We start from the raw sequence: 142,826 nt of genomic DNA, 5'->3' as shown, positions 1-142,826 counted from the left end.
CAGGGGCAAATAGATGAACCGGACCAAACTCGTGAACCGGAGGGTCCCCATACTGACGCTACCTTTGATGAGACACCCCCTCAAGACCGGAATATTGATGAACAAACTGAAGCTGATACTGCTGTTCCTGATACTGAACCGGCAGCTCCAATCCAGGCTAGTCCGGTGAGAGTTACTAGCACTCCACCATCACCCACAAAAGCTACTGGAGGCCCAGGAGATGACGTTATCATTACTGGCATGGGCCACAACTCTCCTGGGCATCCTGTAATCTTGGCCAAACATAGCGCCAAAGAAGAGCATGCTGCCATGGAGAAGGGTAAATGGAGCACTGATTTGTCAAGTTATGCTCATCTCAGCGCTGAAGAACTCCATTCCGGTTTTTTAAACCGTCTGCACTCAAACCGAGATTATGAAGTCGGTTTGGTGAACTTGATGAAGGAACGCTATGAGGTATTTTCATCTCCCTTTATCTCTTGATTCCAAAATTGAAAGACTAGCCCAAGTAGCCCCCAAGGGCCGTTTTATGATGTTAATCTTAAACCGGGACTTTGTAATACTTTAATCCTCTCTTGCTGACCCTCAAAATGTCAGGTCCTTAGCGAAATCAAAACCGATACTTTACCAATGTAATTATGTAGCTTTCCTCAATGTAGCCCCCAAGGGCCAGTTTAGCTTTGCGAGGTAATCCGGGTCTTGAATCCATGCGTCCGTTTTGAACAGATGTACATTAGCCCCCAAGTGTCAAGGATAATGCTTGCATTGTTCTGGAGACTTGTAAAAGATGTATTGATAATAGAGCAAATAGGCATTAGCCCCCAAGTACGAAGTGCATAACTTGTTATACGCTTAGTACTTAGAAAATACATATCCTGTTGTTGACATATCTTCGCTGTTACAGGCCGAGCTAAGCAATAGAGATGCCCGAACCGCTGACTTGCAAGAGAACGTGAAGTCCCAACAAGCAGAGGCTGTGAAAGCCAAGGAGGAACTGACCAATGCCCTGATAGCTATGGAAAAGCTAAAGGAGACTTTTAACAAGGAGCGTGTTGTATGGGAAACCGAAAAGGCCGGTTTAACCAAAAGAGCTGAGGATGCCGAAGCAGCCCTGAAGCCAGTTGTAGATGAACTAACTGGCTTGAAGCGACAAATCAACGCCATGACATCCGTTGTATTTGGTAAATATCTCCTTATGATGTTTGTCCAATTCATGAGATCTTATTGTTTACCAGTTTGGCTGACATTAAACCATGACATGCACTCGCCTTACTCATCTGGACGCCGATATGCGGATGAAGCTTAAAGCGGCTTACACCTTAATAGAACAGCTTTACTCTGGATCCCATCGTGCTATATGTACTGCAGCCTACAATAAACTGGCACCAACACTGATAAAAGAAACCCTTGAGAAGCTGGCCATGCTACCAGCCCGGATTACTGAACTAAAGAAGGCAGCCGCAAGAGCAGGAGCGCTGACCGCACTAATCCGGGCCAAGGCATGGATTCCGGATCTTGAAGAGGATGACATCATTAAAGGATATCCAAGTGTGAAGGAGGACGGTTCAAACTTCAACAATGATGATCTCCGAAGGCTGACAAAGGAGATGCGGCCAATAGCCAGCAAACTGGCAGAAGACACATATTTGTCTCATTTCCAGCTGGCTTACAACACTGACGGGAAGAGACAACCTGCCGAAATCCATGAAGTCGAAGAACTTGTGCCTCCAATCCGTAAGCATACTTACGCTCCTGACATTAACCCCTCTAGCCTTATCCATGAAGAAGCCGTGTTTCAAGCTTTAACCGGAATCGATTGGTCAACGGTTGATTTCCAGCGTCTCGGGAGGGATGAAGAAGAAGCGAGTGCACCAAATGATCCTCAATCGTCAAACCATCCAGACGAAGCATCTTAAATCGGCAGCCGGTTTACCAGCTATTGTGTGCCACTGCTTAGAAACAATTATTCAATTGGAGCCGTTTTGAAGCTTCTTGTAATAGGATAGCAAAAACCCCTTTATCTGTCATGCCACCGAGCATGTTTTGTGGTGCTTTGACATTGTGAAAACTTGCTCCACTTTTGGAATTCATGTATGCATAATCCTTTATGTTCCTGCATATGAAAACTAAAAAAGCATCCTAGTGGTTTACGACTAGACGAGTCATGATGCCCAAAAGCCATACACAACTTGGAGGGATAACCAAAGTTTGTAGTAATCCGATAAAATAAGTAAAATCTATGACATACCTCATTGGCTGACCAACTACTTGTATGGTAGAGGTAAAAACATCAATCCGGAGTGTCGATAACTCCTGGCCCTCTTGCCGGTTCATGTAGAAATCATATTGGGCTAAAAGGCCGTTTATTTGTTCGTATAAGGTTGGTGACATCTAGCCAAAACCAGTCCGGAGTAGTTCGCTACCAGTTTAGAATCTGATCATGTACTGACAACGAAGCGCTGAAAGCCATGCCGGTTTGTGATGAACACCGGTTTGTCAGAAAAATGTTTATAAATCCCTTATCAAAAAAATAGCAAAAACAACAGAAATATGCAAGGCTTTTCATGGGCTACTAGGCCCTAAATCGAGGCTTTTCATGGGCTGCCAGGCCACTGAGTTAAACCATTTTGCAAAGCCTTTTAAGATGGACCTCAATCTTTGACCAATCACCGATTTAACTTTGACAAGTTCAGGGTCCATGGGATGGACTTGTCAAACGTTCGATGGGTCATACCAGGTTTACCTGGACGGAGTGACTTACTTAAAGAGGCAGGATAACCCGGGGTTTTAGGTGAATATACCTGGCTTCCAAGCCTGGCTTGATAGCCTATTACAAGGGTTCAAAACTCATTGTTCTTTTAGAAGCAAAGAGCCCCCAGGTAACATGTGAGCTGTGCTCGGTGGTTACCTATGTTTGAGCTGTGCTTAATGCAACAGACTCTCTTTGGCTCCACATAATTTCCTTTTGGCTTAATTCCTATCAAGAGGTGTAGCTATGGTGTGATAACAACCAAGCCCCCTAGTGATATCCCTTTGTGGTGTTTTAAACCGATCAAGAGGTGTAGCTATGGTGTGACAACAACCAAGCCCCCTAGTGATTTTCTTTATATCCGTGCGGCCGCAGAGACCGGTTTAACGAAACTCCGCTTTGTCAGTAGAAACTCTTGTAAGCTCACACATGATGTAAAAAGAACAGAGACCCTGCTTTATTCGAGGCTCTGGTTTATTATATAATATATACATTGTCATAAATATGTACATACGAAGAGCCTGTGGTTCAAGTATAGTAAGGCCGAAGAAGAGCTATATTCCACGGCCGCTTGGTCTCCTCCTCCGATTTACGTGAGTCTTTGTGCTCTCGAACATCAATGAGGTAGTATGACCCGTTGTGCAGATTCTTGCTGACCACAAAAGGTCCTTCCCAAGGTGGGGATAATTTGTGCATATCAGTCTGATCCTGGATGAGGCGGAGCACCAGATCGCCCTCTTGAAAAGTTCTAGTCTTAACCCGACGGCTGTGATAACGTCGGAGATCTTGTTGATAAATCGCCGAACGTGCTGCTGCAAGATCACGCTCCTCATCTAATAGGTCCAGTGAATCCTGACGTGCCTTCTCATTATCAGCTTCAACATAAGCTGCCACACGGGGCGAGACATGACGAATGTCACTAGGAAGAACTGCCTCCGCTCCATAAACCATGAAGAAAGGCGTGTAACACGTAGATCTGTTGGGTGTGGTGTTGATGCTCCCTAACATAGAAGGTAACTCCTCAACCCAACAACCCAGTGTCCGTTTCAAAGGAACCATAAGCCGGGGTTTAATACCTCACAAAATTTCTTGATTTTCCCTCTCCGCTTGACCATTAGATTGGGGGTGAGCTACCGATGCTATATCAAGCCAGATGTGCTCACGTTGGCAAAATTCCTCCATCTCTCCCTTTGACAGATTAGTACCATTATCAGTTATAATACTGTGTGAAAGCCAAACCGGAATATCATCTTTTTGATGAACTGAACCGCCATGGCCGCATCATACTTACTGACTGGCTCTGCTTCCACCCATTTGGTGAACTTGTCAACTGCCACTAATAAGTGGGTCTTTTTGTCCTTGGATCGCTTGAAGGGTCCAACCATATCAATCCCCCAAGTCGCAAACGGCCAAGTTATTGGAATCATCCTCAACTCCTGAGCCGGAATATGAGTGTGGCGTGCGAATTTTTGACAACCGTCACATCTTTTGACCAAATCCTCCGCATCAGCGTGAGCTGTTAACCAATAAAAACCGTGGCGAAAATCTTTAGCTACCAAATACTTTGAACCGGTGTGGTGACCACAATCCCCTTCATGGATTTCTCGCAAAATCTCACAACCCTCTTGAGGAGAGACACAACGCTGAATTGCCCCTGAGACACTGTAATGATGTAACTCTCCGTTGATTATGGTCATCGACTTGGAACGCCGGATTATCTGCCCGGCCGAGGTTTCATCCTTCGGTAACTCGCCCCGGTTCATGTAAGCCAGGTATGGGATTGTCCAATTCGGTATGACATGCAAAGCTGCCACCAATTGAGCCTCCAGATGAGGAATAGCCAACTCCTCCTCTGTTGGTACCTTGACCAACGGATTATGCAGCACATCAAGGAAGACATTTGGTGGGACTGGTTTACGCTGAGAACCAAGGCGGCTTAAAGTGTCTGCCGCTTCATTCTTTCGCCGGCCTATATGGTCAACTTGATAACCCTTGAAATGGCCAGCCACCATGTCTACCTCTCATCGGTAGGCCGCCATGAGTGGGTCTTTTGAATCCCAAGTGCCAGACACCTGTTGAGCCACCAGATCCGAGTCTCCAAAGCACTTAACCCGACTTAAGTTCATCTCCTTTGCCATCCAAAGACCGTGGAGCAAGACCTTGTATTCAGCTGCATTGTTAGTACAAGGGAACATTAAACGGAGGACATAACAAAACTTGTCACCTCGTGGGAAAGTTAGTATGACTCCAGCCCCCGAGCCCTCCAACTGTCTGGATCCATCAAAGTGAATAGTCCAATACGTATTATCTGGCTTTTCCTCTGGTGCCTGCAACTCTGTCCAATCATTGATGAAATCCACGAGCGCTTGGGATTTAATTGTTGTGCGAGGTGTGTATTTGAGCCCATGAGGTGCAAGCTCAATAGCCCATTTAGCAATCCGGCCAGTTGCTTCTCTATTTTGAATGATGTCTCCCAGAGGGGCTGAACTGACCACTGTGATAGGATGACCCTGAAAATAATGCTTGAGCTTCTGGCTTGCCATAAATACCCCATACACCAGCTTCTGCCAATGTGGATACCTCTGCTTTGACTCAATGAGCACCTCACTGATATAATAAACCAGTCGTTGAACCGGATATTCCTTTCCAGCTTCCTTGCGCTCCACCACAATAACCATGCTAACAGCTCGGGCATTAGCAGCCACATACAACAATAACGGCTCTTTATCGATCGGAGCTGCAAGCATAGGCAGTTCAGCTAACTGCCTCTTCAGATCCTCAAACGCTTTATCAGCCGCCTCGCTCTAGACAAAATCATCTGTTTTCTTTAGCAGCTGATATAAAGGGATAGCCTTCTCCCCAAGACGACTGATAAGCCGGCTCAAAGCCGCAATCCTGCCGGCCAAACACTGAACGTCATTGATACACGCCGGTTTAGCTAAAGATGTAATTGCTGAGATTTTTTCCGGATTAGCCTCAATGCCTCTGTTTGACACCAGAAAACCCAAGAGTTTACCTGTCGGGACACCAAAGACACACTTTTCTAGATTGATCATCATCTTGTAAACCTAGAGATTGTCAAAGGTTTCTCTCAAATCATCTATCAATGTTTCCTCCTTCCTGGACTTTATCACAATATCATCCACATATGCATGAACATTGCGCCGAATCTGCTTATGAAGACAATTCTGAACACAGCGTTGATAAGTCGCCTGGGCACTCTTGAGCCCAAAGGGCATGGAGACATAGCAGAAGGCTCCAAAAGGAGTTATAAAAGTTGTCTTCTCCTGGTCCTTAACTGCCATTTTGATCTGATGATAACCAGAATAAGCGTCCAAAAAACACAAACGGCCACAACCCGTTGTAGCATCGATAATTTGATCAATACGAGGGAGGGCAAATGGATCTGCAGGGCAAGCCTTGTTCAAGTCTGTGTAATCTACACACATACGCCAAGTGCCGTTTTTCTTAAGAACCAGCACCGGATTAGCCAACCACTCTGGGTGAAAGACCTCCACGATAAACCCTACGGCCAACAACCGAGCTACCTCTTCGCCAATAGCCTTGCGCCTTTCTTCATTGAAGCGGCGGAGAAACTGCTGGACCGGTTCAAACTTAGGATCAATGTTAAGTGTGTGCTCAGCGAGTTCCCTCGGTACACCTGGCATGTCAGAAGGTTTCCATGCAAAGATGTCCCGGTTCTCATGGATGAACTCGATGAGCGTGCTTTCCTATTTAGGATCCAGGTTAGCGCTGATACTGAACTGCTTGGATGAATCACCAGGAATAAAATCAACCATCTTAGTATCTGTAGCTGATTTAAATTTCAACGCCGGATCGTGTTCCTTAGTTGGCTTTCTCAAAGAAGTCATATCTGCCGGATCAACTTGGTCTTTATAAAACTTCAACTCCTCCGTGGCACAAACCGACTCAGCATAAGCCGCATCACCTTCCTCACATTCCAGTGCGATCTTCCTGCTCCCGTGTACTGTGATGGCCCCCTTATGACCTGGCATCTTAAGCTGTAGATAAACATAACACGGCCTCGCCATGAACTTAGCGTAAGCCGGTCGCCCAAAAAACGCGTGATACGGACTTTTGATTTTCACCACCTCAAAAGTCAATGTTTCTGATCTTGAATCATGATCATCTCCAAAAGCCACCTCTAAGGCTATCTTGCCCACTGGATATGCATACTTACCAGGCACCACCCCATGAAAAACGGTGTTTGATGGTTTAAGATTCTTATCTGTCAACCCCATATGACGAAAGGTGTCATAATATAGAATGTTGATACTACTTCCCCCACCCATGAGTACCTTAGTGAACTTATATCCCCCAACTTGAGGGGCCACCACTAAGGCCAGATGACCCGGATTGTCAACCCGGGGCGGGTGATCCTCTCTACTCCATAAAATGGGTTGCTCAGACCAGCGCAAATAATGAGGCACGGCCGGTTCAATAGAGTTCACCGCCCTCTTGTGAAGCTTCTGATCATGCTTACACAAGCTAGTGGTGAAGACATGATATTGCCCACTATTTAACTGCTTAGGATTGCTCTGATAACCCGACTGCTGCTGCTGGTTCCCCTGATGGTTGTAACCTCCCTGGTTGCCTTGGTTCCCTTGATTGTTGTGTCCGGTTTGATTGCCCTGAAATCCTGAACCGGAGCTGCCGTCTCCGTAACCCGGCCTGTGGAAACCACCTCCTGAACCGCCGGGCGGGCCATTATCATACTGAAACATATTGGAGTTCTTGAAATCTCGCATGATATAACAATCCTTCCAAAGATGCGATGCTGGCTTCTCCTTTGATCCATGCTTTGGACAGGGTTGATTTAATAGGCGCTCCAAATTGGGGCCTGAACCTCTGCCCCTCTGGGGCTCCTTTCCCTTACGGCGCTGACCATTCTCCTGAGCATTGGTGTTATCCACAAAATCCAAACTATTGTCGGCCTTGCGTTTACCATTGTTCCCATGGCCTGCCGGATTATGCTGCTAACCCTTGGTGTTGCCGCTCTTTTTCCCTTTCCCCGGTTTGTCCTCCTCTGAGTCAGGGTCTTTGGTATTATCTGAATCGGCTTACTTAACCAAAGCGGCCATAAGCATTGACATATCATTGCAGTGACGTTTGAGCCTTCCTAACTTCTATTTGAGCGGCAGAAAACGGCAATTGCCCTCCAACGTTAGTACCGCAGTATCTGTATTGATACGATCTGATGAATGCAAAATAGCTGAGACCCGATGTCGGTGTCAAAACCGGCGGATCTTGGGTAGGGGGTCCCGAACTGTGCGTCTAAGGCGGATGGTAACAGGAGGCAGGGGACACAATGTTTTACCCGAGTTCGGACCCTCTTAATGGAGGTAAAACCCTACGTGTTGCTTGATTATTCTTGATAGTATGAGTAGTACAAGAGTAGATCTACCACGAGATCGGAGAGACTAAACCCTTGAAGCTAGCCTATGGTATGATTGTATGTTGTCTTACGGACTAAAACCCTCCGGTTTATATAGACACCGGAGGGGGCTAGGGTTACACAAGGTCGGTTACAAAGGAGGAGATATACATATCCGTATTGCCTAGCTTGCCTTCCATGCCAAGTAGAGTCCCATCCGGACACGGGACAAAGTCTTCAATCTTGTATCTTCATAGTCCAACAGTCCGGCCAAAGGATATAATCCGGCTGTCCGGATACCCCCTAATCCAGGACTCCCTTAGTAGCCCCCGAACCAGGCTTCAATGATGATGAGTCTGGCGCGCAGTGTTGTCTTCGGCATTGCAAGGCGGGTTCTTCTCCAAATTTCGAACGTTTGTTAAGCAGTGTCCGGTCCCATAAATGTTGGACCTCTTGGCTTGTGCGCCCAATAAGGGCTATCTCCCACACATCGAATGAATACGAGGCGCCAGGGCGTTTTTACATTTGCCCCCCTAGACAGATAAATAAATTGTCTATTAAAGGGATGGGGATTCTTAGGTCCAATCCATACCATCCTCCCCCAGCGAGAATCCATCGGAGCGCTTCGGAAAGATCGACTCCAGCATGGCCAACCTCCACAGCTCCTCCTCCCGCCCGTGTAGCCCTAAGCCTGGTGATTGGGAGAGGTGTTCAGTCCCATATAGTCGATTAGTCGAACTGCAGACTAAGGGATTTCTCCCTCCAGCGTATATGGTGCCCGTCCGAGCCAGGCTCGCCACCTACAATGGTGGGGAGCAAGCGGAGAGCTTCCCCGGCCCCTCTACGGGGGAGCGGGTATGCCTTGTTCCTTATTTATTAAGGGGACTCGGATTTCCAATTCATCCATTCCTCCGCGGGCTCCTGGAGTTTTACGGCCTCCAACTGCATAATTTCACCCCTGCTTCCATTTTACACATCGCCGGCTATGTTGCCCTCTGCGAGTTATTCCTGGGCTGCGAGGCTCATTTTGAGCTGTGGAAAAGGTTATTTTGCCTCGTCCCTCGCACACAGAAGGGGTCACTTTATCAAGTGGGCGGAGCCGAAATATGGCGCATCTCCGAAACCGGATACCTGTCCGGTACTCCGAAGAAGACGTCCGAAGACTGGCCTTCGAAATGGTTTTATATGGAGGACGTCCCCCTTTCGGACCCTGTTCGACGGGGTCTTCCTGAGTTCAACAATGCTCCTCTGAAGAAACACCGAAGTTGGCACCCACGGAGCCCCCAGGAGGAAGACAACGGAGAAGTCCTTTACCTGATGAATCGGATAAAAGCGTTGGCTTAATCAGGATTGACAGTAATCGAGGTTATGTCAATATGCATAATGCGGGGAGTGCAACCACTTCAATATCGAGGGCACCCCCTTTGGTGTTTTAACAGGGAAGATGATGCCACCTGTTGCAGGTGTAAGGGTCCGGACAACGCTGCCGCTTTAGCAAAAATTCTGTCTGAATTGTTCAAGGGAGAGGAAGAGGAGTTCATCCGCCTCAAGCCACGGGATGGATTCTCCATGTACAACCCTCCAAGCTGGGTGAGTTATATCTCCTTACTCCCATTCTTCCCGCGTTCTTTGTCGTAGGTATTCACCTTGCCATTGTGCGGCAAGAACTGCGGAAAGCCATAAGGGAGGTCAACAGCCCATCCCCACAACCAGAGGACCCTGACCAGGCCTTCGGTCCCGGACTCGAAGAAGATCCGGACATATTCGTGGAGCTGATAGATCGACAGTTCAATCAATTAAGCTGTGATGACGCCATGGTGGCCATTATGGCCGACTATCCCGGACTGCTTCCCGCATCGCACGTAAGAAAAACCAAAAATCCCAACTCTAAAAACTAGGATCCCCTTTTAGACACTTCACCTACCATATACATATGGTGTTTTACAGGGAAGGCCTTCGGGACGCCGTGCCGAACCCGCAGCAACTCGCCAACAAGAGGCACCGAGGCCGGGCAGGCCAAAAAGGAAGGCGGTCAGGACGGAGACGCCGACACAGAGGTATGACAAAAACCCCACTCCGTGGTTGTCATCTTTCTCAAAATGTAATGACGCCCATGTTTCTTTAACAGAAAAAACGCTCACCGGAATATGTCCGGTGAGGCTGCCGATCATGCTTCCACTAGTCGGGCTATAGGGCGGACATAGAGGCGGAAGCCGACATGGGGCGGACGCCGGATACTCCTCCTGCAGAGGATGCAGATAGACTATCTGCTACAAATTCAGAAGTGGAGAGCGCCATGAATCATAGGCGTCGCCGAGCCGTACTCCGTGACGCTTGCTTCTCCCCAGAGGCATTTGATGCCTTCAATTCTGGAGACGCGTACCTCCATGCTGCTCAAAGTGGTCTAGCCAGAGCCACGGACCAGTATGTAAGGGATGTACATGTAAGCAAATCTGACGATTATATGTATCAGTAGCCCCTGAGACTTGAAACAGTTAGCAGAACTGATTTAAGGATCATCTATTGTGCATGTCCTTATAGAGAAGAATACTCGACTGTCACAGGAGCTGGAGGAATGCAAGACCCAACTTCGGGCCGCCGTTGCCGCATTGAAGGAACCTAAAAAGTCCCCCTCTAGTAACGTTTGTTTCAAAGAATGATAGGTACCATATAGCGTGCGGCGTGGCTGCAGATCTAACAGTAGATATTGCAGATGAATCCGGAGAAAATTCGAAGGAACAACATGTCGTGCGACAGCTAAAGGCTGGTGAACGCGTGCTGACTGAGGTCAGGCGGGAGAAAAACAATCTCCAAGACGCCAATACCAAGCTGAGCGTGGAACTGAAAGATGTTCCAGCCCAGCTTGCGGACTCCGAGAAGGAGAATAAGCGGCTTCGGCGCGGCATTTTCAGTAAGTGCTTGAACGAACCCTAAAAAAAAGGGGTCGGCGGAGAAGCCGGCTAACAGAGTTATGTCTGTAGGTATGCTGACGGGTCGTCCCACGGAGGAGATGCCCGGGTCTGCGGGTGATCTTCTATCCGAGCTCTCACAACTGCATGAACAAGTTCGGCAGGTGGTGTAAGGTATTGCCCAGGCCTTGTGACCGTCTGTCTCCCTGCCAGAAGGCATTGGAGAGCTTGCGGAGAAGCTCAAGGGAGCACGGCGGCGCTTCCAATTATGGAAGATATATGCTTGTCGTCAAGGTGCCAAGGAAGCCTGGGCCATGGTGAAGACGCGGTATACCAAGGCTGACCCAAATCACATGGCCGAGGTCGGACCTGTGGGGCCCGATGGGAAAGAGATCCCCGTTAGCTTAGTCTATGGGCAAGTAGAATTAGCCGCAAAGTATTCCCAACAGGATTGTAGGCTAGACCGCCTGTTGGATGGTATAGAAGAGGAATTTAGTCAGTCTGCATGACTATGTAATTAAAGTGACATGTATAATGCCTTCTAGCCGGATTGTAAATCATTTGTCATGGCGGACCTTTTCGCTTCAACCTCGGTACCCCATAGTCCGGAGTGTGTCCGAATACACGCTCAGTTATATAAAAACCGGGGGTATGCATGGAGACCAGGCGTAGGGGTCATTAGTGCTTGAACAGACAAGTGCCCAACTAGTTATGTTATATTACATGGGTAGTAAGAAACATCTTCCAGGGAGAATAGTTCCGTTAAGGGTTCCTTTACCTGGGTACGCATGCCCTAAAGTGCATGTCCGGACTGCGAGGGGAAACGCGGGCAACAAACATCTGGGGGCACATAAATAAAAATCATCTTTTGTTCACCGACCGAATATCCCCTTAAGAACGTTAGCTTTCGGCTTCACCCAGTCTGACGTACACATCCGGCTGACCCGGTAGTAATAATCGCAGAGGTGCTCCCCTTATGCCCTAGCCGAATTAACGGGAATGCCGGGCATAAATACAAGAGCCAGGCAACCCAGCTTGGCCAAAACTTAAGTCATATCGATGCATATAATGGCGAAGAAAAGGTACATGTGGAAAAATAACACATGTGTTGGACATGAAGCCCAGATAGATAATTAAGCTTCTGTGTAAGAAGCCCCCAGGTATAATGAGCGTGGTTAGCGCATCTATACTGTGCAAGCGAGGCACAAGTTGGCCCTTGAAGGCCTAGAGAAAGAATAAAAGAAAGAAAGAGAAAAAGGACAGATAATGTATATGCAAAAAATGGACAATGAAAGGAGACGAACATAGAGTCCGGCGCTAGGCGTAGAATCTTCGGAGCCTGGCAGCGTTCCATGGGTTCGGCTCAAGTCGATTATTCGATGCATCCCGCAGATGGTACGCTCCACCAGTCAGAACTTGGTCAATAATGAAGGGACCTTCCCATTTGGGCTCGAGCTTGGACTTTTTCTTCTCCGGCAGGCATAAAACTAACTCGCCAACGTTATAAGTTTTGGCCCGTACTTCTCTTCTTTGGTATTTGCGAGCCTGTTGCTGATAAAATGCGGAACGGGATTTTGCCACGTCGCGCTCCTCCTCCAGGGTGTCCAGACTATCCTACCGATCGAGCTCGGCTTCTCTTTCTTCGTACATGCGCACTCGAGGTGAGTCATGAATTATGTCGCAGGGCAGAACTGCCTCTGCCGCATACACCATAATGAAGGGTGTATATCCGGTAGTACGGTTCGGCGTGGTCCGCAGCCCCCAGAGTATGGAGTCGTGCTCCTCTACCCAGTGCGTGTTAGAATCCTTTAAGGACCGCACTAATCTGGGTTTAATGCTGCTCATGATAAGACCATTTGCTCGCTCAACTTGGCCGTTGGTTTGTGGGTGATAGACGGAAGCATAATCTAGCTTGATGCCCATGTTGTTGCACCAGAGTTTTACCTCATCGGCCGTGAAGTTCGTGCCGTTGTCAGTGATGATGCTGTGGGGGACGCCATAACGGTGTACGGCCCCGGATATGAAGTCTATCACCGGTCCGGATTCGGCTGTTTTAACAGGTTTGGCTTCTATCCATTTGGTGAATTTATTCACCATGACCAATAAGTATTTTTTCTTATGCGTTCCCCCTTTAAGGGGTCCAACCATGTCAAGCCCCCAGACCGCGAAGGGCCAGGTAATGGGGATTGTTTGGAGGGCGGTGGGTGGCATGTGGCTTTAGTTTGCAAAAGGCTGGCAACCGGCGCAGCATTGGACCAAGTCATGTCCGTATGCCTGGGCTGTCGGCCAATAAAACCCTGTACGGAAGGCCTTGCTTACAAGGGCCCGAGCTGCGGCGTGATGGCCGCCAAGTCCGGCGTGAATTTCTTCCAAAAGCTTCCGCCCTTCCTCTTCGGAGATGCACCTTTGAAGGACTCCGGTAGTGCTTTTTTTATACAGCTCTCCCTCGTGGACCCTGTAGGCTTTAGATCTCCGCACTATGCAGCGTGCCTCATTTTGGTCCGCGAGAAGTTCCTACCTAGTTAGGTAGGCCAAGAATGGTTCTGTCCACGGGGCAATGATGGCCATTATGACGTGGGCTGAAGGTGTTATTTCGGTGGCGGAGCCTCCGATTATGTCAGAGTGTTCGGTATCGGGCATTTTGTCCGGGTCCTGACTGTTGTTACTGGTTTCCCCTTCCCATACCACGGATGGCTTAAACAACATCTCCAAAAAGATGTTGGGGGGACCGCATCGCGTTTTGCGCCGATGCGGGCAAGGATATCCTCCGCCTGATTGTTTTCCCGAGCCACATGGTGAAATTCGAGCCCCTCAAACCGAGCTGACATCTTTAGGATGGCGTTTTGATAGGCCGCCATCTCCAGATCTTTGGCATTGAAGTCTCCATTTATTTGGGATATTGCGAGGTTTGAATCCCCGCGCACCTCTAGGCATTGAATGCCCATGGAAACTGCCATCCGAAGACCATGTAACAGGGCTTCGTATTCGGCTGCGTTGTTGGAGTCTGTATACAGTATCTGCAGTACGTATTGCACTGTATCTCCAGTTGGGGACATTAGGATGACACCAGCCCCTAGACCAGCCAGCATTTTGGAGCCGTCGAAGTGCATGATCCAATTGGAGTATGCGCCGTACTCTTTAGGGAGTTCGGCTTCCGTCCATTCGGCGACAAAGTCGGCCAATACTTGCGATTTAATGGCTCGCCGAGGTTTGTATGTTATGTCGAACGGGAGGAGCTCAATGGCCCATTTGGCAATCCAGCCCGTGGCGTCGCGGTTGTTTATAATATCATTAAGTGGCACTTCCGAGGCTACTGTAATCGAGCACTCTTGAAAGTAGCGTCGCAGCTTCCGGGATGCCATGAATACCGCATAGGCTATCTTTTTATAATGTGGGTACCGTGATTTGCATGGAGTGAGGACAGTGGATACATAATATACCGGCTTTTGAAGAGGGAATTTATGTTCGTCCGCTTCTCGTTCGACGACGAGCACTGCGCTTACAACCTGATGAGTTGCCGCAATGTACAACAGCATTGGTTTGCCGATGTTTGGCGCAGCCAGGATTGGGTTGGTTGCCAATATGGCCTTTATTTCTTCCAATCCGATTGTGGCAGCGTCCGTCCACTCGAAGTGTTCGGTGCGTCGAAGGAGGCGATAAAGGGGTAATGCCTTTTATCCTAAGCGGGAGATAAAGCGGCTTAGAGCCGCCACACATCCAGTTAATTTCTGGATTTGTTTGAGGTCTGTTGGGGTAGCCAACTGTGACAAAGCTCGGATTTTGGCCGGATTAGCTTCAATTCCTCTACTGGAGACAATGAAACGCACGAGCTTTCCGGCTGGTATGCCGAAAACGCATTTTTCCGGATTGAGCTTGATGTCGTATGTTCGGAGGTTGTCGAATGTGAGCCTCAAGTCGTCTATTAGAGAGTCGACGTGTTTGGTTTTGACGACCACATCATCTACGTATGCCTCTACTGTTTTGCCGATCTGTTTCTCCAGACATGTCTGAATCATGCGCTGATATGTTGCGCCGGCGTTTTGAGCCCAAAAGGCATTGTGTTGAAACAGAAGGGGTCGTATGGTGTGATAAATGCCGTTGCGGCTTGGTCGGACTCCGCCATCTTGATTTGGTGGTAGCCGGAGTATGCGTCGAGGAAACACAATGACTCGTGTCCTGCGGTAGCATCGATAATTTGATCAATGCGGGGGAGGGGGAAGGGATCCTTTGGGAAAGCCTTGTTGAGGTCCTTGAAATCGACACATAGGCGCCAGGATTTGTCCTTCTTTGGTACCATCAGCAGGTTTGCTAGCCAGTCCGGGTGTTTTATTTCTCTAATGAATGCGGCCTCCAATAACTTGGCTAGTTCCTCTCCCATGTCATGTCTCTTAGGTTCAGAGAAATGCCGAAGAGCCTGCTTGACCGGCTTGAATCCTTTAGGATATTGAGGCTGTGCTCGGCCAGCCTGCGTGGGATTCCTGGCATGTCTGAGGGGTGCCAGGCGAATATGTCCCAATTCTCGCGCAGGAACTCTCGTACTGCGGCGTCCACGGTGGGGCTTAACTGTGCCCCGATGGAGGCTGTTTTTGTAGGGTCTGTTGGGTGGACTTGGAATTTGACTATTTCATCCGCTGGTTTAAAAGAGGTGGACTTGGATCTCTTGTCAAGTATTACGTCGTCTCTGTCCACTGTGGAGCATAGCACAGTTAATTCCTCGGCCGAAAGGGCTTCGGATAATGCCTCGAGGGCCAATGCGGCTGTTTTGTTTTCGGCGCGGAGTGCTGTGTCCGGATCACTAGCGAGAGTGATGATTCCGTTGGGCCCGGGCATTTTGAGCTTCATGTACCCATAATGGGGTATGGCTTGGAAGATCGTGAACGCCTCCCGTCCTAAAAGGGCGTGGTATCCACTACTGAACGGGGCCACTTGGAATGTAATTTCTTCGGACCTATAGTTCTCCGGCGTGCCGAATACCACATCTAGTGTGATTTTCCCAGCACAGCGTGCTTCCCGACTGGGGATGATTCCTCTGAAGGTTGTGCTGCTTTGCTCAATGCGGTTCCAGTCTATTTCCATTTTTTGAAGAGTTTCCTCATAGATGAGGTTTAATCCACTGCCGCCGTCCATGAGTACTTTGGTGAGTCGAAAGCCGTCCACAATTGGACTGAGGACCAGTGCAGCTGGTGCTCGGGCTGTTCGGAATTTAGGTTCGTCACTGGCATTGAAGGTAATAGCCGTGTCACTCCATGGATTCATTGCTGCCACGTGGCAGATTTCGGCGAGGCTGCGGAGTGTTCGCTTGCGCCTATTATTTGATGCGAAGGTTTCAAAACTGTTAATACCATATTGTTATCCACGAGATGGTGCTCTGTGGCATTTGGGATAAGAAGATCCTCACCACTTTTGGCCACCTGCCGGAGTATCCAACATGCTCTAAGGCTGTGTGTTGGTATGGTATCCGCTGTACTATGAATTTTGCAGGGTCCGTTAAGCCATCCCTCCAATACGGTTCCATGCCCTGTAGAGGGTTTTTGTTTCTTTGTAACTAACTTGGGTGTCTTATAATAGTGCACCCTTTTACTTCAGATTGGGTGTGTATTCTGAGCCGGATTATCCCAAAATTTAGTTTCGGTTTTCCAGGCGCTTTCCATCACACAGTACTTTCATACCATGGACGCCAAGTCAGCGAAGCGTGATATGTCACGACGACTTAAGGCGTTAAGGATTCCCTTGTCCGTGCAATTATTGCAGAAAAAATGAGAATGCGTCTTCCTCGCGACAGTCCTTAACCTTGTTCATCACAAGGAGGAATCTGGCCCAATAATGATGTATTGTTTCATGGGGCTCTTGCATGATGTGGCAAAGATCGTTTATGTCCGGGTGGGTGGGTGGATTTGAGTCCGAACCCCTACCCAATCTGAGACCCAGGGGCCGAGGAGTTTCCAATCTTGGAAGTTCGGGTTCCGGAGTGTTGCCCGATAAGTCTGGCCCGCTGCCTGATTCTAGGTTTAGGGCTTGGGTGATGTCCTCCCGTAAGCGGGTATCCGGCTCGGAGAGCTCGGGAATCCGGACATAGTTAGTCCTCAAAATAGAGGAAGAATCGCCACATTGTTCCTCCACTACCGCAATATGGTGGGTGACCGGTGGAGAGTTAATCTCCCTTTGATCGCTTTTAAGCCCAATCCGATCATAGTCTGTAGCGACTCCCAAGGCGGCGATACGATCCAAGAGCTCGTTTAGGGAAGAGAGCTACATTGGATCCATCTGCTCGGCGAATTCAGAGCCGACGTGGAGGCTGTTTTTGATGACCCGAGAGGTCATCGTCGGTGCAGCGGCTGAACGGGCGGTCATGATGAAACTGCCAAGCCGGAGAGTTTGGCCGATAGCCAGGGCTCCCCCGGTGGTAATGCCGTTTTTAACAACAAGACGAGGCATCCTTCCTTACGGCGACGACACAGAGGAACTCTCAATGAAAGCACCAATGTCGGTGTCAAAACCGGTGGATCTCGGGTAGGGGGTCCCGAACTGTGCGTCTAAGGCGGATGGTAACAGGAGGCAGGGGACACAATGTTTTACCTAGGTTCGGGCCCTCTTGATGGAGGTAAAACCCTACGTCCTGCTTGATTATTCTTGATGATATGAGTAGTACAAGAGTAGATCTACCACGAGATCGGAGAGGCTAAACCCTAGAAGCTAGCCTATGGTATGATTGTATGTTGTCCTACGGACTAAAACCCTTCGGATTATATAGACACCGGAGGGGGCTAGGGTTACACAAGGTCGGTTACAAAGGAGGAGATATACATATCTGTATTGCCTAGCTTGCCTTCCACGCCAAGTAGAGTCCCATCCGGACACGGGACGAAGTCTTCAATCTTGTATCTTCATAGTCCAACAGTCCGGCCAAAGGATATAATCCGGCTGTCCGGATACCCCCTAATATAGGACCTCCTCACCGCATTTAAATGGTAACACTGCCCATCTCTTGGACACAACAAGATCCACATTGCATGGGCTCGGTTGCAAGTATCTTAAAGCGGATAAACGGTGCTTCAATCGGCCATCGACAGAAATAGTGTAGCTCTTCTCAAGTAATTGTTCCATTAACAGCATGTGAAGTATTTAGCACATACTGCATTCATCCACATCTAACTTTTGCATCTCGTAACTTCAAATGCTTGTTGCAGACTGTGTGTAATTGGGTACCTACAAGGTCCTTTGAAATCCTTGGGCAGTCGCACATTATGCAAAGCGGGGGTGAGACACGGCACCCCTAAGGAACTGAACACCACACCGTCTCTACTGAAGCGGTAGGGAACCGGAGTAGGTTGACGGCTCCGTGCAGAGCTGCTAACTCGGCCTTCGCGTGCGCGACATGATCCACCACATCCTGCGCATTAGCACCTCCCCCGGCCGGGTTGTGCCCACCGCGGAGTTACGGCGAACGTGCACTGCTTGACACGGCCCGGTTCATCCTCAACTGTGCCTGCTGTAGCTCCGACTTGGAGGGGGTGGAATGAATCTCTCACGACTGTGTGAATAAGCCTGCTGCTGTTTAGAGCTGTTTGAAGGAATCTCTGGCCGTTCGTGCCTCAACCGCTACTGTGACTCGCCGTCGGTTGGGAGGGCTGCCACGCGTGAAGCAGCGGCCACAATGTGTCCAACAGGTTGGAGTAATGCCCGAGAGGTGTTGGAACTACTGTGGCACAATGTTTGTTCTAACGACGCGCGGATCCATGGTGGCGTGGCTAACCGGCCTCCTGTTCCTGGGCCCTCCGTCCGAGTTTAATATTGGCTGGTTACTCAGTTCCTGCTCCTGGCGCTGTATGAAGAGATTTCTTGGCTCATCTTCTCGGCGGGAGAATGCGATCGGTATCTTCTTCTCATTGACTTCCATCATGAAGCATTATGATCACTAAGCGGGTAGGCCTGCAGCTTTCCAACCGGCCCGTCTGTAGCCATCCTAGCATTCTCTGCCGCTAGGTCGCTCACTGAGTTATCTGATCTTTCACATTTAGCCATTCTCGAGCATTGTGCATGATCTCGGGCCTGCTGCGTTCCATTCTGCGGCCATCAATCTTGCCAAAAGCGCCGAACAAGTTTAGAAGAACTTGGCCGGAGGTACCAGAGCTCCCCGCCCCCGGCGGCGTGGCTGTGCTGAACCGAGAGCATTGTTGCGCGGTTGATGAAAATGGGGCGCTGATTTGATACCGGTGATACGTCTCCAACGTATCTATAATTTTTGATTGCTCCATGCTATATTATCTACTGTTTTAGACATTATTGGGCTTTATTGTCCACTTTTATATTATTTTTGGGACTAACCTATTAACCGGAGGCCCAGCCCAGAATTGTTGTTTTTTTGCCTGTTTTAGGGTTTCGAAGAAAAGGAATATCAAATGGAGTCCAAACGGAATGAAACCTTCAGAAACGTGATTTTCTCACCAGATAAGATCCAGGAGACTTGGACCCTCCATCAAGAAAGCCACGAGGTGGTCACGAGGGAGGAGGGTGCCCCCTAGGGCGTGCCCCCTACCTCGTGGGCCCCTCGAAGCTCCACCGACGAACTTCTTCCTCCTATATATATCCACGTACCCCCAAACGATCGGGGACGGAGCCAAAAACCTAATTCCACCGCCGCAACTTTCTGTATCCACGAGATCCCATCTTGGGGCCTGTTCCGGAGCTCTGCCGGAGGGGGCATCGATCACGGAGGGATTCTACATCATCATCCAAGCCCCTCCGATGAAGTGTGAGTAGTTTACTTTAGACGTACGGGTCCATAGCTAGTAGCTAGATGGCTTCTTCTCTCTTTTTGGATCTCAATACAATGTTCTCTCCCTCTCTTGTGGAGATCTATTCGATGTAATCTTCTTTTTGTGGTGTGTTTGTTGAGACCGATGAATTGTGGGTTTATGATCCAGTCTATCTATGAATAATATTTGAATCTTCTCTGAATTCTTTTATGTATGATTGGTTATCTTTGCAAGTCTCTTCGAATTATCAGTTTGGTTTGGCCTACTAGATTGGTTTTCTTGCCATGGGAGAAGTGCTTAGCTTTGGGTTCGATCTTGCGGTGTCCTTTCCCAGTGACAGAAGGGGCAGCAAGGCACGTATTGTATCGTTGCCATCGAGGATAACAAGATGGGGTTTTATCATATTGCATGAAACTATCCCTCTACATCATGTCATCTTGCTTAAGGCGTTACTCTGTTTTTAACTTAATACTCTAGATGCATGCTGGATAGCGGTCGATGAGTGGAGTAATAGTAGTAGATGCAGAATCGTTTCGGTCTACTTGTCTCGGACGTGATGCCTATATACATGATCATACCTAGATATTCTCATAACTATGCTCAATTCTGTCAATTGCTCAACAGTAATTTGTTCACCCACCGTAGAATACTTATGCTCTTGAGAGAAGCCACTAGTGAAACCTATGGCCCCCGGGTCTCTTTCTCATTATATCAATCTCCATCACTTTATTATTGCTTTGCTTTTACTTTGCTTTTACTTTTTACTTTGCATCTCTATACCAAAAATACCAAAAATATTATTTATCATCTCTATCAGATCTCACTTTCGTAAGTGACCGTGAAGGGATTGACAACCCCTAAGCGCGTTGGTTGCGTTGAGCTATTGTTTTTGTGTAGGTACGAGGGACTTGAGCGTAGCCTCCTACTGGATTGATACCTTGGTTCTCAAAAACTGAGGGAAATACTTACGCTACTCTGCTGCATCATCCCTTCCTCTTCGTGGAAATCCAATGCAGTGCTCAAGAGGTAGCAAGAAGAATTTCTGGCGCCATTGCCGGGGAGTCTGCGCAAAAGTCAACATACCAAGTACCCATCACAATCCCTATCTCCCGCATTACATTATTTGCCATTTGCCTCTCGTTTTCCTCTCCCCCACTTCACCCTTGCCGTTTTATTCGCCCTCTCTCTCTATCCTCCCTCTCTTTCTCCGTTTTCCTTTTTGTTTGCTCGTGTGTTAGTTTGCTAGCTTGTCGTTATGTCAAGTCCTTTACCTTCTGCCTCTATGTCTGAAATTGGGGAAATTATTGTCGATATGGACAATAATAATATCATGAAAAATTCTGATGCTCCTGCTAAAGAACCTACCATCTTTCATACAAAAAAATTCCGTGTTGGTAGTGGTAATATTCTTGGAAAAGGAGTTATTCAAGATTTCTTTACTTGGGACGGTGCTTTACCTTCTATGGGTAGTTTTATCCTTCACAGAACTAGTAGTCTTGCGGAGGCTATTGCCATGCTTGTAGTTGAACTTGAAAGACAATTCATGCACATGCATCATTCCATACAAAGGATTTTTCTGGAATTTTCTAATATTGAGCATTCTTCTGTTAAGTGTGCCGCTACTATCTTTTTGGCTCATGAGTTTAGATTCATAATAAAAGAAGCCAAAGAAATCTTTGCGCATTATAGGGTGGACGCTTGCCGTCCTCCCATAGAGGCTATCCTCTTTGATCAAGAAGAAATAATGCGTTTTCAATCTCTAGACTATGTTGCTTTCAATGAAAATCTTAGAAAAAGGGTTCCTACCAATGTTTTAGTTGATAGAATTTCTGAACTTAATGATGATTTGGCTATTCGAAATAATGAACTAGGATATTCTCTTGAATATAGGCTCACAAAGTTCTGTCAAAAGAATGCTTATAATGATGAATTGGTTGTGCATTATGAAGGACCAAAGGAGGAACCTATACCTCCCAAGGTTGATCTTGGGGACTTTTGTCCCGTTAAATTTAGCCCTTTTGATTACTTTTACTTGCCTCAAAGAAAACTTGCTGCCGAACATAGAGAATATGAAATGAGTTTTAATAATCTATCTTACTATTATGGCAATACCTAGATCTATTCTTACTTGTTATGCCTAGCTAGGGGCGTTAAACGATAGCGCTTGTTGGGAGGCAACCCAATTTTATTTTTATTCCTTGCTTTTTGCTCCTGTTTAGTAATAAATAATTATTTAGCCTCTGTTTTGGTTGTGTTTTTTGTGTTTAATTAGTGTTTGTGCCAAGTAGAACCGTTGGGAAGACTTGGGGAAAGTCTTGTTGAACTTGCTGTAAAAAACAGAAACTTTAGCGCTCACGAGAACTGCTGTCATTTTTATTTGGAAAGTGATATTTAGTTAATTCTTTTTGAAGATGATTAATAGATAAATTCCTCACGTCCAGCAATTTATTTTAGAATTTTTGGGGTTCCAGATCTTGCGCTAGCTACAGATTACTACAGACTGTTCTGTTTTTGACAGATTCTGTTTTTCGTGTGTTGTTTGCTTATTTTGATGAATCTATGGCTAGTAAAATAGTTTATAATCCATAGAGAAGTTGGAATACAGTAGGTTTAACACCAATATAAATAAAGAATGAGTTCATTACAGTACCTTGAAGTGGTCTTTTGTTTTCTTTCGCTAACGGAGCTCACGAGATTTTCTACTTTAAGTTTTGTGTTGTGAAGTTTTCAAGTTTTGGGTAAAGATTTGATGGATTATGGAACAAGGAGTGGCAAGAGCCTAAGCTTGGGGATGCCCATGGCACCCCCAAGATAATCTAAGGACACCTAAAAGCCAAAGCTTGGGGATGCCCCGGAAGGCATCCCCTCTTTCGTCTACTTCTATCGGTAACTTTACTTGGAGCTATATTTTTATTCACCACATGATATGTGTTTTGCTTGGAGCGTCTTTTATGATTTGAGTCTTTGCTTGTTAGTCTAACACAATCATCCTTGCTGTACACACCTTTTGAGAGAGCCATACATGATTTGGAATTTGATAGAATACTCTATGTGCTTCACTTATATCTTTTGAGCTTTATAGTTTTGCTCTAGTGCTTCACTTATATCTTTTAGAGCACGGTGGTGGATTTGTTTTATAGAAACTATTGATATCTCATGCTTCACTTAGATTATTTTGAGAGTCTTAATAGCATGGTAATTTGCTTAAAATCCTAATATGCTTGGTATGCAAGATTAATAATAAAACTTTCGTATGAGTGTGTTGAATACTAAGAAAAGTTTGATGCTTGATGATTGTTTTGAGATATGGAGGTAATAATATCAAAGTCATGCTAGTTGAGTAGTTGTGAAATTGAGAAATACTTGTGTTGAAGTTTGCAAGTCCCGTAGCATGCACGTATGGTAAACGTTATGCAACAAATTTGAAACATGAGGTGTTATTTGATTGTCTTCCTTATGAGTGGCGGTCGGGGACGAGCGATGGTCTTTTCCTACCAATCTATCCCCCTAGGAGCATGCGCGTAGTGCCGAGGTTTTTGATGACTTGTAGATTTTTGCAATAAGTATGTGAGTTCTTTATGACTAATGTTGAGTCCATGGATTATACGCACTCTCACCCTTCCATCCTTGCTAGCCTCTTCGGTACCGTGCATTGCCCTTTCTCACATTGAGAGTTGGCGCAAACTTCGCCGGTGCATCCAAACCCCGTGATATGATATGCTCTTTCACACATAAACCTCCTTATATCTTCCTCAAAACAGCCACCATACCTACCTATTATGGCATTTCCATAGCCATTCCGAGATATATTGCCATGCAACTTTCCATCATTCCGTTCATCATGACACATTCATCATTGTCATATTGCTTAGCATGATCATGTAGTTGACATAGTATTTGTGGCAAAGCCACCGTTCATAATTCTTTCATACATGTCACTCTTGATTCATTGCATATCCCGGTACACCGCCGAAGGCATTCATATAGAGTCATCTTTGTTCTAGTATCGAGTTGTAATCATTGAGATGTAAATAAATAGAAGTGTGATGATCATCATTATTAGAGCATTGTCCCAAGTGAGGTATAAAAAAGAAAGGCCATAAAAAAGAGAAGGCCCAAAACAAATGAGAGAAAAAGAGAGATGGGACAATGTTACTATCCTTTTACCACACTTGTGCTTCAAAGTAGCACCATGATCTTCAAAGTAGAGAGTCTCTCATATTATCACTTTCATATACTAGTGGGAATTTTTCATTATAGAACTTGGCTTGTATATTCCAACAATGGGCCTCCTCAAGTGCCCTAGGTCTTCGTGAGCAAGCAAGTTGGATGCACACCCACTAGTTTCTTTTGTTGAGCTTTCATACATTTATAGCTCTAGTGCATCCGTTGCATGGCAATCCCTACTCCTTGCACTAACATCAATCGATGGGCATATCCATAGCCCATTGATTAGCCTCGTTGATGTGAGACTTTCTCCTTTTTTGTCTTCTCCACATAACCCCCTCATTATTCTATTCCACCCATAGTGCTATATCCATGGCTCGCGCTCATGTATTGCGTGAAAGTTTATGAGTTTGAGATTACTAAAGTATGAAACAATTGCTTGGCTTGTCATCAGGGTTGTGCATAATGAGAGCATTCTTGTGTGACGAAAATGAAACATGACTAAACTATATGATTTTGTAGGGATGAACTTTCTTTGGCCATGTTATTTTGAGAAGACATAATTGCTTAGTTAGTATGCTTGAAGTATTATCATTTTTATGTCAATATGAACTTTTGTCTTGAATCTTTCGGATCTAAATATTCATACCACAATTAATAAGAATTACATTAAAGTTATGCCAAGTAGCACTCCGCATCAAAAATTCTATTTTTATCATTTGCCTACTCGAGGACGAGCAGGAATTAAGCTTGGGGATGCTTGATACGTCTCCAACATATCTATAATTTTTTATTGCTCCATGCTATATTATCTACTCTTTTAGACATTATTGGGCTTTATTATCCAATTTTATATTATTTTTTGGGACTAACCTATTAACCGGAGGCTCAGCCCAGAATTGTTGTTTTTTGCCTGCTTTAGGGTTTCCAAAAAAAGGAATATCAAACGGAGTCCAAACGGAATGAAACCTTCGGAAACGTGATTTTCTCATCAGATAATATCCAGGAGACTTGGACCCTCCGTCAAGAAAGCATCGATCACGGAGGGCTTCTACATCATCATCCAAGCCCCTCTGATGAAGTGTGAGTAGTTTACTTCAGACCTACGGGTCCATAGCTAGTAGCTAGATGGCTTCTTCTCTCTTTTTGGATCTCAATACAATGTTCTCCCCCTCTCTTGTGGAGATCTTTTCGATGTAATCTTCTTTTTGCTGTGTGTTTGTTGAGACCGATGAATTGTGGGTTTATGATCTAGTCTATCTATGAGTAATATTTGAATCTTCTCTGAATTCTTTTATGTATGATTGGTTATCTTTGCAAGTCTCTTCGAATTATCAGTTTGGTTTGGCCTACTAGATTGGTTTTTCTTGCCATGGGAGAAGTGCTTAGCTTTGGGTTCGATCTTGCGGTGTCCTTTCCCAGTGACAGAAGGGGCAGCAAGGCACGTATTGTATCGTTGCCATCGAGGATAACACGATGGGTTTTTACCATATTGCATGAAACTATCCCTCTACATCATGTCATCTTGCTTAAGGTGTTACTCTGTTTTTAACTTAATACTCTAGATGCATGCTGGATAGCGGTCAATGAGTGGAGTAATAGTAGTAGATGCAGGATCGTTTCGGTCTACTTGTCTCAGACGTGATGCCTATATACATGATCATACCTAGATATTCTCATAACTATGCTCAATTCTGTCAATTGCTCAACAGTAGTAATTTGTTCACCCACCGTAGAATACTTATGCTCTTGAGAGAAGCCACTAGTGAAACCTATGGCCCCCGGGTCCCTTTCTCATTATATCAATCTCCATCACTTTATTATTGCTTTTCTTTTACTTTGCTTTTACTTTTTACTTTGCATCTCTATACCAAAAAAGCAAAAATATTATTTATCATCTCTATCAGATCTCACTTTCGTAAGTGACCGTGAAGGGATTGACAACCCCTAAGCGCGTTGGTTGCGTTGAGCTATTGTTTTTGTGTAGGTACGAGGGACTCGAGCGTAGCCTCCTACTGGATTGATACCTTGGTTCTCAAAAACTGAGGGAAATACTTACGCTACTCTGCTGCATCATCCCTTCCTCTTCGGGGAAATCCAATGCAGTGCTCAAGAGGTAGCAAGAAGAATTTTTGGCGCCGTTGCCGGGGAGTCTGCGCAAAAGTCAACATACCAAGTACCCATCACAATCCCTATCTCCCGCATTACATTATTTTCCATTTGCCTCTCGTTTTCCTCTCCCCCACTTCACCCTTACCATTTTATTCGCCCTCTCTCTCTCTATCCTCCCTCTCTTTCTCCGTTTGCCTTTTTGTTTGCTCCTGTGTTAGTTTGCTAGCTTGTCGTTATGTCAAGTCCTTTACCTTCTGCCTCTATGTCTGAAATTGGGGAAATTATTGTCGATATGGACAATAATAATATCATGATAAATTCTGATGCTCCTTCTAAAGAACCTACCATCTTTCATACAAAAAAATTCCGTGTTGGTAGTGGTAATATTATTGGAAAAGGAGTTATTCAAGATTTCTTTACTTGTGCCGGTGCTTTACCTTCTATGGGTAGTTCTATCCTTCACAGAACTAGTAGTCTTGAGAACGCTATTGCCATGCTTGTAGTTGCACTTGAAAGACAATTCATGCACATGCATCCTTCCATACAAAGGATTTTTCTGGAATTTTCTAATATTGAGCATTCTTCTTTTAAGCGTGCCGCTACTATCTTTTTGGCTCATGAGTTTAGATTCATAATAAAAGAAGCCAAAGAAATCTTTGCGCATTATAGGGTGGACGCTTGCCGTCCTCCCATAGAGGCTATCCTCTTTGATCAAGAAGAAATAATGCGTTTTCAATCTCTAGACTATGTTGCTTTCAATGAAAATCTTAGAAAAAGGGTTCCTACCAATGTTTTAGTTGATAGAATTTCTGAACTTAATGATGATTTGTCCATTCGAAATAATGAACTAGGATATTCTCTTGAATATAGTCTCACAAAGTTCTGTCAAAACAATGCTTATAATGATGAATTGGTTGTGCATTATGAAGGACCAAAGGAGGAACCTATACCTCCCAAGGTTGATCTTGGGGACTTTTGTCCCGTTAAATTTAGCCCTTTTGATTACTTTTGCTTGCCTCAAAGAAAACTTGCTGCCGAACGTAGAGAATAGGAGAGCGCGCCAGGGAGGGAGTCCTACTCCCACCGGGAGTAGGACTCCTCCTTTTTCCTTGTTGGAGTAGGAGAAGGAAGGAAGGGAGAAAGGAGGAGAAGGAAAAGGGGGGCGCCCCCCCCCCCTCCTTGTCCAATTCGGACTAGAGGGGGAGGGGGCGCGCGGCTGCCCTGGCCGCCCCTCCTCTTCTCCCACTAAGGCCCATGAGGCCTAAATAACTCCCCGGGGGGTTCCGGTAACCCCCCCTACTCCGGTTTTTATCTAAAACCACTCGGAACACTTCGGTGTCCGAATATACTCGTCCAATATATCGATATTTACATCTCGACCATTTAGAGACTCCTCGTCATGTCCGTGATCATATCCGGGACTCCGAACTACCTTCGGTACATCAAAACACAAAAACTCATAATACCGATCATCACTGAACTTTAAGCGTGCGGACCCTACGGGTTCGAGAACTATGTAGACATGACTGAGACACGTCTCTGGTCAATAACCAATAGCGGAACCTAGATGTTCGTATTGGCTCCTACATATTCTACGAAGATCTTTATCAGTCAAACCGCATAACAACATACGTTGTTCTCTTTGTCATCGGTATGTTACTTGCCCGAGATTCGATCGTCGGTATCTCAATACCTAGTTCAATCTCGTTACCGGCAAGTCTCTTTACTCGTTTCCGTAATGCATCATCCCGCAACTAACTCATTAGTTGCATTGCTTGCAAGGCTTATAGTGATGTGCATTACCGAGAGGGCCCAGAGACACCTCTCCGACAATAGGAGTGACAAATCCTAATCGATCTATGCCAACTCAACAAGTACCATCGGAGACACCTGTAGAGCACCTTTATAATCACCCAGTTACGTTGTGACGTTTGGTATCACACAAAGTGTTCCTCCGGTACTCGGGGGTTGCATAATCTCATAGTCAGAGGAACATGTATAAGTCATGAAGAAAGCAGTAGCAACAAACTAAAAGATCATCGTGCTAAGCTAACGGAATGGGTCAAGTCAATCACATCATTCTCTAATGATGTGACCCCGTTAATCAAATGACAACTCATGTCTATGGCTAGGAAACTTTACCATCTTTAATTCAACGAGCTAGTCAAGTAGAGGCATACTAGTGACACTCTGTTTGTCTATGTATTCACACATGTACTAAGTTTCCGGTTAATACAATTCTAGCATGAATAATAAACATTTATCATGATATAAGGAAATAAATAATAACTTTATTATTGCCTCTATTACAATGTTCGAATCTAGTCATAATAAAATCACATGTATAGTGATAACAGTCATCGAAAATCGCCGTCGCCACACCCGGCTAACTGTCGTCCGTCCTGCATGGTCTCAATCACCTTTAGATTGTCTGAGTTGATGATTAGGCAGTTACATCCCACCCTTTGCGCTAATGTTAGGCCAAATTTGAGAGCTAAGGCTTCTGCCATCGAAGCATCCGCGCAGTAGTCGATCTTTTCATTTCCTCCTACAATAAACATATCTTTGTCGTCTCTCAAGACCGCCCCCATCGTACCCTTCAGCATGTCATGGTCAAAGGACACGTCAACATTTAGTTTCACGAAGCCCCTAGAAGGACAGTGCCAACCCCCCCTTTTTCATAGACGCCTTTGAAGATGACGCATTTACAAAATTATATGTGAGAGATATGATCCCGATTGATATCTGAGTCGCATTCTGAGTTAATTCCTTGTGTATTAATTTCCGTATTTCCGACCATAGATACCAAGCTGAGATAGGTATCATTTCTCGTACATTTTGGTACCCCATTTCTCGTACATTTGCTAGATTTTCTCCAGCACGATCAATCTCACAAGCTTTATCAATAATCACATCCATCCCTAGCCTTTTTCAAATATCCTTTGATTTTATACATAGGAAAAGCATGTGCTTTGTATCTTCTACACCCTAAGAGCAGGAAGGACAAAGAGGCGAGACCTTCATGTGTCTATTAGTCAGTGTTGCCCGACATGGAAGAGTGCCATGTAGTGTCCGCCATAAAAAGATTTTGACTTTTGCCGGACAAGATAACTTCCATATCTGACACCATATAGGATTAGGTGTGGTTCGCCCCATCCCGTTGGAATGTTTTAATTTACTCCCATACTGATAATTCCACTCCACATGGTAAGCAGACCGTACCGAAAACATACCATTTTTCATATAACTCCAGGCAATAAAATCTGTCATATTATGTTGCGAAATTGGGATTGAAAGAAACCGTTGTGCGTCAATGGACCACATAGTTTGTCTAATCAGGTCCTCATCCCAATTATTGGAGGCCGGGTCAATCAAATCAACCACTTTTAATAACAAATGTCCCCCCTTAGGGGTCATAATCTTTCTAGTGGCATAATTTGGCATCCAAACATCTTCCCAGATATTGATGTTATGTCCATCCCCCACTCGCCAAATATAGCCACGCTTGAGAGTAGTAATGCCTGCCATAATGCTTTGCCAGGTGAAGGAAGCACCATGTTTTGGCTTGGAGTTCAGCAAATCACCATCAGGGTAATACTTGGCCCTTAGAATAGTAGCACACAATGAGTCGGGATTATCAAGGAGACGCCATGCCTGTTTGGCCAGCAGAGCCAGGTCAACACATGATCTGCACTTAATTTAATCATCCATGCTTAGTGGTTTTTAAAAGGGACCTAACAAAAAATGAAGGAGTGCTGAGCAAAATCGTTGATGCTTATGTTAGTTTGAGTGCTCCACTAATTCACTACACCATCATCATCAATTCATCATCATTACCTTCCAAAACGATAAGAAAAACAATGGAATCACGTGGGGCTAACGCAGGAACGTTCGGCGAAGCTAGAAGCACGTGACGCCCTTCCGCGCTCTCTGTATATAAACCGGGAGACCGAAACCAGCCCCTCCACAAAATCCACTGACAAACGCTCGGCGAATCCCAAGAGCGAACTCAGATCATCCTACGACCAGACGCGACCACACAGGATAAGATGCTGCTGCTTAATCCGGCGTCCGAGGCGGCGGCGCTGGACAGCATCCGGCAGCAGCTCCTGGAGGAGCCGGCGCGGCCGGCGTACTGCCGGAGCGCGAGCTTCGGCAGCCTGGTGGCGGACCAGTGGAGCGAGTCGCTCCCGTTCCGTCCCAACGACGCCGACGACATGGTCGTCTACGGCGCCCTCCGCGACGCCTTCTCCTGCGGCTGGCTCCCCGACGGCTCCTTCGCGGCCGTCAAGCCCGAGCCCCTGCCCTCCCCCGACGGCTCCTACGACGGCTCCTGCCTCGGCAGCTTCCTCGCGCCGCCGGCGCCCGGGCCGGACGCGCCGTGGGCGGAGGAGGAGGCCGAGGTCGCGGCGGCGGCGTCGAGGGGGAAGCACTTCAGAGGCGTGAGGCAGCGGCCGTGGGGCAAGTTCGCGGCGGAGATCCGGGACCCGGCCAAGAACGGCGCGCGCGTGTGGCTCGGCACCTTCGACAGCGCCGAGGACGCCGCCGTGGCCTACGACCGCGCCGCCTACCGCATGCGCGGCTCCCGCGCGCTCCTCAACTTCCCGCTCCGCATCGGCTCCGAGATCGCCGCCGCCGCCGCAGCCGCGGGCCAGAAGCGTCCGTCTCCCCAGCCGGCGAGCCCCGACTCTTCATCTCCCTCCTGCAGCGCGCCCGGGTCGTCGAAGAGGAGAAAGAGAGGCGAGGCCGCGGCAGCGTCCATGGCCATGGCTCTGGTGCCGCCCCCGCCGGCGCAGGCTCCGGTCCAGCTGACCCTCCCAGCCCAGCCGTGGCTGGCCGCCGGCGCCGTCCAGCAGCTGGTGAGCTGAAGCGGCGAAGCGACCAGTGATCGTTCTCACTTCTCACGAGCGATTAGTTGCTTGATGTGTTGAGCGACGTGAGGAACAGAGCATCAAGATGAGATGAATGGCGCGTAATGCGTCGCTCGAAGAAACCTTCGATCAGTTGGAGGCGATTACGCGCCACGCCATTGTGAAATTTGTGTGGTTATAAGTCTGAAACTTGTCGCTAGGGTTAGTGGCGTTGGCACAGTAAAAAGTGTGAGCAGTGGAATCCGGAAGCTGGTTCGTGACAGGTGGTGAGGGTGCAGGTGCAAAATTTGCACAGACGTTCTCTTCTCCAACGGAGAATCTTCTTTGTTCAGCCGTTGTTTGGTAATACTAATAGTACTACTATCAGTGAGTGATTCCTTTCAAATTTGCAGGTTTCCCATTGATATGATATATAGTTTAATAATACAAGGTGGGCGTGCATCACGGTTGTTTAGTGAGGAATAATACACTACTTGGTAGAAGGAAGAAATGTCTGCGTTGTGACCGGGAAGGAGCACATGTGTCTGAATCTCTACTTCTAATGAAGAAGTCCGTACGTCGTTCGTTCGTTCGCACGCAACCCTCGCATCGATCGACCTCCCCCACCAATTTTCCTCCAAATAAAACGTTTGACTCCACCTCCTCTTCCGCATGGAAAAAAGGGAGGAAATCACCTATGTTTTTGGTTTTCTTTCACGGTCTCCATCCTATCCAGACCCGCCCTCACCCCCGAACCTCTCCAAACCACCTCCACCCTGATCTCCACAACCCCCTGATCCTCTCCTAAACCACTCCGGCGAGCCCTCCCATGGCCACCTCGACGCCGTGATCTCTACATCTAATGAAGGAGTCCGTACGTCGTTCGTTCGTTCGCACGCAACCCTCGCATCGATCGACCTCCCCCACCGATTTTCCTCCAAATAAAACGTTTGACTCCACCTCCTCTTCCGCATGGAAAAAAGGGAGGAAATCACCTATGTTTTTGGTTTCCTTTCACGGTCTCCATCCTATCCAGACCCGCCCTCACCCCCGAACCTCTCCAAACCACCTCCACCCTGATCTCCACAACCCCCTGATCCTCTCCTAAACCACTCCGGCGAGCCCTCCCATGGCCACCTCGACGCCGTGAGATTCGGGGGCGGCGGAATCGAGAGGTTATCATGGAGTGCAGGTCGTTGTGTGACTGCATGGTGACGCCCGGCTGAAGCATCGAGATGGAGGACACGGCCGCCGCTGTGATGTGCTTTACTGGTGTGCCCGTGCGCCTGCTCACTAGGCGCCGCGACGGGTTGGGTCTCACCGCTGCCATGGTCCTCCTCCAGTGCTCCTCTTCATCCTGTTCAGCAGCCATGGAGGCGCCGATGTACGCCAGGTCTAGAAACCATTGGACTGTGTTCTGACGGTCTATGCCTTTTGTGTCATTGTGCAGGATTTGAACTACTACCGCGGGAGGCTGCACGTCATGCTAAGCAATCGTCCTGAGCAAGCAGTTGAGGCTACACCAGCTAAGGATCCGGTGGAAGCCGATTCATCTCTGCTAATCTGAGAAAGAATAATGGGAAGGTAAGTCTGTAAGCATTGAAATTTTCTATACTTTCTATGACGATGCAATCTACCTTCTACATGTAAATAGAATATCGCATATCGGTAATAATATCTTTGTAGTGCAATTTTGCATAATGTGGAAGCTTGTACTAATTGGCTGCTTACCGTGACACCAACATATGTGCTTTCTCCGCTTTGCATTTCTGTTATTGTGATGAATTCTAATTTAACAGGACACGCATGTCCGCATAGGATACAACTAGCTGCATGGCATGAGATTATTCAACGTGTTGAGTAATCTGGAATGGTAACATTTTTGGTTAAATGGGATGCTCTTGAGATTATTTCTCATGCCAACATGGCATGCCCGAGTGAAAAATGTGCCACCGTTGGGCAGGGTCGTGCCTTCTTAGAGGAGGTTTCTGGTTGGATAAATGAGAAGGCATGATGCCTGTTTGGGCTTAGATGACTCCTAACATTGCAGGTATTATAGAGGGACCTTGATCTACATCTATTGAGTAATTAGCAGTCACATGTCTTCTGTGTTTTTACTTGTTATGGTGTCAACTGATGAAGTTCTAACAATTTTTTTATCATTGACTACTTTTCAAAAACTTAGTTTTCTCACTGTATTGATCTCAGTAGTTTGGTTCTCTGGTCATACATTACATTGTTCTACATATCTTCCCTGGATTATTTGGCTTGGGCATCAACTGGGACAGGGTGGGACATCATGGTGGGATTAGGCATGTAAATTCTGGTTTTAGTTTTACTTTCATGTTTGGTAAGACAGACAAAAACTATGAGTGACTGATTTGTATCTTGAAATGCATCCTATGATGAATCATCATGAAGTGTCGATGTATATTGAACTTTCTAAAATGATGGGACTTCAACCCTCAAACTCATAATCCACCCTCCCTACCCCTCCCTGAATTACCGTCCCCTCCAGCCAAACAACACCACCATTTCTAATTTGATATTCTGTTCGCTGTATTAAACATGAGTCATGTTCATATTGCACTGTCAAGATCAGATATGTAGTGCACAATTGATGATAATCTTTTTAAAGTCTTGACGTTGCTAGCCCACACCGACGAACTCTGCTATTCGGACTCTGATCCCTAGGCGCCGGACGCATACCCACAACCACGGACAGACCGTCAGTGAGTGCCTCACATTAGATGCTGATCCACTCCACCTCCGGTTATCATAGACCAACCTATCCGAGGTATACCATATTACCACTCTAAAATTCAACCACTTTCTTAGTCACAAATTGAACAACTTTTGTTATAAAAAATTAATTGGACCAATGATGAAGTGATTGGATTTTAACCTATGACATCGTGGTAGATTTTCAAAGATGAAGACTTCTTAGATTTTATTGAAATATTTTATGGGAATTTTTGCAGGATTTTTAGCAGAGATCTATTTTCATAGATTTATTTGTAGTGAGTCAAAGATGAAGACTAGCGAATTAGAAAGTTTATTTGTGGCGAGTACATATTTTGGAGCGGTTAATTAGAAAGTTTAGCACAAAGGACTCTGTGTTATGTGTCTCTGGAATTTACTTTACATTTTGGAAGTAATGAATTAAGGACCGAACTATTTTTTTTGGTGTGTCTGTCTGAAAGATTACCTGTGTTGTTATTTATCATAATCGATTTCCTCATTAGAATCTTCATGGGTTTGAGTCTCCTCATTCTCACTGTCTACAGAGCCATCTAGAACAACCTGTACCCTCGCTGCATAAGTAGCTTCAGGAAAAAAACATGGTTATGCAACAAAAGCAATGCAAATTAGCATATTCAGTTAGCACGAACATCTGTAGGGATAACAAGCGATAGTTCAGCTCTGACGGCTAGGGCCACAATAACTACACTAAGCCCCTAGGCATGTCCATGATAAAGTAGATTCCATATAACAGAGTCTAACACTAACTATTACCATTAACAAATAACATGTATCAAGGATTTTCAGTTCAAGATATGGATTTTAAAAAACAAATCAATAATCTTTTGCTGAAATGTTGGTACTTACAGTAACAAACTAACCAACAGTACACCCCAAATTCAGCAGAGAACTTAAATTTCAGTTTTCGCTCAAAAGACAACTAGCGATTGCCGTAAATTTTGAAGTAAATGCAAGCATAATCCATGTGATGTGCATATGCAATACACAAGACAAACTACATTTGCACACTGACAAGGCACAAATAATCTCAGGAGCTGCCAAGGATCTTTTATATTCTTACCTGAGCAATGGAGCAGCCCTCTCTCTGTACAAACTGTTCTCTCGATTAAAACAATTGGTTGAACGGTTGCACAGTTGTTGATGGGGACAAACATCATTGTTGTGTATATTGCTCCAATGACCATTCTAAGAGTATTGGCATCCACCCCTGCATCAAGGCACAAAAAATTCAGATGCTGGTACATTGTAATCAAGGAGTAAAAGATAAAGATAAGTACGGTGATTACATAATGGTGCCAATCTTCCAAAGGATGGAGCCAAGCAGCAAGGCTGTGAACAAAGTGAAGGAAAATCTGACAAGGTTGTAATTTGGGTTGTGCCAATAGGTCAACCAATGCTTCCAGAGGCAGGATTTGAATTGCCCTATAATGGATTGCGAGTACTCTGGATCAAGGCGGCTCCCCGAATCTAATTACAAAGAAGAAACCCATCAATTAAAGTCATCTACAAACTGAAAATTACTGTATGATAGTGCAAGCAGATCTCAGTTTCAAAATGGAAAATACACTTCTCAGTTTTACAAACCGGAAATTATGACAGTACAAACTGAAAATACACCAACGCTGACCGTGCCTCCCCCAACCTTGTACAGGCATATACGACGGTCCATTTTCAGCAGTCATATGACTTTGCGTACTGTACATAAAAATCTGTACAAACTGCGCCAGAATAAAAGTTTCTAAAGAAGGAACTCCAAAGATTTCTGCAGTTTCAGATTTCTACAGTTTTATCATCTCTGAAGATAAGTTGCAGCAAGCAAGCAAATAGGGAGGAGGGTGATACCTTCCGTGCTTGGCATAGCGTCTGTGGCACTATGGTGGGAGGGGAGCAACGGTGGAAGAAGCAGAGCCGGACGAGCGGTGGTCTTTCGTCCAACCAACCAATAGAGTAGAGGGAGGGGAAGAGAGAGGAGGGCCCCTCCATGACGAGCTCCAGGCCTTCCATGGCGGACCTTCATGTCGATATCCCTGTCAGTGGAGAAGATCAGACCGTACGTAGTTGCTCCTGTCGGTGAACCTTCCGAGGCGTCGCCCTGCTCCTGGTCATGGTGGCCCTTCCATGGCATCGTCCTGGTAATGGAGACGGGGTTAGAGAGGGAGAAGAGACGAGAGTGAGTGAATCCAGATGAGCAGGAGCGAGGGAGCTAGGAAGGGATGACGTACCGCACGGCGTTGGAGTGGAGGAAGGCCGTTGCAGATCGAGCCGACGCACTCGAAATCAGCCACCGGAGAATAAAAATGAGATCTTGGCACCGACGACGGAGCCAATGGAGAGGCACCGGCGACGCGAGCAAGGGAGAGGCACCGGCGACACGAGCTAGGGAGAGGCGCCGGCGACGCAGGCGAGACAGAGAGTGGGTGAGTGAGTGAGAGAGTGGATGAGGTGGGAGGGTAGTTTAGGAAAAAAGCAAAAACAATTGTACGTGGCGAACTTTGTACTAGAAACTCCTAACCACAAATATATATATGTAACTAGCAAGATGCCCGTGCGTTGCACGGAACATCAAGATGCATTTGTATGAATAGTTTATCTTATAAGAGAAAAGGATGAACGAAGGAAGGACTTATTTGCAAATGTGAGATGGGTGTGGGTATCTTTTTGCAAAATTGCCATAGTTTTCTTCCTAGCCGTTAGATATAAATCAGACGACCTATATTGCAAGATGGCAGGCACACCATCATCACCAACTCTGTTTTTTATAAGAAGTTAGCAAGATGCCCGTGCTTTGCACAGAACATCAAGATGCATTTGTATGAGTAGTTTATCTTGTGGGAGAAGAGAATGAATGAGGGAAGGCCTTATTTGCAAATGTGAAGAGGGGTGTGGGTATCTTTTTGCAAAATTGCCATAGTTTCCTTCCTATCCGTCAGATATAAATCGGACGGCCTATATTGCAGGATGGCAGGCACACCATCATCACCAACTCTGTTTTTCCAGGTAAAAAAAACTCTGTTTTTTTATAAAAGTAGAGAAGAAAGAGTATAAAATATCATTTGTACTCCCTCTATTTCCAAATATAAGTTTTTTAGAGATTCAAAAGAAACTCTGTTTTTATAAAAGTAGAGAAGAAAGAGTATAAAATATCATTTGTACTCCCTCTATTTCCAAATATAAGTTTTATAGAGATTCCAAATATTTGTACTCCCTCTATTTCCAAATATAATGAGTGAATCTACGTTCTAAAATATAACTACATACATCCGTAAGTTGTAGTGCACTTGAAATGTCTAAAAAGCCTTACATTTAGAAACGGAGGGAGTATATATTTATATATTTATATGTAATTAGCAGTATCCAGGATTTATTGCAAATAAAAAATGTGTTAGTCAGACTTTTTATATGTTCCACTTTGTTCACCAGAGATAAAAAATGATGGGTTCTAATGATGTTTTAGAAATAACATCACTCATACTTCAATTATTGTCGATAAAGACTTTTGCCCCGCTTTATATATAAAGCAATGATCATCGATCAACCGCAAACCACCGCATACAACACACGTCCACACACACCCGGAGCAGGATACAGAGGTGCTGGAGAACAACTACAAACTCCAAGCAGAACATAGCACACTATAGGTTGGAAGATAAATCATCGCTAGATTTTGAAGAAGCCCTCAACGTGACACCACGAAGAGGAGCAGTCAAACATCGACGGATCAAGGCCTCCAAAGCGACGTCTTCAAGAAGATCACGATGCGTAGCGCCACCACCACCCAATCCAAAGGATCAGGGTCTTCACCCAGAGCGTCGCGGAGCATCAAGAACAGCCATGACGGAGCCTTTAGGAAGGATACGACGTCCACACACACCGTCGCCGTCAGTCGGCCAAAGGCAAACAAAGTTTTCACCCTGGTAAGCACTATCCACCAACGGAACAGGGGATGCGCAACCAAACAGGCCGACCACCCCCACCACCGAATGCCGAAAGCTAGCCGCCCTCACGGTCATGGCCACTAGCCAGCACCCGAGCCGTGCGCGCCGCCCCCGCTGGCAGTGGCTAGAGTTTCCTCCCGGTCGCACACGAGGCGATTCGGGAGGAGGGAGGGGAGAGAGGACTCGACTTCAATTATTATGCAATGGTGTCTGTGTTATATTGTCTCTACCTTTGAAATTTAACACATATTATCTTTTTATAACTTCAGCAAAATATTTAAAAAGCCTGTGGCAACGCACGGGCATTCTACTAGTTTTTATAAAAACTGGGATGAAAGGCGATGCACGGCACGATTAGCGTGTAGATTTTGTCAACGGACAGAGACCTGAACGCGAATCCAAAATGCCAATGCACCACTTGCAGCCCTCCCTCGGTGAATTAAACAAGCGTGAAATATGCAGCAGGGGCGAGGCTGGCACGCACCCGCGAACTAAACAAACATTGCAATATTATTCCCTAAAAAAAACATTGCAATATTGCTTTGGGCCGTTGAGGCGAATGGATTGGTGCAGCGGTGATTGGAAATTAAAGGTTGGTGCATCATCAACTTTGAGCGCGAGGGAACAAAGGAGTCAAGATGTCCTTTTGATCACGCCTCGATATAATATAAACAAACGACTAGGGAAGAAGATAACCTCGTGCTTATCCATGGTTAAGATTTTAAGAGGTGCCGTTGGTGGTATGACGAAGGATTCCTACGTTTTGGTCGCCGTCAAAATCTGCTGTCAGGCACTTGCTTGTCAGCAGAGCAGGCCTTGGGTCGCACTGGATGGAAACGTCTTCAACTTGAACAACGGCGGGAGAGGACGCATCCCGTTTGCTAGCTTCTCTTTCTTGGCCTTTCTACAATTCTTTTTAGACGCCGATAAATGTCACATGTGTGGACGTTAGAAAATCCGACCACACATTTTGTGTGGTGTATAAGAGGAACAGCCCACACATCTACGTGTGGGCAAAATAACTAGTGCCCACACGTCTCTTTTTTCCCCTCCCGATCTTTCTCACACGCGTACGTGTGGGCGAAGTTGATAATGCCAACACGCCCGTATGTCAGGCCTCGTACCTCCTGGTCCCGCACGCCACACGTGACGGTCACCGCGCGCCCGCAGTTGCCATGGTCCAGACCCTCGTCCATGTTCGTTTAACTGCACTTGCCATGGTTGCTCAACTGCAGTTGCCATGTATGGTCTGATCTAATGTAGTTGCCATAATTTCATAACTTTAGGAGTTGCCACATACTAACACTACGCAGTTGAGAGAGTTGTCATATGCTCACAAACATGCTAGGGGTAGTTGCCATGTAAAAAGGAAGAGTTGCCATCTGCTTACGTGCACGTTAGGGCAGTTGCCATGTACATGCACGTTAGGGCAGTTGTCATGTACCATGCAAAAACATATGGCAACTCGGTAAAAGAGAGTTGCCATCTGCTTACGTGCACACTAGGCAGTTGCCGTGTACCCTGCAAAACACATGTGGTGAACTGCTGAACGCCCAGACACCAGCCCCTCCTGTGTGGTGAAACGGCCGTATGGGCGACCGGCTGAACGCCCAGACACCAGGCCAGTCCTACGTGGCACTAGAAACATGCCAAGATTCGTGCGCTCACGAACGGACGCGGATCCACGCGTGTGGGCGAGATGCAAACGCCCACACGTGTGGGAGTTAACATTTCGGTTCTTTTTTAACAAGAGACAAAAGATTGCTTATTTATGTAAGATTAAGATAGTCTTATGTTTTTTTTAAAAAGGGGACTCCCGGGCCTCTGCATCAGTGCGATGCATACGGCCACAATTATAAATAAATAAAGTAGTTCAACAAGGTCTTGTAATCTGCTGCAAAAAAGTAGGCTGACTCACAAAGAGCTAGAAAAATAAAAAAAAGGCCCAAAAGCCACAACCGGCTGGCATAAGATAGATAGATAGGTAAAGTAATCGCCTATCCTATTACATGACCGCCATCCAAACCGGTTGAAGATATCCCACGCTACCATCTCTCACCGGACAGATCCAGTAACCAAACGCTCACTGGCCTCCGTCGGAGTGAGTAAGGACCACATACGGATTAGCGCAGTAGCCCGGAATAAAACCTGCAAAAAATGAATAGTTGTTGTTCTGTTAAAAGCCAAATCATTTCTGCAGTTTCAAATTGCCCATAACAACGCACATGCTCCTACTCGAATTTGTCTAGCTGTTTCGGCCTCTATACCAGCAAGCCACGTTCCAAATAACGACCTGATCGAATTCGGAGGAGTAATGTTAAAGGCAATTTGCACCGAGCGCCACAACACTCTCGCCAACGGGCAATCAAAAAAAAGATGTTGGATAGTTTCATCCCGATCACAGAAACTACACCTAGTAGAACCTGTCCAGTTGCGCTTAATCAAATTATCTTTTGTTAGAACGACTTGTTTATTTACAAACCACATAAACACTTTGATTTTCAGAGGAATCTTAACTTTCCAAACATGTTTTGAACTAGGAATAACACTAGAGTTGATGACATTAATGTACATCGACTTGACAGTGAATTCCCCGGGTCTAGTAAGCTTCCAACACAACTGATCGGGCTGGTGAGTAAGCTGAATCTCCATCAGTCTACTCACCAGATGGTCTTATGTATTGTATTGCTTAGTCTCTTTCATCAGATCGGTCTTTTGGTTGTATCGGTTAGAGCATGTACTTTTACATTATATCGGAGCCTATTGCTTGTTCTTTTTCATCTGATCGATTTTTTTGTTACATTGACTAGAGCATGCATTTCTAAATTATGGTCTTACATGTCAGGACGGGTGAGTTAATTAAGAAAAGCCAAGGAATAGAGTTTAGTTTGTGTTACAACACGAACAGTGCCACAGTGCCACGACAGGCCGAACAAGTATAGTAGTAGTATATATACCAAGTACATTTCAGTGGTAATCCGTATGAATTTGGTATGAAACAATGGAATTCGTGGTCGTCATTGCCGCCGGTTTAAGGAGTGATGCGCTGCTGCGATTCTATCACTTGCTCCGCATGATAAGCATCGGCGTCGACCCCGGGCGAGCGGTCTTGCCGCTGACTCGGCGCGACGGTGATCTGCGTATGAACCCAAGACAAAAGGACGACCAGTCCAGTCCAGATGATGCGCACGGGCAAAGGCGAGACGATCTAGAAGAGAAAAAGCGAGCCGGCGGCCGGTATGAAGCTGGTCGTTCCGACTCAGCAAAGTGGCCGATCCTGTCATGCCCATGCGTGGCGTGGGGGCCGGATCGTCAATCGTCACCTGTGCCTTGGGATCGGATCGGATAAGCGAGCGCTATCCGAATCAGCCCCGTACAGGGCGCACGCCCACTGGCTGACTCGACTCGGCTACACAAAAGTTAGTCGAGGATTCTCTCACCTCATAGCGTCGTAGCTTAGGAGGGGAAACCACGTCAACAATCAGGCCGTGGTCTGTGCAAGCGTCACGGCTAGCTTGTACTACTAGCAATGCAGCACAGGCTGCTTCAGTGATGAAAGGGGTGGCCAGCTCAAGGTTGAGGATGGCAGATGTAGCCTGTCTCCCCGCTAATTGCGAGCATTACCGCGTCATCGCTCGCTCATTAAGCGCCGTAATATGCCCTGCCTATGTTACGAGAGAGTGCGCACTTTTGCCGGACGCCCACCACGGAGGATGGGTTTCTTCGAAAAATCAAAAGGCCTATTTAAAAGTTCCGAAAATATTCAAAAAAAAACCGTGGAAAAAAAATATGTGTTCCGCACCACCATGTAAGAATTTATTTTTTAAAAGAATCGTGATTTGTAGGCTGTGCAGAAAGAAATCCGGCCCAAGAACAAAAAAGACCGGCCCATTTTGGAAATATGTATTTGTCTTTTTTTGTATACGCCACGCGTGGAAGTATAGTGTTATGTAATTTTGCATACACGTGGTATATATATCTATATGTGTGTTCGCGCGAAATTTTGAAAAAAAAATCGGGCTATGGATATTTGTATTTTGAAATCGTCAACCATGTTGGTCGACCACCTTTGACATATTTCGTGGTAGTAGACCTGTACTAGCTTATGACATGAGTCAAAATCACTAGCACGCTTTAGTTTGGGGGCTTTCTAGATAAGCACGCTTTAATTCTTCATCTTCGAGCGGTCTTCTGGACTCTGATTCTCTTCGTGCATAAGCAACAACGAGATTTCGTGTCGGGTTTTTCAAATCGGTTTAAGGGTTCAACGACGAGGACAACGACTGGCTCCAGGCAGCTGGTCTTTAGAGCGCAGCGGCTTGCTATGGCAGCGACAATGGTCGTTCGGTGGCCCAGAGACCTCAATGTAATTTTCTTTATGTTTGCGGTGCTTTATACTTTTGATGAACCTTTAAATAGATAGATCCAGATCATTTTCGTAAAGAAGAACTATATAGCGATGTGTGTGAGATCTCTATCTATATACAAAAAATACTAATGTGCGTATAAATTGTTTTCTAAAACTGTTCATGCCATTTTACAAAATGCTCACACGATTTGAAGAAATGTTCATACGACTGAACAATAAATACACTGAATATATATTTTAGTACATGACAAAAAATTTGTTAATACATGGTAAACATATTCATATACACGATTAATATACTTTTTATACATGATGAACATTTTCCAAAAAAAGTTTAATTTTTCTAAAACACAATATCTATTTTTATATACAAGATGAACTATTTTTAATAAACAACGAATATTTCTAAATACATTCTGAATATATTTTTAATGCGCGAAGAACCTTTTCTAATACACATTGAACACTTTTAAAATACGCAGCAAGCATTTTCTTAGTACACGATCAACATTCATAAAATACCCAATAAAAATTTATTAATATGAGATAAAATATTTTTAAATATATGGCGGTGCCTTTTTAATACATTGTGAACATTTTTTAAATATACTATGCACATTTTTTTAGTACTTGAATGATTGTGTACTCTGAATTATTTTTTGGTTTCAAATGGATGCAGTCTCTTTTTTTTGTGCAGTCTATGATCTGCTCTTGAGTACTACTACTGCTAAGTCTGAACTGCAATGTTAAGTGCTGCTAGTTGCAGCTAATAATTTAGTAAGTACACATTTTAAGTCTGAATTTCAATATTGAGTAATGATAGTGGTGATATACTACCTCTGTTTCTTAATGTAAGACGTTTTGGCTGTTAACGAGGTGCGGCTTCTCCCTGAAAGCTGGCACGCAACACTAAAGGTGCAGCACTTTCAAACAGGCAATGTGATTTGGGAACAAATTTTTGTATTGGAACAAAAAAATGATTGTGGCAATCCTCCAGATATTGTATGTGGCTTAATTCAATCTAAGTGATTAAATTTGAGAGCACAGAAACACAATGAAAGAGGATGCCACAAACCTCCTTACACATATCTCACACACAGGACTCGACCCACAACGAAACCTCATAAAACACATGTCATGCTTCCAAAGAGTTTAATGTCAATCTCATCTCAAAAGTGAATATTTTTGTTATCGATAAATATATTCAAAATTGGTCTTACTTTAGTTATCTACTTACATTTAGAAGACATTCACCTTTTACGTTTTTAATGAAGATTAAATAGAAGACTTAAGTTATGGGAGGAGAAAGAATCTAGGTATAGTCTGATTATGAGCAGAGAGGATCACATTTTCTTTGAAAGGTTGATTTATTAATTTTATTAAGCCGAACGTCCTTGTGGATTCGTTTAAAAGAACAGATTGCGCACCAAAACCCAGCCACGCCCACCCCAAATTTCTTCTAGTTGATCATCCAACGCGCCTGTGAATCAATCATAAATTGTAGTGATGTGAAATGCACGGTTTTTCTGCAACACCTGTTGGACCTCTTTCCTGGGTATGCTTGTACTTGCACCGATGATCCTAACACACCAGCGCACCAAGCTCTTTCTGATCATCCCTTTCTATGCATTGATTAGAGATTCTTCCGCACCTCCCACACTGGCCAGTCCTGGAATCTCGATCCCACACAGCTCGATCTACTCCCTCGCCCTATCAGAGCATCTCCAACAGCCGCGCTAAATAAGCGCCGTGCCGTAAATTTACCATTTTTAACACGCATGCAATTGGTAGAGAGGCTCCAACGAACACGTAATAACTGCACGCACGGTATATAGAGTTGGGCGCACGGTCTGAATCGTCATCACGCGCTGTGTATTTGGTGCGCACGCTTCCAGCGCGGCACAATCGAGCGCTCGCGCCGCACTCTCTCCATCGCGCCACCTTCGTCCCGCACGCGCCGCCGTCGGTGAATTGATCTGATGGACATCCGCGCCAGCACCCCCCTCACCCCTTTCTACAGCCGCGACCCCTCCACCGCCGCCGCAAACACTAGCGCGGGGAGCTTTGGCTTCGCCTCCGCCGGAACTCCTCCGAGCACCGGCATTGTGCGCAACCTCTTCATGCCACCACGGATGACCTCGGTGGCGGGTGGTATCGCGCCGGCGCCTGCCGTGCAGCCACGTGCCCCCCCCCCCCTTCTCGAAGCTCCCAAATGCAGCGCGGTCGAAGAAGGACAAAAGGCATCCGCAAAGAAAAATAAGGCGGCGGACGGCTCCGGCTCCTCGAAGCCGTCTTCGGAGGAGTCGGATGAATCGGAGGAAGATGAGGATGAAGACGAGGACGAGGCTTGATTGTTGATGTGTCTTTCGTTTGTGTCATGAACTTGGTTTGCATTTTGAACTTGGTTGGATGAACCTTTAGTTATCAACTTGTTTGTGTGAAATTATTGTGCCATGTCTTTGTTTTGTGATGTTTGAATTTCATTTTTGTGTCCAAAATGCAACATATGGCATGCGCCGGCAAGTCGCGTGCGCTGTATTTTTACGCACTGCTGGAGCTACGCGCGGGCTGCATTTTAGCGCGGCTGCTGGAGCCAGCGCTTCCCGCCGCGCCAAACCAGGTGATGGACGCGCTGCAAACTAGTTTTTAGCACGCCGTGCATTGGGCGGCTGTTGGAGATGCTCTTAGAGCATCTATAATCGGACTTCTTATATTGACCGGGCGGGCGGACGGGAGAGTGAAGGAAAAAGTTGACCCAATCGAACCACTCATAGCCTCTTTAAATGCCTGGGTTGTCCGGCACTCATTAAATTCCCCTCATATATGGGATGAGTATGAGGTGCGTTCGGACGTGTCCGGTCAGTGGTCCGGCACTCCGTATAAGGATAAAATGAGAGACATAGCTGTGAAAGTGAAAAATTAAGAGGTGACGGTGAGTGTTCGCGGATGCGCCCGACCGCAGGATTTACAGGTTGCGGGTGTAGATGCTCTTAATTTCCTCGGACCAATCCCTGTTCACCTAGCTGCTTCGTGTCTCGGCAAACACCAACCACCATGCATCCCCGTCACAAGTCTCATCACTTTCACCCCTTTCCATTCCAAATTCCAATGCCCCCCTTCGGCTCGACGGCTTCTCGTCGCCAAAAGAAAGGAGCCCTATCTTCTCTTTGTCACCCGATGAACCCAAAAGCCGGCTGTGGGACAGAGAAACAAGGGCTACCAGTACATCGTTCATCGTCTGAGATTCAGACGCCTTTGAGAGCGGGCTCGCGCAAAAGCAGGCGCACCGAGCGCGAAAGAAGGCCGGGCCGGCCAGCGGTGCGAGGTGACGCCGTGACACGATGCGTGATCCGGAGGCGCCGAGATAAGCATATGTATGTGCTGGTCTCAGTCTGGCGTCGATCGGTTCCGTTTCCTTAGCCGTGTATGCATGCTTCCATCGGTCCTTCGGTTGAGATCATCCGACCTTTCTTTCCAGCCGACAGCCCACGATTATGTTTTCTAATCGGTGAAAGTGGTCAAGAAAGGCCGATATGAGTCGTCGTAGTACTGTGGATAGCCTTTATAATAATGTTATATGCATGTGCAACCAGCATTTGGACTCTTCCTCGTCTCAAGTGCGCAGCGTACTAAGTTTTCACATGCATAGTGGGCATCGGTGACGCCGACACGTACGTAGACGTAGAGCGTAGTTCTCGCTATCAACCAAGGAGAGAAAGCCACATTAGCAAGGATGCATACACGATAATTTTAACAAGTATAGAGCTCCTAGATGGATGAGTACGTAGATTCGCTTTATATTGCATGTGGGCCGTCTTAATGCTACTGTGTGCTGTGCATCGGCGGCATTTCCTTCCAGCAATAGCTTCTGAAGAAAGCTCTTGTTTCCCCAGGCACACTCGGATATATATTGCTACAGGTGAAATCTATGATGGTGAAAAAAATTAACTGCGTTGAATACAAAGTTTCCTAACATAGTGTATGTGCATAAGGATGCTTTTTATCTGACGGTGAACTACACCTCTTCCAAAAAAACACTCGACCCAAATGGCAACCCTGGACTATCTTGTTTCTGTCAGAGGTGATGTTTCTATTTCCTGTTCTGATGGAAACATGGCTAAAGATGTTGAAGGACACCACATGCATGTCTATTTATGACCTTGCTAATATGAATATCGTTTCTTCTTGCCACCATGGATATATGCATTGGTATGACATGGTTAGCTGGGCCGAACGTGAGAAGAAAATAAATATTTGCGTACACACAAGGTTTTAGTGTTTAGCTCTCATGTGAATGCAGACGTCTGTTTTGAAGAATCGTGACTATCGTGAGCAAGAATGAACCCAGGAAAATAATTTATTTATTTTTCTTTTTTCCTTGTGATCCAATCAATGGACCGGGTTCCACTATCAACAAAATAATTACCGAAGGTTAACTGAAAAGTGTATATGTTGTAACTGTATGTTAATGGGCTTCCACATGGGTTCATCATTCCGAACCAACATCAACTGTTGGGACTCTAGCATGTATTTCTCATCAATATGGTCGCAAGGTATAATCCATTCTCTTTGTGCTTTAAACTGTGTTGTGCATACTCTGCCATATGTTTCCTGATTATTTCATTTTGCTAGGCCATAAAAGCTTTACTTGCTTTCTGAATCTTACATCCACCTTTTGTTGTCATGAGTGGTGCATAGCATTTAAGCGCAACGGTTTATATATTTATGTTTTATTTGCTGAAGCACTACTAATTTGTCTTTGTATGCCAATAGATAATGTCTGGATGTGGGGCCTTCCTTTATGCGATGTTTGTTGGTACCTACCCTTTCGATCAAGATCACAAGAATTTTGAAATGACAAGTCAGGTATGTTGCCAGCCGTTCAACTTAGCAATTCCACAAGTTGTGCTTCTGACAAAACAATAAAATATTGGACTCATATTGCACAAATTATTAGGTGTTCGGTGTTCAATTCCAGAAGTAGCTGCAGCCTTCCACCTTATGAACAAGTTCTGTCAAGATGTAGATGGTCAGGAGGTGCGGGCCCATCAAAGATTATGTTCAAGGCAACAACTTGGATCTGAATCTCTATTGCTACGTAAATATGTGGTTTGTGCCAAGAAAATTCAGTTAGCCGTACGATTCTATTTTTGGTGTTCGTTTCTATTAAAAGTTAAAACCGTAAGCCAAATATGTTTCTTGCCAGAGTCAATTGCATGAACATTGGATATGTCAAAACTGAACAGTGTATCGACCACCCATCATGTATTACAGGATGGAAACATATATATATATATATATATATATATCATTTGTGCATGGCGAGCGTGGAGCGAAAACCATTCAGATACCAGTCTACCAGCCAGTCCAGATTCTGAGCGGGGCAAGCGGCGTGCGAGTGGTAGCATCAGACTATCGCCATTATATTCTGAGCGGTCCATAGAAAAGTAATTATTTTATATGTGATTCTTTTTTCAAATTAAATGAAATTGCAATTGTCTTAAGTCATGTATAAAAACCCATTAGGCTGTAACCGCCATTACTGATCAATACAACAGTTTTAGTTTCTTGTCAGATTTGTGTAGCTCTTGTGTCGGGAAGAAGAGGCTGGCTGTTTTGTTGGTAGTTATATTTTTTCTAACACTGAAAAAAAAAGAGTTCATGAACTCCGAGGAGGAGCACACCAGTGCCATTAAGTAGGAAATTAGCAAAGTTGCTAAGATCGGAGAATAGCTTGACATTGATGTGCATCTTCATGGACAGCCTGAGGTCAACATCCTTCTATTAATAATGTTTAGTGTTAACAAGACTTTGTGCCATGCTTGAGAAAATCAATGTTATTTTCTTATAATTGACAATGTTTGATTTCACATTTAAAGTGGGTTGATATGTATTCGATAGAGGAACGATATGGTTGAGGCCTCCTTTAGTTCATAGGAGAGGAAAATTATAGGAATAGAAAAGTCATAGAAAATGAGATGACATGCATCTCAAATCCTATGAGTAGGAATAGGAAAGAAGATGTCCTTTGTTTCACATCATAGGATTTTTTCCATTGAGTCTAGGCTAATGTTTATTTTCCTATGAAATGTGAAGGATATGAAGAATTCCTCCATAGGAATATGATTTCATTCCTACAAATCAAAGGGCTCCAAAGGAATTTTTTCTACAAAAATCCTACCCTATGAAATTCCTACAAAATTCCTATAAACCAAAGGAGGCCTGAGTATTTCGGTGAGCAGCTCACTGGTTTTGCATTCACTGCCCATCGGTGGGTGCAAACTTTTGGATCAAGGTGTGTCTAAGACATCAGATATCTATGTTGACGTGAGGTTTGTATCTATGGACTCTGAGGTTTATATCGGCAGCTTCAAGGGAAAATACCCTTTGGAACAAGGTGGTAATTACACCTGGTTACGTATTTTATTTTTAAAAAATTCAGAAAAAGTCCAAACATACCAAAACTTTTTCGCAACAAACGGTTGGGTGCTGGGTTCTGGCGGCGACGACCCCGGCCTGCTGCAGCGTAGCTGGCGGGGCTTAACGGGCCCGTTTTGGGCCTGGCTGGGCCAGGGGTGGCCTGATATGCCCTGCTGCCGTGTCTGGACCGCGACCGCGACGGTGCCGGGGGCGCGAGCCTCTCGCACAACTGCGGTGGAGGTGGTTCCCTCCCGCTCGGCTTCGGTGCTGCTGCTCCCGTCGCTTAGCACTGCTCTCCGGTCTTTCTTGGCCTCGTGGTGGTGCTCGCCATGAGACAGTGTGGGTCGTGACGCAACCACGATGGCGCATGGTGTTGGGCAGTGGTTTGCCTGGTCGGCTCCGGTTGGGTGGTGCGGTTTGGAGTGCAGGAGAAATCCTTGCCGGTTCGTCCGGCTCCGATGCGGGTGCCACCATTCCTTCTTGGAGGGTATCGGTGGTAGCCATACCCCACTTCCCTCCGCGTGCCGGGGGAAACCCTGGGACTCGTCTAGGCAGCAGCGTCGTCGGCGTCGCGTGCCTTCTTGGAGGTGTTGCTTGGTACGTGGCGGATCGGGGCCGCGGCTGTGGTAGTTTGGTTCCGGAGGGCGCAGCGGTGGCGGGTCATCCACGCTTTGTCGATCTGTCGTTGTTGGCATTTGTTTCTTCTTCTTTCTCTTTTGGGCTTCATGTGCTACTCGTCAGCAATGCTATGTGTTCGTTGTTGGTTGCTTTGGAATAGAAAGCAGGCGGGAACCCTTTTTCGGTAAAAGGCAATCACAGTTCTTATATTTTAATTAATTGTGTTATGAATAAATACATAATTCTCATCATCAAAGTCTTTATTCTAAACTTGAGGTAGGATGATTCATACAAGTGGAACTGTGAGCTCTAATGCAATGCTAAAAAAATGAGAGGACTTTGTGATTTTTGATCCATGGCATTGCTAAATTGTTTTAGGGATTGTTGAATTTTTCATAACTTAGAGGGAGTGGACGACAATGCTGCAAGCCATTAGAAGTTAGGGACGATGGGAATGACTATGGCAATTTGGCGACTTAGACAAAAGGCATGTGGATTTGGAGCAAGGTAAAAATGTAATAGCTGAAGCAGAGCGACTCATGATATATTCATTTGTTTGTTCGTAGGTCAGGGATGATAGAAATCAGTGTGTAGGTTAGGGATGATGCGAATGACTACGACAATTTTACAAGCTTGAAGAAAACATAGGAGGATTTATATAGCACGGTAACAAATGACTCAATGACTAAAGCGTTGAAGCTGAATGGTCTTGCGATAAATCCCATATTGGCCCGTGGCAACGTATGGGCATTTAACTAATTAAGTATAGTACTCCACAGAGTAGATTACACTAGCTAGACAAGAATACATTAGCCGAGAGTGGAGAGCAATACGCTCCACCTCCACGCATCTATCTATCTATCTTTTTTTGCGAGGATAAGGGAGTTTTATTAATGAGTAACAGTGTTACAATCAAGAGGCCATATTTCCTTGATACATGGTGGAGCCGAGGTTAACCACATAGCAGTTGTGCTCTCGGTGCGGCTATAATTGGCCAAACGATCTGCAACTCTATTTTGACTACGAGAATTTTTTTGCGGATAAAACTCCCTACCAGACATTAACTCTTTGATCTCACTAACCAAATGCCCATAAGCTGAGCGCTCGAGTCCCCGGTTCAACAAGCAAGCAAGCGCCTCTGTTGAATCTGACTGAACAACCACCGGTAAAGACGAGTGTTGGATTGCCAATGCCATACCCTGCATGATCGCATGAATCTCGGCTTCCAGAGAGTCGTTGCAGTTGAATATCACACGGTAAGCCGAGAAGATGATGTGACTGATGATGTCTCGCAGTACCATCCCAGCAGCCGCCAAGCCGTCCGAAGCACTAAAGGAACCATCCACAGGGAGTGCAACTTGCCCTGGTACTGGATTCGGCCATGGCTCAACTGACGGCACTGTTTTCTCAGCCATAAGAGGGATAGCCGAAGATGGCATCTTCTCTTTGATGATTTCATTCGTTGAAAACCTCCCAGCTAACCTGGCCGACTGGTAGTAGCTATCCAGGAAGTCTACCGTTACATGAGCTGGAGGAACTTCTTTCCCATGGGTTTGGTCTGACCGCAGCTGCCATATACGCCAACAAAGCATAATGATCATATCCCGTGTATTCTCTGAACACCTAGACAGAAGATGTAGCAGCCATTCCTTTCCATTGTCAATAAGCATTTCATCTCCCGGTAGTGGCCATCTTGTCCTCATGCTGATCCAAATATTTCTGGCATGAGGACACGCTACCAGGGCATGATAGGAACCTTCCTCCTCGATACCACATAAGGGGCACGTGGACCTAGTTGAGAGATGTCTGAACCTTTTACATTTTTGTGTTGGGAGGGCCCCCGTAGCTACTTTCCACGCTGATATTTTCATTCGTTGGGGAACCAAAGAATTCCATATGCAGTTCCATAGCGTGCGTCGGCCACACGGTTCGGAGCTGGAAGACCCTCCTGCAAGGGCGACATCATGATCACATGTAGCCACTTTAAGCGCTCCTCACCGTGAACAACCCACTTTTCTCCGGCGCCCACGCGACAAAATCAGTCCGCAACCTCGGAGAAGTCCGTATCTTTAATATATGCTCTATATCCATTGCCCAGAAATGATCTCTTAGTCTGTCCATCCTCCAAGCACCATTCATATCCAAGAAATCAGAAACTCTATTAAAACGGCAATTGCGCTTCGGGGTGATAGGTCTGTAAGAGTACGGTCGTGGGATCCAAGGATCTCTCCAGGTCCTGATAAGCGTTCCGTTCCCGACGCGCCAAATTATACCCTTCTTTAACAGCTCAAGCCCATGCAAAATTCCCTTCCACACCGCCGAGCCATTACCTGTGAATACTGTATCAAGAAGATGGCCCGCAGGAAAGTACTTGGCTTTCAGCAGTCTAGCACACAAACTATCAGGTGTTTCAATAAGACTCCAAGCTTGTTTATCAAGAAGAGCCTGGTTGAAAGCTCTCATATCTCTGAAGCCCATGCCGCCCATGGCTTTCAAGTCTCATCTTCTCCCAACTAAGCCACACCATTTTCCTTTTTCCTTTTTCCACTCCCCACCAGTACTGACGAATCATACGTGTGAGTTCATCACATACAGACATGGGGAGCTTAAAGACACTCATTACATAAGTCGGAATCGCTTGGGCCACTGACTTAATAAGTATCTCTTTATTGCCTGAGGACATATACTGCTCCCCCCAATCTACCAATCTCTTCCGGAGCCTGTCTTGGACAGTTTCAAATTTACCTTGATGCATTCTCCCCTCTGGCACTGGGAGACCAAGATACTTAGGCTCAAAACATTCCTGAGTAATTTCGAGAACACTCTTTACTTCTGTAACGACTTCCGGCGGGCAATGATCGGCGAAAAGGATGGAGCACTTTGATGGGTTAATTAATTGGCATGTGGCCACCGCGTAAGTGTTCAACAAACCCTTCACCAATCCTGCCTGCTGCTGAGACGCTTGGAAAAATAACAGAGAGTCATCTGCAAATAAAATGTGAGATATCTCGGGAGCACCTCTACAGATTCTTACCCCTTTCAAACCATCCTCTAGCATTGACTTGTTTAAGAGGGCTGACAAGGCATCTGCTACAAAAAGGAATAGAAAGGAGGATAAGGGGTCACCTTGGCGCAGGCCCCTCGAAGGGGTGAATATCTCCGTCAACTTGCCATTGATCTTCACAGAGTACTTGGCTGAAGAGACGCATGCCATGACACGAGAAATCCAGTGCTGGGAGAACCCCCACTTAAGAAGTACCTTCTCCAAAAACTCCCAATCAACACGGTCATATGCCTTCGACAGGTCAAGCTTGTAAGCACAATAAGCCTCCGAATTTTCTGATAAAGTCTGAATATGATGGATACATTTGAAGGCTATAATGGAGTTATCTGTGATCAGCCTTCCCGGGATGAAGGCACTTTGATTCTCCGAGATAAGTTTTGAGAGCAGAGGCCGAAGCCTGTTTACCATACACTTGGACACTATCTTATACACGACATTATAGAGACTAATGGGTCGGAAGTCCTTCAGTTCCTTTGGATGGGGAACCTTTGGAATCAACACAATGGACGTGTCATTAATCCCATCCGGCATGTCTCCCGTAATGAAGAACTCCTGCACTGCTGCAATAATTTGTTCCTTGAACACAGCCCAATTCCGTTGATAAAAACGTGTTGGGAAACCATCCGTGCCCGGGGCCTTCAACGGCCCGATCTGAAAGAGAGCGTCCGAAATTTCCTTTTCAGTATATGGCTGACAGAGTGATTCATTCATTTCCTCTGTAACTTTAGCGGTGATACAGTCTAAAACCTTCCCGGGAACAAGGGTTGGGTCTTTAGTATATACTTCCTGAAAGTACGACTTTGCCATTCGTTCCATTTCAGTCGGGGCTGTGCACCAGGATCCATCAGCCTTTAACAGTCGCTGTATATAATTCCTTCTAGCTCGCCAGACCGCCCTTCTATGGAGATAGCTAGTATTCCTTTCACCCTCTTTTAACCACTCAATGCGTGAGCGTTGCAACCACATCATTTCCTCTTTGTATAACAATTCATCTAGCTGGTACATTTTACGTCGTATCTGCGAATGTTCAGCCCCGCCGAGCTGAAGTTCAGAAAGTTGTGAACGGAGAGTCTCTATCTCCTTTAGCACATTACCAAAATTTTCTTTACTCCATCCTTTTAATTCTTTCATCATCCCAGCCAACGATTCCGCGATCGAACCCAGCCCCTCGGCTGGCTTGTTCTTTGCCCATGCTTTAGCGATCACCTCCGAGAAAGCTGGATGACGTTCCCACATGATTTCATACTTTGGGTGTTGAAATCTCTGACGACGATCTGGTACGTCCTGTAATTGCACTAAAAGCGGTGCATGATCAGAGCATGGCGTGGCTAAATGCAGGACCTTTGCCGCCGGAAATAACTCCCTCCATACCTCATCTGCACAAGCACGGTCGAGTCGCACCTGCACATTACGCTCACCTATCTGTCCGTTATTGTATGTGAACAGAATGCCAGAAAAACCCAAATCCTCCAGTTCGCATACTAGTAAACAATCTCTGAAAGCAGACATTTGTGACTCTGATCGCATAACCCTAGACAAATGTTCATGTTGCCATAGCGCCTCGTTGTAGTCTCCACAAACGAACCAAGGATCCTGCAAAACAGCTCGTAAACTAGACAAGTGATCCCACATTAAGTATATGTTCTCGACTCTCGGCTCACCGTAGACGAAAGTCCCTCGCCAAGAGACCCCGGTGCCACCATCTACAATCTGGACATCTATGTAACGATTGCACGAGTCCATGACTGTCACTGTTAGAGACTCGTCCCAAAACAATGCTAAACCTCCACTTCTTCCATCACTACTGACGCCATGAAATCCTTTCAACCCAAGTCTCCACTTGAGTTTCTGTACCTTAACTGAATCTTGCCTTGTTTCACAAAGGAAAACAAGCTTGGGGTTATTGGCTTTAGAGAGGGCCAACACCTCGCGAACTGTCTGGCGGTTCCCCGCCCCCTGGCAGTTCCAAGATAATATATTCATTGCGTCCGGCGGTCCTCCTCTAGGGAGGCCGCCGATATCTCATTTTTGTCACTCTCAATGGCTATTTTCATCCTTTTGCTGCTTGAGTTACTGCTTGTGGGCGAGGCGTCCTCATGTTGATCTGTATCCGTGCCATCAGTTATTGCAAGCAGCGGTTTTGCATTCCCCTTTGCATCCCTAAGGACGCCTACACCTTCATCCATATTTAATCTCTTCTTTGGAACCTTGTCCACTTCCATTCTGCCGCCGGTGATCTTCACCGGGCTTGATGCGGTGTCCGCTATCTCTGGGTCGACTGGTTCCTGCTCAGTAACCGGCCTCCCCATCTTAGGACTCCCGTCCCCTCTAGAACCTAGGCCTGACGACCTACTCGGGCGTGTGTCTGAACGAGGCCTTCCAGGATTGTCAGCATAAAACCAATCCCCGAACTTGAGCGATTTCTCATCATGAACTCCCAATCCACATTCTTTATGCTCATGGCCAACAAGGCCATAGAACTTGCAAAACCTAGCAAGTTTTTCATGGCGGACCAGGAAAACTTGACGTTCTTTGCCCCGGACAATACTCACAAATTTTGTAAGGGCCTGACGGATGTCATGTTTGACCCTCACCCGTATGTAATCACCTCGTGTGTTCCCATTGAGACACATCTCCATGATTTCTCCTGCCCCTTTCAACAACTTCTCCACAATTTTCTGCTTGCAATATGGATCGGGGAGCTTGCGGATTTGCAGCCATATAGGCATATGCACTATCTCTACTTCCTCCGCTCTACTGAATCCATCATACGGGCACATAAGCACTGCCATGTTGTTGCGGAACAACCAAGGACCTTGCAACATAATTCTTTCCCAATCCCCCAGACAAGACGCCTGGACGACGAACCGCTTTGGGCCAACCGGCCGAAATCTCACACTTTGCGCAAGATTCCACGCCGCTCTCATGTCTCTGTAGAAAGCGGCTGGGCTGAAATCTTTGTTTGTACTAGTAAGCGTGCACGTGCAACGCACGTATCAAACATTAAAAATCCTAACAAAATATAGATATATTTCTTGAAAATTTTGAATTTCATACAAAATGCATAATACCTAATTCTTCAATAATTTGATTATCACTTCCATGAATCAACATTCTTATAGCACCCAAATGATTATAATAATCTTCTGTAAATAAATTTCAGTATTTGAACAAAATATCCAGGCGGGCTTCGACCCATTGCATTATGTGTCAAATATACAACCGTTTGTTTTTTTGCTAATCATATTGTTATAGTATAATCTGATCAAAAAAATTAGAATCCCATTGTTGGACAATGGATTATTTTATTTAAAACGTTCTTCACCATTCTCCATACTCACATACAATTACCGTTCAGTAAAGAACCATTTATGTATCAACAATAGTAAATAACTATTACTCCGATGAAAAAAAAATCAAGCATCGTTCACAGAAGTATGGCAAGTGTCGTTCACAAAAGTGAGAAGCGGCCATTGTCAGATTTTGATGATTGTTGCCTTGAGGGACTATGAAGAATAAAAGCTGAAACAAGCAAAAACTGCTAGAGGTGGACCAACAGCGCACAGGCACACTTGCTCTCAGAATCAAGTCTGATCGTTATGTGTGGGCGATCGTTGACAACTAATAAATCTGCAACATCCAACCAATAGAGCCAATGCCACTATTGTTATGATCTTCCCCCTTCACCCATGTTTGGAAGTTCACATATCCCCTGCTCTTTGGCTTACCTATTGGAAACATTACACCTGTATATAAAACTTCACATTTAGATATGCTATATAAGAAGCAACATCAAGATTCAAAAGTCATGCTTGATTTGTAAGAAACCATCCACCTTCACTTACAATTTAGAAAATATTGCAGTCCACCTAATTATCTTGGTTGAAGAAGAGCTCACTCGTTTCAGATTCAAGAACTGCTATTGCTAGCCGCTGCTCTTGCTTCCCTTCACAATCTAAGGATGTAGTCATTAGCATCAAAAGCTTGCATATCAAATTCTATAGGAACATACAATATGATGCAATGAACCATTGAAAAATATAAAAATCAACATTGGTATCCAAAATGGGCCTAGCTCTCCATCTGAAACCAACCTTAAAGAGCAAAGAAACAATTTTCAACATCGAGATCTCAGCAATTGATTAGTTAAAGACTGAAGAACATTAGAAGTACAGAATCTCAGTAATTCAATTAAAAGATTTCAAAAAGCTCACAACGCAAACATGACCACTGGATTTTCCACGCTGTCTTAATATATTATCAGGAATAGGTACTTAGCAAGGTTCACAAAGAAAGAATATAGGGCAAGAACGAAATCTGCTACTTACATAATGTAACACTAAACCTCTTTTGTATGGATATATAGTAGCGAGCTACCGCATGAAAATAAAGTGCAAGCCAAACAACGGTTTATGCAAATCTCCGTCACTACAACAACACATCCACCAAGTTTAAAAAAGGTTCCCAACTCACCTCCACAACAAACTAAAAGGAAATAATGGATTCACACACCTTCAAAGTAGGCCTTTCTGAAAAGAAAATCTAAATCGAATTAGAACACAATTTACAAAATTAAGGTAACTGGGAGAAAGATATGAAAAAATTCCTTAAATTGTCATAAAATTTGTACTCTTAATGACAAGAGAAAAAAGAAAAGAAGATGTGAATAAGACTAATTGGAAGGATAGAACTACATTTGCTTTAAATAAAATTAGCTAGTTGAGGCTGCAAGAACAACATATGAAGCTAGCATGGCTCTAGCAACTACCAAAGTACATTTTAGGCAAGCACGCGTAGGGAGCTACATACCATTTAATCGCAGACCTGCACGTCTCTTTGCATTCTTGGCTATTTGTGTACCTCCCATTTGTCCCGATGGTCTTCTGCATGCTGCAAGGGTCACCGTGCTTGGGGCATGTTGGCGCGTTTGCCATTAGCTGTTGATCCTCCTACACCACATCTCCAATCGTTATTAAAAAAGAGCAATGATTGAAGTTCGACTGAGTCAAGGAGTGACCTCACTCTTATGGAATCAATCAAAAGATATGATCGCTCTTTGCAGATACAAATAACATCTTTATGCATTGTACAATTGTTTTCCTACAAGTACTCATGGGAGTTAAACTATGCATCCATGCACCATATCTTTGCAGCATTGTGACAACAGGTGGCACCTTTAGTGTGAAAACATATGCATTATATGGTATGCCAATTTTATAACATGACAAAATCAATGCAGAAAATGAACAATCCCTATAATTAAACCGAATCTAAATGAATTTGTTCAGACTCTAGATAAATTTTCTTGACAATCTATTCCAAATGTGTAGTGAACGTCCTAATTCAAGTTCTTCAGAAAATCCTCAAGCCAGTTACACACGTCGCCATCTTGTGCACCACCTTCTTCTTCCTGAACCAAAACCAAAGGCGGCACATTAGAACGGTAAATCCCAAGCTTTCATAGATCACACGCCCCAATTGAGGACAAGACCTACCGGTTTAATCAGTTTCAGTTGGTCATGATGATAAACAAATTAACTCCCTTGAAGCAAAAAAAAAAAGGATTACATATAGTATGACCAATCAGAATGTTTGAAAATGCAAAGGCCCAGTAAACCGGGGCATGCTCACACTGAAAAGGATCTGCGCTTGGTTGGTTATTCATCTGCGACGAAAATATGAATTGGTTTGTTACAAATTATGTGAAAATACACATGCAAAAATCCTGAAGAAAATGCAAAGGCCCAGTATAACACATCATTTCAACATGAGAAGAAGTACACACACAGTGCTCATATGATGGACATGAGAATAACCATACACAGAATCCAGTTTCTAAATTATTTTTCTTGCCCTATCCATGGCTGTAGAAAGAGCAGATTGGGTAGATGTTTGGATATGCCCCACTGGTTATTGTATAGGTGTAGTAGATAAGTTGCTCCTTCATGGTATTGCTTGTGCTTGCAGACCTTGTGGCCTACCCCAACTTTACACACTCAGGTCAAAGAAGCATATGTACGACATTTATATGTCGAACCTGCAGACGAAAGGTTAAGATGCAAATTTCTGCCATACTTCTTTGTTGGGTTATCAATCAATGACAGACGACATAAGGTTAATAGGCTCACATATCCTTGCTAGGGAAAAAGTGGTATCATACAGGAATATGCAATAAGTTAGAGAAGACTAACAGCTTAAGAGTACATATAGCTTGCGCATGCATGGAGTTACCCTCAGCAGCAAGAACGAAGATAGCACATAATTGCATGATGAACAGAAGCCAGGCCCATCTACTTCGAATCATTGCCTGCAGGAAATGTCATGACAAAATCCATTCACTGAACAAATAACTGAATTGCGCAAATTCCTGTTAAGTGAAAAATACAAATTTCCAGGTTTATCAATTCACTAAGTTGGAAGGCATTACAAGCCCTACACCGCCCTAAACAATTTACTAAGTACATTATAGCTTCAATGCATTGGATAGCAAAACAATTTACTTGCTTGGCTGAAACGACGCCTTTTAACTCTCACGCCCACTTATGGCGACAGAAGAAAAAAACCACAATAATTTAAGCGAAAGGGAGCGAGGGAGATAACCTTGAAGAAGTTGACGCCGACGTGACCAGGAGGATGAATCAAGCAGATCGAGGGAGCAGACCTCCAGCGCATCACGGCGGATCAGCTCCAGACATATGGCAACGCCGGCGAAGCCCTGCCCGCTAGTCATCATAAACCACACTTCCTCGATCCCCACGTTCTCGCTCAGATGCATCTCGTCATCGCGAACCAGACTTCCTCGATCCCCTTGTTCTCGCTCAGATGCATCTCGGCTGCAGCTTCGGGCATGGGGCTATGGGGCGGGCGGCGGCTCACAGCAACCGTAGCGGGGCTCGGCCAGCGACGCGGCGTGGCCGTCGAGGAGAAGAGGGAAAGAGGGGTCCGTCGCGTGGGGCATCGGCGGCAGCGAAGGCGGGAAGGACGTCCATGGGGAGAGGGGAGCACGGCGGTGGGAAGGGAGACGGGGCGCAGTCGGGGCAGGGGATGACGATTCCGATTTGTTGGGGCTGAGAAGCGTGATGTGCGGCGGCCTCTTTGCCTCATGAGGTGGAGCGTGGGAGGGGCAGGCCCTGTGCCGCGTAGTCTGCCTGGCAGAACATTTAATCTGGTCCGTTAGTTTGTATAGCATATCATTAATGTAATATGGATTGTTGGATGTTATTTAGTCTGATTGATCTAACGTCTCTGGTACTTCTGTGTACATTTTGCTGTGTGGCTGTAGGGTGGCTTAAGTTTGCTCTTTTAATAGTAGTATAGATATAGATGAACCCTAACAAGGGCCAACCAGCGCACACTTTCCTGTATCTTGGGATCATCCTCATCAATCTCCACATCGATGAACTCTTCATCATTGAGATCCAGTTGGTTGAAGAAGTCTCCGAGATCCGATCTTGCAGCCGCGTCAAAGTCGCCGCCGCTCGTACCTGAGTTGGCATCTGAAGGAGACGCCATCGTCTGCCACCGTTCCCGTCGCTCGCACCGCGCAGCCGATGTCGTGCGTAGGCCAGAGGTAGATCGTAAAACACGATCAGGGCAGCCGGGATCCAATTGTATGCGGGTATAGACTCAAAGGCGACAAGAAATCGCCTAGGAGGAGGAAAACCCTAGACCGAAGGCCTAGGGGAGGTATTGATTGTATCTATCTATCTATCTATCTAAAGTTACGTAAAGCGCGCGCATTTCGTCCGTCTACGTACACAGCACTCGCGCTCCCGAACCGACACTGAATCAGCAAAACGAAGACCGGGAGATAGATAGTGCGTGTCTGCATATACTCACTCACCCTGCTCTCCAAAGCGCGCCAAATAATTAAGCAGCAGCGGTATAGTACGTGGCCGCGAGCTTCTGGTGTACCAACCAAACCCCCGAAATACATCCATCCGAACAAGCGAAACGCGCGCTCCTTTTTCTCCTACCACTTTCCTTAGCAGTATCATTCTTCCCCCAGCTTTGCCTTTCGCCTTTCTTAGGCTGGTCATAGTGGAGAGTAACTTAGACAAGTAACATATGTGTTACTAGTCTATGTTACTACCTTCATAGTGGGTAGTGTCATAGGTGTGGTAACATAGTTGCCTTCATTTATTACTTTGTAGACTCATTATGCATTGAAAACCGCTATGTGATGGTAACATATTATGTTACTCTATTTGCCTCTCTCCTCATTAACTACTTGCCACATTACCAATTTTGCTTATGTGGCATCTATGTTACTACCTATGTTACTTCTACTATGACCAGCCTTATGCTGACTGACTGATCGTTCATAAACAACAACGCGCCGCCCCGCCGATCGACACCGACCGATAATCAATCACGTCCCTCAAGGAAGCCTTCTACTAGCACACAATACCACACCTATATATCGCGATCCTTACTTAGCTTAGCTCAACTTCCCGAGCTCCGCATCCTCTCCAGTGTGTGCTCGCCGCTCATAGCCAGGCTCACTCTCACTCCCACCTCCATCCACCCCTCCACGGCAGCTCCTGCTCGCGAAGCGAACGCGGGCAATGGGGATGGCGTGGTCGCGCCAGCAGGGGGACGCGGCCCGCCCGGCGGCGCGGGAGCACACGAGGCGGTGCAGGGAGCGGCGCCGGCTCATGCGGGAGGCGGTGCGGGCGCGGCGCCAGCTCGCGGCCTCGCACGCCGGCTACCTCGGCTCGCTCGGCCTCGTGGCGTCCGCGCTCACCCACTTCGCGCTCGGCGAGCCGCTCCCGGTGTCCGACCACACCCCGCCCGCCGTGCTCGTGCACCGCCCGGCGCCCGCCCCCTCCACGCCGCCGCCGCTCCTCCGCTCCATCCAGCCGGCGCAGCAGGACGGCGCTGCCGCTGCCGCTGCCGAGGCGCCTCCCGCCGCCGCGCGGACGGAGGGCGGCGTCGTTGGCGGGGAGGACCTGCGGGTGGCCGTGAGGCACCGGAGCCTCGCGGAGGTCGCCGCGGGGCTGGAGGAGTACTTCCTCAGGGCTACCGCCGCCGGCGACCCGGTGTCGAAACTCCTCGAGGCCGGCAACGCCGAGTACAGTGGTGAACCACCCTGCTGCCTGAGTGTCTCGCAAACCTCCACTTGCCAGCGTCGCACGTGTGAGACATTCGAAGCTGACATTTAACAGAGTGCATGTGAAATATTCTGCAGGTGGAGCGAGCAGCTTCTTTGGCGTGCTTTGCTGCATGTCGTCGTCGTCGTCGCCGTCAGTTTCGCACGACGGGGTCGACGGCATGCACGACCGGATCGGCAAGCGGCATAGCTCCACACTGCAGCAGCTCATGGTCTGGGAGAAGAAGCTGTACAAGGAGGTGAAGGCGAGGGAGCGGCTGCAGGTCCGCCACGACAAGAAGCTGGCGGCGCTCCGGGACCAGGAGTACAGCAGGAAGATCAACGTGGACATCCAGAAGCTCAAGGGCGCGTGGGACAGGGCGCGCGCGCAGCTCGCCACGGCGTCCGAGGCCGCGCACGCCGGCTCCGCGGCCATCTCCGAGCTCCGGGACACCCACCTCGCGCGCCAGGTGCTGGGGCTCTGCCACGCCACGCGCGACATGTGGAAGGCCATGCGCCAGCACCACGAGGCGCAGTGCCTGATAGCGCAGCAGCTGCGCGGGCTCAGCGGCCGGACGTCCATGGACGCGACCACGGAGATCCAGCACGGGGCGACGCGGGCGCTGGAGGCCGCCATGTCGGCCTGGTGCGCCGCGCTGGGCCACCTGGCCAAGCACCAGCGCGACTACGTCGCCGCCCTGCACGGCTGGCTCAAGCTGACGTTGGCGCCGTCCGCGGACGGCGCCCCGGCCTCCCCCGTCGCCGCGGAGCTCGCCGCCTTCGTCGACCGGTGGAGGCAGGCGCTGGACGGCGTGCACTGCGCCGAGGTGCTCAAGTCCATCAAGAACTTCGCCGGTGCCACCCACGCGCTGTACGCGCACCAGGGCGACGAGCTCCGGGCGGCGCGCCGGGTGGCGCAGTGCACCCGCGAGCTGGACCGCAAGTCCCGGATGCTGCGGCAGGTGGAGAAGAGCCACTACGACTCGTACGCGCCGGCGGGGCTCGCGCTGTGGAACCGGGGGCGGCACTGGATGGAGCACGACATGCGGCAGGTGCACCACGCGCACAACGAGGTGGTGCAGCGCAAGGAGGAGATCGACGCGTGCCGGAGGAAGCTCGAGGGCGAGATGAAGAGGCACGCCATGGCCATCGACGCCACCAGGTCCTCGGCGGTCGCCGGCGTGCAGAGGACGCTGCCGGCGGTGTTCCAGGCCATGGCCACCTTCTCGGCGTCGCTTGCCACCGCTCTCGACGCGGTGTGCAGACACGGCAGCGACGTGCAGTAGTCGCATACAGTACATACTACGTTTGTTTTGGAGATATTTCCTTTCTACACACTGTATAAGATTTTAGTTCTTGTAGGGTTTTGAAATATGAAAGAAATGCGAGAGCAAAACAGAGATAACCGAGTTGTGACTTCTTTTTCATGACTGTTTCAGCTGGATTTTATGGCATAACTATAAATTGTGTATTTGAATAGAAATGCATTCCCTCATCTTGCGTCTAAAGCTGCCGTCGGTTTGATAGGAATAAGAACGATAAAAGGCACCAAAAGTATATAGTAGACATTTTTCAATCCAGCAACTAATACTCCTTTTTTATTTCTGATACAAAAGCCAGAAGACAAAGACATAACTTCTGCACAAAGAGCACAGTTTACTTTTAGGCAACAAGTCTCTGTTTTTCCGACGGGCTATGCTGACTATCAGGCACCAGCCCATGAGAATGGAAAAGACCAAGCCTATCCATTCCACCTTACATCACCGATTCACTGTTTTGAAAGAACCATGACGTTGAAGTTCAACGAGTTAGGGTTCGTCGCAATTCTGGCCTTGATGACTTTTGCAGCATCCTGAGAACAGATTTTACAAAAAAATCCACGGTTATTAAGTTCAAATATAGAGGGAATCAACCAAATCCAGAAATTAAAACTACTATACAATGAAGGCATCAGAAAAGATGAGGAAATGTTTGCTGAAAACCAAGTTCAATACTGAGCATATTTTACTAATTTAGGATGTACCAATGTGCAGATATAATTTACAACTTCCATTTAGAAATAAGAAAACAGTGACAAACTTTTTGATAAAACAAACTGCTAACAGGACAATAGAAAAAGCAAACCAATATCGGAAATGCTAAAAATCTGAAATCAGATTTGTCAGTCCAATAATATAAGCACTCTTTTATGTCATATAAGTATAAAATAGAAGATGGGGACGAATATTTGACCTGCAGCAAGGTCTCAGGTGATGAAGGGCCATGAGATATCGGTTTTGATTTTCGTCCATCAAGCTCATAAAGTTCACCTGTTGCATGCCAAAACAAATTACATATTTGTTAGCCAACAGATAACTACTGCCAATAATATTTTAGTATTAAAGTAGGCTAGTGTGCTACCTACCATCAACACAGGAGAAACAGACAAAATGTTCATTCACCTCAACGTTTACCTGCACAAGGAAGACAATTGGTAAAAGGCGCACATTCCAACCTCAAATTTGAGGATAGCTTTGATATGGTTGTATTTCCTACCATCACTATTTTAGACAAGGCAAATCGCCCTAAAGGCCCATTTAAACTTATTTTTCCATAACTGAAGTGTGGTACTATCATAATGTAATTGGTTATTCCTTGCAAAGCCGAGTATATTTAGTGGACAATCAATAAGAATGGGATGAGAGTGGTTACGTCAGTGTCACCAGCAGTAGCAGCAACAGCATGAGCACCCTCCATCTCATCATCCTCCTCGAGAAAGACAGCACGCTAAAGATAGCAAACATGTTGTGCATGAGGATAATACATAAGTTCATTACGGAGATATCAATGAATTTATCTATTTCCAGATACTAACCTGAACTGGATCCATGTCAGCTGTTTGTTTATAAAACCTATCAAAATAAGATCCCTCAACTGCAAAGAAGAAAGGAGTCAATAAATCTTGTGAAATGCATATATATTAGCAGATGCGTTTAATGTGCTAGAAAGTTAGATCAGGATATGAACTATTGAGTTGGGTATATGCTGAAAATCATGTGAAATAGTCATAAAACTCATTACTCCCTCCGATCGATATTACTTGTCGCTGAAATTGATGTATCTAGACATATTTCAGTGCTAGATACATCCGTTTGAGCGACAAGTAATATGGATCGGAGGGAGTACTATTTCTTCTTTTACATTTGCTGATCATCTACTCTCAATTCTCAACACAGTCAAGCCACTTTCACTACATCCTATGTAACTTTTTGCCCATTTTAGTAAAAGCAGCAAAACAGGGGATGCTTTGAAGTTCAAAAACCAGGTGCAACTAATTTATATTATGACCAAACCAAGCAGAGTGTTGGATGTTTGCCATATTGTTTGGGAATACTTGAAAAAATATTGAATCACTGAGAAAGCATAACTTGATTAAAGTTTTTCTGTCTATTGGATTGTTGCTAACTGGCAGCTTTCCTTCTGTGCAATAGTAGCCCATAGAATGCAGCGCATTATCTAAGTGTAATGAAAAGTCGCAACAATTACCCAGCTTGATGTCGGATGCAGCATTCCCTATTGCATGAATAACACCAACTGTTCCACAAGCGTTGCCAACAGTCTGTTTTGTAAAGTACACCTTCTTGCTTGAATCCTACATACCAAGTTAAAGTTATTGGATTAGAAAGGTAAACCTTATCTGCATACACCCCACCACTTGATAATATTTTTCCCGCCAAAACAGATCTCAATATTTGAACATGTGCTCAAGTTCCAGTGACCTGCAAACTAATGTGCAGTTTGACATCATGCACAAGTGAAATAAAAGAGAATTTGGATCTATCTACTGTTTACTGGCACTCTCAACATGCAGGATAGATCAAGAAAATAATACAGGCAAGACCCTATAAAGAGGAATCAAGGGTGAAACATTGTTTACTGAATAACACGCTGAAAAATGCAATATAGACAGGGTATCAAAAAGCCTCCGGTGACGTGAAATATGATTGGCAGAATAAAGGCTTGATTTGTTGTTGCTGAACTGTTATGTGTTGTGCTTATTTAACAATCCGTTGTAGAAAATTAGCCACAAAAGCAGACAAAAGAGGGTCAAACAGACACTAAAATAAGTAAAACCACAAAGCGAGACAAAAAGATAATGGTAATCCACAACAATGCCAAACATGGCCAAGATCTGTTGTGTTTGATTATGCATTCTCTCTCTGAAGGCTATGGTGCAAAACTAAGCGACAGTACACACAGGTGACCAACATAGCAATCATTGTAGCTTGGATAAATGTCATGCCACACTTCGTATATGTGGTAAGTTGGCAAGTTACCAAATATTAGTAAGGCACAATGCACACAGGCTCAAAAGAATAATATCCTTATCCTAATCTGTTGTAGGCTTGTAGCACATCTAACTCGAGTATGGCAAACAAAGTGTTTTCAACCTAAAATGCCTATAATTTATGTGATTGCAGAATAACTAGGATAATGGCTTGATTAAATTGTAAAGTCAAGATATACATTATACGACTCAGAACAATAGTCCGTATGGTTGCACTCAAAGAATTTATAATTCAACCCGTAACAAAAACTAAGCACTCAGTTCCACCCAAAATAATCTCTAAAGCAGGCCACTTATGCTTTGGTTGAGCACACATGATCCAGATTTCAGATTACAGATTTCATTGTCATACACTTATACCTGTAATATCAACAACAGAATAATGTGCCAGACTGTGGGTAGAGGGAAAGATCACAACTCAACAAGGAAAAAAAATCATAAACAACAACTGTTTGGTAAAATAGAAACAATAATTACCAAGATCAACATTTTTCTGGACCTCTGCAACAGTACAACATAAAAGAAGAAGGCATTGTCATGATGTTGTTGTAACACGACATTGTACAAGAAACATTCGCACCGCGGAACCAAGACTCTATTTCAGACAGCAGAGGTATAATAACCCCACAGAGATATTTAACCAAAAAAAGCAAAAATATAATGTCCCCGCTTTCTGTGAAAAACACCTGGTTAACAAAAGACCCTACCTCAAAGTTGGAAGGTATGCTAGCAAGACAGTTAAATTAGACCTTCTCTACCTAGGCACCGATCTAGGGTTAAAGGAGCACAACGTTGCTGAAGCATTCAGTCGAACACAGAAGGTGCGCTACGGAGGAACAAAAAGTAAACAGAACAACACGGCCGTACCTTGCCCCCTGCCGTCGAGGTGGCAGAAGCATCGTATTCCTCCACCTTCTCATCCTGCTCGCCCCGGAAAGCAACAAACCCATCACAATTCCGCATCGCATAATCGAAAGCGAAGAAGGCCTCTCGAGGGAGATCACGGGGAATTTTACCAGGGAGGTGAGCGGGTAGAGGAAGATGACGGCGAGGACGGGCTGGGGCACCATGGCGAGCAGCTCGTCGTCGAGGCCGTAGACGTCGCAGAACTGCGCCTCCCCCTCGGTGACTCCCAGTCCCCAGATGAACTGCAGGCATCGGCGCCAACACGCGGCGGAAGCGCCGTCTGTGAGCGAGAGCGCGCCCGAGACGAAAAGGAAGCAAAACCCTAGCACCGGGGGTGGGGGGAGGGGGGAGGAGGCCGTGCTCACCTGGTTCATGACGTCGGGGTTGGCCTCGAGCGGGATCCATCGCTTCCCCATCTTCTCTCGGCGCGCGTAGGAAGAAAGAGGAGAGGCCGGGCGGCGCGTGGGCAGATTGGTGTGCGCTGCGCGGCGAAGCGGGGGCGCAGGTGGCGTGTGTTGACTGTGGTACAGCAGCAAACTTCCTTGGGAGTCCGAGCAGATTTTTTTTCAAAACTGTGATGGTTTTTATAGCAAATTCAGAATCTATATGTCCTCACACAAGAAAATCAAAACTAGCACCGTGTCGGCCTCCAGTGGGCCGAAGAGGGGCTCTTCGGCCTGCGGGTTGACCGAAGTGGGCTCTTCAGCCTCCCGTTGGCTGAAGAGTACCCCAACTGGACCGAAGAGTACTCTTTGGTCTACCGTTGGCCGAAGAGTGCTCTTTGGTCATCCGTAGGTCGAAGAGTATTCTTTGGGGCCCAAGGCCTAGCATGGGCAAAAGAGCGCAGCCATGCAGCTTCGGCCTCCTGTTAATGCGAAAAGTTGGGGCCCGAGGACTCTTCGGCCTACGGTTGACCAAAGAGTGCTCTTCGGCCTACGGTAGACCAAAGAGTCCTTTTCAACCCAGTTGGGGCACTCTTCGGCCAACTGGAGGCTGGAGAGCCCACTTCGGTCAACCGCAGGCCGAAGAGCCCCTCTTCGGCCAACTGGAGGCCGATGGGGTGCTACTTTTGATTTTGGTGCGTGAGAACGTATAGATTCCGAATTTGCTATAAAAATCATCACAGTTTTGAAAAAAAATCGTCCGAGCAGCTCTACTCGTGGGCGGTGGATGTTAGACTCTATATACGTAGCCTTTGTATATCTGTACTGTAACATTGTATTGTACCTCTTGGATACCTCTATATAATGAGATAGCCACACCTCAGGTTAGGGGTGTCAAGCAGTTCCCAAATTATATGTTTAACATGGTATCAGTTTAGGTTACGATGTCTTCCGCTGCCGCCGCCGTCGCACCGATCTTGGCTCCTCCCGCCGCCGCCGCGGTGCCGGCTCTCGCTACTGCCTCGCCGTTTCTTGCCTCGCAGCCTCTCGCGATGGCCCATGGTGCCTCGTCATCGCCTCGCTCCTCGATCGGATCGGGAGACCGCGGTGCCACCCCGATCAGTGCTCCCTCTGACGTTGCTCCTCCTGCGGGCGGCCTTTCCGCGACCCATGGTGGGCCGCCGCCGTCGTCGTCTTGGCCGGCGCTGCCCCAACCCTATGGCACGTCGCCCCTGCAGCAGCCCTACGGCGTCCCGCCACCTCACTCCTACTACGGCGCGCCGCCGCCGCAACCCTACTCGGCGCTCGCGCCGCCTCAACCCTACCTGGCATCTTCCCCGCACCCGCATGGACCTGCGGCTGCATCGCCGCCCACGGCTTCGGTCGCGGCCGACCACGGCGCCCTCGCGGCACCCTACCACGGTGCCCCTGTGACACCCTACGGCGCCCCCGCGACACACTATGGTGCTCCCAGGGCGGCGTCCCCCGGCTCCTACCCGTCCTACCCGGTGTATCCCGTGCATCCTGGGGTGGCCTCGTCGATGGGCCTGTATGCATCGCCGCATGCCCATGTTGATTTGGCCACGGTGCCTGCGCCGTTCTACTTCTCGCATCTGCTGCCGGTGAAGCTCGCGCCGGACAACTACCTGTCCTGGCGTGCCTAGGTGCTCCCTCTTCTGCGGAGTCGCTATCTGGAGGGCTACTTTGACGGATCCATCCCGTGTCCGCCCCCTCATCACCCGGCGTACCACACCTGGGTGGCTCAGGATCAGACCATCCTCTCCGCCATCCAGTCCTCGCTCACCCCGAGCGTCTCGTCGCTGGTCATCTTCGCTGCTATGTCCCGGGAGGCGTGGGCGGCGCTTCACACCAGTTTTGCCTTTCAGTCTCAGGCGCGTGCTCACTCTATACGCACCGAGCTGGGTGAGACGAAGCTTGGTGACCTCAGCATCACCGACTACTTCAACAAGATGCGGGGTCTCGCCGACACGTTGGCCTCGGTTGGCCAGTCGCTGCAGGATGAGGAGTTCAACACCTTCGTGCTTAATGGGCTTGATGATGATCATGACAATCTCATCGAGAATGTTCATGGCCGTGATGACCCGCTTCCACCTCGTGAGCTCTATGCGCGTCTGCTTGGCCGTGAGCAGCGCATTAAGGCGCGCCGCGCCTCCCCCAGTTTCGCCTCCGCCAATGCCGTAACTCGTGGCAAGTCCCAACGGTCATCATCTTCAGGAGGCAGACCGGCGCTGCCTTCACAACCGGCCTCGCGGGGCAGTGCTCCGACCATCACAGGTGGTAACCGGCCGGTGGCGTGTTGTTCTTCTTGTGGTGCCCAACAGGCCTGCCAGTTATGTGGTCTTGAACGCCACATTGCCTCTCGCTGCCATCGTCACTACAAACAAGATTTCTGGGCCTCGGCAACAACGGCAAAGGGAACGACGAGCAAGCCGCCGCTGCCGTGACGAGTCATGATCATGGCCGTACTCCGTCTTACTCTGTTGATCCTACATGGTACATGGACACTGGAGCTACCAACCACCTCACCGGTGAGATGGGTAAGCTCTCCACTCAGGAGCCATACCGTGGTCATGATCAGGTGCACACCGCGAATGGAGCAGGTATGCGCATCTCCCATGTTGGTCAGGCCTCTCTCCTTGCACACAACTTTCGCACATTACATCTCTCTAATGTCCTTCGTGTTCCTTCTGCTACGCGTAGTCTCTTGTCTATTCCTCAACTTACTCGTGATAATAATGTCCTTGCTGAGTTTCACCCTTTTCGTTTCTTTATCAAGGATCGGGACACGAGGGTCGTTTTGCTTAGCGGTCGTCTTCGCCATGGCCTGTATGCACTTGATGTGCCATGCCCACCTTCCATGTCGTCCTCTCCTCAGGTGTTCAGTGGTGTTCGTGTGTCGCCTACACATTGGCATGCGCGCCTTGGTCACCTGGCGGCTCCCATAGTTCGACATGTTTTGCATCATCATGATCTTCCAGTTGTGTCCAATAAAACTGCTGAAACTATTTTGTGATTCCTGTCAGCTGGGCAAGAGTCATCAACTTGCTTTTTCAGAGTCTATTCGTGTTGTGAAACATCCTCTTGAGCTTGTGTTTTCTGATGTATGGGGTCATGCCCAGACATCCGTTAGTGGTCACAATTATTATGTCAGTTTCATTGATGCTTACAGCCGTTTTACTTGGTTATATCTTATTAAACGTAAGTCTGACGTGTTCGATGTCTTCATTCAGTTTCAAGCACACGTTGAGTGTCTTCTTAAGCAGAAAATCATCCATGTCCGATCCGACTGGGGGGTGAATACCACAACCTCCACTCGTTTTTTAACAAACTTGGGATTTCACACCGCGTGTCATGTTCTCGTACACATCAGCAGAATGGTACTGCCGAGCGTAAGCATCGCCATCTTGTTAAAACTGGTCTAACCTTGCTCGCTCATGCCTCCGTCCTGTTTCGGTTCTGGAGTGATGCCTTCTCCACAGCTTGTTTTCTCATAAACAGGCTTCCCTCGAGACTTCTGAAAATGCAAACCCCTCTTGAACTTCTGCTTAATGAGATTCCAGACTACACTTTTTTCAAAGTGTTCGGTTGTGCATGTTGGCCTCACTTGCGTCCTTACAACAAGCGCAAGCTAGAGTTTTGGTCTAAGAAGTGTGTTTTTCTTGGGTATAGTTCTCTTCACAAAGGGTACAAGTGCTTGCATATTCCTACCAACCGCGTCTACATCTCTCGTGACATAGTGTTTGATGAAAATGTTTTCCCTTTTCGTGCACTTCCGACTAACCCTACCACTTCTACACCACCGATGTCTATGTCCACACCTACGCCTGGTCAATTTGTGGATGTTGCATATGCCCCTTCGTTGCTCCCTAATCATGCTGCAGGTATTGGACGTGGTGCTCGGCTCGAGCTACTTGATGAACAGGTCACCGATGAGCTTCCTGGTCGGGATGTGCATGTGCCATGCATGACGGGCGGCACCCGCCAACCCGTCATCGTCTCGCCTGCTTCACGGGCGCCAGATCAGCCTGGCTCCACGCTGGCCCCACGGGCGCTGGGCTCGCCAGCGCTAGCCTCGCCTAGCTCGCTTGCCTCGTTGGCACCAGTGGCCTCGCCAGCGCCCGCTTCGCCCGGCGCAGGCCTCGCCAGCGCCAGCCTCACGTGGCTCGCCCGGGCCACTGGCGGGTCTCTCGCCTGGGCCGGCTACTGCTGCCGCCAGCCCGGAGGCCCCGTCACCTGCTTCGGCCCGGTCCACCTCGGCGCTAGGGTCACCGACCAGCCCTGCCTCGGTCACCGGCGTGCCTGACCCATCCGACTCGGTGCTGGCCTCGTCAACATCCTCGGCTGCATCGACTTTGCCAGTTGAACCTGCTGTCACTCTTCGTCCTCGCACACGGAGCCAGTCTGGTGTCTTTCGTCCCAAGAAGCGGACGGATGGCACGGTTGCGTGGCTTGCGGCGTGCATGGCTCACACTGCTGGCGATCCCACTGCAGAGCCTCATCACTTTCAGGCTGCACTGAGTATTCCTCATTGGCGTGCTGCAATGGAACAAGAGTTTCAGGCCCTCCAACAGAATGATACATGGCGTCTTGTTCCTCCAGTGTCTGGTGTCAACGTCATTGATTCCAAGTGGGTTTTCAAAGTCAAGAGACATGTTGATGGCTCCATTGAACGCTACAAGGCACGGTTAGTTGCAAAGGGCTTCAAACAGAGGTATGGTCTTGATTATGAAGACACTTTCAGTTCCGTCATCAAGCCTACTACCGTTCGATTACTATGTCTCTTGCGGTTACTCAGGGATGGTTCCTTCGTCAGCTTTATGTGCAGAACGCTTTTCTACATGGCATTCTGGAGGAGGAGGTTTATATGCGTCAGCCACCTGGTTTTGTTGATCCGACACGACCTCATCATCTCTGTCGTCTGGTTAAGGCATTGTATGGGCTCAAACAGGCTCCTCGTGCATGGCATGCTCGCCTTGGATCTGTTCTTCAGGCTCTTGGGTTTACTCCCTCCACAGCTGATACGTCACTGTTTCTCCTCCAGCGCCCTGAGGTTACGATGTATCTTTTGGTTTATGTTGATGATATCATTCTCATCAGTTCCTCCTGTTGGAAATATGCCCTAGAGGCAATAATAAATTGGTTATTATTATATTTCCTTGTTCATGATAATCATTTATTATCCATGCTAGAATTGTATTGATAGGTAACTCAGATACATGTGTGGATACATAGACAACACCATGTCCCTAGTGAGCCTCTAGTTGACTAGCTCGTTGATCAATAGATGGTCATGGTTTCCTGACCATGGACATTGCATGTCGTTGATAACGGGATCACATCATTAGGAGAATGATGTGATGGACAAGACCCAATCCTAAGCCTAGCACAAAGATCGTGTAGTTCGTATGCTAAAGCTTTTCTAAATGTCAAGTATCATTTCCTTAGACCATGAGATTGTGCAACTCCCGGATACCGTAGGAATACTTTGGGTGTGCCAAATGTCACAACGTAACTGGGTGGCTATAAAGGTACACTACAGGTATCTCCGAAAGTGTTTGTTGGGTTGGCACGAATCAAGACTGGGATTTGTCATTCCGTGTAAACGGAGAGGTATCTCTGGGCCCACTCGGTAGGACATCATCATAATGTGCACAATGTGACCAAGGAGTTGATCATGGGATGATGTGTTACGGAACGAGTAAAGAGACTTGCCGGTAACGAGATTGAACAAGGTATCGGGATACCGACGATCGAATCTCGGGCAAGTATCGTACCACTAGACAAAGGGAATTGTATACGGGATTGATCGAATCCTCGACATCGTGGTTCATCCGATAAGATCATCATGGAACATGTGGGAACCAACATGGGTATCCAGATCCCGTTGTTGGTTATTGACTGGAGAGAACGTCTTGGTCATGTTTGCATGGTTCCCGAACCCGTAGGGTCTACGCACTTAAGGTTCGATGACGCTAGGGTTATAAAGGAAGTTTGTATGTGGTTACCGAATGTTGTTTGGAGTCCCGAAAAAGATCCCGGACGTCACGAGGAGTTCCGGAATGGTCCGGAGGTAAAGATTTATATATGGGAAGTCCTGTTTTGGTCACGAGAAAGGTTTCGGGTTTTATCCGTAACGTACCGGGACCATCGGGAGGGTCCCGGGGGTCCACCAAGTGGGGCCACAAGCCCCGGAGGGCTGCATGGGCTGGTGCCCCCCCCCACAAGGGCCCAAGGCGCCTAAGAGGAGGAGGGGGGAAACCCTAAGGGCAGATGGGCCTTAGGGCCCATGCCTGGTGCGCCTCCCTCTCCCCCTCCCCTAGCCGCCCCACCAGATGGGATCTAGGCTGGCCGCCGCCCCTAGGGTGGAACCCTAGGTAGGGCGCAGCCCCCTCCCTCTCCTCTATATATAGTTGAGATCTTTGGGGCTGCCAACACATGAGTTTCTGACCTCTCCCTGGCGCAGCCCTACCTCTCTTTCTCCTCATATCTCGCGGTGCTTGGCGAAGCCCTGCTGGATCACCACGCTCCTCCACCACTACCACGCCGTTGTGCTGCTGGATGGAGTCTTCCTCAACCTCTCCCTCTCTCCTTGCTGGATCAAGGCATGGGAGACGTCACCGGGCTGTACGTGTGTTGAACGCGGAGGTGCCGTCCATTCGGCACTAGGATCTCCGGTGATTTGGATCACGACGAGTACGACTCCTTCAACCCCGTTCTCTTGAACGCTTCCGCTTAGCGATCTACAAGGGTATGTAGATGCACTCTCCTTCCCCTCGTCGCTGGTTTCTCCATAGATAGATCTTGGTGACACGTAGGAAAATTTTGAATTTCTGCTACGTTCCCCAACAGTGGCATCATGAGCTAGGTCTATTGCGTAGATTCTATGCACGAGTAGAACACAAAGTAGTTGTGGGCGTTGATTTTGTTCAATATGCTTACCGTTACTAGTCCAATCTTGTTTCAACGGTATTGTGGGATGAAGCGGCCCGGACCGACCTTACACGTACTCTTACGTGAGACAGGTTCCACCGACTGACATGCACTAGTTGCATAAGGTGGCTAGCGGGTGCCAGTCTCTCCCACTTTAGTTGGAACGGATTCGATGAAAAGGGTCCTTATGAAGGGTACATAGCAATTGGCATATCACGTTGTGGTTTTGCGTAGGTAAGAAACGTTCTTGCTAGAAACCCATAGCAGCCACGTAAAACAAGCAAACAACAATTAGAGGACGTTTAACTTGTTTTTGCAGGGTATGCTATGTGATGTGATATGGCCAAGAAGAATGTGATGAATGATATGTGATGTATGAGATTGATCATGTTCTTGTAATAGGAATCACGACTTGCATGTCGATGAGTATGACAGCCGGCAGGAGCCATAGGAGTTGTCTTAATTTATTTATGACCTGCGTGTCAACATAAACGTCATGTAATTACTTTACTTTATTGCTAACCGTTAGCTATAGTAGTAGAAGTAATAGTTGGCGAGACAACTTCATGAAGACACGATGATGGAGATCATGGTGTCATGCCGGTGACGATGATGATCAAGGAGCCCCGAAGATGGAGATCAAAAGGAGCAATATGATATTGGCCATATCATGTCACTATTTGATTGCATGTGATGTTTATCATGTTTATACATCTTGTTTACTTAAAACGACGGTAGTAAATAAGATGATCCCTCATAATAATTTCAAGAAGGTGTTCCCCCTAATTGTGCACCGTTGCGACAGTTTGTTGTTTCGAAGCACCACGTGACGATCGGGTGTGATAGATTCTTACGTTCGAATACAACGGGTGTTGACGAGCCTAGCATGTACATACATGGCCTCGGAACACATGCGAAACACTTAGGTTAACTTGACGAGCCTAGCATGTACAAACATGGCCTCGGAACACGGAAGACTGAAAGGTCGAACATGAGTCGTATAGAAGATACGATCAACATGAAGATGTTCACCGATGATGACTAGTCCGTCTCACGTGATGATCGGACATGGCCTAGTTGACTCGGATCATGTAATCACTTAGATGACTAGAGGGATGTCTATCTGAGTGGGAGTTCATAAGATGAACTTAATTATCCTGAACATAGTCAAAAGGTCTTCGCAAATTATGTCGTGGCTCGCGCTTCAGTTCTACTGTTTAGATATGTTCCTAGAGAAAATTTAGTTGAAAGTTGATAGTAGCAATTATGCGGACTAGGTCCGTAAACTGAGGATTGTCCTCATTGCTTCATAGAAGGCTTATGTCCTTAATGCACCGCTCAGTGTGCTGAACCTCGAATGTCGTCTGTGGATGTTGCGAACATCTGACATACACATTTTGATAACTACGTGATAGTTCAGTTAAACGGTTTAGAGTTGAGGCACCGAAGACGTTTTGAAACGTCGCGAAACATATGAGATGTTTCGAGGGCTGAAAATGGGATTTCAGGCTCGTGCCCGCGTCAAGAGGTATAAGACCTCCGACGATTTTCTTAGCCTTCAAACTAAGGAAGAAAAGCTCAATTGTTGAGCTTGTGCTCAGATTGTCTGAGTACAACAATCATTTGAATCGAGTGGGAGTTGATCTTCCAGATGAGATAGTGATGTTTCTCCGAAGTCATTACCACCAAGCTGCTAGAGCTTCGTGATGAACTATAATATATCAGGGACATATATGATGATCCTTGAGATATTCGCGATGTTTGACACCACAAAAGTAGAAATCAAGAAGGAGCATCAATTGTTGATGGTTGGTGAAACCACTAGTTTCAAGAAGGGCAAGGGCAAAAAGGGATGCTTCATGAAACGGCAAATCAGCTGCTGCTCTAGTGAAGAAACCCAAGGTTGAACCCAAACCCGAGACTAAGTGCTTCTGTAATAAGGGGAACAGCCACTGGAGCAGAATTACCCTAGATACTTGGTAGATGAGAAGGCTGGCAAAGTCGATAGAAGTATATTGATATACATTGTGTTAATGTGTACTTTACTAGTACTCCTAGTAGCACCATGGTATTAGATACCGGTTCGGTTGCTAAATGTTAGTAAACTCGAAATAAAAAGCTATGGAGTAAACGGAGACTAGCTAAAGGTGAGCTGGCGATATGTGTTCCCAAGCTTGATGTGATCAAACATCGCACCTCCCTCTACCATCGAGATTGGTGTTTGCGTTGAGCATAGACATGATTGGATTATGTCTATCGCAATACGGTTATTCATTTAAATAGAATAATGGTTACTCTGTTTATTTGAATAATGCCTTCAATGGTCTTGCACCTAAAATGAATGGTCTATTGAATCTCGATCGTAGTGATACACATGTTCATGCCAAAAAGATATAAGATAGTAATGATAGTACCACCTACTTGTGGCACTGCCACGTAAGTCATATCGGTATAAAATGCGTGAAGAAGCTCCATGTTGATGGATCTTTGGGCTCACTCGTTTTGAAAAGTTTGAGACATGCGAACCATGTCTATTGGTATATATGCATGAAGAAACTCCATGCAAATGGACCGTTTGGACTCACTTGATTTTGAATCACCTGAGACATGCAAATCATACCACATGGGCAAGATGACTGAAAGCCTCGTTTTCAGTAAAATGGAACTAGAAAGCAACTTGCTGGAAGTAATACATTATGATGTGTGTAGTCTAATGAGTGTTGAGGCGTGCAGTGGATATCATTATGTTCTTACTTCACAGATGATTTGAGTAGATGTTGAGTATATTTACTTGATGAATCACAAGTCTGAATTATTGAAAGGTTCAAATAATTTCAGGGTGAAGTTGAAAGATCGTCGTGACAAGAGGATAAAAGATCTATGATATGATCATAGAGATGAATATCAGAATTACGAGTTTGGCACAGAATTAAGACATTGTGGAAATTGTTTCACAACTAATACAGCCTGGAACACCATAGTGTGATGGTGTGTCCGAACATCATAACTGCACCCTATTGGATATGATGCATACCATGATGTCTCTTATCGAATTACCATGATAGTTTATGGGTTAGGCATTAGAGACAACCACATTCACTTTAAATAGGGCACCACGTAATTCCGATGAGATGACACCGTATGAACTATGGTTTAGAGAAACCTAAGCTATCATTTCTTAAAAGTTTGGGGCTGCGACGCTTATGTGAAAAAGTTTCAGGCTGATAAGCTTGAACCCAAAGCGGATAAATGCATCTTCATAGGACACCCAAAAATAGTTGGGTATACCTCCTGTCTCAGATCCGAAAGCAATAAGGGATTGTTTCTAGAATCGGGTCCTTTCTCGAGGAAAAGTTTCTCTCGAAGGAATTGAGTGGGAGGATGGTGGAGACTTGATGAGGTTATTGAACCGTCACTTCAACTAGTGTATAGCAGGGCACAAAGAGTTGTTCCTGTGGCACCTACACCAATTGAAGTGGAAGCTTATGATATTGATCATGAGACTTCGGATCAAGTCACTCCCAAACCTCGTAGGATGACAAGGATGCGTACTACTTCAGAGTGGTACGTAATCCTGTCTTGGAAGTCATGTTGCTAGACAACAATGAACCTACGAGCTATGGAGAAGCGATGGTGGGCCCGGATTCCGATAAATGGCTCGAGGCCATAAAATCCGAGAAAGGATCCATGTATGAAAACAAAGTGTAGACTTTGGCAGAACGGCTCGATGGACGTAAGGCTGTTGAGTACAGATGGATTTTTTAAAAGGAAGATGGACAATGATGGTAAATGTCACCATTAAGAAAGCTCGACTTGTCGTTAAGATGTTTTCCGACAAGTTCAAGGAGTTGACTACGATGAACTTTCTCACTCGTAGCGATGCTAAGAGTCTGTTGGAATTATATTAGCATGATTTATGAAATCTTGCAGATAGGATGTCAAACACTGTTTCCTCGACGATTTTCTTGAGGAAAGGTTGTATGTGATACAACCGGAAGGTTTTGTCAATCCTGAAAGATGCTAATAAGTATGCAAAGCTCCAGCAATCCTTCTAAGGACCGGAGTAAGCATCTCGGAGTTGGAATGTATGCTTTGATGTGATGATCAAAGATTTTGGGTGTATACAAAGTTTATGAGAAATTTGTATTTCCAAAGAAGTGAGTGGGCGCACTATAGAATTTCTGATGAGTATATGTTGTTGACATATTGTTGATCAGAAATGACGTAGAATTTTTGGAAAGCATATAGGGTTATTTGGAAAGTGTTTTTCAATGGAAAGCCTGGATTAAGCTACTTGAACATTGAGCATCAAGATCTATAAGGATAGATCAAAACGCTTAATGGCACTTTCAAATGAGCACATACCTTGACATGATCTTGAAGGTGTTCAAGATGGACCAGTCAAAGAAGGAGTTCTTGCCTGAGTTGTAAGGTATGAAGTTAAGACTTAAAGCTCGACCACGGCAGAAGAAAGAGGAAGGATGAAGGTCGTCCCCTATGCTTTTGTCATAGGCTCCATACGGTATGCCATGCTGAGTACCACACCTGATGTGTGCCTTGCCACATTTTTGGCAAGAGGGTACAAAGGTGATCTAGGAGTAGATCACCAGATAGCGGTCTAAATTATCCTTAGAGGAATAAGGATATGTTTCTCGGTTATGGAGGTGATAAAGAGTTCGACGTAAAGAGTTACGTCGATGCAAGCTTAACACCTATCCGGATAGCTCTGAGTAGAGATACCGGATACGTATAATGGAGCAACAATTTAGAATAGCTCCAAGTAGAACAGTTATTTGAAATGGCTCCAAATGTAGCGTAGTAGTTGCATCTACAAGATGACATAGAAATTTGCGAAGTACATACGGATCTGAATGCTGCAGACCCGTTGACTGAAACCTCTCTCACAAGCATAACATGATCAAACCCAGAACTCTTGGGTGTTAGTCACATGGGGATGTGACCTTGAGTGTTAATCACATATCGATGTGAACTGGATTATTGACTCTAGTGCAAGTGGGAGACTGTTGGAAATATGCCCTAGAGGCAATAATAAATTGGTTATTATTATATTTCCTTGTTCATGATAATCGTTTATTATCCATGCTAGAATTGTATTGATAGGTAACTCAGATACATGTGTGGATACATAGACAACACCATGTCCCTAGTGAGCCTCTAGTTGACTAGCTCGTTGATCAATAGATGGTCACGGTTTCTTGACCATGGACATTGGATGTCATTGATAACGTGATCACATCATTAGGAGAATGATGTGATGGACAAGACCCAATCCTAAGCCTAGCACAAAGATCGTGTAGTTCGTATGCTAAAGCTTTTCTAAATGTCAAGTATCATTTCCTTAGACCATGAGATTGTGCAACTCACGGATACCGTTGGAATACTTTGGGTGTGCCAAACGTCACAAGTAACTGGGTGGCTATAAAGGTACACTACAGGTATCTCCGAAAGTGTCTGTTGGGTTGGCACGAATCGAGATTGGGATTTGTCACTCCGTGTAAACGGAGAGGTATCTCTAGGCCACTCGGTAGGACATCATCATAATATGCACAATGTGACCAAGGAGTTGATCACGGGATGATGTGTTATGGAACGAGTAAAGAGACTTGCCGGTAACGAGATTGAACAAGGTATCGGGATACCGATGATCGAATCTCGGGCAAGTATCGTACCACTAGACAAAGGGAATTGTATACGGGATTGATCGAATCCTCGACATCGTGGTTCATCCGATGAGATCATCGTGGAACATGTGGGAACCAACATGGGTATCCAGATCCCGCTGTTGGTTATTGACCGGAGAGAACGTCTCGGTCATGTCTGCATGGTTCCCGAACCCGCAGGGTCTACACACTTAAGGTTCGATGACGCTAGGGTTATAAAGGAAGTTTGTATGTGGTTACCAAATGTTGTTCGGAGTCCCGGATGAGATCCCGGACGTCACGAGGAGTTCCGAAATGGTCTAGAGGTAAAGATTTATATATGGAAAGTCCTGTTTTGGTCACGAGAAAGGTTTCGGGTTTTATCGGTAACGTACCGGGACCACCGGGAGGGTCCCGGGGGTCCACCAGGTGGGGCCACAAGCCCTGGAGGGCTGCATGGGCCAAGTGTGGGAGGGGACCAGCCTCAGGTGGGCTGGTGCGCCCCCCCCACAAGGGCCCAAGGCGCCTAAGGGGAGGAGGGGGGGCAAACTCTAAGGGCAGATGGGCCTTAGGGCCCATGCCTGGTGCGCCTCCCTCTCCCCCTCCCCTGGCCGCCCCACCAAATGGGATCTGGGCTGGCCGCCGCCCCTAGGGTGGAACCCTAGGTGGGGGGCAACCCCCTCCCTCTCCCCTATATATAGTTGAGGTCTTTGGGGCTGCCAACACATGAGTTTCTGACCTCTCCCTGGCGCAGCCCTACTTCTCTTTCTCCTCGTATCTCGCGGTGCTTGGCGAAGCCCTGCTGGATCACCATGCTCCTCCACCACCACCACGCCGTTGTGCTGCTGCTGGATGGAGTCTTCCTCAACCTCTCCCTCTCTCCTTGCTGGATCAAGGCATGGGAGACGTCACCGGGCTGTACGTGTGTTGTACGCGGAGGTGCCATCCGTTCGGCACTAGGATCTCCGGTGATTTGGATCACGACGAGTACGACTCCTTCAACCCCGTTCTCTTGAACGCTTCCGCTTAGCGATCTACAAGGGTATGTAGATGCACTCTCCTTCCCCTCGTTGCTGGTTTCTCCATAGATAGATCTTGGTGACACGTAGGAAAATTTTGAATTTCTGCTACGTTCCCCAACACCTCCGCTGCTGCTGCTGATCGCCTTGTGATTGCTCTCCATGATGATTTTGCTGTCAAGGATTTAGGTGCTCTTCATTTTTTCCTTGGTCTTGAGGTTTCACGGTCCTCTGCTGGTTTGACTCTCACTCAGAAAAAGTACGCCTTGGACTTGTTGCGTCGTGCTGGAATGCTCACATGCAAACATGTTCACACTCCGATGTCTGCCACTGATCGGTTGTCTGCTCTTGACGGTGACCCTCTCTCGTCTGATGATGCTACTGAGTATCGCAGTATCGTTGGTGGTCTGCAATACCTTACTATTATCAGGCCTGATATCTCCTATGTAGTCAACCGTGTCTGTTAGTTTTTGCATGCACCGAGGACGTCTCACTGGTCAGCTGTGAAGCGTATTTTGCGCTATGTCAGTCTTAGTGCCTCCTATGGTTTGCTCCTTCAGTCTGCACCGTCGTATGAGCTCTCGGCTTTCTCTGATGCAGATTGGGCTGGTAGTCCAGATGACAGGCGATCCACGGGGGGCTATGCGGTATTTCTGGGTCCTAACTTGATCGCCTGGAATGCTCGCAAACAAGTAACTGTGTCTCGCAGTAGTACTGAGGCTGAGTACAAAGCGGTTGCTGATGCAACTGCTGAGATCATATGGGTACAGTCTCTATTGAGAGAGTTGCGTGTTCCTCAAGCTCGTCCTCCGGTCCTGTGGTGTGACAACATTGGTGCGACATATCTTTCTTCTAACCCGGTGTTTCATGCTAGGACAAAACACATCGAGGTGGATTATCACTTTGTTCGGGAGCGTGTTGCACAGAAGCTACTCTGTATCAAGTTCATCTCGTCAAAGGCAGGGCCGGCCCTGGGCCATGGCGAGGAGTGCGACGGACTAGGGCCCAGCCTCAGCAGGGGCCCATATATCTCTAGAAAAATAGACTACTACACAAGAGAAACAGGTCTGGCCCATTACCAAGGAAAAAAATCACGCACGAACTGATTCCTTCGCTGGCTCCTTGAATCACGCCCTCGTTCGTTTCCGTTCTCCGTCTTCTTTCCCAATTAATTGCCCCCAAATTCCTAAGAGGCGCCCCAATTCTCAAAGTTAATCAATGAATTTCTTTGGTTCCTCGCATCCTGTAAACTGCCCCAAAATCATAATTTCTTTGGTTCCTCGCTGCCCCAAAGGACCCCGACGGATGTTGGCCAGCCGGTGACACATCCTTGTCCTGGGCCCCTGGGAAGAACGCGAGAGCAGCAACCTACACCATGGCCGTCCATCGACAGAGCCGTGGTCAGTGTCTGAGGGCAGGCGATGCAGACGTGAAGTCCAGGCACTGTTCAAGCGAAGCAATCAAGCCATTGCTCCTCCAGGTAAATTTTTAGATCTCAATTCTTTGATCTTTGCCTGTTTATTTCTGTTATGATGAGTTGACGTAATAATCAAAATTCATGATAAGCCATTGTTGATGTTTAACCTACTTGATTGCTCTATTTTTGTTCAAATTGCAGTCATGTAAATTATGCAGGTTGTGTCCTTGCATGAATTTTGATTATTGGATGGATGGAGCATAGAATTTCTTCTAATTTACTCCAAAACCAAGATTTTGGAATTCAGGTGCTCTCTCCTTTTTTGTTTGTCATAAAGATCCAAAAAAGCAATTATCATCGGTTGTGAGAAAAATAAAGGATCTAAGTTGTAAATCAATTAGTTGAATTTGGAAAAGGTGCTAAGTCCTTCACTGAAAAAAAAAATGAGTATATTATAAGGGCCCATTATATGAAACTCGCACAAGGGCCTCTAAGATGCTAGGGCCGGCCCTGGTCAAAGGATCAACTTGCTGACATCTTCATGAAGCCTCTTCCACAACCACAGTTTGTAGGCTGTAGGCGCAATCTTAACTTGCTTTGTACTTCAGGACATAGTTAAGATTGAGGGAGGGTGTTAGACTGTATATACGTAGCCTTTGTATATCTGTATTGTAACATTGTATTGTACCCCTTGGGTACCTCTATATAATGAGATATCCACACCCCAGGTTAGGGGTGTCGAGCAGTTCCCAAATTATATGTTTAACAGTGGATCCTATATGACGCCTACGGCTTCGCTGAAGCCAAAGGCGAAATGTGCCGGCCCATTCGGCGCGTATGATCTGCGTTCTGGCTTCGTTATGTTTTTTCGTTATGATTAATATTTTTCAACTTAAGAACACCTTTAAAAGTTTATGATCTTTTAGACAACCTTGAACACCTTTTAAATTTCGTATTTTCACTTCCCTCATTTGTGAAATATTATATATTTTTTAAAAAATTAGCTGGCCCAAGAGCATGTCCCTTATATTTTTTTTGAGCAAAAGTAGAGTTTTATAATTTAACGGCGTCGAGGCAAATCACATGAGATACAAACAACCATTTGGAGCGGTACAATAGATTTCTAGCTAATGGTGTTATTTGGTAAACACATACGACCAACTTTTGCTAGTTCATGTGCTAACGAGTTTGCATCACGCCTACGAACCGTAAAGCTTTGTTTTGAGAGCCACATCTTTAGCTGGAATTTCATGTCCTCGATGTCAACATAACGTGAGGAATCAAGATTTCGTAGATCTAAAGCTTCGGACAAGAGTTGAGAGTCCGTTTCAAAGACCATCATGATGACGCCTATAGTTCAACAGTGTCCGCTACTACTGCGGTTATGATACTAACTTCTGCCCCAGTTTCTTCCTGAAAACCGGGCCAAACGCCAAATGTGCTACATGAAGCGCCAGATTTTCGTTTTCTTAGGGCGGAGGAGTTGGGTCTGTGTCACATCCAACCCCTAAAAATCGCTCAGGACTAAGATATGGGCCGGTCACCTGAGCGAGTTGGCGATGGCGTTTGCTCATTACTCTGCGCGGTGCACGTGTAACAAGAGACTCACGGCGAAAGTGCCTTTCTGCTCCCGAGCTCATTTGAGCTCGGTGAACAGTAAAATTGAAAAAAATCAAATAAAAATTCAAAAAATTCTAATTTTTTTGGGAGAAACATTGACAAAAATTCTAAGTGCTTGCAAAAATTCATCATGAAATCACATCCCTGTAAAGCGTGGCAAAAAGAAAACAAATTCAGTGCTCCAAAATGCTTTTGAAAGTAGCTTTTTCAGAGTACTGATTTTGTTTTTTTTGCCACGCCTTCTAGAAATGTGATTTCATGGCGAATTTTTGCAAGCACTTAAAACTTTTGTCAATGTTTCTCCTAAAAAAAATTAGATTTTTTTTAAAAATTTTTTTGATTTAGTTTTGATTTTACTGTTCACCCGAGCTCATTTGAGCTCGGGTGCAGAAACTCCGCGTCCGACTCACGGGTGCTATATAACGCCCCTACTCCAAGCAGAGCTGCCAAAAGGGCCGGCCCGGCCTGGTCCAGCCCGATCCAGCCGATTGTAATCATGCTGGCACGGCCCAGGCCGCCGAGGCACGATTACTTACGGGGTCGTGCCGTGCCAACCCGCGTGCTGCACCTTAGAGCCCAGCACGGCCCAACTGCTAATCGGGCCAGCCCGTTGGCATGCCAAGCCAACTGGCCTTATATAGGTATATAAAAAATAAAAAAGATATAAAAAAGATAATCGGGTCATGCCGTGCCGGCCCGTGTGCTCAGCCTAGCAGCCCAAGCACGGCCTAAGGCGTGCCGCGTGCCGGGCCCGGCCTGTTTAGCCCGTGTCGTGCCTTGTCCATAACGGGCTGTGCCGGCGTGCTCGCAGGCTGGTCTGCTTGGCCCGGCCCGTTTGGCAAGTCCCTATCCTTTTCTTGCCTTTTCCAAACTCGGCGTCGGGCGGAGCAGCCCAATCTATCGTAAACTGAAGCCCAGCAGGCCGCACCGCCGCTGCCCTATCCTACCTAACCCCTCCGCGCCGCACGCGACGCGCGTGGGCCCGTGGCTCGAGACCGTGACCGGCGTCAACACACTTCGGCGCTGCCGCCCCCGCCGTCCCTACCGCGCCTCCACTTGGCCGCCGGGGAAACGCGGCAGATCCCCTCGATTGCTCCGCCGCGGCCTCCGTACGGCAGCGCTCCCCGGTGCCTCTGCGGCGGCCTAAGCGTCGCCGCCCCGCGAAACCCTAGAACGCCGGAGCCGCGCACGGCTCGTGGTTCCGGGCTCGCTGTTCGCTGCCTCCATGTCCTCCCCGCCGCCGGAAGCCGTAGGGGACGCTGGTGCCCCTTCATCCAGCGGTATCAGTCATCACCCCCTCCCTCGTTTGTATCGTAGTGCTGTGTAATTAGCTTCCGAAGACCAGGTTTTGGTCTATTTGTCACGATTAGGTTTGTCTTGATTTGCTTTTCGATGCCTACAGAGTTTAGTATCTGTCTCCATGCAAGGTTTGTCTGCTATGATGTAGTGGGAACCTGCTGAGCTTGTAATTCACTCGCAGCTGCATGCTGGCATGCAAGTTTGCCTTTCCCCCCTTTTTTTGGCGTGGAGGCATGCAAGAATTCGTGGCTGGCTTTCAAGCTGTCTTGTTACTAAGCGGATTATTTGGCATCATGGAAGAAATCTTTATCTTGGGTTATGGGCACCTCGCTCCTCCGCAAACTTGTGAAATTAATCCTGCAGCGCATTGGTAACTCTGCAAAACCAATGCTGAAAGTTTGGCGGGTTGTTGAGGAAGGTCAACAATTGGAAATAAATGTTTTTGTACGATATTGATAAATGGATAAAACTTTGCTAACAGTCACAATGTTATTTTGTCAAATAGACTAATGGATATTATTTTGTTTTTATATGCTGGGGAATACATAATAAGATAAATATAAGGAAGAAATCAGGTCTACTGAAAAAGCCAAGATTTTTATGGAGCTACTGCTGTTTTTAGCAAAAAGGGTAGAGCGTAGGAATTGGTGCAGCAAGCACAGCATGTTAAAACTTGAAATTGCGAATGAATTGCTCATAATTTGAAGGATTATTTGTAGCATTTGAGTCGCCCGTATCGGTACAGTTCTGCATCCTGTATCCACGTCAGTCAGTAGTTTGGAAAAGTTTCAGCAGCTCGTATATGGGTGGAAAGAATGATTGTTTCCTATGGCACACTTATCGGACCTTGCAAAACATTTCATGAAATCATGTCAGAAATTCATGATACTTGTGCCTACCTAATGAGTCATCGTCTGATTTTGATAAAATGGTTCTTGTCTTTCTTTTTTTACCACTATTTCTTTTCTTGTTTAGTTTCGAGGAGTTGCGTTTTCAACTATGTGCTTTTATTTGCAACTTGCTATTCCTAGAGATTCTGGGTGTCCTAGTTATTCAGTAATGTGATGGTCCCTGCCTTTTGCTGTTGAGTCTCTGTGAAACATGAACAATCTCTATTTCTGCACTCCAGGTACTTTGCCACAGGACATAAGTGATGTGTCCAAATCTACAGTTGGTCAGCTGCAAGCAGCAGATCAGGAAGCAAGTTCCCAGTCAAGCCAGCAGGCAGGGCAACCACATATGAATCCATCATATCAGTTGTCTCAACCAAAATTGGAAACTGGAGTTTCAGAAAATGAAAACTTTATCCAACAGGAGGAACACCATTACCAGCCAGAACAAGAGCAGCCACGTTGTGAGAATCAAGTGCAGCAGGCAGAAACAAATAGCTTCCAGTTGGCAGAAAAAGGAACAGACTATGTTGGTCAACAGAGTTTGACAGGCTCCATGGTAGATGTCGCTCAGCCTTCAGGAGATCAGCAGCATGTAAATCCAGTTGTCGGTCAGCAAGCACCGCATGGTGCCCAGGAAACAAGGAAGAGGGGATATCAGCCATCTATACCATTTAATATGTTGATTCCAATCCTACAGGCGCATCTTGACAGAGATAAAGACATGCAGCTTCAATCTGTATGGGCAAAACTTAGGGTGCGTTTTTGTTCATTACTCTGTTATTAGCTGATGTGTTTCATAAAAAGAAAACTGATTGCATGGAGAAAATTTCCATATTTTATTTATTAGTTTGGTCAAACTTGTTTGTTTCTTGTATAGCTACGACACTATAGATTCGTTAAGTGTATTTGTTGCAAAAACTGGCAGAGTAAAAGGCCATAATAACACTAGTGGAGACCAACAGTATTTACTACTAAGGAAAAAAAGAATGAGTTGCTCTTTTTGGAAGCCATTTGACCGATGACATTAGTTAGGGCCACGTTTGGGTGAGGGTGTGGCGGCTATGATAGATTGTGCTGCCAATTTGTGTCAGATTATGCTGCCCCGTTATTATGCTATCAGTACTAATAAAGTTTCCGAGGCATCTATTTATCAAATTAATGCGAAGAGAGTAATGCAAAGTCTGCATTTTCCCTTTGTTTCCTTGTCTAACAGAAGAGGAGAACATGTTGTTTTGAAAGAACAGATTGTCATTCTTGTTACAAATTGTTGCACAAGTTGAGGGAACTGATGAAAGAAGAGTAACAAAGGCACCTCAACATAGAAACTGTTTACTAAGATCGTCTATGCTGTGTTTGCAGCGTAATGAAGTCCATAAAGATGATTTCTTAAGAGTCATAAGGAATATCGTTGGGGATCAAATGCTCAAGCAGGCGGCTCATAAAGTTTTTGCACAGGTGAATGCATGGTGTTAACACCATCCCTGCCCTTTTCCCCTTGATAGCTAACTATTCATCAAGCTTGACAAGCGTGGAGCCAGTTTGAGTTTCCGTGTTTATTGAATGACTCAATTCTTTCAGTAATATTTTGTGTTCTCATGCCTATATTTGCTTTATTTGCTCTTGTTTGCAGATGCAAGCTCAGGCACAACGAAATAATAACCAGGGAAATGCAAATCAACATCCTTCGTCATCTCTAGCATCTACAGCTGCGAGTGGATCGGCAAAATTGCCTGATCAGCTAGTTCGCATGCCCACCCCACCTAACCAGGGCCACAAAAGCCAGGGATCATCTTCACCTCAGAACTTTGTGCCACTTTCAGGCACACAAATGCAAAGCAGCATGCATTACTTTGCTCATGATAATTCTATCCAAAAGCCAGATGTAAAGGGGGTGCATGCTGTGCCGAATCGACCACCTGGTATGAGCTTGCCAATTCCACTACAGACAAGTAACAAACAGCTGCAACCCACGGAAATCCAGCAAGCCTCACAGCAATTATATGGAACTACTAACACCCCTCAGTCGTACCCTCGGCCAACCAGTGGTTCGATGCCTCTTAGACCACAGAGTCAAGCGCCTGAAACACGACCTCCCTTTCATCCTCATGGAAGGATTCCTGCGAAAATCGGAACCGTTCCTACTCATCCGACAATGCAACAGAATGCATCGGCACGCCCAATGCAACAAAACAAGGATATAAAAAATAATGCTTATAACCCAAGTGCTAATACAAAACAAGGTTCTGAGCCTGCAGGCAAGGCCCGCCAGGTTGGCCCAGGAGGTCCTTCGGCGAAATCGCAAGGAAAGCAGGTAATTTGTCCTCCAGTAGTCTCTCACCTCCGTGTTACACAGTCCCTTCTTGCCGATTTCCAAATATCAGTGCATTTATTTCATTTTAGTTCCCTATGAATAATCTGAACTACTTAATATGAAGTTCAACATGATACAAGGGGTAATTGCAGGAAAATAAACTCCTAGAAGTATATGCTTCCCCTCACATGCAGCGTTTTTATGAATACCAGAATAAACAGAAAAGGAAATCTCACATGTCCGTGAGCGCTTTCATTGTATTATCTAGGATATTTGGCACTTCTATTGTACTCCCTCCGTAAAGAAATATAAGAGCGTTTAGATCACTACTTTACAGAGGGAGTATTAGCATCTTGCCAGAATGAACTTTTGAAGCATTTATGTATATTAGAAAATAGAACTGTTATTGATCTGTTACACTGGAATTGAAGTATTGATTTACACTAAAATACATACCAATTCACTTGGTAATTCCCTTTGATCTACCCCCTGTTATGTGGGGGCAGTAGTATAAGCGGTGGGGCCGCTCTTAGGCGCGCGCAAGGCAAGCCAATGGTGCAACAAGGTGTAGGTTTCATTTTCCCAGAATGTGTTACCAAAGAGTTTGGAGTCCTTAAGGAGGTTTGGGGTGTTTACATCTGTATAAGGGGATACGAGCTATTGAATAGGGTGATAATAATAAGCTACCAATAACTAGCGCCTTGCTGTGGGAATTTATATCAATAAATTTCCAAGAATAAAATTAGAATATATGAGAATAATGCCCCTCCACTTTTGCGATATATGAACGGTAGCAGTAAATGGAGGGTAGACTTCACATTGTAATGCATCGTTACCTTCTGGCTCCGGGGGGATGATTTGTTGCTAGAAAAAAAGGATGACCTTGAAGGCCTGCATATGCTTGATGATGTGGAGGGAATGCATGTGGCGGAAAATGGAATATGAAGGGATTTTATGTACTTGATGATGAACGACATGACATGCGTTGTGAGGTGGGATGTGTGCATCTTGAGAAAAATGGAAGTAGCGGGGACCAACTATTTAGGTATATATAGGATTTCCCAGTCTCTCTCCCTCTGCCCTAGCCGCTGCACCACCCACATCATCTAATTACGGGACACAAGACCTCCCGGCCCAACCATCATATCTCTCATAAGTTCAGTTTTGTTGACACCAAATGGTTTGACAATGTGGATTGATTGGGCTTCTACTTCACAAGGTATGGTTGTTAGTCGCCACATATATAGTTTCAAGACAATTGCTATCAAGGCATCACCCCGTTTACGCCTCATCATCTAATAGGTTGGGGCTAGGTGCTGTGAAATCTCACTTTTCATGGAAATGATTAGGTAGGTGCAATCTGCAAAAATACCTGTTCAGGTGTTGTTGGATGTTGCTGGGGATAGACATGGCAGACACATGGGTCAGTTAAGGTCTTAGGCCCAGCTAAATTAGCTCTCTACGAATCACATTGGCCCATCCCTCTCTTAGGTTACGAACCTAATCTAAGAGGGTTGGGACTTTAGATCTCTTCACCTTTCGTTGGAGCAGCACTCCTCTTGTTGCATGTTGGATCAGCTGGACACAACGGGACACTACGGACGGACGAGAAGATGCGAAGGATACTAAGGCGCTAGAGAGAAGCTCGTTTCTCCCTTACCCACTCCTTGTTGGACATGTGTTTGAACCAGGGTGCCACAAGTTTACCCTTCGGTCTTGTACCAGCCAACAATAGTAACAATTAATTTAGGGAAGAAGCCCCTGAATAGTAAAATATGCATATCCACAAATATCTTGTAACTAATACCGTGTAAAATTTAGCACTGGGAATATTTTGTCAGCAATGTTTATGAAAATAAAATAGCATATGTAGAAATGCTCGTCTTTTATAGTGTATATATATAAAGTTCCACTCTTTAATTAGCATATTTAAGGCTTCATCTAGACTTGGATCAGCTGAAGCGCAATGTTTGTTTGCTATGCATTTTTTAAATGAGTGTTAGCCATGTAATCTACTATATCTGAATAGGAGCCCCTGCAGCCTCAGTGAGCGCCATGTAATCTACTATGTCTGAATAGGAGCCCCTGCAGCCTCAGTGAGCCACGTCATCTGAATTGTTCTAGCCGTTGATGCAATATAGCCCAGCCATCTGCAGCCGTCTGATCTCTTCTCATTCTTTTGTTTCCTCTCTTCTGCTCCATGCATACGATCCCACGGTCACCGAAGCGAGCGGCTGCTTCCTCTTCTGCCTCCCGTAACCGATGAGTCAAGAAATTTCCTCTTCCACGGGTTATTACTCCCTCAACTCTCCTCTCTCGCGAGGCTGCATCTTTCTTTGAACCCCCATCTGTCTCTCTGTGTCGCTCACGCTGCCGGCTACCTCGCGGCGCACCCTGCCTTCGCTCTCACCTCCTTCTGCCGCCTCCATGCGCCTAGCCATGTAATCTAGTTAAAAATGAGGAGAGAAAAATGTAGGGGATTTGTGGCGCTATGCATTTTTCTCATACCTCAGAACTTCGCAATTTTAAAATGTCTTCCTTCAAATATAATTTGTGCATCTACTCATCTGGCTTAACTGTCAGGCGGCCCCTAAAACATCTACACCACCTGCTGCAAGGACTAAGAAATCTGGTGGCCAGAAGAAATCATTGGAAACGGCTGGTTCAGCACCACCACCAACCAGGTTTCATAATTCACGTCATCCCACCTGTTCTGTTTTATTATCTGATTCTGAATGCATTATAGCTTACGGAGTAGTTGCATTTTATGGATAACCCCAATCTGATTTCCTTTCTGTTTCTAGCAAAAGACAAAAGACAGCTGGAGCCTTCCAGGAACAAAGCATCGATCAACTTAATGATGTCACAGCTGTTAGTGGTGTTAATCTTAGGGTACGAATCTTCCTGGTTGATGTTTGGTTTCTAATACTACTTGTGTGTCTTGTTTGTATTTTATTGGTACTTTTTTACTTCAATAGGAAGAAGAGGAACAACTGCTCTCTGCCCCCAAGGAAGAGAGCGCAGCCACAGAAGCAGCACGGAGAATCGTACAGGAGGAGGAAGAAAACCTCTTTCTGCAGAAGGGCCCTCTTCTGAAGAAATTAGCAGAAATCGGTTAATCCCTTTGAACTTATATTGAGACCATAAAACTGTATTTACATACACCATAAATATTTGAAGCAACACTGGCTGATGACATGTTTTTGGCAGTTCTTAAATCTAACTTGAAGAACGCTGACGCTGATGTTGGACGTTGTTTATCAATGGTAAGTTGTTCATAGGACCGTCCGCCAGAATTTTGTGGCACTATGTCTGAAGCTTAACTCTTACTTAGTGTGTGGAGGAGCGATTGCGAAGATTCATAAGTACTCTCATAAGAGTTTCAAAGCAGGTTAGTCATTTCACATCATTTAGTTATCGGGCTGTGGTATAGTTGGGTATCATGAGATACTAACCTTGCTTGTCTTGTTGCTAGAGAACCGATGCAGAAAAGACTGGTCATCGACTAGTTATTACTTCAGATGTCGGCCGTCAAATTTTGCAGATGAACCAGAAAGCTAAAGAAGAATGGGACAAAAAGCAAGCAGAAACTGACAAGAACAAGAAACAGACTGAGGTGCTACATAATCTCCATTTTACGCATATTCAATTTGGATGACGGGCTTGTTCCGTTAAAATATCATGCTATTAGATGATTACTTGCATGGTGTCCGAAGTTAAGGATTAAGTGTTTATCCACGTGTTTCTGGAATTTATACGCATGTTGGTTAGTTCTAAATCCTCGAGAGACTGTCAGTTATGATTTGTGTCTTGATAAAAAATTCCAAGGAGAAAATAAATGAGTCGAATCAATCTAGCTGTTCTATATTGGATTACAATTTTGGTATCTTTATCGTACTGATGATTCTCTAAACTGAACAAGAGTGTTGGGTAATAAGTGTGCCCCTGGTTTCGTACTAGAAGATGTATGTACTCATTTATATAGCAAAATCTCATGGAAGTGTGTTGGCGACTTGCGTGCAGGATGGGAGCAGTGGTGGCGCAGAATTGGAGAAAGAAAAAGAGGAAAGCCGTCCAAAGAATGCAAAGGTAAGTATCTGATGTGATCTCTCTAGTTTGACATGTCTTCTTTTCCTGATATTCTTAATCTCTTGCAGCCCAACAAAGAAGAAGACGATAAAATGAGAACAACAGCTGCAAATGTTGCTGCTCGGCAGGCAGTTGGAGGAAGTGATATGTTTTCAAAGTGGCAGCTGATGGCCGAACAAGCTAAGCAGAAGCGGGCACCAGCTCCAAGACCATCCCATGCATCTGGAAAAGGGTCTGCAGAACGCAGTGAGGCTTCAAAGAGGAGCCATCTTGCGGCCTTTGGAACTGGTAAAGAGACATTCTGGCATCATTTTCCCTCCGCATTCTCTATTATTAGAGTGTTGTAAACTCAGGGCACACATCATACTGTCCATTTCAGGAGGCACGGAAAGGCAAGGCAAGGGTTCATTTGCGAATCGCCACTCGCATGGGCCTCAGCGAACTGTTTCCGTGAAGGATGTAATCTGCGTCCTGGAGAGGGAGCCTCAGATGACGAAATCGCGGCTGATCTATCGGCTGTATGAGCGATTGCCTGGAGAGTCCACCACAGATTAGGCTAAATTAGTCAATTATTTAGCTTAACCTGTACTCCCTCCATAAACTAATATAAGAGTGTTTAGAACACTACTTTAGTGATCTAAATGCTCTTATGTTAGTTTACAGAGGGAGTAGTGTGTAAATGATGTGTGGGGGTGGCAAGGTAAGTTGATGACAGTGCCGGCTAGTTGACATTACAGATCTCTTACAGATAAGATGGTGCATAGCCACCAAAATTGGTCATATAAAACCCCAGCCAGTCTAGAAAGGGTGTGTTGTGACAGGAATAAGATCATCCAGTGTCTGTCGATGCACCTGACCTGCTTTCATCTGTTGTTGTGATTCATTGGCTCAGTTATACCAGTATACTATGATAAATCTCCTGCCCTGGTTCCCATAGTGTTGTTTGTACAAACTCGCAAGCTTAAATAGCACTGGTCGAATCAGAGCCAGGGACAAACTCTGTGGTCTAAAAGAATTCGAAGTCGAGGAACTTGCCGCCGGACTTCACCTCGGCGGCGCCGATCACCGTCGGCTGCTGGGTTGCTCCGCATTTCGCTGGCGGCTCGGCCTCGACGGGCTTGGGCACCTCGGGAGGCGTGCTGCACCGGATGAGCGCCCAGTTGACCCCCTGGAAGAAGGGGTGCTGCTTGATCTCTGCGGCGCCCCGCTTGACGCCGAGCCGCTGCTGCGGCTCCTTGACCAGCAGGCCCCTGACGAGGTCCCTGGCGGCGTGGCTCGTCGGCGGTGACTCCGGGAAGCGCAGCTGCTGGCCGACGACGTTGAAGAGCGTGGCGCGGTTGCCCGCCCCCTTGAAGGGCGTCCGGCCGTAGAGCAGCTCGTGCAGGAAGACGCCCAGCGTCCACCAGTCGACGGCGCTGCCGTGGCCCTCGCCCTTGATGATCTCCGGAGCCAGGTACTCGTGCGTCCCCACGAACGACATCGACCGCGCCGCCGTCGGCTCCGCCACCAGCTCCGGCACGCCCTGCCCCGGCTCGGAGCACCGCCGCCGCCTCCTGCTCCTCTGGCCGAACAGCCTGGGCATGAAGCACGCGGGCTGGACGCAGGCAGCGGAGGGCTCCATGCAGCCGGAGGGCCGCACGCAGAAGGCGCCGCCTGCCCTCCTGGGGTCGGAGTCGCACGCCGGCGCTCTGACGAGCGTCGGCGACACCGCGCACTGCTGCAGCGAGAGGTCGAAGTCGGAGAGCATGATGTGGCCGTCGTCGCGCACCAGCACGTTCTCCGGCTTCAGGTCCCGGTACACCACCCCCAGCATGTGCAAATACTCCAGAGCTAGGAGTACCTCCGCAGCATAAAACCTGCCCAGCACAGCACACGCACTAATCACGTCAGCATTTCATCTGTACTGAACTTCTGTTTCTCCGACTTCTCCTCATGTACCATTTCTCGAATTTATTTTGATCAAGCCATACTTCATCTGTTCACTTTTATAAGATTTTGAAGATATTTCAGACAATGTACAAAACAACATATTTTAAATTGTCTGAAACGACTTACAAAAGTGAACGGAGGGAGTGTTATTATTTTCAAAACTAAAGAATGTTTAAGCAAACATGTACACCGAATTCCAAAATTAAAGAGAACAAGATAAGATATCAGCATAAACATAACCAGGAAGAAAAGCATTTTCATTTCACCTAATAATAATACAAACTGATATACCGGAACATGGATGATTTACCTCGCCGCGTACTCGGAGAAGTGCTTCCGCGGCTGGCGCTGCCGCAGCGCGTGCAGGTCGCCGCCGGGGCAGAACTCCATGAGCAGGCACGAGAAGCGGTCGGTCTCCAAGTGCGCGTACAGGGTGGGGAGGAAGGGGTGGTCCAGGAGCTGCAGGATCTCCCTCTCCGTCCGCGCCCTGCTCAGCTTCCTCCGCCCCGCCAGCGACGCCTTGTCCATCACCTTCATCGCGAAGTGGCACCCCGTCCCGCTCAGCTCCGACAGGTACACGCTGCCGATGTCGCCGCACCCGAGCCGCCTCAGCAGCCTGAAGTGGCTCATCCCCAGCGCGCCGCCCCGGGCCCGGACGGCGAGGATCGCCCGCCACCGAGGGTCGTTCCCCTTGTGGGGCTTGCTGGCGGCTCCGGTGACGCTGTTGCTCCGGCCGCTGTCGTCGCTGCTGTCGCTCGCTTGGCTCCCGCTGGTCTTTATGCTCTCCGTTGAGCTGCCTCGGAAGCTGCCCTTTGCGCTGTCTTGCGTCCTCCCGGCGGTCACCGCGGGCTCACCGGCAACGGATCCGCTTCTGCGTGTGCTTGTGCAGCTGTTCCTGATGCGTGTGGCACCGGCGCTGTCACCGGTGCGATCCTTCTCCTCCGACGACTGAGTTGAGGGCACGGCCTCGCCAGGAGGCTCTGGAACAGGGGCACCGGGCACCTTCATCTCTTCAACCAAAGCAACCACATTGGGTTCCAGGTCTGCGGCATGGACAGAAATGTCTTCCATGGACGGTGCTTTGGCTGACGGGCCTCGCAGCAAGCACCCCGGTGGCCCGGTCTTCTCCTCGTCAACCGAAACATACACGGTGCTCATAACATCCACATCGATTGGCTCCGGAGGGTGGCTCGCCCCGGAGAACGAACTCCGGCCACCCTCACCCGACGATTCCTCGCCCCGGAACCGGAAGCTCTCCCCGCCTTGTGCCGACGGGTCCTTCTCATCGGGCTGCTCCGTGCCCTCCCCTTCCCTAGCTGCATCTATCACTACTGATGCTGGCAACTCTGAATTATTTGGCTGCCGGGCAGTGGCCACCCAAGGGCCCTCTGGCCCGGCAATCTTGTCAACCACCTCCATCAAACCATCACCAGCAAGATGCGGTAGCCCCTGGTCGATTCTGTCCACCAAATGAGGCAGTTCTTCAAACAATCGACAGGATTAAAACTCGGGATAATGTTTTTTGCCTTCTATTTTTCTTGGCACCAAACGGAGCTCCAGGGGCAGGGAGGCCCGCAATTTCTCTGCAATTGGAATGGCTCCACCAAGATCCAGACTTCTCCACCCAGCTCCAGCAAGAGGGCAAATGCAGGAGCCCGAAGCAGTGAATCACTCCACTCTGCAGATAAACACACGGGAAGAGGCTTAGTGCGCCAAACTGGACATGAATTTGTTGAGGAGTACACTCCAAAACCACCAAATTAGAAACCAAATTTCTTCAACCCTGAGCATCCGGAAGGCCTTCCCCAAAGCAAGCAAGAACCCAGATTTTGACCAGCGAAACAAAGGCGCATTGGGACATTTCCCCACATAGCAAAGAAACCAGAGCTAAAATAGCTAAAATGACAGCTTCCCCCAGAAACAAGAACGGGACACATACAGACCAGGAGGGGAAAAGAGGGAAACCACACCATAAACAACTAAAATGGAGATCCAGGGCGGCTTGAGCTCGGGTTTTTGTTTGGCTCTCCCCGCCACCCTCTGCTGCTAGTCCCGAGTAAGTAGCTTCTTACTCAGACCACGCACTCCCGTGACGCGAGGAGACCGAAGCGGGGAAGGGAAAAACTGTAAAGGGTGGACGCGTCCAAGTTGGACGGAAAACTGCAACTGCAATCACTCCATCTGTTGGCGGCGTTAGAGCTAAGGCCAACTTCACCGCGCAATCCTAAATAGATGTTTGTTTTGATCGAATTCTATCCGTTTGGATAGGACAATGTGATCGTATCCGGGCCGTTTTTTGGATGCGGTGGCCGTGCGCGCAACGCGCGGACGCATCCTATCCGCATTTTTTTTTCTTTGTAAGCCCTTAATTTTTTTTATCATTCATTTTTAGTACGTGGGAATACATCACCAAATTTTAACTAGAAAAGTAAGAGCAAAGAAAACAAGAATCACAAAAATACATTTTAGAAGATATCCAACTTCCATAACTGCTCCTATAAGTTGGATTAATGTTTTCTCGATGCATTCATTGTTGATCTGCGGAGGAGCCTCGATCTTGCGTGCTTCTTTCTTATTCGAGTCTAAAGAAGTAGAGGTTGCTTCCTCGCATCTAGTCTCGTGAGTGCACTTGTCTCATCTACAGCCTCTATACTAGCTAAAAGTGCACGAACATCTACTAAATTGCGCTCTATCAATATATCGATGTACTCTTCTTCCCAATACCAAAATTTGCATCCATTCTACACAATAAAATTTGAAGTTAGCATAACTAGTCAAGTCTAGAGCACAAACGGAAGCTAAAAAGAGCACATACCCCATCGTTTAAGCACTTGATAAACACTCATTTGGGATGTTCCGGCGTTGTAGACACGCGGCTCACGACCTTCTTTGGGCAGTGGTCACACTTAATGAGTGGCAACGGTGCGCCGACGAGCTTTTGGGCTAGCACCGAGCCCGGCCGACCACCATACGTGTATCTGCCGGCGGACCACCGACGGTGTAGATCCGAGCGGCTAGAGGAGGAGCCACTGCCTGCATGTGGCCTGTGCCCGACCAGTCCATGGCGCGGCGCGTCCTCCCACAGCCGGGCGAGCCCAAGACCGACCGGATCCGCCCCAAATTCGGCCGGCGGGTGCGTAAATCAGGTGGCCGTGGTTGGGTAGCTCGGGGGCGCCGAGGGGAAGGGGCTGGGCGAGCGCGCGCCCGAGCTGCACAGCTGCAATGGCGGCGGCGGCGAGGAAAGAGTGAAGAAGAGTGGAGGGTGTGTGGCCGGAGGGAGGGAGGGGGCGGATAGAAAAAGGCGTCCATGTGCCACCGATGGGCGGGCCAGGGGAGGACACGCGCAGACAGCCCGCGCGTCCGCGTGCTGTCCGTTTCACCCCAAAAACGGCGCAAACTTGGGCCAGGGATGGGTCGAAAGCGGACAGAAAACGGATAAAAGTCTGTTTGCGCCCGCGCGCTGGGCCGTCTGATTCGACCGTTTTACCCCAAACAGACGCGCGCGGACAGGATAAGGTCGCGCGGTGGAGTTGGCCTAACTCGCCGATGCAAATGGTCCACGCGTGTCCGTTTGAATCACGAACAAAAATGCCGGTCCAACCCACCGACTTAAATCTAACATCCATCCGCTCGCTTCGTCTGAACGCATTTTTGGTCTATTTTTGCGTCTGATTTTGGTTCACTTGTCGATCGCAGAACTACCCCAACCATTGTGGTCAATGTGCCCACCTACCTTGGGCCACATGGCAACGTGTGGATGCCTCCGGAATCCACGTCTTTTTTTAAATGCAAGCGTGGGAGGGAGGTGGCCTCATCCAATTACACCCCCCATTCACGTCTAGCCACGCCTGCTTCCTCGCCAACGACAGCAAACCTTAGCCATGGCGACAACAAACCCTAGCCCTAGCAGAGCTGCTGGCGCAGCAGACGGTGGAAGAGGCTGCGAGGGCGGCGTGGCAGGCTGCCTTCTCGTGGGCTATGTCGCCGCCAGACTTCGTCGACCTCACCGGCTCCAAGGAGGACGATGGCGACGCCCAGGGCTACATGACGGGCAATTGGGCGCTTGGGAGGCGTTTTTAATGTTTAATTATGTATTAAGTGGACTTTGGCTGACAGTTGACTGGCATTTTTAATGTATAATTATGTTTAACTTATTTGCAAGCCCTAATTTTATAAGTATTTTCTTTTTTCTAAATTGGCACACTAAAATTACGTCAGCCGTGTTGGGCGCACCAGCGGACCTCGTGTAGGGGGTTTCGAGCTGGTGTTCTTGGCACGATGGTAACATGAAGAATATGGACACAATATTTACCAGGTTTGAACCTTCTCGAAGAGCTAAAACCCTATGTCATGCTTTTATTATATTGACTGTGGATGAAGTACAAAGTACATGATGATCTACCTCGAGAGCATATGTATTAGTTCTAAGTTCTAACCTCTAAACCTTGAAATCGTGCCTCTACAGACTAAATCCCTCGGCTTATATAGACATTGGGGGTATCTAGGATTTACACATAGTCGGTTGCAATCTAAGGATAAACATGCCGATCATTTGAATGTGCCTTGAAATGTACGCCAAGTCTTCGGAGGATTATCTTGATTACGCCGTATGGCCCATTCTTCAGTTGTTGGCGTGTCTTCGGCCCGACCCATGAATGACAAGCCGACGTGGTGTGCACCCCATAATTCAGGATACCCTTAGTAGCCCCTGAACTAGTCTTCAAGCCGAGGACACTGATTTCTTCCTCGGAACAACTTCATCTTTCCTGGTCTTCGGCTTCGTAGGCGAGTTCTATCTTCCACGCCGTAAATCCGAGGATATATTTGGATCCAAGGTCTTTTTGGCTTTTGGCATTTCTTTTCAAGGGATGCGTCAAGGTTGACGCATCAGGATCATAGATAGAATGGGTGTCCAAAAGAAAAGGCCATTGTTATTAGTACAACCAACCTTGCGGCTGCTAGAGCCCTAAAGAATCCACATGCGGATTACTCGCTCTCGTCCCACCTATCTACCATACAAATGACTGAGCCACGTTCACGCAGTAGTCCAGCCGCTCTCCAGTCCTGAGCCTCTAACTTGATCTTAACAAGCAGGTCGTCCACCGATGGCGACGCTCCATTGAAAACAATGTCGTTTCGGTGCTTCCACAACATCCATAGCACTGGTGTTATCACCGTCCACGCCTCCTTTCGAAATTGCTTCTAGGGGTTGAGTGTTGTCCACCATTCAACTAGTTTTGAATCTGCGGATGGCGTCCACTCCGGCCTACTCCAAGTGTTCATGATCTTGGCCCATACCTGTCGTGCTAGAACACATCCGAGAAGCAAATGATCCAATGTCTTTGGCAGTTGATCACAGAAGGGGCATGCCGACGGGTGCGGCAATTCATCTCGAGTAATAGGGGTTATCTTTTTAACAAGGGCCCTCCCTGTGTGTCGTGGTTTTGTCACGGCCGATGCCCTAATGAAAGGACTTAGGTGTGAGGCCATCGCTACGATGATTAGCTTGTCATATCCCCAACACTGTGCAACTTATTATTATTTCTTTGTGGGTCCGAAGACCTCCTTAGTTTAGCCACGAAGGCTTGCCGTGGATCGGCTGGGTTAAACACTGATAACTTTTTTCAGCCGAGAACCGAAACGTCACCACTTATGCCAGAGTCGAATCGTCCCTTCATTAGTTATGACTCAGTATATTGTGGCCCAAGGCCGTTTCCAATGGCACGTCCTATACACAAAGAGGTCGTGCTCCGGATTTTTAGCGGTATCATCATCGGAAACGCCTTGATCCCCGCACACATATACTACATGATATATCGGGAACTGGTGATTTTTACTGTGCGACCCGATGACCCTTGGTCTTTTACTGGCCTTTACCCACGCTCTCATTCCTTGCTCCATTGCCAAGAACTCCCGCAAGCTCAAGCGCTGCGAGATCCGCCTTTCGCTCCCGTTCCTCCCCACTTTCTTCCTCCACCGCAAGAGATGGCCGGCAAGGGGAAAGGTGATGCTGCTCCGGCATCCGAGGCCGCCAACACGAGGGGCAATGGCTTCCCTCCAGTGGCGGAGCCAGGAAAAAAGGACGAGGAGGGCCGAGTGTTGCTGAGCCTCGTCAGGGAGGGCCAGCCCACCATAATACATCATTTTCATAGCAAATAATCACTTGTTCAGATGTATATTAGGCTTAAATCAGTTGTATTAGGGGGGGCCAGGGCCCCTGCTGGTCCCCCCTGTCTCCGCCACTGCTTCCCTCCAATGTCACCACCGGTACCATCATCGAGCTTCAAGCCGATGGGTACCTTCCTGTCATGGTGAAATGCTGACCTCCCGTGGCCACAGGCGAGGTCTATTTAGCCTCCGCCATCCCTGTGCCCCGAAAGTGGGAACGAGTCGTCTTTGTCTCCCATCTCATCCAAGGTCTAGTTTCCCCTTCCACCCCTTTGTCAGGGTTCTACTATTTTTCTATGAGCTTGACTTCCATCGTCTCGCCCTAAATATTAGCATGTGTTTAACCCTATTAATATCATGTTCATGCTTATTTCTTGGATTAAGTTAATCGAGAAATTGCTAACATACTCAACAACATCTGCCTTAGGCGTGTGTGTGATGTTGGGTTGCATGCATTCTGTATATTGATCGTTGCTTTATATATAAAGTGCGGTGAAAGCCTTTTTCGGCAAATACCTTTTCAAAGAAAGAAAAAAGCAGCAAAAGTGGAAATGCTACCGCGCAAATTAACTGCCTGCCATGCTTAATGCGGCTTTTAGGCAATACGAAGGTAAGGAAGCTAAGAGAAATGCTCCACGGAGAGCAGGTTAGCTGCAATTAAAATGAAACAACTGCCATGCTTAATACGGCCTGGTGCTTAAGCACGCTGGGCCCATGTGCCTGGCTCTTGTCGCCATCCGTTTCTTCGCACGGCAGTGGCGCATGCTAAACTTTAAGAGCATCTGCAATACTTCCTCGGTCCGGGTGTATAAGTTATCTTACGAAAATCAGATTTTTCCAAAACGTTTAGGCGTGTAACATTAAATTCTCCTTGTTCCCCTCCCAGCCTCATTAACGAGCGTTCTGTTTGTTCCTCGATTCCCTCCGCTGCCTCGTTCTCCCCACGTGGAAACCCCTCTCCTCCCGTTTTACCTCTTCTCTAGTGTGAAACGAAATCTGCATGCCGTGCATGCTGTTCTTCCCATCCTTTATAAGCTATGGCAGAAGGAAACACGGGGTAGGAGAGAAAGAGCAGGCTGTTCGCCATGGAAGGAGAAGGTTTCCAGATTGGATCCATGGAGATGAGGGAGGATGCGGGCGCCATGGAGAAGACTTGCAGCAAGGTGAAGGGCGCCATGGAGGAGAATATGGGCGCCATGGAGAAGAAGATGGGCGCCATGAAGGATCAGATCGTGAAGGCAAGGGAGAGAGGCATGGACGAGGAGGACGTCCAGCAGCAGATGGGCGCCATGGAGGAAAAAAACTGCACCATGGAGGAGGAGTTTGTCCAGCAGCAGATGATTGCAGGGATTGGTGAGATGGAGTATGTACGTGTACATAAGCTGGATGTTGCGTTCGCTATGGAGGTTGTGGCAGATGATGTTCCTTTTGTGGACCCGGATGCGGAGACACAAGATCCGTTCGCCATGACGGAAGAATCTTTGACGTGGAGCTCCGGTTGTGCGGAGAGGGAGAGCAAATGGATTGAAGCGAACCATGAGTTGCTCCTCTCCGGAACATGGAAGAAGAAAGTTCGCACAATCAACGTTGGGGTGCAGGTTGGTGGCGAAGACGTGCACGTAATGAAGCATCCGGTGGTGAGAGCGGAGGGAATCGAGGAACAAACAGAACGCTCGTTAATGAGGCTGGGAGGGGAGCAAGGAGAATTTAATGTTACACGCCTAAACGTTTTGGGAAAATCTGGTTTTCGCAAGATGACTTAGGCTGGTTATAGTGGGAGTAACATAGGTAGTAACATAGATGCCACATAAGCAAAAATGGTGATGTGGCAAGTAGTTAATGAGGAGAGAGGCAAATAGAGTAACATAATATGTTACCATCATATAGCGGTTTCCAATGCATAATGAGTCTACAAAGTAATAAATGAAGGCAACTATGTTACCACACCTATGACACTACCCACTATGAAGGTAGTAACATAGACTAGTAACATATGTATGTTACTAGTCTAAGTTACTCCCCACTATGACCAGCCTTATACACCCGGACGGAGGGAGTATGTTCAATCGTTGGTATAATTGTCCACATCAGCAGCCAACAGCACATCATACATGCTCTTTAATGGGGTGTATGTTAAGCGTATGTTAAATAACTAAGCGGGTCCATTAAATGTTGAAGAAATGAACAGACTTGCCTCGGAGCTTGTGCCTGGAGCGTTGGTTCAGATTCATACGATTCCATTCTCTCTCTTCTTTTATTATGTGCCATATCATCAAAATAGTTTAGGTGGCAATTTAACCAACGATGATCATACGACTGTTGGAGATGCCCTAACAGAGACAGCCAATTACTTCGCCGTAACACTTAGGCCTCCAAATTACCTTCTGACCAGCTAAAGTAAACCGGGAACCTAGGTCGCTGCTTGAATGCCTAGGAGAGATGTACACACAATCTGTCTCAAGTTTCCACCACGCCCACTGGCCAGTATCTTTGGGGTCGAAGGCTCCTGTCCATGCTTCTGACTTTCGATACGCTCATGGCGGCCCTCGGAAGCGGCAGCGGCAGCATCTTGCGGCCGGTAGATTGTTTACTGCCATTGGGATTATATTACCCCGACATAAGAAACAGTTACCGGCCCCAGTTTATAGGCCATCGGAGCCACTCTTTCCGGCGAGCTCTTGACATGAAGGACAACCACATGGCCACGGCTCCTGTTGCTGCTCCCTGGCCATGGCCATGTAGGTAGGGCACTGGAACCGCCGAATCGGGTAGTCCAAGCTCTGGCCATGGACGAAATGATGTCCGGTTGCTTCGGCCTGCTAAAAGCGTGCGAGTCTGGAGTCTGTGGGGAGGCTTTGCCCCCACCACCATGACGACTTGACAAGCCAAGGGAAGCCGGCCCTGGCTGGCGTGGTATGCCTTGTGTTCTTGCCTCTGGAAGCTCATCATGGCCGGCCTGCGTGCATGGCAGACAGGGCCTGCTCTGTCTGTGTTCTCTCCTGCACGTACTAGGTTTGAGCCGGCGTGCTCTCCTCTTTTTTTGTTGATACGCTGGAGAGTAGCACATCACACGATAAGTGAGACTAAATATCGGACGAAAACATCAGTGCGCATGCATGCATTCAGATGCAGAGACCACTATGAAAGAAAAGGTACAGCCAGCAAACTCCGAAGTCCAGTCTATCTTGTACCCAAGCCTGGATTATCCAAGAAAATTGCAATGATAAAACAAAACCGCGTGCTAGCTGTACTGCGAAACAGTTACAGGGGTGCGGTTCATTTCAGTTTTAGGCGATCATGACACGATGAAGATGTAGCACATCCATGATACATCTGCAAATAATGTAGCATCCCAGACGCATTTTGTTATCTGGAATTCACAGTGCAATGAAGGAATGTGCATACACCTTGCGAACCTTCTGGATATCAGCAGATAAGAGGCCAAGAGGGTCGACTTCAGTACGGCCTCACTTTCCTGTGTACAAAGGTTTTCTTTTCTCGGCAAATGCAGCTAGACCTTCGAGGCGATCCTGAGTGTGCAGAACTTGCTCGTAGCACCCTTCTTCGACAGCCAACGCAGAGGACAGGTCTACCTCCATCCCTTCATTGATGGCCTTCTTCGCCATCCTTATCGCTAACGGACCCTGAAAGAAAAGAACTATTATCAGAACATCTAGAATGGCCAAAGACAGTTCATTATTGCGGCTCAAACTGGGAACTGCATTTCCAAGGAAAGCAGATGGTCACAAATTTGCGAAAAAGAATTGCGCCACAACCATATCAAATGAAGCACAGAATATGCTCAGAAAAAAGTCTTACTTTCTGATTTATCTCCCGGGCAAGTTCAAGAGCCTTTTGATAAGCCTCACCACCAGGAACACAGTAGTTCACTACTCCTGCACGCAGATTCTTCTAATGAGGTGATAAAGTCTTCTCTCAAGTACTAAGAAGCCATAACAACATGCAGAAACCTGACGAGTTTGGCCTTTACCCATATTTACAGCTTCTGTCGCATCAAATCTACGGCCAGTGAATATCAATTCCTTTGCTCTGGCCCTTCCAACAATCCTTGGAAGACGCTGTGTCCCTCCAGCTCTATGTATTGTAAGAGGTAGATGTTAACAGCTGAAGCATATCATTTCACTAAAGAGATTCCAGCAATTCTCGAACCAGTTCGGATATGGCATGCTATTCAAGGACAATAATCCACATAACATCTTTGCATCTTTTAGGATGCAATTCCTCACTTAAATTTGTACTGGTATGGAGTAATGCACCGAAGTGAATATTGCATAAAATGAAAATGTTTGGCGAATAACTGCTAGGTCAATTTGCAAGGCGATGAATACTTGATAATTCAAGACAACGTCAACACACATAATTTACTTACAAAAGTAAAGCGCCATCCTGGACACGTACCCAGGAATAATAGCAAGGCCGGTTTCTGGCAAGCTGAATGTTGCACTCTCCCCTGCAAAACATGTTGAAGAAATGCATTCAACTGTTTGAAAGGAGGGGCCAAAACTGGTTTCTATAAGATGTATGAAACTTGAGCACTGCAGAATAAAAGCAATACCACATATACGAAGATCACATGAAAGAGCCAACTCTAGTCCACCGCCAAAAGCAGCTCCTTCAACAACAGCTATTGTAGGAATGGGGAGTGCCTGTTCACACAAGAAAAACTAGATAAAATAACATGTACGCTGAGGCTTCAACGAACCATTAGGTAGTAATAAGGAAGACGAGCATGCATACAACTTGAACAGCGATATACAGTGCTTTCTCTCATCACCAAATAGCATAATATTAACTAACACACTGGATGTAACATGCTATATTAAAATGTTTCATCCTGTTACAAACCTCAAAGGATGAGAATGTAGCTCTCAAGGTATTAACAAATTCCCGGACTTCAGAAGGGCCCATTAACCTCCTTTCCTGTCAAACGTACCATATATTGCGATCAGGAAATGGATTGTGATCAGTAGAACACAAAGGAAAAGATAGAGGAGGTAGAACCAAGGCATTCACCATTTTTCTATGCAACGAGTCTGATAATTTTAGTTAAATAACTTATGATGTATGCCACAAAGTAGCATCCATTTCAAAGTTCAAACGAACTGCTTCATAGGCAAATAGCACCAACACAACAATTTCATTAGTTGGTATTGTACTGATTAGAGTTTACAGCGCTCCTGTGATCCACCTGATTAAACATATTTACATTTCTCTTTATAAGTCAGAGCCTGATCTTAACCTCATAATTTATCAATTTATTACTTTCAGAAGGTGCAAACCAGATGAATGTTTTGGCATTAGCTCAACTGACATTCCTTGAGAAACTAGCTCATCCATATGTTGTCTGAACCCAACCAGGACATGTTTTATTTCTTGAATCAGTTAGCTCTTGACTGACCTCGGAGGATTAGCCAATAATTCCATAGCATTATTCACCATTGTACCAATGTGGCAATCTCACACATCTACTGTATTATGTTACTAACCATGCTTGCCAGCTACCCTATCATCTAAAATTTGAACAGACACTTAAACATATTTCATTTCACTACAGATCAACCTGAAATGAAATTAAGTGCTGAACCGCCAGAGCACAAATTTATCAAACTTGCAGCATAGGAGTGGTGGAGGTGGCACCTTGAGGTCAGCGCCCGCGCAGAAGACCTTGGGCACGGAGCTCGCTACCAGTACAACGTTGGCCGTCGGGTCGGCCCCCACCTTGTCCATGGCGCTCCGCAGCCCCTTGAGCATCTCCTTCCCGATGGCGTTCCTGGCCTCCGGCCGCTCAAGCCTCAGCTCCACGATCCCTGAAGCCAACCACACCTTGAGAGTTGAGAACACAAATTCCAGAAGCTCAAGGAAGAAGGAACAAGATGCGGTGGTCAGCGACGGACCGGAGTCGGGCGCCGAGAGCTTGTGGAGGCGAACGGGCTCCGGCTGGGCGAGGATCTGGAGGGCACGGGCGAAGAGGACGCAGTGGGGAGACGAGGAGGCGCCGCTCGCCGCCGCGAGGTGGCCGGAGACGGCGCGGAGGCCCCCGAGGCTGCGCATAGTGGAGAGTCGGGCGAGAGTGGGAGACTGGTGCCGGGCGGAGGAAAGAGCAGAGGCAGCGTCAGCAACCGTCGCGCTTGGATAGACATTGCTCTCGTGGCAGGTCAGTAGCACGCCCGTGAGGAGACGGCCAAATTCCACCGACTCATCCGCTGTCGCTGTCGCGTGAGACATAGGGCGCTGGGGACGTGACCAGCCGGAAACGACGCCGTGCGCGCCGCCGGCCGGTCTCCGGAAATGCGCGTACGCCGCCGATAAGATGGCACGCAGATGCGGGGACAAGAGAAGAAGAGAGGCCCGTCGCATTGGCCCGGCGGCCCGGTCCGGCCAAGATGAAGAACGGAACAACCAACCAGGCCCACGGTAAAATATTCAACCCCGAAACATCATTCCCTTTGGCGTCACCACGCGGAGTGGCAGGAGTCCAGGAGACGATCTTGTTCTTGTCACGGCACATCAACACTGCTCTCCTGTGTACACATCGGGCGCTGATTACGCTCCAGTGTACACGGGCTTCCTCTTCTCGGCGAATGCAGCCAGGCCCTCGAGGCGGTCCTGCGTGTGCAGCAGCTGCTCGTAGCATTCCCCCTCGACTGCCAACGCGGAGCGCATGTCTGCTACCTCCATCCCTCGGTCGATGGCCTTCTTCGCCATTCTTACCCCCAGAGGGCCGAATTTTTATCCAAAAAGACTACCTACCCAACGAAATTGACAAAAAAGACTACCTTCAAATGAAATTAGCAGAAGAGACCAGCCCAACCGTGACGGCAGGCGCGGCAGCCGACGCGTGGCACCTGCCGCCACGCCGGCAGGCGGCAGCCCCTGCCACCACATGGCCTGGCGGCAGCAGGCGCATAACAGCCAGCAAGCCCCCAAGAACGGAATGGGGGGCTGCATGTGCTCCCTGCCGCTTAGTGGGGTGGCGGCAGGACTGTTTGTCTGCTGCTAGTTTCATCTATATTTTGTTTCGTCTGCGTTTCGTTTCGTCTGACGAATAATACCACATATTCCTATGTCCCTGCTATTGATTCCTAGGCATGCAGTCCACTATTTTTGCAAATACTAATCGTTAATTTATGAATAATAATACGAGCCTCCGTTGCGGGCCTCTTCATCGGCCTTCTCGCACCGGCCTCAACGCCGCGCGGAACATCACCGCCGCAGGCCTCACCGTCGGCCTCCTCGCGTTGGGCGATACACCCCGCGGACCTTCACCGCCGCGGGTTTCATCGTCGGCCTCTTCGCACCAGCCTCGTCGCCTAGCGGACATTCGCCGCCGCAGGCCTCATCGTCGGCCTCCTCGCGCAGGCCTCATCGCCCAGCGGACCTGCTCCGCCGCGGGCCTCATCGTCGGCCTCTTCGCACCGGCCTCATCGCTTGTCGGACCTTCGATGTCGCAAGCCTCATCGTCGGTCCCATCGCCCAGCGGACCTTCGCCACCGGAGGCCGACGATGACCCTCGCGACGGAGCAGGTTCGCTGGGCGATGAGGCTAGTGCGAGGAGGCTGGCAATGAGGCCCGCGACGGTGAAGGTCTGCCGGGCGATGATGTCGGTGCAAGGAGGCCCATAATGAGAAGCGGCGGGGAAGGTACGCGAGGAGGCAGATGGGTGTTGAGGCAGACGTGAGGAGGCCGACGATGAGGCCTGCGATGGAGCAGGTCTGCCGGACGATGGGGCTCGCGGCGGTGAAGGTCCGCTTGGCGATGATGTCGGCGTGAGGAGGCCGACGGCGAAGGTCTGCCAGGCGATGAGGCCGGTGCGAAGAGGCCGACGATGAGGCCCGCGGCGAAGCAGTTCCGCCGGGCGAGGAGGCCATCGATGAGACCGCGGCGGTGAAAGTCCGCCGGGTGAATCCCGGCGTGAGGAGGCCGACAATGAGGCTTGCGACGGTAATGTTCCGCCAGGCGTTGAGGCCGGTGCGAGGAGGCCGACGATGAGATTCGAAGGCTTTATTTGTAAATAAACGATTATTATTTGCAAATACAGTGCACTATATGTATAGGAATCAACGATAGGGATATACGAATCTATGCCATTATTCGTTAGACGAAACAAAACACAGATAAAACGCCCTTATTTGTCAGACGAAACAAATGCAGACGAAACGAAACGTAGGCAAACAGTCATGCGCCACTAGGCAGCAGGGATCACATGCAGCCCCACGTTCCGTTTTGGGCGTTGGCTGGCTGTTATGCGCCAGTTGCCGCCTGGCCTTGTGGCGGCAGGTGCTGCCGCCTGCCAGTGTTGCCGCCTGGCCTTGTGGCGGCAGGTGCTGCCGCCTGCCAGTGTGGCGGCAGGTGCCACGCGTCAGCTGCTGCACCTGCCGCCACGGCTAGGGTGGTTTCTTCTGTCAATTTCGTTTGAAAGTGGTCTTTTTTGTCAATTTTGTTGGACAGGTGGTTTTTTTAGACAAAAAATCCAGAGGGCCCTGCCACAAAGAATCGGCTTCAGAACACCTACAACGATGGACCTTATACATACCTATGTTGCATGGCATACAAAATGATCGAACACAACTCTACCCTCATGATATGCTTACACTGAATTTTGGGCTCCATATACTGAAACCGATAGCATGCTCTCGCCGATAATATTTTCTATGAATGTTCAAAGCTGAAAATGGTTCTTACTTTCTTCGTCATCTCACGGGCGAGTTCAAGAGCCTTGCCGTAGGCCTCCCCTGCTGGAACGCGGTAGTTTGCCAGTCCTGGGGCGCAGAGATGCATTTTAAGTGCTCTTTGAGGAACTGATGATGGTGGGAGGAAAACACGATGAGGCTAGTGTTACCCATCAAGACAGCTTCAGTTGCGTCGCATCTGCGGCCTGTGAATATCAGCTCCTTCGCTCTGGACCTTCCGATGATCCTTGGAAGACGCTGTGTGCCCCCGGCTCTGCATATTAGGGCAAGCAAAGGGAGGTTATCCATTGACTGAAGAATATTATTTAAGCTAGTTTTGAAGGAAGGTTTCTATTAGTTTTGGTAAAAGAAAGCAGATATACTTACGGCAGTTAAATGCATGCAACCAGTTTTCATCATAATTACAGGTGCCGTTTTTCATTCCACTAGAAAATGAATTTGGTACACGTGGCTCGTCGTTAAGATAGCAACTGATATTATTAAGGCTGTCCTGTTATTTAAATTATTCCAATATGCAGGTAAGTATGAAAAAGAAAAATTCAAGACCCCTTATCAGAGGTGGATTCCTAATTCTAAAGCGGGTAGGAGGTAGGACTCCTCTTTCTGAATCGTGGCAGGATTCGATTAGAGTCGCGTTCCTCAGCAAAGCACGAACGATTCAAAGGAGAGAAGCATATCACTTTCAGGGCATCTTTGTAACTTTTCAACCAATTTATTGCCGAAAGCCGAGCACTGTGTATCTGTGTTGGCCACTTGGCCACATACCCAGGAATGATAGCAAGTCCTGTCTCTGGCAGTCCAAGGGTTGCATTTTCTCCTGCGAATCAGTAGGAAGACATGCATTCAAACATTCAAAGAACTGCAGCAAGATTATGCTCCATAAGGTGAAAATGTTTAGCATATACTACTGAATATTAAAGGCAGCACCACATATACGCAGATCACATGACAGAGCAAGTTCCAGCCCACCACCCAAAGCAGCTCCTTCAATGACAGCAATTGTTGGAATGGAGAGTGCCTATTCAAACAAGCCGCATGATGTAAGAACAACTTAACATATAGAACAACCAATGAAAAATGATAAGAGAAATGAGTCATGCCCATAATTTGAATATAATGTACTCCCTCCAATCCATGACAATTAATATGGATCAGAGGGAAACATAGTTAAATGTGTAATCATTACTTATGTTGTTGATATACAATTATATGTGGAGGCAAAAGAGCATGCTTAAGGTATGGATCCAGGTACAAACCTCAAAGTACGAGAATGTAGACCTTAAGGAATTAGCATATTCTTTAACCTGTGAAGAGCTCATGTGCCTCCTTTCCTGAGTAAATAAATGCTCTAAGATATTTTCCATGTGAAATATATGCAACAAATGTATATCACAGATGTACAAATTACATAATTTGAGTGTTCGCATGGTCTCAATATTTGTCATTGTACGGTAAAGGACAAAGTTGGTGTTTATAATTCTTTAACTGATGAGAAGAAAAAAACTTATGTGACACTGGCAACTCATAGCATGCTAGTTATGATAGGTCAAATAAATTGGTTGAGAAATCAATATCAACTGTCCTGCGCAACGATGATATCTCATCAACTGCTACTCAACTGATTAGGGCCATGCTGAAAATGCCTCTAATCATGCATCTGATAATTCATACCTGCTCCTCTTTAAGCCACACCGTCGACTAGCCATTGACCCCACTACCTTTATGTCCTTCCTAGCCAAATAGCAAGATTATCTTTCTTGTCTCGTACTTAGAAATTCTTCTAGATGCCACTCGTTTCATATTCTTTCCCAGCCACGAGTCTCTGTTTTTGACAACCCACCTATTTTATTACTAGAGCATCTTCAATTTCTTCGTGACACAGATTTTTAATATTTGTATTCCTTTTCAGCTATGCACATCACCAGTCCATTTCTCCGAAAACTTTACACAAGAGCCGCTGGTGAATGTTATCATCCGGTGTTGTCTCATGTATCGTACTCAGAAATGAACACTCACACAATCCCCTGTGGTGTCAGTCTAAAATAACCACCGCATCACCAAGCTGAGCAAGAACAGACCTTGAGATCGGCGCCTGCGCAGAAGACTCCCGGTACGGAGCTCGCAACAAGGACGACCTTGGCCGTCGCGTCGGCCTCAATCTTGTGGATCGCGCCCCGCAGCCTTGTCATCAACTCCCAACTGATGGCGTTCTTCACCTCTGGCCGCTCCAGCGTCAGCTCCAGGATCCCTGCTCCCAAACAGGATTAGGGCCACCAGAAGTGGAGACTTTAAGTCAATTTGCCTCGGAGGGGGTGAGGGTCTTAAAGAAGACGGTGAGGTAGGGGGGGGGGGGGTCAGATTCAGCGATCACGGACCGTTGTCGGGGGCGGAGAGTTTCTTGAGGCGCACAGGCTCCCTCTGGGCTAGGGTTTGGAGCGTGCGCACGGGGAGGGAGTGGTGACCAGGAGCCGCTGAAGCTTGACGGCCGGCGAGGTGTCCGGAGACGGCGGCGAGGATGCCCCACGAGCTGCGCATTCTGGATGCGCGAGGTGGATAGTGACAGGAGCAGTTAAATGCTGTGCTGTCTGCGGGCAGCCCATTTGAGCTCGAGAGCAGAGCAGCACTTTGGCTCGTCGGTGTGATTTTCTCTACTACTCCCTCACTTTTCAGAAATTTCATTTTATCACCCCGTCGTTGCCGTGCAGAAAGGTGTGCTACCCGTGCACCGGACTCCGTAGTGCATTTTAAAATATTTTAAAAATCTGGAAAAAAAATCAGCACATTGACACAACATTAAGGTATGTTGTCACAAAATTTCATACTTCCTTCATTCCACAATGTAGTGCTTCCTCTATCCCCGTGCTTTAACTTTGACCGTAAATTTAACTATCAAGACCGATTGCGGCGGGAGCAAAATTTATATCAGTGAATTCGTAATCGAAAGAAGTTTTTAATTACATAATTTTTTCTCCCGCCGCAGTTGGTCTCGTCGGTTAAATTTATAGTCAAAGTTGGACATCGAGAAGCGCGGGCGCACTATATTTTGGAATGAAGGGAGTATCAAAATTCAAAATATTGCATGAAATAAAAAACTAACATCAATATGATTTTTTTGCGGGGAAGTAGGGTTTCGAAACAGGTTTGGGCCCTTCTTCTTCCTTTGGCATGTTGATTCTCTGTGTGTGTGCGCGCTCGCGCGTGTGTGTATGTTCTTTTCTATTCTTGCCCGATCCAGGTCATTTTCGGTCAAAGGGGTAGCCCATGGTCAGATCCGTTAGAATGGAGGCTCTCCTGGTGGCTAAGATTCTGATTCATCCATGGGATAGAGGCGAAGGGGCTTGGACGCAAGGCAGGCTCCATTGGCACTAGGAGCTCCAGTGGAGAGGAGACTGGGAAGGGTCGCACATGCCTTCTTTGTTGCTGCCAAGGGGGTGATGGTTGTTGGCTAATGTTGTGGAGGTGTACAGGCTGTGGGTTGCATGGTGGTGGATGGGCGCGGTGTGGTCTTCGGCTTGCTATGCACGGAGCTCCCGCAAGGCACAGTGCTGAGATGACATCAGCTTGAAGCCAGCGACGCACGCCTCTATGGTATAGCATTCTTTTTGTTAAATTATCCTCTAATTATGGTTTAGTCTACATTGTTAGTAGTTAAAGTTTGGTTAGCGTATATGTATGTCATTGTTTAGGTTTAGTATACACTGTTACTAGTTAAGGTTATGTTAGTGTGCATATATGTTCACAGACAGGGAGGTAGTACTTACTGTGGTAGTGTGTCCTAGTGTTTTGGTAGATTAACTTACATGGAAAATTGCTGGGGTTAAGAGCGACTATTGGCTCTATGGGTTTGATGGCAATATGGTTTTGTATGGTAGGTGACACGTTTGATCCGTGAATGGAACTATTTAATATGGTCATGTTAATGTTCGACCAGATATGTTGGGAGTTGATCTTAGTGAGTTTCGGTATGTGGAAATGACGTTACTAGACCCGTAAAGAGTGAACATTAGGTCGTTGAAATACTGGTTGACAACAAGTTTTGGTCGTTGATCCTAATGTGTGCTTTGCCAGTATTCATGCAGTGTGAACGAAATTCGATAAAACATTTTGTGGGAGCTGAGCATGATAGATAGGACCCATAAGAGGTTGGCCTGGTTAACGTGTTGCATACAGCGGATGACTCACTCTTATGACTTGGTGATCCTTGTGCCAAAGGAGGAGGATTTGTGAGAAGGAGGCGGAGGTATGAACTCGGCCAGGGCAATCAACATACTGGTGAGATTGATCCACCTGGATCACGACCAGTGGATGTTATGTGCCACACATTTATAATGGTCGTGGAGCGGGACAAAGTAGTAAGCCGACAATAATTGTTGGTAGTGTTTTAGCTGATGGGGACGAGGGAAGGGAGGAAATGAAGAAAGTGATGGTGAAGGAGGGCCATGATGGATTGGCGTATGATGTAGATTCTGACAATTCCAAGGAAGAATGTCTGGATGAGGATGACGAGGAGGTTTTGTTTCCTTTTGCATGGAATCAGGAGACCGGCCTGATTGTGAACATTGTCCATGAGTGTGCATGAGAATATCATCATAAGCAAGTCTAAATAGGGGCTATGTATGCCATAAAGAAACAATTGAAGCATGCAGATGATGTAGTGGGGTATGTCCATGAAAAGGGTTTTCCACACTCACATATTAGATCCAACTAACTTGACTATGAAATGTGTGGGAAAATGGTTGTTCTGGCAACGAGTGCGACCACGTGCCTTGAATCCCGATGACCTGCAAGTGCACAGGGTCCTTTTGATGAGTATAATTTATGTGATTATTTGTTTCCTTTTATTCTGTTCTGTAGTTTAGGGTTCTTCGAATTTTACCGCGTTCGCGCACCTTTTTTTGTATGTTTCACCAGGGTGTCATGCACGAGAATTATTTAGAGTCTAAGGAAAGAAGGCTGATTTATGGTGATGAATCACACTAATTATTGTGATAAAACTCTGCCATAAAAGGTGAAACAAAGGGAAGAATACATAGTTCACGCAGAAGGCTCCACAACCAAAGACGACGTCTGGTATGAGTGTAGGCGCTCGTATCAGTGGTCGTACCGCATGCCACCGCCTCTGCCTTGTCAACTACTTCACCCCCCGTGCAACTAGGTCATAGAGGAGAGACAAAATGCATCCAACAACACACCCAGAACGAAGAACCCTAGCCTCCAGAAGGATTCCCCGGGGGATTGGTCCAAGGACTTCACCATCGAATCGCAGCATCAAGAGGGCATCATAACCATCCCATCCAGCAACACACCCAGAACGAAGAACCCTAGCCTCCGGAAGGATTCCCGAGGGGGAATTGATCCAAGGACTTCACCACCGAATTGCAGCATCAAGAGGGCATCATAACCATCCGCCATCATCATCATCAACGCTCCATCTCCATCACTTTGTAATATATTAGTCGATGTGGATCAACTTGTGTATTACTCCAACGTTATCATTATGGCCACCATGATTCGCCCCATGATGTTTCTACCCAGAATGTGCGAGTACTTTCCATAGTTCTTGATATTGGGCAGATTGACCATCCAACATATGCCTCTTTTAGACGAAAGGTCATTACTATTGGCATGAAGGCCAATTTGTGGAGGTAGGTTAGTGATACATTTGTCTATGTGTGAGACATGCATCTACCTATGTCAGTTTCATACTTTTCACGGCTCAAGAATGCACGCCTCCATATGTGTGAGTTCAACAATCCTTTCACGGATTTTGTTGTGGAATTATCACGGCAGATGTCCTAGCGGAAGGACTTAGTCGTGGAGCCATCGCAACTAGGTTAGCTTAAGGGGGTTAAACGGGACAAAGGACACGGGAGTTTATACTGGTTCGGCCCCTTGCGGTGAAGGTAAAAGCCTAATCCAGTTGAGGTGGTATTGCTTGGGTTTCGATTACTAGGGAGCGAATACGCTTGACCTACTTTCGATCTCTCTTGTTTCTTGCCCTAAACCGTCACCGGGTCGTCCCTTTATATACACAGGTTGACGCCCAGCGGCTCACGGAGTCCCGACCGGCTCATACAAAACGTGTCTGACCCGACGACTAACTACGCATGCCTTACAATACAAGTCATACATATATGGCGGTTTACACATGTGGGCTTTAAGTCACCTTTGAGCTTTGGGCCTTCAGTAGCCTACTTCGTGAACCGCCATCTTCAGCATCTTTATGGGCTTTGTATTTTATGAATCGCCAGCGGTATGACCCGGCCCCTCCTGGGCGGGTCATACCCAGTAGTTATATCCCCAACATTAGGCCCCAGGTTGATGTGAACTTGTTCATATCAATCTTTCCACACTTAGAAAAAATCCTTCTTCGCCTGCTGTTGCAAGATCTTGTAACCCACCATGACGTCATCTCCTGGGAATATGGAAACCCGTCGTGACGTGGGCTGTCATTAATTTCATACGACGCCCAGCACATCTTAATAGATCCTTATCTTTAATAACTACCCTGAAAACCGAGGCGCCCGAACTGATGTAATCATTCTTTGACCTCCTCGATTCTCGCGCCCGCCTGTTACCCAGTTCCTTATAAATAGGGTTAGGCAGCCTTTTCACTCTCCCCCTTCTCATCTTCAACCTCTCTCTCTCGCAACGACAGAAGTGCAACACGGTGCAAAATATCTGCAATTTACCCAGGCGGGCTACCACAAAATGATGAGAAGTTCAACATTTACCCAATTCCTTATAAATAGGATGAAGTTGAAAGAAGTGCAAAATATATGTACTCCTGAGCACCGCCGCCGCCGACCTCGTCAACTTCCTCGACCCCGGCCGCTGCATCAACCTGAACGAAACCAGAGAACTGCATCGTCTCTCTGTTGCTCGGCAGACCCAGTAAGCACCTCACTTTTCCCCACTGTAGATTTCCATTAGGGTTTTCTGAAGTTCTTTAGGAGTTCGTCATCGTTATTCATTATACCTCTGTTTAATCATAACTTTGACCCAAAGTAGCACTTAAAACATGCGGAATCTGTTTCTGTGCCTTCTCTTAATCACCGGATACCCTTCTCAGATGCATAAATCCTGGTAATATGGTAGTTCCTTATCTGTTGCAGTACTAGGTTTTGATTTTACTTTCTTTTCCGAATAGCGTCAGATCCAAAATTGAGTGCACCAATCCGTGAAACCTGTTTTCCCAATACTAAGCAGAATCCGCCCTTGATAGATTATTAAATACCGACACCGTCATGGCAGCTTATATCACCGGTTGCAACTAGTCATATGGCATTAGGCCCCGTTTAAGCCGCCAATGTGCATATATGTGGTAGTGCTCACCTCCGGCTTAACGAAAATGCTTAAACCGGGAATATTTCCTTCTTTTTAGGCATTCTTCCTTATGATGACGAAGATAGTTACCTCGTGTAATTGGGTTCCTTACATTGTCACTGAAAACACGCTCGAGGACTTTATTAAAATCGGCTTTCTACCAGCAAAGAACATCATGCACTGGCGCGCTCCCAAACCTGGTGAAGTAAGACCACAACCACAAAACGGTGAGGTCATTGTTTTTACTGATCACATGAACCGGGGCTTCTCATCACCTGGATCCAAATTTTTCCGAGACATTTTGCACTTCTTTCAACTTCATCCTCAAGACATCGGACCCAATTCCGTATCAAACATCTGCAATTTTCAAGTCTTCTATGAAGTATACCTTCAAGAGGAGCCTAGCGTTAACCTCTTCAGAGAATATTTTTATCTGAACCGGTAAAATGAATTTACTGATGGACCTAGCTTAGAACTTGGTGGGGTCTCAATTCAATGGAAGAGAGATGCTATCTTCCCCTATGTGTTGGGGAACGTAGTAATTTCAAAAAAAATTCCTACGCACACGCAAGATCATGGTGATGCATAGCAACGAGAGGGGAGAGTATTGTCCATGTACCCTCGTAGACCGTAAGCGGAAGCGTTATGAGAACGTGGTTGATGTAGTCGTACGTCTTCACGATCCGACCGATCCAAGTACCGAACGTACGGCACCTCCGAGTTCAGCACACGTTCAGCTCGATGACGTCCCACAAACTCCGATCCAGCAGAGCTTCACGGGAGATTTCCGTCAGCACGACAGCGTGATGACGGTGATGATGTTGCTACCGACGCAGGGCTTCGCCTAAGCACCGCTACGATATGATCGAGGTGGATTATGGTGGAGGGGGGCACCGCACACGGCTTGGAACAATCAACTTGTGTGTCTATGGGGTGCCCCCTGGCCACGTATATAAAGGAGTGGAGGAGGGGGAGGACCGGCCCTCCTATGGCGCGCCCTGGGGAGTCCTACTCCCACCGGGAGTAGGATTCCCCCCTTCCATGTAGTAGGAGTAGGAGAGAAGGAAAGGGAAAAGAGAAGAGAAGGAAGGAGGGGGCACCGCCCCTCCCCCTAGTCAAATTCGGACTAGGCCATGAAGGGGCGCGCAACCTCCTCTCTCTCTTTCCCCTAAAGCCCAATAAGGTCCATATACTCCACGGTGAATTCCCGTAACTCTTCGGTACTCCGAAAAATACCCGAATCACTCGGAACCTTTCCGATGTCCGAATATAGTCATCCAATATATCGATCTTTATGTCTCGACCATTTTGAGACTCCTCGTCATGTCCCCGATCTCATCCGGGACTCCGAACTACCTTCGGTACATCAAAACACATAAACTCATATTACCAATCCTCACCGAACGTTAAGCGTGCGGACCCTACGGGTTCGAGAACTATGTAGACATGACCGAGACTCGTCTCCGGTCAATAACCAATAGCGGAACCTGTATGCTCATATTGGCCCCTACATATTCTACGAAGATCTTTATCGGTCAAACCGCATAACAACATACGTTGTTCCCTTTGTCATCGGTATGTTACTTGCCCGAGATTTGATCGTCGGTATCTCAATACCTAATTCAATCTCATTACCGGCAAGTCTCTTTACTCGTTTTGTAATACATCATCCCACAACTAACTCATTAGTTGCATTTCTTGCAAGGCTTAAAGTGATGTGCATTACCGAGAGGGCTCAGAGATACCTCTCCGACAATCGGAGTGACAAATCCTAATCTCGATCTATGCCAACTCAACAAGTACCATCGGAGACAAAGGTAGAGCACCTTTATAATCACCCAGTTACGTTGTGACATTTGGTAGCACACAAAGTGTTCCTCCGGCATTCGGGAGTTGCATGATCTCATAGTCAAAGGAACATGTATAAGTTATGGAGAAAGCAATAGCAGGAAACTAAACGATCATCGTACTTAGCTAACGGTTGGGTCAAGTCGATCACATCATTCTCTAATGATGTGATCATGTTAATCAAATGACAACTCATGTGTATGGCTAGGAAACTTAACCATCTTTGATTCAATGAGCTAGTCAAGTAGAGGCATACTAGTGACACTTTGTTTGTCTATGTATTCACACATGTACTAAGTTTCCGGTTAATACAATTCTAGCATGAATAATAAACATTTATCATGAAATAAGGAAATAAATAATAACTTCATTATTGCCTCTAGGGCATATTTCCGTCACTATGCTCACTTGCCCAGTCACCCCAAAGATTGGAACCAAACATGGTTCTACTATAAAGATGCTTCTCCAGCTGATGAGAATCCTCTGCCGGGTTATCGCGACCAGCGGCTCAACCCCAAACATCATCTTACCAAACGGCTTACCAATGCCGAACGCGCAAAGCTTGCACCTACCTTTTCAAAGGTCAGAGCCCTGCCAGGAAATGGGTTAACCTGTATTGACTTGGTTCGGTGCTGGGTAGCCTGGCGGATCATACCCTTGAGCCATCGGCTCGGCTTAATGTGTGCTTATATGTGTGATACAAAAGATCCCCTGCGCTACTGTTCCACGCGTTTAACTAATAACGCAATCAATGAGATGACAATAACCCTTCTCAATGAGAGCCTGGAAAGCTGCAACAAAGTGGGATTAAATCCTTTCTGCGCACTTAACCCGCCACCCGCCGTGAGTCTCCAAATCATTCATTTTACTTTATTAATTACATGTTCTGCTAACCTAGCCTTGATAATCTTCACAGGCTGGATCCGCTTTTTGGAATAAAAAGTATGATCACGAAGCTGCCAAGAAAGCCAAGGCCAAAGCAAAAGCCACCAAGAGAGCCGCCAAGAGGAATAAAAGGAAATCAAGTACTTTCGAGCTATTTGACCTGGATAACAACACTGATTCGGAGGTAGCCCTTGACTCCCTTGGCTCCTTTTTCAATTATCTTATTGACACTGATTATCATCAGGATGACACGGGGCCAGTCAAGCGGGCGATGAAGAGGTAACTATTATTTCCTCCAACTCAGAGCCTTTGCCAAGACAGAAATTTCGACGAGTAACCCGAAAAGTAAGCTTTTCTCACCCGTTAGCTTATTGGATCCCCACTTTCTTTTGAAGCAACAGTAGCATGAGAACCGGCGACAAACCCGGACCAGTGGAGGTGGAGAATTTCCTCTGGTTTACCAAATACTCCAGCATCACGGAAACGTCGAAATGAGGTCCCCCCAAACTTAAACTCTTTTTATCCTTTGGCGGGTCTTATTCGCCAGCCACTTAATTCTTTCAATTCAAACTATTAGGGGACTTCTCGTTCCTCTTCTGGCGACTCATCACAGACTAATCTTCTGGCTTTCAAGATTGCCCCTGGGCAACTATTTTATTTCCTACTGGTTTACACTTTTATATCTGTACTAACCTCCCACAATCCTTGCAGTGGAAAGGCAAAGCCTAGTAAGAAGCCCAAGGTGGTTAAGCCGGCTGAAGACCCCAAAATTCCTGAACCGGAGCAGCAGAATCCGTTATCTCAGGCTTCTGTGCAACACCCAAACGAACCTGTTGATACGTCTCCAACGTATCTATAATTTATGAAGTATTCATGCTATCTATTATATACTTATACTTAAAACAAGAGTCAAACAAGCCATCACATTCGTCCACATATGCTAATCTTTTTTAAGCCGTTTGATTAGAATAACAAGGGCTGAGATTTAAAGATTTTTATGTAACATGGAATAATATATGTATGCAGCAGTATTGCACTTTCAAGTTGTCACGTTAGATGCAAAAAGAAAAGATACAACTTGCACCGAAGTAGAAAAAAAGAAGGCGTCGACCATAAGGATTCCTCAATTGTACGTACATATATTGAGAACTAACAAAACCATTGACTTTTGGGCAAACCAATAGACATCCGGACACTCCCTCAAAAAAAAGACATCCGGACACTAGGTGCCACCACGTCTCCATAAGCAAACCAACATACAACCGGACTACATATGCCTCTTTTTCTTCTTCTTTAATTTCTTGAATGAACTATCGTGAGGAGTACCAAAAGCAAAATTAATATACGTATGGAATAAGTTCAAAAAATGTCATGTTGGGAATTATAATATCTTTCACTAATCTCTGAATATTTTGGATAGCTTCATACGATGGTAATTATCCACGTTGCTAAAAATGTATACTCCATTGATTAACAATATAACGGTTCAGATTAAAAGATCTAAAAAGTTACGTTCAACAGTAGAACGTACAACTTTTATCATTGACAGATTTGCAAAAAAGTTTATGTTGTCAAAGAAGGTATACTATTATCCACAAAAAAAGATATATAGGATAGTATTGGATACGTGAGAACAAATCAATCGGCATTTCGGCCGGCCGGTTGGACGCATCTAATTAGTACGGTGATAGAAGTATGAAGCAATCGTATTAATTTGGAACTCATCACGCACAAATAGGTATAGTCGAAGTATGCTTTTTTCTTTTCTTTCTAACTGCGGACTCTTAGTTTAATAATTGTGTACAAGCGGACGTAGAAAAGGAAATAAAATAGGACCAAAAACTGTCGGCCGGCTATACAAGCAATCAAAGAAGCACATCTACGTATAACCCTTTGTGTATGATAGGTAAATAATACTATCTGATTTTTTGCAGAAAAATACTATAGCCTTTTGAAGATACAAATTCTACATGATATCTTCTTCTTTTTGCGGAGGCTAGACATACGAACGAATACAAACATAAATGTGTATGCTCCGAATAGAAAAAAGATACGTATATCTTTGAATATATTTTTCTAGAAAGGAAATTTGACGTAACATACAAGCATATATACTCTGCCTGAAAATGGTAATACACTTTTGTGTAAGTTTTCTTTTGCCAGAGAATACAATTATATTTTGACATACGTATCATGATTTTTTATGTACATCTTTGAATATTTTCCTTAAAAAAAGGAATTTGAATGGTAATATACCCTTCATAAAGTTTTCTCTTTTCCAGAAAATACAATTATATTTTGACGTGTAATGAGAATGTAAGATCAATTGAATATTTAAATGTCGTGTAAAAAAGAAACAATGGTGGTCTTTGAATTTTGAGGATTAAAAAAATGTAGTATTAGCTAAATCATGGGATTGAGATGCCATGTATGATGAATTCCAATAGGATTTTTAAATCTTGAGTTCTGTAAGAGATGTCGGACGGAGGTAGAAAATGAACACTTGAATTTTGGGGGACCAATGTAGAGAGTAGAAATAGAGTGTAGGTGCAATGCACGTCTGAAAGGAAAATTTAAATGAGTTTTTGGCATATGTTAAATTATTACAGAGATCGACTCGGTAGGAAAATGTAAGCCTAATCCTACGAATCCTTATAGAGGAAAATCATAAGATTCAAATCCACCAAAACACCTACAAAAACTCGAATTTTAGCAGTTAGTTTTTGTCTTTCCGTGCTGTTTGCGGTCATATATTTTGGGACAAAAATTGAGATAGTACCTGGTATGACAAGGGACTAAAATATCACAATCATGAGTTTATTGTGAGTCGTGGTTATAATGTGTAGATGAATCAGATCTCTTATAGAAATTCAAAGTAAATATAATTCGTATTTCATGAACAATGAGTACGTCTCTATGTTAGAAAATCATGATAGCAGATGAACTTCTGAATTACCTATAACAAATAAGCAATTGGATTTGTATATTAAGTTCATATACATTTATATTTCTCTAAATCTCAATCCTAAAATTAATACTATATTAAAAATAAATTTCAAAATAAGTTCCAATGAAATTAGTTGTTCATGTGTAAATTTGAATTGAAACATAAACCTAAAATGTGAACAAAAAATAAAATAAAATAAAATAACCTATTTGAGTAAGATTTGTTGAATGTACATAGATTAATGATGATCATGGGGCCGTTGAGGTCATGTGGATAGTAAATATATGATGTGTATGTAGCAAATGATCATATCATAAAGAAGATTTTACAGGTAAACCGATGATTCTAGTGAGATGTAGCAAGGCGGCGGTGCGGCTGGTATATTTGTACAGGAAAAGATAAAGAGGTTTTTGCATAGAAGACTCTTGAAAGTGACAGAGGAACCACTTAAATTTATATCAGGGACGTGCTTGGTACCATCACAATTACGATTTTAGGAATGATCGAGATGTATGGTTTGCCATAGCAAACGATGAGAAGGATTGGAAATTTCTCAAAAGAAAAGAATATTGGAAAGACAAATTGTACATGTTGAAGTGTAAAATAAAGGAAGCCGATATTAGTGCATAGTTCTAAGGGTTCGCATAGAAGTCCAAGAACCTCAATGGAATATCAGTATTTAACTTAATGTAGTACTTTTACAAGATTTGTGGGAACCATATCAGTGTTTTCGCGCACCAATTATCTACAAATAAAACCGAATTAATGCTAGAAGCAAGAGAGGACTCAATGGAAGTATACTTAGCAAAAATGGAACTATGTATAGAAAACTAGCCGCTCAAATGCACGGGTCACACTGCTAGTTATATTATCTATTTTGGATGTTTATGGGCTTTACTAAACACTTTTATATTATTTTGGGGACTAACCTATTAACCGGAGGCCCGGCCCAAATTGTTTTTTTTTGCCTATTTCAATGTTTCGAAGAAAAGGAATATCAAACGGAGTCCAAACGGAATGAAATCTTCGGGAGAGTTATTTTTGGAACAGAAGCAATCCAGGAGACTTGGAGTAGACGTTAGGGAAGCTTCGAGGAAGCCACGAGGCAGGGAGGCGCGCCCTACCCCCTGGGCGCGCCCCCACCCTCGTGGGCCCCTCGTGGCTCCCCTAACCGACTTCTTTCGCCTATATATGTCCATATACCCTAAAAACATCAGATAACACAATAGATCGGGAGTTTCGCCGCCAGAAGCCTCCGTAGCCATCGAAAACCAATCTAGACCCGTTCCGGCACCCTGCCGGAGGAGGGAATCCCTCTCCGGTGGCCATCTTCATCATCCCGGTGCTCTCCATGACGAGGAGGGAGTAGTTCACCCTCGGGGCTGAGGGTATGTACCAGTAGCTATGTGTTTGATCTCTCTCTCTCTCTCTCTCTTGTGTTCTTGAGGTGGTATGATCTTGATGTATCGCGAGCTTTGCTATTCTAGTTGGATCTTATGATGTTTCCCCCCTCTACTCTCTTGTAATGGATTGAGTTTTCCCTTTGAAGTTATCTTATCGGATTGAGTCTTTAAGGATTTGAGAACACTTGATGTATGTATTGCATGTTCTTATCTGTGGTGACAATGGGATATGTAACGCCCGAATAATTTGGCTACAGTAAAACTCTCCTAATGATGCCATGTCATCTACAATTACTGTTACTAATCTCGGGATAATTCGAAAACGCGTCAAACTCAAACTTAAATTTAAAGTCGACAATAAAAGTTTTCAAATATTTAAATAAAATGTTCGGGCTAAGTCTATTATTGCATCGGTAATTTTGGTGAAGTAAACACATTTTTATAAAATGCCTAAATGCTATTAAATGAATTAAAACAGAAAAGAAATAATAAAAAAAGAAAAACAAGCAGAAAACAAAAAGAAAAAGAAAGAGAAAGCCCCCCCTGGGCCGTGGCCTAACTGGGCCAACCCAACCGGCCCAGCCGGCCACCCCACCAGGCCGGCCCAAACCCCACTCCTTATCCACACTCCTCACCCCCCCCCCCCCCGCAACCCTAGCCGCCACCCACTCGCCCCCCACTCGCTCTTCCCCCTCCTCTCTCCCGATCTGGATCGGGATCCAGAGGAGGCCGACGCCGCTCGACGCCGCCCCGCGCCCGGAGCTCGCCGCACCCCCACGCCAGGACGCCGCCACCTAGTCGTCCTCCTCCACTCCGTTGCGCGTCCCCGTCCCCCTCCACAACGGCCCTCCCCGGCCTCCACCGACCCCCGCTGCCCCGCTCCCTACAACGCACCGTGAGCCGCCCCTCCTCCTTTCCCCCGGTCACCGCCGCTCACGCACCCGCCGCCCGCGCCTGCTGCCGCTGGCCATGCCCTTGGCCGCGGCTTCCACCCCGCGCGCGCTCCGGCCCCGCGCTCACCGCTGCCGCGCCGCGCCCTGGCCGCGCGCCGCTCCGCTTGGCCGCGCCCGTCGCCCTGCCCCGACGCGCCTCGCCTGCGCCGCACGCTCGCCGTGGCCGGCGTCCACGCCCGCACGCGCCCCCTGGCCGCGCCCTCTCCCGTGAACCTCCTTGCTCCGGCTCCGCTCGCTATCGCCAACCCCCTGTGTCCCGTCGTCGCCCGCACCGCCTCCCCCTGCCTCGCCGGCTCCGACTAGCCGCGCCGCCAGCGCAGCCCCTTGCCGCGGCATGCTGCTCCGGCCAGCCGGCCTTGCCCCCTCGTGTTGGGCGCTGGGTACGCCCCGCCCGGAGCCCGCAGCCCCGCTAACGCCAGCGCCCGTTAGGCCCCCTCTGGGCCACTGCCAAACGGGGCCCACGCCCCCCCAGAACAAAAAAAGAAAAAAAGAAGGATTCAAAAAAATTAATTAAATAATAATTAAATAAATAATGATAATTAATTAATTAAGGAATTAATTAAGTTAATTAATCCTATTTAATTAATCTAATTAACTAGTTAGTTTAATTAAACAGTAATTAGATTAGTTAATCCTAATTAGACTAAACAGTCAATGACGAACGGGACCCACATGCCTCTGTTGACTGCTGACGTCACTGTTCTGGATAATGTTGGGTTTAAATAAATAATTAAAATCAGAAAATGATTTAAATCTTTAGAAAATCATATCTTTTAATCCGTAATTCGGATGAAAATACTTTATACATGAAAGTTGCTCAGAACGACGAGATGAATTTGAATACGCAGCCCATTTACCCGCCACGCATCCCTAGCATAGCGAACACGTAACTTTCCCCCTCCAGCTCCTCTGCCCAAAAAACGCGAAACACCGGGGATACTTTCCCGGATGTTTTCCCCCTTCACCGGTACCACCTCGTACCACGCTAGGGCACACCTAGCACCACACTTTGTCATGTCATGCATCGTCATGCATATGCTTGCATTATATTTATTGTTTCTTCCCCCTCTTCTCTCGCTAGACACCGAGACCGACGCCGCTGCTACCCAGTACGACTACGGTGTTGACGACCCCTCTCTCTTGCCAGAGCAACCAGGCAAGCCCCCCCCCTTTGATCACCAGATATCGCCTACTCTCCTCTATACTGCTTGCATTAGAGTAGTGTAGCATGTTACTGTTTTCGTTATTCCTATCCTGATGCATAGCCTGTCCTTGCTACTACTGTTGATACCTTTACCTGCAATCCTACTTGCTTAGTATAGGATGCTAGTATTTCCATCTGTGGCCCTACATTCTTGTCCGTCTGCTGTGCTATACTATCGGGCCGTGATCACTCGGGAGGTGATCACGGGTATATACTATTTACTTTATACATGATACATGTGGTGATTAAAGACGGGTCGGCTCGTAGGAGCACCCGCGAGTGGATCTTTGAGGCGGGGTGACAGGGCAGGTTCCGACCACCTAGGAGAGAGGTGGGCCTGGCCCTGGTCGGCGTTCGCAGATACTTAACATGTTTAACGAGATCTTGGTATTTGATCTGAGTCTGGCTACTGGCCTATACGCACTAACCATCTACGCGGGGACAGTTATGGGCACTCGACGTCGTGGTATCAGCCGAAGCCTTCGTGACGTCAGCAACGGAGCGGCGCGCGCTGGATTGGACTGGAACGCCACTAGGCTAGGTCTGCTTCCGGCCGCCCACGCAACGTGCAGGTGTGCTAAGGGCGATGGGCCCAGACCCCTGGGCGCTTAGGTTTAGACCGGCGTGCTGACCTCTCTGTTGCTCTAGGTGGGGCTGCGACGTGTTGATCTTTCGAGGCCGGGCATGACCCAGGAAAGTGTGTCCGGCCAAATGGGATCGAGCGTGTTGGGTTATGTGGTGCACCCCTGCAGGGAAGTTAATCTATTCGAATAGCCGTGATCTTCGGTAACAGGACGACTTGGAGTTGTACCTTGACCTTATGACAACGAGAACCGGATACTTAATAAAACACACCCTTCCAAGTGCCAGATACAACCGGTGATCGCTCTGTCACAGGGCGACGAGGGGAGGATCATCGGTTAGGATTATGCTATGCGATGCTACTTGGAGGACTTCAGTCTAATCTCTTCTACATGCTGCAAGACGGAGGCTGCCAGAAGCGTAGTCTTCGAAAGGACTAGCTATCCCCCCTTATTCCGGCTTTCTGCAGTTCAGTCCACATATGATACCCTTATTCCATTTGATACCAATGCATACATATGTAGTATAGCTCCTTGCTTGCGAGTACTTTGGATGAGTACTCATAGTTGCTTTCTCCCTCTTTTCCCCTATCCCTTCTACCTGGTTGTCACAACCAGATGTTGGAGCCCAGGAGCCAGACGCCACCTTCGACGACGACTCCTACTACACCGGAGGTGCCTACTACTACGTGATGCCCGCTGACGACGACCAGGAGTAGTTAGGAGGATCCCAGGCAGGAGGCCTGCGCCTCTTTCGATCTGTATCCCAGTTTGTGCTAGCCTTCTTAAGGCAAACTTGTTTAACTTATGTCTGTACTCAGATATTGTTGCTTCCGCTGACTCGTCTATGATCGAGCTCTTGTATTCGAGCCCTCGAGGCCCCTGGCTTGTAATATGATGCTTGTATGACTTATTTTATTTGTAGAGTTGTGTTGTGATATCTTCCCGTGAGTCCCTGATCTTGATCGTACACGTTTGCGTGTATGATTAGTGTACGATTAAATCGGGGGCGTCACAAGTTGGTATCAGAGCCGACTGCCTGTAGGAATCCCCCTTCCACACTCCTTGGCCGAAGTCGAGTCTAGACATTGCAAAAACTTTTACTAACTTGGCTGTGTGCCTTACGGGCCCACGTCGCCATCGGGTGGTACTAGGATCTTTTACTCCTCGACCTTACTCTGGGACTCTGAACTCTCTCCTACTCGGGTTAAACGATTTTACTAACTCTAACACTAGGATCCCGTGACCACGTTCACCCCAAAGTTGGATAAGCCCTAGTTATTCTTTAGAGTAGTACTTGAACATTATCCACATTGTCATTTGACTCCTGTGAAAACATCTTTGTTTTCAGATGGAACCCACGAGGCAGGTCGTGCGCCACACGACGACCATTGGTGCCTCAGGATCACCTGACCAATCTGGGTTATCGCTGGCACCCTGAGTACACCGTCTATGAGGAGTATCAGGACTTCAACCAGGAGCAGTACCGTGCCATCGTCCACCTCTACTCTCGGGAGTATGACTCCACTACCGTGCTGCACACTGCTCATGGTGTTGGAGTGACTATCGATATGGCGGTCCACGATGCTGCTTATGCTGCTCTGACACGTCTTCGTGGAGAGTATCAGGAGTTGGACACCTCCCCCTTCAGGCACATTGCTATCGCATCCGATGTTGGTGCGGAGGGTTACTACACTGCTGCCTACTCCACGGTCACCCGAGAGCCATTCTACCATCAGAACCTGGTTCTGCATGCTGATGGGCTGGATAGAGCTAACCGAGCTCTTCGCCACGAGTTGTACACCACCCGTCAGCACCTGTATCGTGCTCTGACGTTGTTGCACCCCTCTGTCCGCTCTGGTGATCTGTCGCGTTCTGCGATCTACCCTGGCCGGACCGTGATGCCCCAGGGCGTCGGCTGGCCAGATGTGGGGGGCTACTCTCCTGCATTGGGTCCTCTCCTGCCACCTGTGCATCGGGTTCCGCACCAGAGTATCCGCGGACCCCAGGCTACTCGCGTGGAGGTCTTCCCTTCGCGTCACTACCAGTTGTCGGGCTACACCTACCTCCGCAGTACCGCATGGGACTGACGTAGACTTGCTTATTAGGGTTAGATGCATTCGCCGCGAGCCTGTGTGCCGACTATGATGTCTTAGACTATGTACTGAACACTGTGTAACGAACTCTATGCATGATCTCTTTTGTAAGATATGCCGACTACTATGTAGTATCTATCGTGCTGCTTCGTTGTGCATGTTTCATCATGAATGACTCTTGTTTTTTGCAAATTTCTCAATGCTGAACTACCCCTGTTAAATATTAGCAGGATGGTTAGACCAGGTGGTCGTGGTCGTGGTGGCAACGCCCCACCACCGCCTGAGTACATGGCTGGTATGATCCAACAACTTGAGATGAATCGCCAGTTCATGGAGAATATGATGGCTCAGTTTCCTCGCCCCAATATGAACCAGCAGCCAACCCCAGTAACTCTGCAGGATTTCATGCGCCTGAACCCAACTGTGTACCGCAGCTCAACTCAGCCTCTGGATGCTGATGACTGGCTCCGTGACATCACCTATGAGATGGAGTCTGCTGATGTAGCCCCTGCCAGCTATGTCACCTTTGCTTCCTTCTTCCTGAAGGGACCCGCAGCTCAATGGTGGGACAGCCACAGGCGTACACTGCCAGCTGGAACAATCATCACCTGGCCAGACTTCCAAGCTGCCTTCCGTGCTCGCTTATTCCTCAGGGAGTCATGGACCGGAAGAAGCGTGAGTTCCGCAACTTTACCCAAGGCAACAAAACTGTGGAAGCTTACCAGCGGGAGTTTCTTGACTTGTCCCGCTATGCTGAAGAAGACATTGCAACTGATGCACGCAGACAGGAGAAGTTCCGTGATGGCCTTCAAGCTGACATCAAGCTCGCACTTCTAGTGCATGACTTTGCTGATTTCGCCACTCTGGTGAACAAAGCCATCAATGTCGAAACTGGTCTGCAGGATACCAGAACTCTCACAGGCGCAACCGTGACACGGGCTCATCTTCGGGCCCGTCCTCGCAGAAACGCAAGATATGGATTCCCAATAGCTTGTACCAGCCAGATGCACCTACCCCAAGGCAGACCTATGCTGCACCTCGTCTGCCTGCTCCTCCGACTAGGCAGCCAAGACTCCCAGCTCCACCACCACAAGCTCCTGTTCCCACTCCCAATAATGGATTGTGCTTCAGGTGTGGACAACTAGGGCATCGTGCTAGGGAATGCAACCAGAACCAGAATCAACTGGCCCTTCCAGCAACTGGCCGTGGAAGCAACCAACCCCGCAGCAACAATGCCAAGTCTTATGGTCATGTTCATGCCAACCACGTTGATCTGAGCGAAGCTCAAGACCATCCTGCTACTGTGATGGGTACCCTCCTCGTAAATTCAGTACCAGCATTCATTTTATTTGATACAGGTGCATCGCATTCATTCATGTCAGAAGGTTTTGCATGCTTGCACGACATTAAATGTGAGGACATGAATGCTTCACTATTAGTACACACCCCTACGGGCCAATGTGAACCTCCATGATTTGCAACGACGTCCCTGTAGAAATCGAAGGACTGGAATTCCTTGTCTCTCCCATCATACTGAAGTCCTGTAGCATTGATCTCATTCTGGGAATGAATTGGTTAAAAGCACATACTGCTTCTATAGTTTGCGCCACTAAGGTCGTCCATCTGCTACACCCTTCTGATGAAATAATAGCTTACCAAGCTCATCTAGTTCAGAACGCCGAGGCACGACTTTATGCCTTGAATGCGTTGAACGCTGCACCACTCGAGGGCATTGAAAACATTCCCGTCGTTCGTGAATTCCAAGATGTCTTCCCAGAAGAACTTCCAGGGATTCCCCCTGCTAGAGCTGTCGAATTCATCATCGACTTGAAACCCGGCACTACCCCTATAGCTAAACGACCCTACAAGATGCCGCCGCATGAACTCATTGAGCTTAAGGAGGAAATCAACAAATCTCTTGTCAAAGGTTTCATTCGCCCAAGTTGCTCTCCTTGGGGAGCACCTTCTCTCTTTGTTAAGAAGAAGGATGGGACAAACCGATTAGTCCAAGACTACCGTCCTATAAACCAAGCTACCATTCAGAATAAATACCCTCTTCCTCGGATCAATGATCTTTATGATCAACTGGCTGGCTCATCAGTGTTCTCCAAACTCGACTTGAGGTTGGGTTACCACCAGATCCGTGTTCGTGAAGAGGACATCCCAAAAACCGCCTTCGTGACTCGGTATGGATCATATGAGTACACCGTCATGTCATTCGGCTTAACGAATGCTCCAGCCACCTTCTCTCGTCTGATGAATTATATATTCATGGATTACCTCGACAAGTTCGTCGTGGTTTATTTGGACGATATCCTTGTATTTTCCAAGAACAAGGAGGAACATGCTGAACATCTTCGTCTTGTGCTGGAAAAGCTTCGGGAGCATCAGCTGTATGCTAAGTATTCCAAGTGTGAATTCTGGCTCCCCAAAGTAACCTATCTTGGGCATGTCATCTCCAAGGATGGTATTGCCGTCAACCCTGAACGAGTTCAGGCTACTCTCGATTGGACTCCTCCGAAGAATGTGAAGCAAGTCCGAAGTTTTCTCGGTCTCGCCAGCTATTGCCGTCGATTCGTCGAGAACTTCTCCAAGATTGCCAGGCCTCTGACTAATTTGTTGCATAAGGGTGTCAAGTTTGACTGGACAGACAAGTGTCAGGAAAGTTTCCAGGCGCTCAAAGACAAGTTGACTTCTGCCCCCGTGCTTGCACCACCTGATACTAAGAAGGACTTCGTCATTTACTGCGACGCTTCCCGCCAAGGATTAGGCTGTGTCCTAATGCAGGAGCGCAGAGTGATTGCTTATGCCTCTCGTCAACTGCGCCCTCACGAAGAAAACTACCCAGTTCACGACCTCGAGCTTGCTGCTGTCATTCATGCACTGAAGCAGTGGCGACATTACCTTCTCGGTAATCGTTGCGAGATCTTCACTGACCATCAAAGTCTGAAGTATCTGTTTACTCAGCCAGATCTGAACCTCCGTCAGCAGAGATGGATGGAGACTGTTGTAGACTTTGACGTGGGTATATCCTACACCCCCGGCAAGGCTAATGTAATGGCCGATGCCTTGAGCCGCAAGTCTTACTGCAACCACCTCCAGGTTCATAAAGTTCAGCCCTCGCTTGTCGAAGAATTTAGAAAGCTGAACCTCCATATTGTTCCTCCTGGAGCACCCGCTCCCCCTCCCCCGGAGTTCCGCAAGATGAATCTTCTTGTTGTTACTAAGGGTTCTCTAAATACCCTGGCTGTCGTACCAGATCTCGTAGCTGGTATAAAGACTATTCAAGGTTATGACTCTGAAGTCCATAAGATTAAACGCCATCTAGCAGAAGGAAAGCCCTCATTCTTCACTATCGCCGATGATGGCGCCTTGTATTTCAAAGGCCGCCTAGTGGTACCATGTTCGAAGAAAAACCTGGATAAGACTAAAAGGGTTATGCAAGAAGCTCATGATACGCCTCTGTCCATCCATCCTGGTAGTACAAAGATGTACCAGGATATTCGTCAAAGATTCTGGTGGTCTAATATGAAGTAGGACATTGCTCGTTATGTTGCTGAGTGTGACGTTTGTCGCCGAATCAAAGCTGAGCATCAAAGGCCTGCTGGAACTCTGCAACCTATCTCTATTCCTGAATGGAAATGGGACCATGTTGAAATGGACTTCGTCACTGGATTTTCCAAATATCAGAAGGGTAATGATGCTATTCTTGTCGTCATTGACCGGCTTTCCAAAGTTGCCCATTTTCTGGCGGTCAAAGAGACAATCACTGCTAGTCAGCTTGCTACTCTCTACATGGCCAGGATTGTTTCACTTCACGGTATTCCACTGGTTATCAGTTCGGACCGTGGCAGCTTATTCACTTCAAGATTCTGGGCAAGTTTCCAAGAAGCTATGGGGACTCACTTATCTTTCAGTACTGTGTTTCATCCACAGTCACAAGGGCAAGTTGAACGTGTCAACCAAGTTCTTGAAGACATGCTTCGAGCTTGTGTAATCTCATTCGGCAAGAAATGGGAGGAATCTCTTCCATATGCCGAGTTCTCTTATAATAATAGCTATCAAGCTAGTCTGAAGATGTCCCCCTTCGAAGTGCTATATGGACGAAAGTGTCGAACCCCTCTGAACTGGTCAGAAACTGGGGAACGTCCACTCTTTGGTCCGGATATTATGCAACAGGCCGAAGAACAAGTTCGCATTATTCGCGAGAATCTCAAGACTGCTCAGTCACGTCAGAAAAGTCAATATGACCGTCATCACCAAGACATGGTCTATCAACCTGGCGAAAAGGCTTATCTTTGAGTTACACCAATGAAGGGTGCTCACCGCTTCGGGATCAAGGGCAAGCTAGCTCCTCGCTATATCGGTCCCTTCACTATTCTCGAAAGACGTGGAAAGGTGGCATATCAACTGGAGCTTCCGCCGAACCTTTCTCAGGTTCACGATGTGTTCCATGTGTCACAACTCCGCCGTTGCTTCAAGGATCCAATCCGAGCGGTGGATCATGAAGTGCTCGAATTGCAACAGGACCTCTCTTATAAAGAGCATCCGGTCCGCATCCTTGACCAAGCTGAACGCCGCACACGTCAGAAGGCGATCAAATTCCTCAAAGTCCAGTGGTCGAATCACTCTGAAGACGAAGCCACCTGGGAACGCGAGGATCGTCTTCGCGATGAATACCCTGCACTGTTTCCTTCTACCTCCTAAATCTCGGGGAGAGATTTCTTGTAGTGGAGGAGATTTGTAACGCCCGGATAATTTGGCTACAGTAAAACTCTCCTAATGATGCCATGTCATCTACGATTACTGTTACTAATCTCGGGATAATTCGAAAACGCGTCAAATTCAAACTTAAATTTAAAGTCGACAATAAAAGTTTTCAAATATTAAAATAAAATGTTTGGGCTAAGTCTATTATTGCATCGGTAATTTTGGTGAAGTAAACACATTTTTATAACATGCCTAAATGCTATTAAATGAATTAAAACAGAAAAGAAATAATAAAAAAAGAAAAACAAGCAGAAAACAAAAAGAAAAAGAAAGAGAAAGCCCCCCCGGGCCGTGGCCTAACTGGGCCAACCCAACCGGCCCAGCCGGCCACCCCACCAGGCCGGCCCAAACCCCACTCCTTATCCACTCCCCTCACCCCCCCGCAACCCTAGCCGCCACCCACTCGCCCCCCCACTCGCTCTTCCCCCTCCTCTCTCCCGGTCTGGATCAGGATCCAGAGGAGGCCGACGCCGCTCGACGCCGCCCCGCGCCCGGAGCTCGCCGCCCCCCCCCCCCCACGCCAGGACGCCACCACCTTGCCGTCCTCCTCCACTCCGTTGCGCATCCCCGTCCCCCTCCACAACGGCCCTCCCCGGCCTCCACCGACCCCCGCTGCCCCGCTCCCTACAACGCACCGTGATCCGCCCCCTCCTCCTTTCCCCGCGGTCACCGCCGCTCACGCGCCCGCCGCCCGCGCCTGCTGCCGCTCGGCCATGCCCTTGGCCGCGGCTTCCACCCCGCGCGCGCTCCGGCCTCGCGCTCACCGTTGCCGCGCCGCGCCCTGGCCGCGCGCCGCTCCGCTTGGCCGCGCCCGTCGCCCCGCCCCGACGCGCCTCGCCTATGCCGCACGCTTGCCGTGGCCGGCGTCCACGCCCGCACGCGCCCCCCTGGCCGCGCCCGCTCCCGTGAACCTCCCTACTCCGGCTCTGCTCGCTATCGCCGGCCCCCTGTGTCCCGCCGTCGCCCGCACCGCCTCCCCCTGCCTCGCCGGCTCCGACTAGCCGCGCCGCCAGCACTGCCCCTTGCCGCGGCATGCTGCTCCGGTCGGCCGGCCTTGCCCCCTCGTGCTGGGCGCTGGGTACGCCCCGCCCGGAGCCCGCAGCCCCGCTAACGCCAGCGCCCGTTAGGCCCCCTCTGGGCCACTGCCAAACGGGGCCCACGCCCCCCAGAACAAAAAAAAAAAGAAAGAAGGATTAAAAAAATAATAATTAAAAAATAATAATTAAATAAATAATGATAATTAAATTAATTAATTAATTAAGTTAATTAATCCTATTTAATTAATCTAATTAACTAGTTAGTTTAATTAAACAGTAATTAGATTAGTTAATCCTAATTAGACTAAACAGTCAATGACAAACGGGACCTACATGTCAGTTGACCAGTCAACGCCTCTGTTGACTGCTGACGTCATGCTGACGTCAGCGTACACTGTTCTGGATAATGTTGGGTTTAAATAAATAATTAAAATCATAAAATGATTTAAATCTTTAGAAAATCATATCTTTTAATCCGTAATTCGGATGAAAATACTTTATACATGAAAGTTGCTCAGAACGATGAGACGAATTTGAATACGCAGCCCGTTTATCCGCCACGCATCCCTAGCATAGCGAACACATAACTTTCCCCCCTCCGGCTCCTTTGCTCGAAAACGCGAAACACCGGGGATACTTTCCCGGATGTCATCCCCCTTCACCGGTATCACCTACTACCGCGTTAGGGCACCTCTAACGCCGTTACTTGTCATGTCATGCATCACTATGCATATGCTTGCATTATATTTATTGTTTCTTCCCCCTCTTCTCTCGCTAGACACCGAGACCGACGCCGCTGCTACCCTGTACAACTACGGTGTTGACGACCCCTCTCTCTTGCCAGAGCAACCAGGCAAGCCCCCCCCCCTTTGATCACTAGATATCGCCTACTCTCCTCTATACTGCTTGCATTAGAGTAGTGTAGCATGTTACTGTTTTCGTTATTCCTATCCTGATGCATAGCCTGTCCTTGCTACTACTGTTGATACCTTTACCTGCAATCCTACTTGCTTAGTATAGGATGCTAGTATTTCCATCTGTGGCCCTACATTCTTGTCTGTCTGCTGTGCTATACTATCGGGCCGTGATCACTCGGGAGGTGATCACGGGTATATACTATTTACTTTATACATGATACATGTGGTGATTAAAGACGGGTCGGCTCGTAGGAGCACCCGCGAGTGGATCTTTGAGGCGGAGCGACAGGGCAGGTTCCGACCACCTAGGAGAGAGGTGGGCCTGGCCTTGGTCGGCGTTCGCAGATACTTAACACGTTTAACGAGATCTTGGTATTTGATCTGAGTCTGGCTACTGGCCTATATGCACTAACCATCTACGCGGGGACAGTTATGGGCACTCGACGTCGTGGTGTCAGCCGAAGCCTTCGTGATGTCAGCAACGGAGCGGCGCGCGCTGGATTGGACTGGAACGCCTACTAGGCTAGGTCTGCTTCCGGCCGCCCACGCAACGTGCAGGTGTGCTAAGGGCGATGGGCCCAGACCCCTGGGCGCTTAGGTTTAGACCGGCGTGCTGACCTCTCTGTTGGTCTAGGTGGGGCTGCGACGTGTTGATCTTCCGAGGCCGGGCATGACCCAGAAAAGTGTGTCCGGCCAAATGGGATCGAGCGTGTTGGGTTATGTGGTGCACCCCTGCAGGGAAGTTAATCTATTCGAATAGCCGTGATCTTCGGTAACAGGATGACTTGGAGTTGTACCTTGACCTTATGACAACTAGAATCGGATACTTAATAAAACACACCCTTCCAAGTGCCAGATACAACCGGTGATTGCTCTCTCACAGGGCGACGAGGGGAGGATCATCGGTTAGGATTATGCTATGCGATGCTACTTGGAGGACTTCAGTCTAATCTCTTCTACATGCTGCAAGACGGAAGCTGCTAGAAGCGTAGTCTTCGAAAGTACTAGCTATCCCCCCTTATTCCGGCTTTCTGCAGTTCAGTCCACATATGATACCCTTATTCCATTTGATACCAATGCATACATATGTAGTATAGCTCCTTGCTTGCGAGTACTTTGGATGAGTACTCACGGTTGCTTTCTCCCTCTTTTCCCCCTATCCCTTTTACCTGGTTGTCGCAACCAGATGTTGGAGCCCAGGAGCCAGACGCCATCTTCGACGACGACTCCTACTACACCGGAGGTGCCTACTACTACGTGATGCCCGCTGACGACGACCAGGAGTAGTTAGGAGGATCCCAGGCAGGAGGCATGCGCCTCTTTCGATCTGTATCCCAGTTTGTGCTAGCCTTCTTAAGGCAAACTTGTTTAACTTATGTCTGTACTCAGATATTGTTGCTTCCGCTGACTCGTCTATGATCGAGCTCTTGTATTCGAGCCCTCGAGGCCCCTGGCTTGTAATATGATGCTTGTATGACTTATTTTATTTGTAGAGTTGTGTTGTGATATCTTCCCGTGAGTCTCTGATCTTGATCGTACACGTTTGCGTGTATGATTAGTGTACGATTAAATCGGGGGCGTCACAGGATATCACGTGATCCACTTGATGTATGTTTTGGTGATCAACTTGCGAGTTCCGTGACCTCGTGAACTTATGTATAGGGGTTGGCACACATTTTCGTCTTGACTCTCCGGTAGAAACTTTGAGGCACTCTTTGAAGTTCTTTGTGTTAGTTGAATAGATGATTCTGAGATTGTGTGATGCATATCGTATAATCATACCCACGGATACTTGAGGTGACATTGGAGTATCTAGGTGACATTAGGGTTTTGGTTGATTTGTGTCTTAAGGTGTTATTCTAGTACAAACACTATGATAGATCAAACGGAAAGAATAGCTTCATGTTATTTTACTACAGACTCTTGAATAGATCGATCAGAAAGGATAACTTTGAGGTGGTTTCGTACCCTACAATAATCTCTTCGTTTGTTCTCCGCTATTAGTGACTTTGGAGTGACTCTTTGTTGCATGTTGAGGGATTGTTATATGATCCAATTATGTTATTATTGTTGAGAGAACTTGCTCTAGTGAAAGTATGAACCCTAGGCCTTGTTTCCTAGCATTGCAATACCGTTTACGCTCACTTTTACCACTTGCTACCTTGCTGTTTTTATATTTTCATATTACAAAAACCTATATCTACCATCCATATTGCACTTGTATCACCATCTCTTCGCCGAACTAGTGCACCTGTACAATTTACCATTGTATCGGGTGTGTTGGGGACACAAGAGACTCTTTGTTATTTGGTTGCAAGGTTGCTTGAGAGAGACCAACTTCATCCTACGCCTCCCATGGATTGATAAACCTTAGGTCATCCACTTGAGGGAAATTTCCTACTGTCCTACAAACCTCTGCACTTGGAGGCCCAACAACGTCTACAAGAAGAAGGTTGTGTAGTAGACATCACCTATTAATGATCTGCCACCAGAAACTCCTGACCTCTCAATGGATCATATAACTGTCAACCCTTTGAACACCGAGCCGACAAGCCCATTTAAACCGCCAGAAACACATGCTGATGATGTTGTGATTACCAGCGTCGGCTTCCAAGAGCCGAGAAGACCTACTGTAGTGGCCAAGCACTCCGCCAAAGAGGACCTTACTAAAAGGAGAAAAATGAGATTTGTCATCGCCAACTATTCTCAATTGAGCATCGGTGAAGTACTGTCTGGTTATCTTAACCAAGTGCATACCAGCCGCGACCTTGAAGTTGGCATGGTGAAACAGATGCATAAAAAATATGAGGTATGAACTCCTGTTTTAATAAATTATGCATATCCTGTCAGCCCCCAAGTCTACCATATATAACAGAGTTGAATGTGCTGTAGACTTAGAATAGTCAGAAATATAATGAGCATCCTTGGTAGAATCCCTCAACTGCCGGCTGTCATTGTCAAGGTTAAACCGGGTCTTCAAATCACTAATGATCAAACATTGCAGCCGTAGCCCCCAAGTGCCGGTTTAATCATCATGAATGAACCGGAACTGCTTCATCGCTATTCAGAAAACAGAATTAACTTATGTTGCCCCCATGAGTTGGCTATGTCATATTTGACATAACCGGGTCATCATAGAGTTTGTAGTGAAACACGAGCAATATGCATTAACCCCCAAGTGCCAAGTGCTATTGCTTGCAAAGGACTTGGGACTTATTTATATGCACCGTTGTATAAAGAATTTCGTCTGCATCCATTAGCCCCCAAGTGCCAAGCGTTGTTGCTTGCAAAAGGCTTGGGATTTTTATTCTTGCAATCCGAGTATGAATATGATTTCAAATCTATACATATACAGGAGGCCACTGCTCAATTGCAATCACAATTGACTGATGTGAAATCTTGCTTGGAACATCAAGAATCTGAGACCCGGAAGGCTGATTCAAAATTCAACTTTAGCCTGGTAGAAATAGAAAAACTAAAGACCAGTTTTAACAGTGAAAAAGCCGCCTGGGCTGAGGAGAGAACTGCTCTGACACAACGGGCTGAAAAAGCTGAAGCTTCTCTTCAAGAGGTGACCACTAAGCTTACCGGCTTAAGGCACCATATATCTCAGATGACCTCTGCTATCTTTCGTAAGTAACATTGCCAGTATCATAACTGAATCTTATTTTTCATATTTGCAAATCATCTCTGATCGACCCTGCATTATCATGTAGGCCCTAGGAGCACCAACCTTGGTCAAGAAATGCTTGTGAAGCTCAAAGCCATATATACACTTGTTGAGTAGCTATATACTGGAACTCAGCGGACGTTGGCTACTATCTCCCCAACCAATCAAGCGCCTACTCTTCTCAGTGACGTTTTGAAAAAACTCTCCGTTTTACCCGCCAGGATTGAAGAAATAAAGTGGTCGTGTGCAAGAGCCGGTGCCTTGACGGCTTTAAGCCGGGCCAAAGCATGGCAGGCGGAGTTAGACCCGGCCGAGCTAGCCACTGGGTGTCCAAGCTTTAAAGAAGATGGCACTCCCTTTCATAAAAAGGACTTTGCCGCCTGTGTGAAGGAAATACGTCCACTGGCCAGTTTGATGGCTGATGAAACGGATCTTTCAAAATACCAGGTGGCTTATGATATGGAGAATCAGAAGATGCCTACGCCGGCTTACAAAGTGATGGACCTGACCCCTCCAATCCGTAAGCATACTTTCGCTCCTGAAGTTGATCCATCCAAACTTATAGATGATGAAGCTGAATTCCAAGCCTTGTGTGGCATTGACTGGTCATCACCGAACTTCCAGATGACGGAGGAGGATGGAGAACCGGCGAGGGATGATCCAGAAGCTTCAAGCCATCAAGGCCAGGAAAATTGACTGATACGTCTCCAACGTATCTATATTTTTTGATTGCTCCATGCAATATTATCTACTGTTTTGGATGTTTAATGGCTTTATTATACACTTTTATATCATTTTTGGGACTAACTTACTAACCCAGAGCCCAGTGCCAGTTTCTGTTTTTACCTTGTTTTCGAATATCGCAGAAAAGGAAAACCAAACGGAGTCCAATTGACCTGAAACTTCACGGAACTTATTTTTGGATCAGAAGAAGCCCAGAAGACTTGGAGTGCATGTCAGGGGATCTACGAGGAGGCCACGAGGCAGGGGGGCGCCCACCCCCCTAGGCGCGCCCTCCACCCTCATGGGCCCTTCCTGGGCCCCCTGACGTATTTCTTCTGCCTATATATCTCCATATACCCTAAAACGATCGAGGAGCACAATACATCGGGAGTTCCGCCGCCAGAAGCCTCCGTAGCCACCGAAAACCAATCTAGACCCGTTCTGGCACCCTGCCGGAGGGGGAATCCCTCTCTGGTGGCCATCTTCATCATCCCGGTGCTCTCCATGACGAGGAGGGAGTAGTTCTCCCTCGGGGCTGAGGGTATGTACCAGTAGCTATGTGTTTGATCTCTCTCTCTCTCTCTCTATCATGGTCTTGATTTGGCACGATCTTGATGTATCACGAGCTTTGCTATTATATTTGGATCCTATGATGTTTTCTCCTCCTCTACTCTCTTGTAATGGATTGAGTTTCCCCTTTGAAGTTATCTTATCGGATTGAGTCTTGATTTGAGAACACTTGATGTATGTCTTGCCGTGCGTATCTGTGGTGACAATGGGATATCACATGATTCACTTGATGTATGTTTTGGTGATCAACTTGCGGGTTCCGCCCATGAACCTATGCATAGGGGTTAGCACATGTTTTCGTCGTGATTCTCCGGTAGAAACTTTGGGGCACTCTTTGAGGTTCTATGTGTTGGTTGAATAGATGAATCTGAGATTGTGTGATGCATATCGTATAATCATACCCACGGATACTTGAGGTGACATTGGAGTATCTAGGTGACATTAGGGTTTTGGTTGATTTGTGTCTTAAGGTGTTATTCTAGTACGAACTCTAGGGCTGTTTGTGACACCTATAGGAATAGCCCAACTTATTGATTGGAAAGAATAACTTTGAGGTGGTTTCGTACCCTACCATAATCTCTTCGTTTGCTCTCCGCTATTAGTGACGTTGGAGTGACTCTTTGTTGCATGTTGAGGGATAGTTATGTGATCCAATTATGTTATTATTGTTGAGAGGACTTGCACTAGCGAAAGTATGAACCCTAAGCCTTGTTTCCTATCATTGCAATACCGTTTATGCTCACTTTTACCATTAGTTACCTTGCTGTTTTTATATTTTCAGATTACAAAAACTATTATCTACCATCCGTATACTACTTGTATCACCATCTCTTCGCCGAACTAGTGCACCTATACAATTTACCATTGTATTGGGTGTGTTGGGGACACAAGAGACTCTTTGTTATTTGGTTGCAGGGTTGCTTGAGAGAGACCATCTTCATCCTACGCCTCCTGCGGATTGATAAACCTTAGGTCATCCACTTGAGGGAAATTTGCTACTGTCCTACAAACCTCTGCAGTTGGAGGCCCAACAACATCTACAAGAAGAAGGTTGTGTAGTAGACATCATTGACCCACTGGGCGGTTCACATATTTGATCTTCTGAAACACTTAATCATTCGGGCTTGCTGAGTCATGTAATAGTCTAGTGAAAACCATGATGTGCCATGCCATCGTGCATGTTTTATTTTGCATGATACTGCTGATCCAACAGTTGAGGATATGCAACTTATGTTTATTATATCATCATGTAGATCAATTGTTTATCCCTTTTTCCTGCACAAAAAGAAATCATAAGTGCCCTGGTGGTTTACCGCGGGGCGGGTCATGATGCCCAGTATAAGTCCACTGGTGACCATAGAAGTCCATAACAAGGGTAGGGGTCATATCCCAAATATGAGACATAATCAGGGCTGCTTGGCCCAACTTGTAAAAACCATGGTAAGAAATAAGGGGGCAACATAAATCCAAGATGAATAGAAAATCCAGAAAAAACGAGGCTTTCATAGGCCGCCGAGCCAAAATTTTCTACTTCAATGAAACTAGCATGATAGCCACTGGAATATCGACGCTTTCTGTTAGCTGGCTCTCACATGACCCAATCGACATTTTAACCTAGATAAATTCAGGGTCTTGTTAAAAGATTGACTTATCAAGAGTATGCGGGGTTGGAGTAGCATCGTGCAAAACAGGACGGTTTTACCAAGTTTCAAGGAAGGCGGCTTAACAGCCTGAGCTTATCCTTGCTTTCCGTAAGCCGGCTCTCTCATGACCCAATCAATGTTTTAACCTTGACAAGTTCAGGGTCTCATTTAAGAGATTGACTTGTTAAGAACAGGGTGGGTCATCCAGGATTACCTGGTCGAGGAGCATCTTGCATACAGGATGGACAACCCGGATTTTTGGTGAATACACCTGGCGTCCAGGCCAATCAAAAGGGTGAATACAGGTATGTTCATTGAACAGGAAGCCCCCAAGTGATATGTTACTGAGCAGTGCTCAACGGGTACCTATGTTTGAGCTGTGCTGTGCATCAAACTCTCTTTGGTCCCTATAACTTGGGCATCAAGCCTCTTAAATGATCATATGAAATGACAATAAAGACTCAATTTTGAAGAAATGAAACGACAGTGGCCCTGAATTATCAGGGATGACGGCTTATTATTTTCATTATAATATATACATCGTCAAAATATCTACATCACAAGAGCTGGTGGCTCAAGTATAGTAAGTGTTGGGGAACGTAGTAATTTCAAAAAAAATCCTACGCATACGTAAGGATCATGGTGATGCATAGCAACAAGACGGGAGAGTGTCGTCCACGTACCCTCGTAGACCATTAAGCGGAAGTGTTATGACAACACGGTTGATGTAGTCGTACGTCTTCATGATCGACAGATCCTTAGTACTGAACGTACGACACCTCCGCATTCAGCACACGTTCAACTCGGTGACGTCCCGCAAACTCACGATCCAGTAGAGCTCGGGGAAGAGTTTCGTCAGCATGATGGCATGGTGACGATGTTAATGAAGCTACCGTGGCAGGGCTTCACCTAAGCACCGCTACAGTATGAACGAGGTGGATTATGGTGGAGGGGGGCACCGCACACGGCTGGGAGAGATCTTTGTGATCAACTTGTGTGTCTAGAGGTGCCCCTGCCCCTGTATATAAGGGATCAAGGGGGAGGCCGACCGGCCCTTGTTGGTGCGCTAGGAGGAGGAATCCTCCTCCTAGTAGGAGTAGGATTCCCCTCTTTCCTACTCCTACTAGGAGGGGGAAAGGAAGGGAGAGAAAGAGAAGGAAAGGGGGGCGCCGCCCCCCTCTCCTAGTCCAATTCGGACCAAAGGGGAGGGGCGCGCTGCCTGCCCTAGGCCGGCTCCTCTATCTTTCCCTTATGGCCCAACAAGGCCTATTAGCCCCTGGGGGGTTCTGGTAACCCCTCTGGTACTCCGGTAAAATCCCGATTTTACCCGAAACTCTTCCGATGTCGAAATGTAGGCTTCCAATATATCAATCTT

At 46.9% G+C, this 142,826-nt stretch overlaps 6 protein-coding genes and 3 long non-coding RNA genes across 20 annotated transcripts; 4 read left to right on the top strand and 5 right to left on the bottom strand.

Annotated features, from left to right (window-relative positions):
• Positions 1–29,349: 29,349 nt before the first annotated feature.
• On the bottom strand, positions 29,350–36,179 carry LOC123127895 (uncharacterized). Of its 2 annotated transcripts, none has more exons than XR_006462855.1 (6): positions 35,921–36,179; positions 35,541–35,827; positions 34,985–35,165; positions 34,759–34,905; positions 34,144–34,261; positions 29,350–29,773 (listed from the first exon to the last, which is right to left on the bottom strand). It is a non-coding gene; the product is annotated as an uncharacterized lncRNA (long non-coding RNA). The 2 variants fall into 2 exon arrangements; XR_006462856.1 differs by having other exon boundaries at positions 29,350–29,739.
• Positions 30,059–31,341, top strand: LOC123127894 (ethylene-responsive transcription factor 1). Its single transcript, XM_044547752.1, has one exon. It carries the CDS (start codon positions 30,135–30,137, stop codon positions 30,951–30,953), a length of 819 nt encoding a protein of 272 aa, XP_044403687.1. The 5' UTR covers positions 30,059–30,134; the 3' UTR covers positions 30,954–31,341.
• Positions 31,689–34,267, top strand: LOC123127896 (uncharacterized). Its single transcript, XR_006462857.1, has 2 exons — positions 31,689–32,266; positions 32,386–34,267. It is a non-coding gene; the product is annotated as an uncharacterized lncRNA (long non-coding RNA).
• Positions 36,180–55,478: 19,299 nt separating the features above from the next.
• LOC123127892 (uncharacterized) lies at positions 55,479–59,237 on the bottom strand. Of its 4 annotated transcripts, XR_006462854.1 has the most exons (7): positions 58,705–59,237; positions 57,736–58,411; positions 57,600–57,646; positions 56,914–57,514; positions 56,578–56,633; positions 55,950–56,059; positions 55,479–55,850 (listed from the first exon to the last, which is right to left on the bottom strand). It is a non-coding gene; the product is annotated as an uncharacterized lncRNA (long non-coding RNA). The 4 variants fall into 4 exon arrangements; XR_006462853.1 differs by having other exon boundaries at positions 56,914–57,646; XR_006462852.1 differs by having other exon boundaries at positions 57,600–58,411; positions 58,705–59,236.
• Positions 59,238–60,455: 1,218 nt separating this feature from the next.
• LOC123127890 (protein ROLLING AND ERECT LEAF 2-like) lies at positions 60,456–62,642 on the top strand. Its single transcript, XM_044547750.1, has 2 exons — positions 60,456–61,185; positions 61,295–62,642. The coding sequence occupies exons 1-2, from the start codon at positions 60,672–60,674 to the stop codon at positions 62,479–62,481; spliced, it is 1,701 nt and encodes a 566-aa protein (XP_044403685.1). The 5' UTR covers positions 60,456–60,671; the 3' UTR covers positions 62,482–62,642.
• A 121-nt stretch (positions 62,643–62,763) lies between these two features.
• On the bottom strand, positions 62,764–67,012 carry LOC123127891 (ubiquitin carboxyl-terminal hydrolase 3). Its single transcript, XM_044547751.1, has 9 exons — positions 66,794–67,012; positions 66,539–66,670; positions 66,390–66,443; positions 64,721–64,826; positions 64,050–64,108; positions 63,887–63,961; positions 63,600–63,648; positions 63,428–63,504; positions 62,764–63,047 (listed from the first exon to the last, which is right to left on the bottom strand). Exons 1-9 carry the CDS (start codon positions 66,842–66,844, stop codon positions 62,964–62,966), a joined length of 687 nt encoding a protein of 228 aa, XP_044403686.1. The 5' UTR covers positions 66,845–67,012; the 3' UTR covers positions 62,764–62,963.
• Positions 67,013–84,438: 17,426 nt separating this feature from the next.
• LOC123127888 (transcription initiation factor TFIID subunit 4b) lies at positions 84,439–92,985 on the top strand. The gene is made up of 13 exons (XM_044547747.1): positions 84,439–84,758; positions 85,907–86,424; positions 87,030–87,125; positions 87,301–87,981; positions 90,565–90,665; positions 90,786–90,873; positions 90,960–91,095; positions 91,192–91,247; positions 91,316–91,372; positions 91,457–91,597; positions 92,005–92,070; positions 92,139–92,358; positions 92,450–92,985. Exons 1-13 carry the CDS (start codon positions 84,704–84,706, stop codon positions 92,623–92,625), a joined length of 2,391 nt encoding a protein of 796 aa, XP_044403682.1. The 5' UTR covers positions 84,439–84,703; the 3' UTR covers positions 92,626–92,985.
• Positions 92,929–96,181, bottom strand: LOC123127889 (serine/threonine-protein kinase D6PK). Of its 2 annotated transcripts, none has more exons than XM_044547748.1 (3): positions 95,970–96,181; positions 94,310–95,677; positions 92,929–93,926 (listed from the first exon to the last, which is right to left on the bottom strand). In XM_044547748.1, the coding sequence occupies exons 2-3, from the start codon at positions 95,416–95,418 to the stop codon at positions 93,077–93,079; spliced, it is 1,959 nt and encodes a 652-aa protein (XP_044403683.1). In that variant the 5' UTR covers positions 95,419–95,677; positions 95,970–96,181; the 3' UTR covers positions 92,929–93,076. The 2 variants fall into 2 exon arrangements, with proteins under 2 accessions (XP_044403683.1, XP_044403684.1); XM_044547749.1 differs by lacking the exon at positions 95,970–96,181 and adding an exon at positions 95,782–95,955.
• A 7,107-nt stretch (positions 96,182–103,288) lies between these two features.
• On the bottom strand, positions 103,289–111,483 carry LOC123127887 (probable enoyl-CoA hydratase 2, mitochondrial). Of its 7 annotated transcripts, XM_044547743.1 has the most exons (13): positions 111,254–111,482; positions 110,957–111,126; positions 110,135–110,209; positions 109,806–109,896; positions 109,644–109,695; positions 109,028–109,131; positions 108,871–108,947; positions 105,034–105,108; positions 104,744–104,834; positions 104,587–104,638; positions 104,159–104,262; positions 103,987–104,063; positions 103,289–103,811 (listed from the first exon to the last, which is right to left on the bottom strand). In XM_044547743.1, exons 1-13 carry the CDS (start codon positions 111,411–111,413, stop codon positions 103,635–103,637), a joined length of 1,305 nt encoding a protein of 434 aa, XP_044403678.1. In that variant the 5' UTR covers positions 111,414–111,482; the 3' UTR covers positions 103,289–103,634. The 7 variants fall into 7 exon arrangements, 6 of the variants coding, with proteins under 6 accessions (XP_044403678.1, XP_044403675.1, XP_044403676.1 ...); XM_044547740.1 differs by having other exon boundaries at positions 104,587–104,834; XR_006462850.1 differs by lacking the exon at positions 103,289–103,811 and having other exon boundaries at positions 103,994–104,063; positions 104,558–104,638; positions 111,254–111,483.
• Between the last annotated feature and the right edge of the window lie 31,343 nt (positions 111,484–142,826).

Source organism: Triticum aestivum, chromosome 6A (genome assembly GCF_018294505.1).
Source record: "Triticum aestivum cultivar Chinese Spring chromosome 6A, IWGSC CS RefSeq v2.1, whole genome shotgun sequence".
Lineage (NCBI taxonomy): Eukaryota > Viridiplantae > Streptophyta > Magnoliopsida > Poales > Poaceae > Triticum > Triticum aestivum.
Note: the sequence above shows the minus strand (reverse complement) of the source record. Positions and strands in the feature narration are given on the sequence as shown.

What these genes read in the sequence shown, in the direction of transcription:
- LOC123127894 (XM_044547752.1), top strand. Translation starts at nt 30,135, where the DNA reads ATGCTGCTGCTTAATCCGGCGTCCGAGGCGGCGGCGCTGGACAGCATC.
- LOC123127890 (XM_044547750.1), top strand. Translation starts at nt 60,672, where the DNA reads ATGGGGATGGCGTGGTCGCGCCAGCAGGGGGACGCGGCCCGCCCGGCG. An exon ending in CGGCAACGCCGAGTACAGTG is followed by an intron (nt 61,186 to 61,294) that starts GTGAACCACCCT and finishes AATATTCTGCAG; the next exon opens with GTGGAGCGAGCAGCTTCTTT.
- LOC123127891 (XM_044547751.1), bottom strand. Translation starts at nt 66,844, where the DNA reads ATGGGGAAGCGATGGATCCCGCTCGAGGCCAACCCCGACGTCATGAAC. An exon ending in TCTACCCGCTCACCTCCCTG is followed by an intron (nt 66,444 to 66,538) that starts GTAAAATTCCCC and finishes CGGGGCGAGCAG; the next exon opens with GATGAGAAGGTGGAGGAATA. An exon ending in CACCTGAGACCTTGCTGCAG is followed by an intron (nt 63,048 to 63,427) that starts GTCAAATATTCG and finishes ATCTGTTCTCAG; the next exon opens with GATGCTGCAAAAGTCATCAA.
- LOC123127888 (XM_044547747.1), top strand. Translation starts at nt 84,704, where the DNA reads ATGTCCTCCCCGCCGCCGGAAGCCGTAGGGGACGCTGGTGCCCCTTCA. An exon ending in TTAGTGGTGTTAATCTTAGG is followed by an intron (nt 90,874 to 90,959) that starts GTACGAATCTTC and finishes TTACTTCAATAG; the next exon opens with GAAGAAGAGGAACAACTGCT. An exon ending in TTGGACGTTGTTTATCAATG is followed by an intron (nt 91,248 to 91,315) that starts GTAAGTTGTTCA and finishes ACTCTTACTTAG; the next exon opens with TGTGTGGAGGAGCGATTGCG.
- LOC123127889 (XM_044547748.1), bottom strand. Translation starts at nt 95,418, where the DNA reads ATGGAGGTGGTTGACAAGATTGCCGGGCCAGAGGGCCCTTGGGTGGCC. An exon ending in TTCTCCGAGTACGCGGCGAG is followed by an intron (nt 93,927 to 94,309) that starts GTAAATCATCCA and finishes TGTGCTGGGCAG; the next exon opens with GTTTTATGCTGCGGAGGTAC.
- LOC123127887 (XM_044547740.1), bottom strand. Translation starts at nt 111,413, where the DNA reads ATGCGCAGCTCGTGGGGCATCCTCGCCGCCGTCTCCGGACACCTCGCC. An exon ending in CTACATTCTCGTACTTTGAG is followed by an intron (nt 109,897 to 110,134) that starts GTTTGTACCTGG and finishes TTGTTTGAATAG; the next exon opens with GCACTCTCCATTCCAACAAT. An exon ending in AACTGAAGCTGTCTTGATGG is followed by an intron (nt 108,948 to 109,027) that starts GTAACACTAGCC and finishes TCTGCGCCCCAG; the next exon opens with GACTGGCAAACTACCGCGTT.